Consider the following 144,179-nt stretch of genomic DNA (forward strand, 5'->3'; position numbering starts at 1 on the left):
AATCTGGAGCCCCAAGCAACTAATCTGTGAAAGAATCCCAAATGATGGCCTATGTGCTGATGGCAAGTCACTTATGTGTGCCCAGTATCATTTGGTGGCAGTCCTACTCTGTAGCTGTGTGCAGGAAGGGGCAGTGACATGGATATGACTTCACATCTCAACACTGCTAGTTCCCAGCAGTTCTTGATGTTTTAAGGGGATGCATTTCCATACTAACAATATTTTAAAAATCAGAAGTTTGTGGGTTTTTTCCCCACCAAACCCTGCATCAGCTTCAGAGGTATGTGATTAATATTATTTAAGTTTTCTTAGATCAAAAGAACTACAGAATTTCAAAATCTGACTACAAAAATTAGCTTTTATTTCACTAGACTTATTATAGTACATGAACTGTAATTTTTCTGATTGATTCCTTTTTTAGCATCTCAAAATCCTGTATGCTTTGATAGTTTTCTCCTGTCCTCTATTACTACTGAGATTTGTGTATAATTTTGAATAATCAAGGTCTTCAGGAGGGTTAAGTTTTTCTTATTTTTTTTTCCTATCATAGACCCTACTGATTCATTTTATACAATTTCTCCCCATTCAGACTCTACAGTGCATCATTATGTGTGAATTTTTGGCAGACAAATTTTAATAGTGTTCAAGGGACAGAACCAGAACTAGGCTTACTTGAGATGTATTTTCAGGATGAACACTGGCCACCTGTACAGCTCCAAGACAATTATTTCATCTCAGTCTATACCATTTTTTTCCATCCACTCTTCATCTTTCATGTTCTTTTGAAATATTTTGTGGCAAGGATAGTCTTTGTACTGCCTGTGGAGGTATTACAGTCTTGCATAGGTCAATGTTTTATTACTATATTTCAAAAATACAGTATTCAAAAAAATACTCAAAAAACCATAAAATCAGAATATATGCAGCATAATAAATAAATAAATAAAAATATTAATTAAAATATCAGCATATTTTTATATATGTACATACAAATCTAAGCTTTTTTAAGTGGGTTTTAATATAGGTTTAATCTTCAGGTTTGGGTGAATTTTCCTGCAAGCAGGAAGTATACCTCTACTCTTAGTGTTTAGCCAAATATAGAAGTACATGCAGGTTTCTAATGAATTTATGTAACCACTCTTCTGTCACTTTTTTAGGGACTGGAGCTATTTCTCTCAGCACTAAAGCTGAATGCTTCCCTTATGATCCCCTGCTGATTCTCATCATAGTCTGGTCTTCAGTGTTGCATGGTTTCCAAACCAGCTAGAAGAAAATGGCATCATTTCACACCTTCTGACCAGTTGTGTCTGAGCTGTAACATCTGTGAAGTTAAACTTCAAGGAGCATCCTATGAGGACCCTGAAAGTGGATTTATGACCTTTTCAATATCTCCATTTCCTCAGAGTCTCAAAACGTCTAATGGAGTGAGCTTAACAGTTTATGTAAATACAGCAAGAAATAAAAATACTTCACTGCATTTAGGGGCTACAAATATGGGCACAGGTGTCAGAAGATGTGGGACAACACCGTGCCAGATACTCTGCCTGCAGATTTGTGCATGTATTAGGAGTTTGTTTTTCTGCTGGTTCTAATTTTAAATAATATTCTTGCTATTGAAGGACACAAAAAATCCATTTCTGTTTATAAAAGGATCACCTATTAATAATCTGAAGCTTTTACTATGTATTACATTATAGTCAATAAGCTAGTTTGGGGAGTTAGAGAATTAGCACGTTACAGTATGTGTGGTTGAAGTCCCCTCCATCCAATTATTACATTTTTAGGAGGTGGCACAGCTCTGTTAAGTGTAGCAGGAGATTAGCTGTAAATTAGATTTAGTTTAATGAAGGTCAGACATATAGATAAGGACATTGTGCTTAATTTGTAGTCTCAGTATTGGAATACAGTACTTCTTGTTATAGCATATAATTTTGAATGTTGAAATAATTGTAATCAACTGTCAAATCAAAATATCAGATTACAGCAGGTGTGCCATGAAAATATTTATACGGTGAGACTGTTACCAAGGTTTTTATTGATGCATTAGTTTTAAGGGGCAAGCTCTGTGGTGAAGTAATTCATACATTTAGGAGGCCCTTTCATTCAGGATGCTCTGTCCCTCTCACTGTAGTACTGTGTCAATTCAAATTTTCCACACAAAATATAAAAAGTCGTTTGCATTATTACCATCCCTTATTATAAATTTTTTTCAGACATTTTCATCCCTAAAATATTATTTGCTTCCGTGGATAATCCCAGTAAACTCTACTGATTCATTACACTCAACAGGCTCACACTTAGAGAATTAGCATGTTACTATAGCAATTATTCCTTAAAGTACCCAATGTGCCTTGACTAAAGCAAAGCAGTCAGTGAAACAGATACAAATTAGAAATAAATATTACTCATCTTTCCAAAGATGGTTTGTGTGGCAATGGAAACGTTGAGACAGTATTCAGAGTCCATTATGGAAAAAGACTTTTGCTTTGGAGCACACAGAAGAAGGCTGGACCTGCACAAGAATAGCTAAAAGAGTACAGGCAGCCATGGCAGAGAGATGCTCCAGCTCTTCACCAGTGAGATTATTCATTTGTGCAAAAGCACAGTTTCCAAATTCAAGCCAAAGTGAACAAGTTACCCAAGTGATTTTTTTGCTGTTGTTTGGTTTGGTGTTTTAAGTAGTAGATATCACTTTTTGGCCACTGATGGAATAATAACCAGTTATACAGTACAATTACTCAGATAAATACTTTCAAATATGTATTTAAATATGAGTAGTTTTGAATAATTTCTTTGTATACTTTCATACATTTAAGGAGTTACAAAACATTCTTTTTCCCTACATGTGCATGAGGAGATGTGTGCTTCCTTATATATACTTTGTAAATAGAGAAAAAATTCCAATGTGCATTTCATTATATGGCAAAGTATTTTTCAGAACATATGGAGATTAAACTTTTCACTAATAGCAGTTCATCAAAAAGCAATGTTCAAAAATTTTGCCAGCATCTGCCCCACTGTGTTTTCCCATTGGAATTTAAACTTTGTAGAATTGTTTAATTGTTGTTATCCAGCAACCCTAGAGAAAGATACTCTTTTTTTTTTTTTTTTTTTTTTTTTTTAATGAGTGAAAGCTTGAGAGCAAATTGGGAGGAAAAAATTAGGAGAGTGCTTTTTAAATATATGTGTATATTTTGTATATACTTTTTTCTTAATTTAACCAAATTGGTCTTTTGTATATTGCCTGTGGCAAGCAATGTTGTACATGCCAATACAAAACACCCACTATCACTGCATTTAGACTGCCCACATGTCATGTCTAGGGACTTAACAGTGCTATTTTAAATATTCCTTTAACAAATATAAATTAAAATCTTGTATAAATTGTTTTGTAATACTTTTTCTACTTGTGAATAAAATATTACGTGAACCAGTCTTGGTTTGTTGGTCTCAAATTAATAATAGCTTTCTGTACAAATTTAATAATGAATTCTTCTAATTATTTTCAAATTCCATGATGGTGTAATTATATTAAGGTTATGGTAAAAATCACTGCATCTTGGTCTTGAGATGTTTGTGGTTTAGCAGTAACATCATTCTTCAAGCAGGAGGACCCTAAAGAAGCAGTACGTTAGCGTCAACTCTTAAAATCATAGGGCTTCAAAACTATTTAAAAATTCTGCTTCTCAAGAAAGGGCGGGGGAGAAGGCTGGGGGAAAGATACCGATTGCTGTCTTTACAATGTCTTAGAAAAGAGAACCTGGTGCTCCACATCACTAGGGTTGTTTCAGACAAGACTGATAAGCAAATAATGAGGGGAGCTGTATTTTTGAAGCCGGATTGGAGTCATGCCCCCAATTTAAATGATTAAGAAAGGAGTGGCACAGTCTGATTGACAAGAGTAGAAGACTGAGAAGGAAGAGTAATTTGATTATTGCATAAAATTGGTCTTTAGGATAAAGCCATAAGCAGTGAGTAGAAAGTGGATCCAGATAGGGATTGCAGATAACATAAAAACAGAATGCTTGTGCTGGAGTGTGATAGCACTCTTGATTTTTGGGTGGAAAGTTTGGGGAACGCTCAAAAAGTTGCTCTGTCCCTGCCTCTGATTTAGTTGAGCAAATTTCACATTGGTTCTTCTTGGTGTAATGCTGTTATTTCTACATTCTTTGAAGTACATAATTCAGAGCTTGCCTGGGGATCACCTTCCCAAAATAGCAAGGACTCCTTACACCCATGTCCATGTGCTGCACTCCTGAGCAGTCTTCTACTTGTTTTTCTGCTCAGGAGCGTCACAAATGGCAGCAGTTCACATGCCCAGCCCACCTGAGTGTCCTTGGAGTTCACTTGAAGGTCTGCAAGTCTGCGCAGCAGCGCCTGGAATGTTTGGGAGGCCACTTTGTGCCAACACAGGGCTCTTTGTGACTCTCAGCACTGCCAGGATTGCAATGGAATGTCCCTGACAAAAATATTTTAAAAACTATAATCAAGAAACAAACAGAAATTGTTCTATCTGGAAACAAAGTACAATTCAGAACACATGACATACATGACCACTAAAATTTGCATAGACAATTGCTCATATCAATTACTATATAAATGTCATTAACAAGGCTGCAGTTTTCCATCCAAGCTTTCCAGAAGGCCTACAAAAACACCCCCCCCCCCCCCCCCAATCCCAAAATCTTTTCCCTGCTAGCACTGCTGTTCAGTACAACAGTATTTCCTGCCTCTTTTACAAGGCAGACCAAGCCCTTAATCCAGCGTGTCTCATCCTACCGGGAGTTTGAGATCACATGGCTTTTCCCTTTGTTGTGGTCTCTTTGAGGGCCTTTGGTTTGCATTCCTATGAAGTCCCTCCAAGCAACAACCTCCATGCATTAAATTAATCCTCTCACTGTCTTTGGTGATGGAGGTTTAGATCGCTACCTGCAGCACATTCCAGCGCAGACACTGCTGCTTTGTTTTGCCCTTTTAAGAAAGAGGGATTGAAGGAGGGTGCAGTGTTTTATCAGGCATCGAGCAAGCTGAGGCTGGGCACTGCAGAGCAGAGCCACACAATGCACACTTTGTGCTGGCAGGGTGCAATTTAATCCATATTTAGTTTTGGCCTGAGTGATGGTAAAGCCCACTTGCTCTTCACACAGCAGCACGTGAGCCATTTCGATTATGTCCTATAAGGGATGAAAATAATCGTGGTTGGATTTGCTGAGCAGCCTGCTGGTTTCCACAAGAGCAGTGAATGATGGGATTAGAGGAAATGTTTTCCAATAGCAAATTGTCTGAGAGGGTGGCGGATTGGGGGCACACTGAGGATTCCACACAGCGCCACAGCATCAGCAGCAGGGTCAGCTGAGTAGGACTGAGGGGGTTTTCCCATAATTTGATTTTCTAAATCCTTATCACAGTTGGATTTTTTTTTTTTTTTTTGGTTGATCTTACAAAAGGAGATTTGGCTTGTTCAAAAGGCTAGAAATGACATTTTTCTAAAGCATTGGTGGAAAAGCAGACAAAAAGAGAAGACAGCTTTTAGAAAGTGCTTTCCCTCAGCCTCAATCTTTGTGGAGTTTTCAATTTCTTTTGCCCAGGTCTCAGTTTCAGTTTATGGATGGACAATTCATATGCTATTTAGTATGCACAAATTCCCCTAAATATAGCAGCTAATATATCAAATTCTGGTTGTAACCAACAGTTTAAGGGAGAGCACTGATTTACAGCTTAGAAGAAATATTAAACCTTTGGCATTCCAGAGATCATTTTCATTTACCCCAGACCTGTATCACACCCTTCATTGGAACATAACGATAAACATACATAAATACAGAATGTGTACAAAATAATAAATTGTCACCTTGCACATGACCTGAGGCAGGGCATTGTCCAGGTCAGTTAGCAATTTTATTGCTAAGTGCTTAAACTTGAGGAAATTACAGAACACTGTGGACCACTTCAGGAGAGACCTGTACACCACCCAAGCACTTAGTCTGCATGTGGCAGAGATTACAAAATGAACTGAGAACGTAAAAAAAACCCCAACCAACTAAAGGTTCTGTTTCATTTTTTTAAAATGCCTTTCAGCCCAAGCATCCAAGTGCCCTAGACATTTCATAGTCCAATATGGGAGCCTTGCAGGGGGGAGAAAAGTTCCACATAGTGGGTGTTCCACAGACCAATCTTGAACAAAATGGCAACAACAGCAGAGGTTATTTGTTATCAAAGAAAGAATGAGAAAAGGATATCTAGCTTTTAGAGCATAAAAAAATTAAAAAAAAAAGCAAAGGGGGTCATTACATTGCAAAACATACTTTAAAAGACAAAGCAAAGCACTAGTCTACAGCCACCTTGCTTCTCTAACTTCATGTTCACCTAAACACACAAACTCTGCACCAGCCCAAAGCAAAATGAGGCAGATCTGGAATTAGCAGAGTAATAGCATTTACCATGCCAGTTTTGTCCATACCTTGCAAATGTGCTTTCTTGCATATTGGTGTTGATTCCAGCAACATCAGGTAGCTGAGTTTAACCTGAAGTAATTCAGCAGCAAGTATCACCTTGGCCATTTGTTGCCTCTCTATTGCAAGAGAAAAAAGCAAGTTTTTGACCAGCCTGGTGCTGGTTTATGTTGTTAGATACAACAGTCGTTGTGTTCCTTATCAGAGTTTCAGTTTGATTAAACTTTATCCCTAAGGATGCTCAACAATTGAAGTTAAGGAGACACTGCACCAGTGCAAGAGTGAGAATATCTTTCTGTCTGTAATACCAAAACAGACCCATAATATTCCAGCAAATAACACTTGTATTTTGTCAAAATTCATCACACATTTTTTGGTATTTTAAGGCCACAAAGAGACAAAAATCCCTGATCAAAAAAATTTATGCACCTTGTCAAAATATCAAAATTCACATAAGGAAGTTTTCTCTGGGAAGGTTTGTGCAGATACTCTCCATGTTAAACCTTCAATCTAATGAAATCTTCAATTTAAATATACCTGTAAATATACTTCAAACTTTTGAGGATCTGTTGCTTACTCAATGAGGACTAATCAAATTTTTATGGGCAAGGACTACCTCAAAGTTATCTTCATACACTCTTTTAACTGGCAGAACAGATGGACTCAGGCAGAAGAGACTCTAAATCCTTTGTGTGATAAAATGCCTGTTGTATTGATGGCCCTGTGGGTTCAGCCTTCTCATCAACACAATGAGAGGAGCTGTGGGATCTGCAGGGAAGAGCTCAAGAATGCCATAAATTACATCTCCTGTGGCTTTCAACAGCAAGTAAATAGTGTTGGAGTTTACTCAAGGTGTTGGCAAGTGCTGTAGTAGGGATTCCTGAGAAGTGTCTGGGTGCCAGATGATGTTTCCTAAAACACAGAGTGTCACTGAGGAGGGCTTGTGGCATTTATGACCCAGATGCTTTCTCTTCCTAGAGAAGAAATCTTTTGGTTGCCTTTCTGCAGTGAGAGGACTCTGGGCAGTGCGGGCAGCAGCTGCAGGAGGCAGGGGAGAACAGGGAGCAGTGCTGGCACTTCCAGCACACACTGCTGCCTGCCTCTCGCAGCTGATTTCCCTCTGCAAGCCTAGGGGTGAAGACATAAGCTTTAAAACTGCTTGGAAGCCTAAAACCCCCAAAGATGCAATATTGTGCCTTCTGCAGATGTATCAGTGTTTTAACTGCAACAGCTGAGAGAGGTAAGTAAATAGAAATTATTACTAGCTCTTAGCTGAGCGGTTGACCCAAAAACAACTAAAAATTTTGGACTCAAGGCTTTCTTGGATCTGCCTTCTGATGTTTGCTTGTCATCCAGTCCAAAGTCTACAGCTGCAGCTCCTTTGTGGATACCCCTGCAGTTCCTACCTAATCTTAGGAAAGAGAAGGTGGCTTTTGGTTTAGCCTTGTCACAGTCCATGATGCAAGAGCTGGAGGGTTTAAATGCCTGACAATCTCTGTTCTTTTCCTGATTACCTCATGGTTTAGACACACCAAAAAAAAATGACTGTATGCAGATTTGGCATAACTTGCACTACGTTTTCTCATGGAAAATAAATCAAATAAAAAAGGCAGATATCCTAATGCCACCCAGAAGAAGGCTCTGGAATTAGCTACTGCTTCATGCTGTTACTGCTGCTCTGTCCCCTGACCCAGTAACCAAGCCAGGAAAAAAAAAAAAAAGAACACCAAAAACCACATCTTTGACCAGATTTACCCCAACCCACACCAACAACCCATTCTTTAAAAGCCTGCTATTGAACCACTGCCTATGGGTAGTTCAAACAGACAAAAAAAAAAAAAAAAGGGGGGGGGGGGAAAGAGACTGGAGAAAAAAAAAACTGCATCAAAGTTGCACTGGATAATCATTCAGCAAAATTCCCACTTGTGTATTAAAGGCTTAGCTAAATAACCCTGAACTGCATGGAAAAACAAAGAGGAAAGAAAACTCTTCTATTCTCTGGAATTACCCTGCCCCTCAAGCATACCAGGCATTTTATCTTCTTGGTCCTCATAAAAAATCCATTTTGTGAAGAAGACATGCTGCCTTTACTCCTTCTTCTTGGCACAGGAAGATTTGTCCTCCCCATCCCCTGCCCCTTGTCAGAAATAGTAACACACTGAAGATTCTTTCCACTCAGGAAAGGAATGTCTCTCTTATCCCCATTTCTCCTGTTTTATGGCTCTTTCTGCCCTATTTATCAGTGCTGCAATTATCAGGTAGTTATCACTGCTGCAATTGTCTGTGTTTCCCATCCTCCTCAAATGCCTGGTCTGATCCCCCACTGCCACTGGAAAACAGAATTGGGGATTTAATTTCAATAATTTGGAAGATGTAACACATGCACAAGGTAAAGCTTGCTTTTAAAAGGGCAGAGATATTCAAAGCCAATCTACCTAGGGATTAATTTGATTGGATTCCTACCTATGGACAGCTGCTTCAGAAATGGAAGATAATGGAAAAGTGTTTAAAATGGTGATTTTTAAGTGTATGTCCTGATCAGGATTTTTCTGTAAGGACCCTCCATGAAAACTAGGAACAAGAGTTGGTCACAGCAGCAAGACAGAGCTACCCATAACAATATGTAAAAATTGCTGATAACGGGACTTACCCTCAGGTGCTGTAAAAAATTATCTGTAGAAAAGATTAGACAGGTCAGTTGAGAAGAAGTGTGATGGTTTGAACTGTCTGGGAACACAAAGCTGTCCTCTTTTCTGGCCTGGAACAGTCACTTTCTCTTCCCTGAGATAATCTTACCATGAAATACTATAGCAAAACAAATAATCCTTCATATCAGAACTACTTTGCACACCTGGTATTCGACTCAGTTTCCTAAATGGGTGAGTCAAAGCAGGTTGGGCTGACCTGTTAGTTGAGATACAGCAGGGCATTTTCTCCTGTGCTTTTAGGTTGGTGGAAAACAGCACCAAAGAGCAAAGGAGTTACAGCAGAAAAGATGACATAGTTAAATTAGTCTCCTGCTTAGAACTGCTAATTATAAATCAGCTCAAATCACATCCAAATTATTTGGTTACACTCAGTTCAACAGAAATTATTTTAACACTAGTATCTTAAAACACTTCAAAAACTTAAGAACACAGTGAGATGGAAAAAGTGGAAGAAAGAATCCAATCTAATTTTGCCCAAAACAGGCAAGAGACCCCACGGGCACTGGGAGGGGATGCCTGGGCAGGGAACCCCCAGTGCCTGCAGGCTCACTGGCAGCACCCCACTCCCACCTCAGATCCTCATCTCTTCAACCTCACCAGCTATTGCTGGTGAACAGGTCCAGAGCATACTATAGAATTATGTAATTTTACATTATGCTGTTACAATCTTTACACTTCTACAGGAAAGAAAACGACAGGGCCCTAAAATGGGGGCTTTCAAGAGCCCCTTCGGCTGCTAATCAGGGCTGGGCTCTGGCTGATCCAGTCCCTCTGCAGCTCCTCACCTGCCCCCAGTGAAGGCAGAAGCGATGCTGTGGCCATGGCTCACAGCAGCTCCTGTCTGTCCCTGCAGCAGGAGTAATCCTCTGTCATCATGGCATCTGCCCCTCCCTTTACTTTTGCAAAGTGCTTTGCTGGTGTTTGCTCAAAGTCTTCAAGTGGGTGAATGCCTTTTACAGAAGAAGTATGTGCACCATTGCAATGTCCTGCAGTGCTGTGACATGTGGCCACAAAGGAGCGTTTGAACTTGGTCTGCTTGTCTCTGGCTCTTTATTAGGTGGTGGAGTGGGAAACTGCAAACTGGTGTTGATGAGTGACTCAGCACTACTCATGGACCTCCAGCAGCTGAAGAATGCGCTTCTGTCTGCAATTAATCCATCAGTTGGTGGTGTATGGAAGCCCAGATTCAGAACTGACTGAAAATGTCGCCACTACCATGTGCAAGCTCTTCCAGCGCTCTTCTGGATGGGGATTTTTTGCTTCTCTTATGCTTTAATTAAGCAAAAGTGAAGTCTCAGGCTGACCTGAGACTCCCTGACAAGGAGGGGGATTCGAAACAGGACAGAGAGCTGGCAGCCAACTCAGTGCAGTGCTGAGGAGTAGATGGCATGGGAAAGTGAAACATATTCATCAGCAGTGCCAAAGGGGAAGAAAAGACAAGATGGAAAGCAGGATGTACAGAACGGATCCTAAAAAAGAGTAAAATTTGTATCATGCGATCTGGGTCTGTATGAAGACAGTGACAGTGGGCTCTCTCTATATAAACACTTCTGAAAGTAGTTTTTAAGTCTGAGTAAGGTATTCAGGTGATTTACATGTTTCCAGTCAAAATAAAAGATCTCAACATTTTCTTGGCAGGCCTCAGCAAGGTTTAATTCCCTCTTCAGAGCTTTATGAATTCCTTTTTGAATGAGCACAGCTGTGCTGTACACATTTCAGTTCAAACCAACCTATAAGAACACACTTCCTGGGCCCTGAGCTCAGCAAGGCAGCTAAGGATGTGACTTGAGTGCCTGCCTGCAGCAGCTTCACCAGGACCACTAGGACCATTATGGCTCCCTTGGGACCAGCTTGCTGTAATGACCCTTTATTTACCTCCTCCTTTACTAGCTGATCCCATGTCACTATCTGAGTGTGGAGCTCAGACCTGGAACTGTAATTTAAATACTATAAACTTCCAGCTGAGCCAGCCAACAACTATTGCCATTTGAGCATCCCTTTTCTGGGAGAGAGGGAAGAGGCATGCTAGACTCAGACCAGCAGGGAAAGTCACTGAAGGCATAAACACTCCTGGAACATTGACACTGTGGCTGTGCTGCTGAGCAGCAAGAGCTGGCCCAGTCTCCACTGGTACAGCCCTCTCGTTGAAAATCCACAACTTCACAACCTCAGTGTCACCAGTGCCCAGATTTTTGTGGACATCTTCCAGTCCCTGCAGGAGAGATGGCAATTCAGCAGCCTCACTGATAATGATCCTGAAAGTGGAGTGAGATGTGGAGGCTGCTGGCAAACACCCCAGTGCTCCTGAAGAATAAGAAAATACCAGTTTGGCTGCCACGGGCCCTGCCAAGAGACGTTACAAGCCCCGAATGACCTCTGGGCATATTAACTCCTACTCTTTTCCAACCAGCAGTCCTGCTGGATCCAGTGCTTCCTTCCACTTCGAGCTAGCTTATTCACATTTAAATTGCTTAGAGTAGTAATAATGAAGAGAGAAGTTACAGACAGATCGCCCCTGCCAGAGGCACTTCCCTGCCTTTCTGTTAGTGTTCTGTTTGTATTTTTTTTTGCCACAAATAGCAGTGTCCAGGAGTATTTATGGTATAGTAATAGGAAAAAGGTGAATAAAAGGTGGGAGAAGGAATTAGCTGCAGAGACAGAATTTGCCTATCCCAACATCAGCTTTGCAGGGCTGGAGAGCAACACCCTGAGTCCAGATGGGACTTCTCTGTAGGGTAAGTCAGTATAAACAGGGTAAATTTTTCTGGAGGATTTACTCAGGTTTGATTTCAGGTCAGTGGAGGGTGGTAGGGAGCAGCAGTAATACAAATGGAAAGACCCAAAACTGACTGATGATCTGACATAACAAGATATTTTCTCTAATATGCAGAAACACAAAATTTTTTCATCTACCCCATCATTTTCCCCAATTTTCAGGGGGAAATAAAATAGAATTCTAAGATGTCAGCCGAACCATCAGCTCAAACTTCTTATTTCTCCTATTTCCATGTTCATACTGTGACTGTGGTTCCAGGTTTTGATAAATAAACTATCCAGGAGCTCACTTTTAACAAAACCTCTCCACAATCACAGAAGCTCCATGCTTCTTTGGCCCTAAAACACTGTTTCAGAAGTCCAGATCTAATGCAGCATTCACACGCATGTCCTTTGGTGGACTGAGAGCACTGATGGATCTCCTACCTACAGCTGGAGCACCAAAGGGGCCTTTGGGTGAGCACAGTGTGAGCTGAAGGTCACCCTCCCCAGTCCTGATGTTGGTAAGAGGTCCACAGACTCTCTGCTCAAGCCTAAAATCTCAAGTGAATAATGGAGAAGGAAGAGCAAAGCTCAAGGGTCCTGTTTACGTCACCAAATCCTGCACCTCTGAAGAGGTTATCCTGAAGTGACCTTTCCATAGGGTGTGGTGGCTGGGATCTGAAGTGTTCTCAGCTGGCCCAAAGGCTCTGGACAGACAGGGAATGAGTTCTAAGAAGGGGGATTTGTAGCTTTTACTGACCCACTTTAATTTGCAAAACTTTTTGGTTTTTTTGATTTCAAATAAAGCAGATGAAGCTGGAGATGCAAGATGGGATGACAAAAAAACATTAATCGGGGAAGAAAAAAAAAAAAATGCAGGCTATAGCCAGAGAGGCACAGGTGCCAGATCAGCTGACAGACACTTTTGACAAACCAAGGGAAAGGCATGGAAAATGGGATATGAATGTCAAATGAGCTATTTCCCTGTACTCAGCCAGCCTACATCAGGTTTTCATGTACATTTGACACTGTCAGAAACAACAATATAAACAAAAAAAAAAAAAAGAAGCTGATTTTCTTGGAAAACAGGGATTACAAACTGAACAGACTATTAAAACTACTTTGTCTTGGGAATTTGGCTTAAATACCAGATTAAATCAAAGATAGCTAATTTGATTAAGTAGAACAAGTTATCCAAATCCCTGCTTAAGGAAAACACCGCCAGCAATTCAGCACTGTTTTGCAAAAGACCTTCAATGTTAAACAGTTTAAGCGAGAGCAATACTTACAGACACATGGCACTTCTCCATGCATGAGGGACACGTTTGCTGGGCAGGCTTCAGGGCAAGACACCAAATTAAATTTATAGGAGATAAGAGGAAAATTTGCCACAATGGTGAGAAATCAGATGTGATCAGAACTTACCTTGTCACATCAGCTGAGGGCTACAGACCCCAGGGGCACTTCCTCTTTCTTACAATGGCACCTCCAGTTCTTGGGGGGATTCCTTCCCCAATCTCCCTGTGACAGCACAGGGGGAAAAGGCAACATATTTGTGCAAATGTTAAGAGACAATGAACTGTCGCTTCAACTCTCATTTGTAATGAGTAGGATCTACTCTGGCTAGCATGAATCATTTTGATAACATATATAATTAGTTTTATAGAAGTTTTAGTATGTTATAAAAGCTGCTCTCTATCACTTGTGTTCCCCCAGGGCTCTCTTATAAAATGATTTTGTTACAACTGCATTCTCCTTGGAAGTGAATTGCAGGCAAATGAACACATCTGTATGTCAGAAGCATTGTAAGCCAAGGCATTCAAGGCAAATTTAATGCCTTTTTCATTTCTAAACTCCATGTGAAGAAATGCAGGCACTCATGGGTTCCAGCCCTATCAGCTGCCCAAAACTGAAGACACCCTCTACTCCCAGGCTGTCGCTCAGCTGCCTCCACACAGCCCCTGGCTGCCCGCAAGCGGAGGCTGCAGTTCAGCAACCCAGGAGCTGGGATGCTGTCAAATGACCTTGGGGGAAAACAATCAACTGGTATAAATAACACAAGTCCTTAATAACTTCATCTGAGCTACAGAAAGGTATGCTGGATGAGGATTTGCCTCTGTGCAAGGAGCTGCAAGGTGAGTAAACTGGATTCCATCACTGCGAGGAAGGAAAGCGGGGCTGGTAGGAGAGTGCGCTAAGTGAAACTAGCAAGCCCTTCTAATCTTACACGTTTTTTTATTTCATGTATACTTTAAATACTGAAGGTAGGCTATGATTGAGCCTTGTGGCTACTTCTGAAGAGCACCATTAATAAATGACTAATAAAACACTATTTTTAACAACTGCCCTGTTAATCTACTGTAAGTATGCCAGAAGAGCTTGATGAGGTTAAGGGCTGCTGCAAACATCAGCCCAGCACTGGCTTCTGACCATGTTCAAGGGACAAGCACCTTCAAACACCGACCTGATAAATACCCATGGGGAGCAGCTGCCTGCAGAGTATTGAGAGCTGCTGTCCTGTGACCTGTAACCTAAAGGGGCTCATCCATCGTGACTTGGCCCAGCTTGGCAACGCTTCATCTTCTTAGTGGATCATATTCAGGGCATTTCCCCAAGGCCCAAGCGTTCCCACAGCGTGGGGAAGGCAGACGAGAAATGCTATTTCAATATGATACAACCTCCAGGCTGAATGGGCACCAGCAGCAGCAGCTGTGGACAGGGTGGGAAGAGCTTGCCATGCTGCCATTTTGCTTTTCCTCTGACACGATCACAATGCCCACAATGCCCGGGTCAGTCACAGCCCAAAGCATCCCTTGCCTCCTCCTACCCCGTAGGTCATGTCCCAGTGCAGCTGTAAGAGCAGGTGAAGATAGGGGCATTTAGAGGTGTCTAAGGACTGAAGTGAAAGGGTCGTAAGGAGACAGAGGGACAATGGCCAAAAGGTGCTCCAAAGAACCCAAGATGTCTTAGAGATTAATTAAGAGCACCTTCTGCAGCCATTTTAATATTGTACCACATGATGCTGTCAATGATGCATTATCTCAGTCATGTATGACAGGCAGCAAAAGTAAACAATAACGGCATTTGACAATTGAAAATTTGTAACATTAAAAAAAAAAGTCCAGTGTTTGGAGGTGTTCTGAACAGAAACCAGGGTTCCTGACACTTCTATTCCAGCCATCTGTGCTCTCTCCCTATTTACCAGAGCAACAAAAGGCACATAAAAGAGCTGGTTCATCCCCACCCTTAGACTGGTAGGATATATTCCATTTTGAAGATGTCTGTTTCTTCTCATCAAGAGTGAAGGCAGCCAGAATGGCAAGTTTTAGCCACTTACAAGATGTCTTAGAAGCTACCGGCTCTTTGGCGACTGCTGGCAAGAGGCGTCCCACTCCCTTCCCTCTCTGCTTTTAAATCTACACAGCAGCAGAGCACCAAACAGTGATTCTGTCAGATCTGCATTGCCACTTCGCTTCTGGTTTGTCTCCAAGAGATTTTTTGGATACTTCCTCCAAACAAGAAGTCATAATGATTTCCTACACCCGTGCAACTCTGCATGCCAGCTGTTGAGGAGGAGCCACAGTGGACTATGAAAATAAACAAATCTCAGCCCGGGGAAGATCAGAAGGGCCAACAGACAGCCCTACTGGTGCTGATTTATACTTCCTTATCTTTTATCTCCTTCCCTCTCCTCCCTGAGCACACTAGCTGTTCTCCCACGGTCCTTCTCCCAGGGAAATCTGTGTGCTTGCCTTCTGCTATCATGCATCTTCAATTCTCAAGTGCTTTAACTCTGGAATTCTTTCTAATTTTAATGTAATACTCCCCTTTTGGTACACTGCAAACCTGCCGGGGGTAAAGCACTGATTTGAACTTGTTCCCAAAAGCACACAAATAAATCTCTGGCTCTGGGAACACAAAATCTCCAATACTTTGCCCAGAAGCAATCTGAAAGAGCAGACACATAGTGGTTCCCACTTCACAGCAAGCAGAGGAGGTGCTTTGGCTGACACTGCTTTTTCAGCTCTCCACAGAAGACAAGGGGAAGCTGCCAGCAGGACAGTTATCCAGCAAGCACAGACTTGCTACCCTAGTGGAAAAACCTCCTTCCAAAGAAAGACACTGTCCTCATTCACAGCTTGTTGGACTACAAAAGGTGGCTTTGGCCTGGTTTAACTAAGGCTACAGGGTTTCTCTGAATTAATCTGAATTAGGGCAGGTTTTTCAGAATACAGTCCAGTTCTGATGTACATTTCTGGTTCTGATCAGTCAACCCCAGCTCTCCTCATATGTTGTCTGTTTCCCCTGCGTATAAACTAGAAATCAGGTGCAACTTTGTCTAATTTCAGCTACCAGCTCTTGTTAAATACATGTTTTCAGATCAATGTTCAATCTTTCAAATTTGTGCTTCTGTATCATCGTTACGTTAATCTTCTCACAGACTAAGATGCATATTTTCTGAGCCATCAATATTGCTGTTACAATCATCTCTTCATTTCCATCTTAGTGTCATCTACAATACTAAGCTCTTACTTTGATATAAATTCATTTTGTATTTTTGCACACTGATTTAGATTCTGACTTGCTGTACAAGCAGCTATTTAACATCTGCAGAAAAGCTTTTATCAGCATATGATATGAATTCTTCCATCTGGCATTCCACTGAACACAAAGCAGAAACATTTTTGAACACCTCTGCCTCTTCTGTTACTGCAAGTGCTGTAATTTCCATTTTAGACTTACTGCAGTGGAAAGTAAGACCTCTTTTAGTCTACGCAAGCTTTTAACTTGGTTTTTTTGCTTCTGTATCAACCCATTACCATGCCTGGTTTCTAATCTAAATTCAATTCTTCCCTGCCTGCTTTCCCTTGTCTTTCCTGCCTTCTTAACTGCTGCCTTTTCCTACTGTTATCTTCTTTGGTGTTTAGAGAACTTCAACCAGCACCAGCTGTATTCATGTCACCTGAAAATAATTATTACATAATATTCCAGTCTATCTTAAGTGAATCAGAAAAATAATCACATCAAACATTAAAAAAAAAAAAGCAGCAAAGTTCACACCTCAGACTTCCAAACATAATCCATCTGTGCTTTTCTGATGTGTTGTAATTATGTGTTATTATTTCAGGATTGCATAAGGGTATAATTTCTTCTGAAGAGGTTCACTACTTATTTTCCATAGTAGCTAAAATCCAAAACACTGTAAAATTTCTGATTAAAAGCATGATGCTGAGCTACACTATTATAATCCAAACTTCTGGATAGCTGGTTCAGCAGCCCCAGTGGGAAAGCATGGAATGCTAGAAAAGGATTACAGTGGTTTTTACATTTATGAAGAGTTACACTGCTGGACACAAGAGAGGTTCTCACATTACTGAGAGTACACATTATTTGCTGGAAAATAAAAGTCTCTTAAAAGGCAAAAAAAAAAAAAAAAGCATCAGACATTTCAGACATTTGAACAGCTGGAAGCATTTTTAGCAAGTATCAAAAAAGGGGAAAAAATTTAGAATAATATTTCCCCTTCTGTAGTAAGCCTCGTGGTGGTGATATAATATGTTCCCTAGAGGCTTAATCATGTCTACTGTTCAATCCTCAAAGGTTATTTCATTTAAAAAGAATCGGTGGAGTCAACAGAGTTTCTTCATAAAAGAACCTGAAGCCATCATTCTGAGATGCATTTATTTATCTACTAGCTCCCATCTTTGTCAGATATCCCACGAGTTATAAATCTTAGCAATAAGCTGCAAAACACCATGCTCTGGCGAAAGGCAAGTTTTTTTCCTTTCTTTGTTGATATCTGATTTCATATTAGGAAGATATTGTTTGATGTCACGCTGATAAAACCTTGAAAAGACTGTTGTTTGCGGAAGGATCAAATGAGATGGTGAATTAAGGAAGTAATAGCAGCCATAAGCATAAAGCAGTGTGACTACTACATACAGTTTGAAGAGGTATCTGTACATTAAATCCAGTATCACTTGAATTTCTTTCAAATTAAAATGTTGGGGCAATCTCTTAATTGTAAATGCTCTGCTTATTCCGCCAATTATGATGCTTTATTTTCTTTACCACAGTGCTTCCAGAGCTGTGTCAGCACGAGGATTTCCGTTTGCTAAGTTCTTTTTGTCACAATGAATCTTTCAACGTGTGCCAGCTCCAGATAAACATAATCGTTAGTTTGTTCCAGTACAAAGCCCAAGCAACAAACAATGCAGACTCTCTTAGCAACACCCTACAATTCCCTTTGAAATGTACTTGCATGAAATACCCCACTATGGGTTGTTAAATTTACATTCATCAGCTATTGTATACTTTACAGGCCTTCCCATCTTCACAATGGGGTCTTACTCACACCTAAATTGACGCTTACTTTGTGGGTTTTTAAATGACTTTACTTACAGCAAAATGCCCACGTAGTTTATTAAGCAAAACCATTCACTCTTCCCTCTCAGGAAACCAACTGCAGACACACAGTGGAGTCAGTCAGTGGTACAAACCAGAAACCTGGTTGTGGTACACGTCTGAAAATGCACCCATTATGGTTTAATCAAAGCATCTAAAAATGTCCAAACCCAGCTCTACCAGAATGACAGTGCTACTCACACAAGGCAACTTCCACCTGACAAAAACAGGCAGTGAAAAAACAGGGTAAAATATCAGACAACATGCTTTTGGACAGATTCTGCTAAAAAGAGGGCAAATCATCCAATCAGCTCTCACTCTTGTTTATCCTTTCCCAAGCATCCACTTTTTCTGGCTGGGTTCTTTTACCTTTACTTGCTTCTATCTCAGCTATTTGGCCTCATCTCTCAGCTTTGATTCTGTTCCTCTCTTGCTTCTATCACTGCACTTCTGCTGAGCAGAACACTCAGCACTTAAAATACTTTTTACAGCAACCTACAGAGGACCTCTAAGCAAGGCCATTTCTACAGAAAAAAAATCACCAGTTTTCTTCCTTTTTTCTCCCTTCCCCCCCCCCCCCCCCCAAAACACCCTGAAATACCATTTTATCATTTACTTAGAGAGAAAAACAAAAACCCACCGATAACATTCCATTTGTTCATCATCCACTATATAATGTGCAACCTTACCAAACTGCTCCAGTCTATCCTGGAAAAAATACTTGTTTTGAATTCTTTTGTTTCCCCTCCAAAAAGGTAGTGTTTACCCACCCTCCTGTTCTTTAAACAGTTCCCCAAACTTGTCCACTCATCATTAAAAGGAAACTCTGTGTGAACATGCAGGGACCAGACCATCTGTAGGGTACCTATTTTGCTCCTTTGTCTCCCTCACATGTTGCAACATATCTCTTTCCTCCTCACCTAAAGTTTTCCATTACAGACCAGTAGGACCACAGATTTACTTCTCCCATCTCTCTCTTCCCTATCTCAAATACAGCTCCTAGTTTTTCACTTCTTTATTTCCAATTTTCCCTTTGTTTCAAACACAATTTGCTCTTCCCCAATGCAGGACTCCTACAAGAAATATGATTAAATAAAGAAAATTCATGAACACATGAGAAAGACCTGTATGAACAGTTCTAAACCATGACATCAAGAGGTAAACCCATTAGTGAATCAATGCATGAACCAAAAGACCTTTCATACCCCTTCAGTCACCCTGAAGATGAGTTCAATTCCCATTTACTCTCTTCCAACAAGATCACATTTCCTAACAGTACATGATAGAGGATTTGTTATCTCAAATTCCATGCTTAAGCTCCTATGCAATGGAAACCAGTCATCCTCATAAATAAAACCACGTGATCCAATGAAAGTATTTATTACCGTTCCACCAACATGAACAGTCAAACTCTAAAAGCAAAACCAGTCACAAAAATATTTTATCCACAATTATGAAGACATATGCAATCTTCCATATAAGAAATTAATTCTGTTGTTATGAGTCCATGATAAATGTTTCAAAGTCATGGTCTAAGTCTGAAACAAGGGCATCCACAAAATCTTCAACTGAAGGGGATTTCTGAAGCATACCTATAAAAAGGCAAGACAAGAGAGTCTTCATCAGGATACTGTCAGTTTGACAGCTTCGTCAGTGATAACATTTACTGCTAACTCATTTTTAATGTCACTATACAACAGAAACAGCTATCAGATTTCTATGTGAAGAAAAAAGTGCAGCTATAGTGTAGAGGGATTGTTTAATTTCTTCAAGATAGTTGTTACACATTTTCACAGAATTGACAGTTTTCAAGACTGTTAACTGGTTTTTGTCATTACGATGTTGTTTAAGCAGGGAATTATATCTGTTTTAAAGCAATGCAACCACAGACTCAGTCATTCCTAAATGACTGAAATAAATTAGTGATTGAGCAGATAGCTAAATCCTTATCTGCTAAGTCTTAGTTCCAACCAAACCAGAAAAAATGTATTTTCTCAAAGCATTACATACCATAGAACCATTTAATTTAGCATTTAAAGTACAGCTGTATCTGAAATTTTTGACAAGGCAAAAAACATAAACAAAAGCATTTTCAATACATTGCAGTTTTAGTGTTGCTTTTTTTACAGTACTAGGGCTTACCTTTTCTTAAGAATTTAAATTACTGCACTTGTTAGCTGTAGCACTTGGCTACATGATAACAGACAAGAAAATCAGCATAATGAATTAGCATTAGAATCATGCCCAAGTACTTTGTCAGGTAATTCTATAAAGACAGAGGCTAAAAATTTTACCCCTTCTTCTCCAGAATCCCAATTTTTAGATGACATGAGAATATATCCTTTAAATTATTTTCAGATTTTTCTTTGCACCTAACATCGCATACAGCTCTTTTCACTGTTATTAACATTTTCAAGATTACACATGAAAATTTACTGCATAACTTATACCAGGAAAAAAAAGCACAAAGAAAAACAAACCAAAAAGCACACAACTGCCAAATAATGTAAAATTTAATATTTGTATTTCTTTGAAGCTATCGCTTCTTTCTGATATCTGTCAATGTAAATATAACCTTGTTCTAACCTTTCTGATCAGTGTACCTACTGAACATAAATTTATATAAATTTATATTCTTTCACATCCTCAACAATATTTGCTTTTGGTGGAAATTATAATTGCATGCTGCTTAAAGACTATAATCTTTTACTATAACACAATGTTTCAAAACCCATCAGGAAACAGACCAGCTCAAAGTAAACTGGTGCGAGCAACCAAAAAGAATTTTCTTGCTAAGACCTTACAGAATTCCATTTCAATCTGATTTAAAGACATGTTATAAGTGTCAACACAAACTGCCATGGCTCAGGAAATTAACAGCATGCACTAAAAGGAAAACAAATCTCTCACTATTTATAGATTGACTGAAATGATGTTAAATGAAGTTTGCATCAAGCTATTTTAAAATTAAAGAGAACAGAATTAATATTTCCAAGTACTTGGTAAACTTGTCATCTACTCTAATGTTAGAAAAATCATGGTGGAATTACTTGTAGTTCACAGTGAAAAATGGCTAGCTCTGTGCTGGGTTGAGAAACAGATGTGTGCAGATACCCTGCTACTGATCTCAACTCCCCAGAGAGCCATGGCCTCTTGCAGACTTCTTCTCTTGGGTTCCTGGCTGGGGAACATGCATATTTGCTCCCTAACAGCCTTGGAAAAATTCCAGTTAAACTCATATTTTCCCGTAGTATTCACGGAACAGGAGAGAGTGCCTTAAGAAGGTGACAGGGATGGCAACCCACTGGAACATGTACAGTCATTCCCTTTCTACCAGATACTAGTATGGAGACATGACTAAAATGCTGCATGGATGGTACATAAAGATGGCCATAATAGACAAAACCACCCCCCCAGAGCCCCATTATATAAAGCTCCCCTTCCAATACTGACTTGCAAAAAAACAGCCAGTCCGGATGATGCTCAGCCAATTCTTTGACACACTAACAATTATTCTGCCAATTATCAATACACTGCAACAAAAGAAGAGCCAATAGTATAATGATAGGCAGAAGAGAAGAAACTGAAGCTGGGATTATCTTCAAGCAGATTTAATTTCCCCTCTTACATAAAAATGGCAAATCATAACAAAAACATTCCAACCCTGGATATTACAAAATGAATAAGAGAAGTATAATTAACTACAGTATACTTGGATGTATTTTAGTGCAGCTGAATACAGTCTTACCAAATGCCACTCCAAACTTGTTGCAAATTGTATTTATTTATTAAAACCAGGTTTTAATAGGAGATTCCAAAATCATTCTGGCAACAATGATATCAAATGACCTCCTATCCAGTAGTTCCAGCTTTTGATAACAAAAACAGATTTCAGATTTCTTGCATTAGTGGTTGGTTGCATTCCCATTTTCCCAACACTGACATCAAAAGCAGACACCAACAGACTTCTCTTTTGCAAAGAAGGGACAAAGAGTAACTGAGGTCATTGGTAAAGAACTCTTAGTGTAGTGAAATAATGATGCCTTCATTAAATAAATAGCTACAGATTTTAGAGTAGACAGTTCCAAAAGAAACAGGCAATGATGGTGTTTTAACCTCTTACTCTACATTGATGTGCTAAAGAGTGGTCATGTCTCTCTTCAAGCCCCATTAAAATATATCAAAGCAAGATCAGCTTTGATATATTGTAAGTACTCAGCACTTCATTCTAGATGATTTAGTAAGATGTCCACAAGGTCTGATGGATGCAGTTTTCAGATTTAGGAGTGTATTTTAATGTGTTCAGCCAAACTCCTATTTCAGTTCAGTCTCTCCCAAGCCTAAGGCAACTGCATAGCTTATCTTCGCTGCTTTGAAGTTTCTTTCACATTACAGCACTGTGGTTAACCACACCCTTTTGAGAGATGGTTAGCTATAACCTACAATCACTGAAAACTGAGAGAAGAATAAAGCCTGTGGCAAAATTTGGCCTCTGCCCCCCTGGAATACTAATTATTTTGGGTCCATGGAGTTCGAGCTAACATATGTTGCCGGTTCACATCACCTTCTAGGATTTAGGGATATTTGTTACACTTTCAAAGAGATGTACAATCATTATCTGAAGATTTTTGAAGCCTCTTCAAATTATAATTACCCCATGAAGTACAGTCAGAGGCATGGAAAAGCAAATTTTCAAACAGCATTGGAGCAAATGGGTGTTTATTTACACAGCCAGTTGGTTTGGTTACCATGTAAGCACAGAGCTGAGTACGACTGTCTGCAATGGAATACGGCATCAACAAAGCACCAACACAACCTCACACGCATTTTGCACAAGGACTTCTTCAGAAGCCCCAAGGGCAATGTGACTGCACCAAGGCTGCAGGAGAAGGGCACTCCAGGATATGTTCCATGCTCTCAGTTCCCAAAACATCCAACCCAGTAGTTTTCACACAGCAATTCACTTTCTGCCTATGCATCTGGATTTCTTTCCAGCCAGCGAGTGCCAAGGGAGAGAGGGAGGAATGGTGCACACCTGAATCCTGTTCAGACCTGCAACCAGCACACAACTGGACCTGGAAGGGACACCTGGGTTATATAACTTTAAAGGAATTTGGAATCTCTAATATCACGTAGTCCTAGGACGGAGAAAATCTGCAAGAGCCAACTAGTCAACTCAAAATGACAGAGGAATCAAGTTCTTCTCAAAATGTATTTTTTCTCTAAGGCAAAATGAAAAGAAAATAAGCCTCTCAGACACGATATTGTCCACCCATTTTCAATTGGTCCTGATATCCATATTTGTGACTACTTCTGTATTTCATTGACTATCAAAGGGGTAAGATAAAGAGAGTCACTTCAGAAAATGTTTTAAAAATTTTAAAAAAACTCAATTATTTTGATTTTTTTAAAGGAAACATATACGAAGAGAATCAAATGCAAACAGCAACAACAACAACAAAAAGTATTCTGTGTTTCCTAATTAAAGACTAGCTCAAACAGGAACCTTGTCAGTAACTCCACAGGTCAGATCCTTTATCTTTCCTAATCAGTACATCTATGGAATCATGCTGGAGAAAGATGAAAAGCTAGGGTCATATCCAAACACAAAAGAAAAACAACAGATAGCTTCTGAGAAGAAAATCATAACAAAGAAAGTACATAAATGAAATGTGCTCATGAAATAACCTGCTATCAAACAGCCAATGAACATGGCTAACTTCCTAATGAGGTATGGAAGCACTTCAAGGGTGAGGCTGCAGATGTGCATCCGAAAACCAGACGTGTAAGCCCATATAAAAAAAACCACCTGAAATAACAACCCAAAGAACTTTTTGAAATAGGGTGCTAGTGAGTGCAGAATGTTTCTCTGAAGAGCAGTAAAATCAACAAGCTTTAAAGTTTGGTGGAATCTGTCCTTAATTTGGTATGTTTCATTATTTGCTATGGGAGCGCAGTTTTGCAACTGATGGAAACCAACAAGAGATGGAAATCAAGTAGTCTGGAATACAGATAATAAAAAAAAAAAGCAGCAAGAGGAATCAGAAGCACATTGAACCTAAACAGTCTGAACTGTTCCTACTTTTCTCCATAAAGTCTCTTTTTTTTGTAATTAATACAGACCGATTAGGTACAAATACAACTTTTTTCATCAGGTGTAATCTATGATTTAGCTTCCAATAATCCCAAATCAGCAATCAAGTTATTGTGTTCTCAAAACACCTGAGTCACCCTGATTTCATTCTTCAGGAAGTCATTCAAGCATGTTTGTTAAGTTTTTTACTTAACTACTTCTACTGTGTACAAATGAACATCATGATGTGCACAGACAAAGAATCTGCTGATGAATACTGGTTATTTTTATGATCTTGAATATCAGTTAGGATTTCTGTATAAAGAGTGTAAAAGTGAAATTCAGAATATAGAAGTGGCCAGGGAGACACTCTGATGCAAGGATGATGTACCTCTAATGGAAGAAAATCAGATCATGGTACACTTTAGAAAACTGGGCCAAAACAAGCCCATGGGCCCTGGTGGGATGCACTTCTGAGTGCTAACAGAGGTGGCAGATGGCATTGCAAGGTGACTCTCAGTAATCTGTTAAAATAGGAGATGTACCAAAAGACTAGCAAAAAGCAAAAGTCACATCTATCTTCAGAAGGAGCAAGAAGCAGAACCCAAGGAACTGAGGTGACCAGTCTCACCTCAGTCCGTAGGAAGGTGCTCGACAATCTAATCCTGGAAACCATTTTCAGACTCATGAACAGCAAAAAAAAAGAAATCAGGAACAGTCACTACAGATTCATCAAAGGCATGTCATGCTTAAATAACTTGATAACCTTATATGATGAAATAACTGGCCTGGCAGAAAAGGGGAGAACAGTGCACATCACCTCCTTAGACTTCAGTGAACCCTTTGACACTGTCTCCCATAAGATACTATCACATGCAATGGGGAAAGCCAGTTTTACTTCCATAGATATTTTGTAAGACCTTCCACAGATGAATTTTGTAACATCATTCAAACAGTACTTGATTCAAGGAAGCACACTGCCAACAACTTCAACATAGTCTCCAGGACACTGCAGGAAAATTCCATGTTCAGTAAAATAAAGAATATATCCCAGAAAGAGATCATAAGCATATCTGGTGTTTAAAAACGTTTTTTCTTTCTCCACTCTAGGACTTAGAATGTAAAAATTAGATATGCTTGTAAAGATGCAAATTCTTGTCCTGCAACTTCTTAATTCACAGTTCTGGGCTACAGTTTTTCAAGGTTACAGACACAAACTCTTCAAGAACAGTACAGAGAAGTAACTTTGGGAAGTCATACTGAATGAAAAGTAATCCTGTAGATCAGAAATGTAAATAAACAACCTAAAAAATACATAGTTGCTTAATGTATGATGAGTCTAAGGAGAGCAGAGGCCATGGCCTCAAATATAAACAGATGGGTCAAAGAACTGAAACGTTCCAGACATGAAACTGTGCCAATCTCATGACGAAACACAGACATGTTACCACTGTATTCCTTATCTGTAGAAAAAAAATCTCCCACTTGTTCCAGTCAGCTAAAATGAAGTGAACGGAGGCCAGTGAGTTCATATTCAATCTTAATGCTAAGAATTTCAGAGAAAATTGAAAGATGTGCCAGAACTTAGCAAATGCTCATCTTAGGAACAGAAAAAAAAAAATTTTGTTTGAATTCTACAACATTACACAGGAAAGTCTTTATTCTGATTTTATAGATTTGAGATAAAGTCAGCAGTTTCTCAAAGCTGTTTCATTTTCCTGGCATTATTTTTTAAGGTATGAACACACAGAGTAAGTTATGGGTATGAATGCTTTTTAGAAGTTATTTTCCAGATTCAAAAGGCAAATATAGTAGTGAAATGAATAATGAACTGTGGTTTTTTATTACAGTTGTCAGAGCTGCATTTCATGAAAATGTACACTCAAAGTACTGATATAGCCAAAGATACTTCGATGATGCTGAAATGATGTGGCCAAAACTAGTTCAATTTCTCCTATACAAAATAACCAGAAATGTTATGGATTCCAAGTATAGAAAAGTTACTGCTTTATTGTATCCAAGAAATGACGTAATCTATCTTCCTTCAAGTTTATTCTGAACTCTTTAGACAGCCTTGTAATACAAACCTTTCCAACACTTCAGCCCAGCTATCTGTGTGTACTCCGTATGCCACAAGGAGTTCTACTGACCATGAATCAAAGGTGATGACCAGTCCACTTAAATTTTTCTTTCACAAATCCAGTGAACATCATAATCAAACTAAAAATACCAACTCGGGAAATGCAGTTAAGTTGAAGTTCCTTCCTTTCACAGGGGTACAAAACAGTTACAATTCATTTCCTACCTTGCACCATCAGCATGGGCTCCTTTCCACCGCCGTGTGCCAGCATCTCTCTACGATAGCGCTCCCCCATTGCCCTGGAGAAACACAAGTGTTAGAGCCATCTGCAAACACAACCTGTCCAGCCTTCGCTCAGGTTTGCTTCTAGTATCTCTACAGAACTCAAAGACGGAAACCAAATGAAATTTTCCACCCCAAAACAATACCATGTTGACTCCTCAAATTCAAATTACATTTAAAATCCCACTATGAGGAACTGAACTAGACAAATTTTACACATGTGAGCATGTGCTGGCACTTATAGAAGTTAATTTGTGAACATTTCAGGCTTCATTGTGCCAAATGGAAAAGTTGCTCTGTTACAATGTCCTGAACATTCAGCAAATGTATAAGAATGCTTACAATTTGTGACCTCCCAATTTGCTTCTTAATTTTGCAAAGCAAAATGAGTAGGAGAGCTACACTAAGCTTTGAAGTTGGTGACATGAAACTAGTTTAATATCCACAGTTGCTTTGATTTCAAGAGAAAATTACAAGCAATTAGGCATCTATGAATTTCAAGCTCTCTAATTACATCTAAATAGGGATTTCAGTGCCTCCCAACTGACACACCTGTCTTTTAAAACACTGACACAATTTTTTTTTTTGCACCAATGAGCATGTCCCAAAGTGTGTATGTACATATATATATATATATATATATACACACACACTGTTATTTCCTGCTTTGCAGGCCTCTTAAAATAAAAAAAAAAAACACTGCAAACTAATTTGCATCAAAAAAGCCCAACCTAATTTGTTTCATGTTTTCCATAAGCAACTAGAATTTAATTCTATGTAACATTTTGGTGTTTTTACCTATCAAAGGGATTCTGAGCAAAACACTGTTTCCACACCATAGAGGCAACAGCCCTGGACATGAGGTAGGAGTAGTATTTGGCACCGTAGCCCACGAGGTGACTGAATCGCAGCTGCCAAGCCTGTAAGAAGGAAAAAAACCCAAACCCCATCTTATCTTTTAAATTCTTTATATTGTTCAACATTTTCTTATGATGATGGAAGAAATCTGATACTTTATTCATGATAAACAAAAAGGAAAAAAAAATAAAGAAAAAAACAGCCACCAGAAATAAATCCCAGAATGAACAATCCTTTATCAGAAGAAGCATTTTTCAACCTAAATTCTGTATATCCAACACACTGATCATCAGGATTGAAACTATATATAAAGAGAGTCAGAAGGGGAGAAAATCAAGCAGTAAAATAAATTACTCATATTTGATAATAGCTGTGTAGTTCTACTGGTCTTGAACAAAACCTACAATTACCTTGTTACAAGTAACACGATATTTTATAATTTTCCATGTGGATAAGTACAGTATCACCCTTGGAAAAGTTCAATTTATAACTTTTGTCAGAAACAAAATGGTAACAGTGACTGGTGCTTAATGCTATTAAAAATACAGCTATCCATGTGGCAACAATCTTAGAGGTACACAAGTTCCATCCACATGCAAAGCCATAATTCACAGATTTGTCTGCACATTTTTAAATGCATATATATGCAGCAGATTATCATCCACAATTATATTGCTATTCATTATGTATTACTTTGCCTAGTGACTCATTCAAGTGATGACAGACTTATTTTTTAATGCTGCTTAGTGTTGACTGTTTCCTTATGTTTTCTTAGAAAAGAAAATCAGAATTATCAGCCTTATCTTCACAGAAATCAAAATGCTTTTTTATTTTTATTTCACTGACTGCAACAGAGTAATTTAAATTGTGACAGACTTCCCAAAGTCATCTGGTCCAACCCTGACTCAAAGCAAAGCCAGCTTTGAAGAGATTTTTCAGGGCTCTGTCTAAATTCTCCTGGAATGAAGATTTCATCACCTCTCCAGTGTGATGTGTAAAGGCAAGAATTTCCAAACTGAAATGCTGTTCCCCAACAGATTCAGGCATAGTTTTTGAAATGAGAATGGATGACTGCATAAAGGAAAAAGTATGAAACTTCCTTTACCCGCCTGGCTCTGAGGAAACTCCAGAGAGAAACAAGTGCCCTATCTTATTTGTCCTCCTATGCAAATTCAAAACACTTAACATTCCTGTGATATGTCTCTTGTCATGGTTTTTGCAGATGCTATTAAAAAACAGAGTTTCAAAGATGAACTAAAAAATAAGCAACAATGTAGCATAACAGATGTTTTAAATTTAAATCCATGGGCTCTGAGATGCTTGTTCTTATCCTACAGTCAATGACTGAAATTCTGATAAAGCCAAACAAAAAAGTGAAAGGACGTATGTAACTTTCCAAAACTATTTTTCTTTGCAATTCTTTAGCACACTGTAATTAACAAACTCCTTGTTTTTTACAGCTGAAATAAACTGTGCTTCTTTATTCAAGAGAGTTCTGATTATTATCTTATTCCCCACTGCCCAAAAAGATGTGTGCATTCTACAAAACTGACCAACTGAAAGGGTGGAAAAAGTAAGTATTTGGCTTTTGCTTATTCTTTTTTCCTTAAAATAAAAGGGAGCAAATGGTCCCTCATAATCTAAATTACTTTGAACAGCTGATGAGAAACAATTTGCTAGCTAGCTACCTTTGCTAAGCAACACCTACAAATTAAAAAAGAAGCTCTCAAAGCTGTAGTTCAGCCATTCAAAAGCTGCTTTTTACAAGATGGCTACCTCCACCCTAAGACAGGTGCCCAAAACAAATGGAATTTGCCATGGGTGAGGAATTGAGCTACGCAACTAAAGCAGGAATAGCAATGCTAAATGAAATGAAAAAAACATCTCCAGTCTTAGATTTTCCTATGGGTCTTGATGCATGGTACAAATTCTTTAAAATTATTAGCTTTTTTTCTCTATTTTTAAGGTAAAGCACTGTACTGTATCTCATTGTAATGCAAATGTGTTTCAACATCCAGCTTGGACAACAGAGTCTCTGCTTTGCTTTGAAAGATATTTTGGTTGCCATGCTTATACTTTATAGCTATAGTTTTTCTAACTAGTCCCTTAATTATAACCATAATCATTAAACTAAAAGCACATTTTGAAACACAGCAGAGACACTACATTTTTAGAAGACTGAGCAGGAAAATATGTCAGTTTCTTTTATAATAAATTTTTAAAGTTATGATTGGAAGTTTCTACTCTCTCTGTAATGCGGAAAACTTTACTGATGAATTGGTTTCATATACTCAAAAATGGGTTTTAGGGTACAAACAAAAATAATTTCCAGGTGTTTGGCATAGTGAAGGCTATTTCTACCTCTCCCATCAGAAAGAAATTACTTTGATAATCATATAAGCTCTAACTAAGACAGTATGTCTTCTTTGAAACCTCAGATTACATTGTTCACTCAAATACTCTTGGCATTTAATGATCTGCACCTAAATCAGCTCATCTGCTCTTCCAGGTTGATCAACTATTCAATTTATCTGGTTTGTTGAAACTCTGTATCACAATCAAGCAAGGAGAGAAGAATAACTTCTCAGCAATCTGTCCAGGACAAAAAGCTTGATTTCAAAGTCTGAACCTAAAACAGGCCCCAGTACCCTCTGCTCAATTTTGTTTGACCTTGTCTTTGCTACTAAGCTTTACTAACAAACTTCACATTGCTTCCTTTCTAGAGAGAAAAGGATAAAGAAAGACCAAGAAATGACACTGCTCATCTCCCTCCCGCATCTGGGGAAGTTTGCAAATATGATGAAGTGGAAAATTAAAAAAATTATTCGGAACAAGACAATATCTAAAATAAGAAACAGAAATGGAGGACAAGTCAAACTGCAACTAAAACAGTTTTCCCACTGCAAACAGCAGTAAAGGAAAACCGAACTCAAACATTGCTATTCCCCACTGAAATTTGAAGCCTATATTTAATATTTTTTTTTTTTTAATTTGTACAGATTTTCCCCACTCTAGAGCATGAATAACTCCAGCATGTCATCATTTCCAGTCACTACTTTTGTCCCAGTCCTCATACAACGCTCCTGATCAGGAACTCCCAATCTTCAATATTACCCAGAATCCATTATACTATTCAAGAACATTTTCTGATTCTATGCTGTCCTAACAATTAACTTTTCAGGACTAGACTTAGCCACCTCCTATAAAAATATATTTAAACATTAAAACATATGTCCTCTACCCTAATTCACAAGGAGCTACCTGCCCACAGAAAAAAACCCTCTCCCTCTCCTCCTACTTTATACAGAGGAGATTATGATCTAGGCAATAAAATGTTCAAAAGCCACAAGAATATATAGGCTACTGCTCCATTAAAAAATTCTATGATGAACAAAAAGACGCTGCCCCATCACTGTAAATGTACTTAAAACAAAATGATTGACCTTGTACCATTAAACTCCATTTCTCCATTTTAAGAAATTTAGCTATAACTTGATTTTTTTGTGTTATTTCCAACAAGGAGTCATTTCTTCATTAAAAATTTAAAAAAGACATATCAAATTCCCTTTTGGACAGGGTAAAGGCTAGACACTTAGAACTAGAGCAGTCTCCTTATTAAATGTTATATTTTGGTAAGCAGCTAGAAAGTTAATGAAGACTCTGAGTAATCGCTTACTTCAAAAAGTTCCATGAACCCATTCCAGGAGTTTATAAAACAGTGCATTTTATAGCATAGCCCATGGGTTATGATAATATGCCATCCACAGGTCATGTTCATGCCTGCTTTTTATTCAGCACAACAGACTGCAATAAAGGTGTGTGACTGATCCACTACTGCTATTAAACAGGCTTTTTTTTCCACCAACATTATCAATCTTTTCTTATAACCATGTCTGAAGCATTTCCAAAATTCCATGTGCAATGACTTTCCACCCCATCATGTGAAAACAAAAATACCTTACTGATAATTTTGTATTCTCACACCTTATCAGGACTTTTAAAAAAGTCCTTGTAGAATACATTCTTAGGGTAAGATTCAGTTCACTTTACTTTAGCTACCTTAAACTATGTGTCTTGCCCAAACTAGTCACATAGGCTTCCTTTATAGTAGAGGACAGAAATATTTATCCTGTTATCTTTTGAGAGGATAGGATTACTGCTTTAGGAGAAATCTGAATAATTTACTACACCTTCCATCTTCTATTCAAAAGTTAAGTCCCTTCATTCATTTTAACAATGTGGTAGGATCAGTTAAATGAAACTATTTTGCAGGCTACATTCGTTTAGGATTCTATTATTTGAACTTTAAATTTAGAACTGTTAATACTGTCACAAAAATAATCTGATAAAAAAAATTATATATGATGGTAAAAAGAGAAAATCGAAAGAAAATCCTTAGGTAGCTTAATACAGACTAAGTTAGCTTTTGCTTGAGTGTGAGTAAACATTGTTCGGGGGGGCTCCACTAATTTCACCAGGAATTAGTGCTACAAAATCCTACTACATCTTTTGTAAAGAAATCCTACTGAAATTCTTGCCTATTGCTTGCCTTTTAAAAACCTTCTTCCAACAATTTCTGCTGTGACTTTAGGTACTTTAAAGTATATCTTATGCCCATTTTGTTTTGCATTTTAAGACAAAAAATGCAAGTGAGAACCTGAAAAGACTCAATACTAAATTAAGGGAAGTATTTTTGTCATTTAAGACTTCTAATTGCAAAATGGGTGCTAGAGTAATTATGTCAATGAGCAAGTTGTTGAATTGTTTCCATGAAGAACAATATTTGATGGAGACTATATCTGGTGCCCTCCCCCTTCTTAATTAAAATCTTATTCTGGCAGGAAACCCAACAAAGGAGCAGCCATCTTATCTCCTTCAGGGGCTACTGGGTGGAGAACCCCTTGTGCCTGGCACTAACTTGATACTATTGCTCCTAATGCCCTTGAATTTAGCTATCAGCAGGGGTGGAAAACTCCTGAGAGTCAAGGGGAAGCTGCAGGCTCTGGTTCCTTGGAGCCAGGAGAGAAGGGCGATTAGCAAGGGAATCAGCACAGGCTACTTCCCTCTGCTGAGGCCAAGGTTTATCAGCCCCAGTGGAAATCCAGGACAACCTGCTCTGCCAGTGTAGACAAGCACACTTTGGCCAGTGCTTTGAAGATGTCCTCGACTCATTCTCACTCAAAGAAATGGTTTGATGAGTATCAGAGTGCAGAGTTTGCAAACTGTTTGCACCAGCAGCTGCCTTTGAGGAAAAGCTGGAGCACTCTCTGACTGTAGAAACAACTCTCTCCATAGGTATGCAGCAGCTTGCTTGGTCAACTTATGTTCTGGATTTTTGACCTAAACCCCTCTAAATTTTAGAGAATTACATCATCATTCTTCTGGAATTTCACAATAATAATAAAATGCAATAAAGAACCACTTTCTTTCCTGCAGTTTCTAATCTTGTTTAGAATAACAGAAAATTAATTTCAAGGAAACTCATCTCATGCTGTGCCTCTAACTTACTTAATATCAATACTCTTCAGTTTTCCAGTGCTGTGCATTTCTGTGTTAGGAATAGAGAGAATACAAAGTAAACCAAACCAGAGACACCACTAACATTTCAGAAAGTGAGTCAAGCAAAAGATTAGGATTTCAATTTATAACACTTCCTTCTTTTAATTATAAAATGATAAATAAATCTATCAAGGCAGGAGATGTAAATATTTTTTCAGTTGTTTACACAAAGGAAGAGGAAAGGAATTCAACATGCAATTAACCACTTAGGTGATGCCAGATATGTACCATATGGTCTTTGAATTGCTTAAAGAAAAATATTTCATTTTTATTTATAAACTATTCATGAATTTCAGCTGCTTATAGCAAAAAAATTTAGAACTATTTATTCTATACCCTCTTCTCTCCAGAAAGGGACAGAGGGAAGGGGATGTGGGTGATTAAATAACAAACACTGACATCAAAAATCTGTATATAAGATTTGCATTGCTTCATGATCTTTAAAAAACACAGAGATATGAAAATGGATTCTTTATTGTGTCCTTTAAGTGATCATATTTGGGCAAGTTAAGAGACTGTGTTACTTGTAAACACTGTAACTAGTCTTTAAAGTAAAATATAAGAATTTTGCAAACATATAATTTTCAAACAAATCCTTCATGTCATACCATGCCATACTACACAGATCATTACACACACAATACCTCCTCTTCAATTACGATTAATAATTTCTATTATTGCCTAAGCTTTAAATTCATAAGCCTGAGATAAGTAGAACCAGGTCACTGTTTCCTTTGGGTACAGATTTACACCAAACCCAAATTTTTTATACTACTTTTCCAATTAAACCTGATTTTAAATATTGACCCATTATTTTAAAATAAACATCATGAACACTGCTTAAGATAAGCCCTTACAAAAACCAAGAAATACCTTAAGCAACATGGTAACTGCAAAATATATTTGCAAGCACAACTTAATCAAATTATCTGAACCAACACTGGAAGATGAAATCACTACATTTTTACAGTACTGTTTATTTACTATCTTCTACTAAAGTCATTCTAGAAACAGATTTAGGGGATCATGACTCTACTTAACCTGCCACAAGTGCAGTGTGAATTTAAAGAAATTACATTCACCCCACCTCAGTCACCATCTGTGAAGCAAGGGTGGTGCTAATACTTCTCTGTCTTTTCTTCTATGTTTTTACTTTTCACAGAAAGGACAGTCTCCCATTGCACCTGAACAGAATTTCATTTCAGACTCTCTAGTTTATGGCAATGATGTATTCAATTTTATCTATCACTGTCAAATACAGCTTCAGTACTGCAATCTGAGGGGGGAGAAAGGACACGTGAGACATGAAAACAGAACTATATCAAACTAGATGAAGCTGTGTTTTTATATATACGTACAATATATCTAAATACACTCAAAATGTTAACAGGAGATGTATGCGACTACTTGTGGTATTCCTTAAAACGGCCTACCACACAGTAAATATGGTAAATATTATCACTAAAAGTATGTTTGAGTTTCATTGGGCTAACACTTAGAAAAAGAATTCCTTAAAAGTGCTTCATATCTTATGATGTCTGTAAACACTCTACTGCTGTAGATAGTTTCCCAGGGAATAGTGTCATACAACTACTGGAAAACAAATCTTCACAGTATTTGCTATCAGCATTTTCTTTATCATAAAATGAACTCGACTCCACAAAGGTAGAAACCTAAACAAACCTTGAAAGTGGACTATAAGAGCTTTTGAAAGTCCCAGCACCTACTGTAATACTGACCTCAGCAGGGCACCAACCCTTTTGAAATGGCTTTTAGTTATTAATTATTTACGGAACAATCACTTCCCCAGAGTTCACTGTGCACTCCTTTATTAATCTTTTCCTCAGACGCAGACTCTTCAACTTGATTTTATAGTATACTTCTAAGAAAGCCCATATGAAAACTAATCCAGGGACTTACACTCTGTATAAACAACTTTAGTTTCCAACATGGCAAAGTAAAAAATTACCTTGAAGGGGTTACAAAAACTTCAAGAGGTTAAGTAATAACATATGACTTCATCTCTCTTCAAAACTCAAAAAAAATGCAATATGAGCACATTAGTACCTCTCAAGCAACTGTAGAGGGAGAAAAAGTGGAAACGTCATCCTCTATGAAGGTTCTCTGGCTTTACTATGAAACTTATGTCTATGAAACTGTGATCTACAACAGTGGTTTCTTTAAACCTGACTGTAAGAGTGATTCAAGACCTACTGGGTGTCTGCTTCCCTCTTCAACAAATGAGAGGGAAAAATTAACAACACTTAAAAGATTAGATACTACCCATAATCAACATTTACTATAAACTGTATCATTTTACCCCTCCTACTATTCGCCCATCAATAAGAAACAAATAATCACAGCCTCAATTCCAAATAATTTTTTCATAAAGGTTTTCAATACCATTCATGTGTGTGCATATAAATTTCTCTCAGCTAGCCAAATACTGTAGTTCCGTAACTTTCCTCTTTGTTCATGTTTCCAATCTGGGCAGATTTCTGGTGATGTCCACTTAAAATGGCCCTGTCTGAAACTAAGCTTTCACCTGCTTTGCCAACATGTTTTCTGTGTGTTGACTCAGACAAATCTACAGTTTGGTTGTACAATTATGATTTGCAAGTGTCAGAAAGCTTGATAAGTGTAGAGTTATGCTATCAATTTTTACAACCTGTTTACAAGATCAATAAATGTCTTAGGAAGAAAGGGGATTTTTTCCATCGTAGGCAATTCTTAACAAAAGTGGGGTTATTTTATTATTACTTGGTTGTTCTCAAGGCACTTATGAGCTGCTTAATAATTGCTTCTACTACCTGTTGAGTGACAAAGTCTGAACAATTAGTCTACAGTTCCCAAGTTCTTCTCCCTTCATAACACCTGTTATCATAACACTACTACCTCTTCATGAGTGAGAGATAGTTCCTCCAAGTCACTGACTGTTTTGACAAGCTTAAATATTCTGACAATCTGACTACATCTAATCTAGTTATTGTCTCTATTTTATTGTGTAATCACAGTACTGTTTCAATCTATCTCAAAAATTGCATGTATTACTTATCCAATCGAAATTCACTTATTGCTCAAAAAATGCTGAGGCAGAATAGAATATCACTGCTTTCTCTGATATTTATTGTTCTTCTTTCTCTCAATCTCCTCCTGCTTCTTGAGCAATTATGGAATTCTATTACCTTCTCTACTTGCAATTTGCAACTCAGCATTTCTAGCCTTTTTTGTTCTGAATTCTTGCATTCTTTTACTAATTATCTCTAGTCATATAATAATTTCTACTTTTTATTATCTTAATAGAGTTTTAAAGGGCTTGGTCCTTTACTGCCAAGTCATTTTTGCAGCATGAGGATGGTTTGTATCCTTGGTTCAGTCTCTTGGATAACTACATAATGTCTTTTGAAACATCATACTCAGCTATGTTCCAGTCCCAGCAAATATCTCTCAGCCTTTCTTTTTCTGATGCATTGTTTTTAATTGCTGTTGCTGGGTTTGTTTCCTAAGATGCTTGAAACTTCCACAGTTTTACTTGTGACTCATTAGAACTTACCCTGTATTCTGTTTTTCACACTTTGATATGGCTTTTACTTTTCTAATAACCTCAGTTTCTCAGATATACAGGCTTTTTCTCCCACTGAGTTCTTTTCAGCATCTTATTGATTAGCACCATAAATTTTATTCCCTCATCTGCTACCAAGATTTTTTTTTAAAAGCTCTTTGCCAATAGCACCTATTCTACCTTTTACTGGCTTTTTACATTTCCCTTAATCTGGCTTTCAGTTTTGCTTAGGTTCTAAGGTTACATCATAGCTTAGCTGAATAAACCTAAAATAGATTTTGGAAGGTTTTAGAATAAATATTAAGTGAAATTACAGTTTAAAGTTTAATAGGCAGCCACAATTTAGCCTTCCTTATCAATAATTTAAAGATTCATGTTCACCACTTAAGTTTTCAGAATTCAAAACTTCTACCATCAGAGGTTAAAGGTTATCACTTATTTACCTTTAGCCAGCTTCCTCATTGCTTGCTCAGTCTATTTATTCCTTTTATATGCATTACTGATATTCATATGAAATTTTATACAGAAACAGAGTTATATATAACGTCACAGTTGTCACTCCAAAAACCTAATAAGAAATCCTAAGACAACAGATGCCACAAGGACACAGATGGCAGATTCTATAACAAGATACTTCACCCAAACTGCCAGACAGTCCTCAGTAAGCTGAGGTATAAGCCTGTTAAAACTATACTATACTCTTGCACACAGATTTACTTCAGCAACAACAGAACAGGAGGCTTTGGCTCATGGCAACCATGTGTGATACAAAAACTATTTTCTCTCTGTAGAGAAGCCAGTTCTGCCTATTGACACCAACTCCTCATCAGCTGACCAAATACCCATGCCTCTGCATGTTCCCTGTTAATGAAAAGCTTGTGTTTTCAGCACCCATGGCATGCCACATCTTCTCATAGTGCCTGACAGCCTCCCTGAGCAAGCAGTCCAAATGTTAGGTTGCATCTCACCCATTGATTTCCTTTGTCAGGAATATGACAGACACAGCCATAGCAAGTTAAGACAAGGACCTAGGTGGAGCCTTCCCAGGTCAGGATCCCTGTCTGGGCAGAGTCCTCCCAGCTGCAGGAAGAAGAGACTAACAACCACATTGGTGATACACCATTTTCATACATGTCTTTGCTCTAGGGAATCTCTCACAATACCTGCTTTGTCTTCCACTGGCAAACTTGGCTGGCTAACATTTTTGGTCCCACAGGTGTTTTGGTCTTTCCAAACACTAGCAACCATAGGCCATGTTGCCAAAAAAACTTGCACTCTGGATAAAACTATATAATCATAATTAAACCTGTAACCTGATGCACACTGTAGGACACCAGTAAAGGTGGTCCTTCTGAAGTAATATGTATTTTTAGTATGTTAAAACAAAAAGGCATCTAGCAAGCAAATTATTCAGTGTTCCAAAAAATATCAAAGGCACCCTACATACCAACATGTTGCCTCCTATCAAATGTAATTATAATGATGTGTGTGGGTTAATTCCATCATTGCACTTTTTATTCAGGTACCACACAAGAAATTCATCTGTTTCTGGAAGTAAAGCCTAACAGAAGACCATTTAATTTTGAAAAATGCAAAAGGAACTATTTGGCAGTGATCTAAAAAAGAACCCACATTCCTTATGCCTCTTTCTTCAAAACCATTTTTCCTCACAGTCAAATAATCTCTGACCAAAATTCCAGATTAGAACAGGTTACTACAATGGACAATTAATATGTAAGTCCATAATTTTTTGAAAATAAGGATCAATAACTCAAAGTACTTCACAAAGAAAATGCAGGTATGATGATCTGAGCAGCTGGTGTTTATTGTACAACCACTTCATTATTGAGAGCTCTTTCCTGTAACTGCAGGAGGCTGCAAACTCCACAATCATTGCAGAGCCTGTTTACCCTGTGTGTCATTTTCTGTTACAAACTGAACCAAGCCCCCAGCAGGAGATAGGAATTATTATGCTAGGTGAAGGACTAACAATGGCATATCATTAAGGTTTGATGACTGTCTCAAAGGAAAGTCTGAACTTGGGGGACATGAGGGGACTAAGCAACATGGGGAGAAACTTTGATCATGTCTCAGTTTGATCAAAGGGTCACCCGATACACTTTCAAAAGCCTCTCTGGGCATCCTGGAGACAAACATAGAAGAGACCAGGGGAGACACTCTAAAAGCAGACAGTATCATCAACTAAAAGGCAGGCCATAATAAATGAAAACTGACTTCACAATAGATAAGAAAAACTATGACTTGAAGAAAAGTTTGCAGCAAAAGCAGAGTACTGAATTCCCCACAGTACACAGATTTTGACACAATGCACATACAGGAAGAAACAGCTAGAGAAAGTATGGTCATTACTATTTTGCTTATCTTGCTTTCCTAGAAGAATCAAAAGGAAGACTGGTTGCTTTTTAAAGGTATCACAAGGACTCAAGAAGACAGCCTGTGCAAAATTGTTATTAATTTTCCAAATTCAGTAACAGTAATCTCTTCTGGCAACAAAAACCACCTGACACTACATAAACAGGCGGATATATTTCCTTGCCCCCTGCCCGGCAATCATCAGCTTCTGGATTCAGTAACAGAGCAATCAAATCCCAGCGGAATTTCATCCTCCAGGAGCCAGCAGTAAACTCTGTATACTTTTGAACAGATAAGCAGTGGCCAGCCAGAAAGTGGGATTTGCATTATTCACACAAATGAAGTCTAGAGGGGTGCTGTTTCTCTAGTCTTCCATCTGACTTCCTTTTTGCCTTGCATGTGGCACCAGCTCCTGCGCCCGTCTGCATCAATGCAGCCAATGCAAACACTGTTGTGTGCAATGTTGTGTGCAATGCCTGCTGCCCCAGAGCCTGCAAAATCTGCTTGAATGGCAAATATAGACCTCAACAGGACCCAGATTGCACTACCCCTGAATAGGGCTTTTTTTGCCCTATTCCTCCTACTGTTGGCACGTAACAAGATGCCTAGGCTTACCTTAAACAGGTATACCCCATAGGTGCAGCAGCATTTACTTACTAGGTGTAGTCTATATGCCTCATTTTGAAAGCACTGCAACCGAAAAATGCATGCAAATTGTCCTATCATCTGACATGTGCCTGAGAATGACAGAGATTCATCTGCTGAAGACATATGCTGTGGCCCTACTTCAGAGAGTAAGCCTGCACAGCAAGACTGAAGCCCAACCAAGTACATTCACAGGATATTTATAAATTTACTTGACTCTCAAGAGCACAAAAGGGAACTAGGGTTCATCAGTAAGAGATAATAATGGATGTTTGCAGCCCTGACAGACAATGCTGTGACAGAAAAATCACATTAATGCAGTGAAGATCTTCATTAAGGAAGAAATACTCTTATCCAACACTACTAACTTAAGATATTAAGAAGCCTGACTTAACAGTACATAATGGAATCTAAATGTATAGAGAACAGATAAATTCGAAGAATCTAAACACGTGGTTTTCTCTGCCAGCTCTATAGGTACCTAGCCAAATAATAGACAAAAATAAAAACTGGTCTCTACTATTTTAATGTCTAGCTCTGAAATCAAAAGGAAGGAAGAAATATATTCTCTTTACGTAAAAACCCCAAGCTCTACTTTCAAGGCTTTTATTTTTTTAATCTGGACTACAAATTAAACATGTGAACATGTCTCAACTTTGGAAGAAAGAACAGCAAAGGACAGTAAGACAAACTGCAGACATTAAATACTCTACAAAGTACTGTTATTCTAATGCAGTTTTTCACAATGTTTTACTGAAATTTAAACTGTCTTACAGTTCTTGACACTAATTTTACATTCAATAAATATAAACATAGACTTTCTGACTATTCAAGTTCCAGGCCAATATTTGCTGTTCCACTTCAACATGATCATAGCTTCACTACAAGATGTTACACTCTTCTGAAGTGTGAGCAATGGCAGTACAGTTTTGACGAGGAAATTTATCTCCTAACACCGTTCTCAGAGAAGGAAAGACACATTTTGCTATGGAAAAAAGTATGTTTTCTGAGCAGCAGAAAAAGGATTTGGGTATTCTGACCATAGTGCCAAACAGTGACTGGGGGAGCCAGGCTCCAGGTGGGAATTCAGCTTTCACACAGACCAGGAAATCCTGTGACTGCTGTCTATGCCTTTGGCTGTCACATGAAGCACAGAACAAACATGTTATGATGAAGATCAAAATTAGATAGCTCAGTAGAACTCAAGGCTTTTACACTTTCAGAAACACATGAAAGGATAAATGCCATGATGAAGGTCACAGGAATACAGTGAGAAAAACACACTTCCATTTCCTGCTTCACACTTTCTCTCATGCTGACAGCATACAAACACCAGTGTGCAGCACAATGTTTTGCTGCCTTTTATAAGCAGCCTTTGAAAAGCTCAAATAAATCTTCTTTCCAATATATTGTTTCCAGTGCCTTCTTTACTATGAAAATAAAGGCAAGGTAATGAAGTTCATCATTAAAAGACTACCCTTACACAGAAAACCACCCCTGTTCTCTGGATAAAGTGAGTTAAAGAAAGAAAACTATTTCAATATAATAATACAGCAGTAAACATGTGAGTGTGCAGGGCAAGGGTCAGTGAGAGGGAAGGGTATTATTATGTATCAAAGAAAAGGTGCAGTTTATACAGTTATTCTGTTGCTACTCACTGTATTGGGTACATATGGCAGTCCATAAACTTTCTCCTGTGTTTCCTTTAAAATTTCTGTGGTTGACTTTTTTAGAGGGTGTTTACCATGGTAGATTTGGTCCAAGACAGCATAAAATACCTGAAGAGAGAAAATATATTTATCTTTGGCACATATTACTGGCATATGAAAACCAAAAAAGACACAAAGAAAATAACATGAGAGATTGAGTAGAGAGAGTGAATAGTTTAAATACATACAGCTTGGAGATCTTCTATCATCAGTATAACACACTAATGTTACACAAGGAGAGAAACAGGTTTTTGGAGTACACCAACCACCACCATCATGACCTTTCATAAATCTATGTTTACATCACTTAGCACACTGGGAGTACTACAGTGTCTGCATTTTTAAAATAAATTAAGATTTGTCCCTAAGGCCCTCCAGCAATTCCCCTTTTCAAGAAAAGTATTTTAAAATAGATTTAATAAACCCCACCTATTTTTAAGTTATTTATTTTAAAGTTATTTAAGCAGACACTGCAAAATAAGCTATTTTGAGATGTGTACAAGCAGCCATGAGAACACTTCACCCCTGCAGGGGCAAGTTATGACTTAGGCAGTGAACATAAGAATTATGTTAACAATATTACAGAATCAATGAGGCTGGAAAAGACCTCCAAGATTATCACGTCCAACCTTTGACCTAAAAGCACCATGCCCACTACACAGAGTTGCTGATGCTACTGAGTTTCTGCTAGAACTATGCAACAGTGCAGTACTAAGGCAGACTTTTCCTTTATTTTAGCTCTCATCATCAGAGCAATAAATTGCTGAAGTGTAAGCGTAGCCCAAAGTACAGTGCATCAGGAGGGTATTTTGCCAGAAGTAAAAGTGCCCCATAAGCATTTTTATGCATGAGAACTACAGCAGAACACAGGTGTATGACCAAATTACTGAGGTATTCAGAGAGTGGGAAAATGGCACCATTAAAATGACTTTCCAAACAAAGACAGCAAAGCAGAGTCTCTGGCACTGTAACAAAAAACATGAAACAGGCATGGACAAAAGAAATCATTGCAGCCTTATTTTTTTAGTATGAGGATTTCCTATTTTGTATGCAAGGAAGACAGAGAGCACCCACTGCTGAGCAACACAATATATTTTTGAGAAGTTTGATGGATCCAGATGTTTAAGGGAAGAAGTCAGGTCATCCTGTGGTAGGCACATTTCATAGGAAAGTTGACAATAAGGAGACTCAAAAGGCTCTTTTGCTTTTTGAGAATGAAAAGGAATGAAGCAAATAATTTGGCAAGAGATTCAGGCCCAGTCACACTTCCAGTATGCAATACCATCCCCAATGACATAAACACACTGTTCCAGGAGCTATAATGACAAAATTTTACAGACAGAAAGTTGTTTGGATGTTTTATGTTATTGAAATAACACAAACCCCTGAACCTCTGAAAAGATTCTTTATTATGAAATTTTAGTACAAGTCATTCTGAAGTCTTTAATAATTTATCAGAATTCAGAATCTTTTTATTTGTTCTAGATATGACATGTAGTTACACCAAAACTGAGACTGTTTCTAAACTAGTATATTCCTTCTGTTGGAATAAGCTGTCTTCCAACATACAGAATTCTGATAAACCCTTTGACAGTCTTTCTTGACAAATAACAGATGTGTGCATTGATTTTTTTCCAAGAAAAACTGAGGGTTATAAGCAGGGGGGTGAATAAACTGTGACTTGCAGGAGCTACTCCTAGATTTCCTGCTTGCTTCCTACATGGCTGATGAGGAGAAGAAAGGTCACTAAGATTCCAGTTGCACAATCACCCATTAATGATATTGCAAGTTCTGTGTCCCAGGTAGCAACACTGAACAAGATGTGTAAGCACTCAACATTGCTTATCTACAGATGCAGAGTAGGCAGCAAGCATCTGTTCCAACTAAAAATATAAAGAGAAATCTACACTACACTGCAAAAACTACAATACTTTCTTACTCTTATTTATCTAAGAAGAGAAAGAGGCTTTACAACGGCTTTGCATTCTTAGTCACTAGAATCCCATTCTTTTTTTTTTTTACACAGTTTAACAAAAGTTAAAGGTTTATGGTAGCAAGGGTAACTGAGAGTATGACCCACAGTTAAGTACCATGAATAGACCTGAAAATTACCTGATGTAATAGTCCTAAAAAGCTCACTTTCTCCTGTCACATTAGACGTTTTTAACTCTGCAGTAGTCATCTCACAATAACTTCCCCTCTCCTCTCTACAAAACCCAAATCAAACACTAGGAACTTCAGCATCTGACAATAGACTTCAGCATCAACCTTCAGCACAGCCTTGATCCTCATTTTTCTATCTCTCATCTTTGCTTGGACCAGGCTTCAGTGTTCTCACAACATGGGGAAACTGCATCTGCACTGCAGGGGACCTTTTCTAAAGTGAAATTTGGAGTGAAGTGGTTTGTGGTCAAGGAGCAAAAGCTCAGCTCACAGCTAGGAAGTGGGGAAATGTCAGCTGAAGGCCAGTTCTATGTTCTGCCTAAAGAACAATGTGGTGACAGGGAAGTGAGTCACTGAAGACAGCTATAATCTCTCCCTTGATCCTGGCACATGTACAGTGTGGGAAGAAAGCTATGAGCCAGGCCACCTGGACAGCACGGTTAAAAAAAACATCCCTGAAAATAAACTTGGATGAACTTTATACCCATATGCATTTCCATCTACAAACCACAGTTCTGTGTGTTTACACAAGCCTTTGAAATGGGAAAGGGAAACACATCCCAGGACCACAGGATTTTAGGTGATACTGCTGAGAAGCAAGCTCATATTTAGTATCAAGCAGTAGACAGAAGATGATTTCTAATTTCAGTAAAACACATTTCTCAAAAGAATTAAAAATACAAAAACACCATCAAATAGTTCTGTATCTTCATACTGTCTCTCTATTTTGCACTTACATTGGTATTTATCACTTTCACTTGATTCCAGTTCTTTGCAGCTCCTTGTCTGCTTAATAGCATTAATATGCACACACATAGGCATTTACCAGTAAGTTACTACTGACTGAAAAGAATCTGAGATTCAATCTGCCTGAAAAAAGCTTTAGAAAATGTATGGACTCTCCTATCTTTCCTTCTGAGTAACTGATTACAAGACCTAAGACAAAATTCAGAGGTATTATAGTTGTGAAAAAGAAGCAGTATTTCTTACTTTCACATGCCAATAGACTTATTTTCTGAACAGACCACAGAAGAACCTCCAGGTGTTTTCCTCACAGCTGGAATACTTGTCAGCATTTTTTCTTCTTTTAAAGGTCAAATATAGCTAACATAAAATCTAACCATCAATACAGAATATAGTCTTTGCAAAGTCCGAAGGAACAGTATTAGAATCATCATGCACAGTTTTTTAAGGCATATACCTAGCAGCACAACTGTACTTTGGCATCTGCAAATTAAAATATATTTTGCTTCAATTAATTATTATACTTTTTAATCTGCACATGTAACAATATGCACTTCTAAAATGGAATGTAATAGCTTTATATTTGCAAATTAGTCAACTTCTCTGGGACTTATTTTCTGAATTATTCAACAGAACAGCTCTGATAATCTGTCTCTTTGAAATGAGTGCACACTTCTGCAGGTTTTACACCTGGCATCTCCAAAAACATAGTGTTGAAAGTAGAAATGAATAATTATTCAGTATGGCATTGTGGTCATTTGGCAGAGGTTGAAACTATTTGAACTTAATTCACACAAGAAAAACTGGACGGCAAGCAGCCTGCTAAATCACTGCACCACTGCAGCACCAGTCAATCATTAGGCACCCATGGGAACTTGGGCCACCAGAAGTGGGTGCTCTTGAGCCATGGGGTGTGGAGTGACTCCAAGACAGACTCTAAAGAGGCCCTAGGAACAGCTGAGGCCCAACAGCAGCAGGGGCATTGCACAGTCCCAGCACAAGCAACTGATGCAATGACTTCTCCTTCTGGAATACTCTCTCCTGCACCACATAAAAAGGAGGCCATGTCACTTGTGAATAAATTTGTGACTTATATTGCTCCATGTCCAAGCCCATTTAGCCTCCACAGTGCCAATTTGGTCGCAAACCTCGACAAGATCATAGCAAATAAACACAAAAATTTGAAAGAAAGCTGTCAGATTGATACACAGCTGTTATGGATAGAGACACCAGAAAAGAATGGGTGCATGTGAAAGGACTTGATCAACACTTTGGTGGTTACTAATCTGTACAGGTATGCCCTTATGAATAAAGGTCCATGATTAAGCATTCACAGTATAAATTTTATTTCAATCCAGATTATTTTTCCAATAAAAATCTTCCTGTATTAATTACTTCTATTCTTGCCCACATTGTTTCTGGATTATCAGACATCTTTACGAGACTCTTGCAAAGCCAGCAGTGTGCATTTCAAAAATCAGAGCTGCAGAGATGGTGTAGTTATATTTTCATGTCACTGAGGTATAGGCACAGGTAGCACCTGTCCAGCCAGCACTGCACTGAAAGCACAGTTCCAAAGTCCATTAAGTTTAACCAGTGCAAAATACATATATACACTGAAAACAGTGTTTGGTCTGGCTTTGACTAGTGTAAATGACATGTATACAGTTTAGAGGTCCACACTACAGACTTCTGATTAGTTTCAAGTCTTCCATGCAACTGCACAGAAAAAAACGCAAATATTTAAGTTTCTCTTTCAGATCAATTTCAGTTAACCAGCCTAACTCATGTTTGTAGACAGGGTTGTGATCATATGGCCACTTGTCAAAGGAAGAAATACCAAAGATCTGTACATTTGTTTCCTTCCACAGCTCAGTAACTAACCTTCACTAAGGTACTAGCGGTACTCACCTAAACACCGGTTTAATTGTAGAAGGAAAAACTATATGCTTCAGGCTTAAGGCAAAACAAAGGAGAAAACAAAATCACAAGAATCACACAGCAAAACCTTGTAGCACACCAAATGCAGCCAATGCTGGATGCTAATGTTACTGTACACGTCTGAGAACTGCTGCTACAGGACTGAAAAAGGCCAAATACCATTTTAGAAAGAAGTCTAATTTCCTTTACTTCCTTTGAAGAACAGCATCACTGCCTGCTTACAGAAACGACTGATCAATCATACCTACCCACAGAAAAAGGTTTATGAATTTAGTTACTTCTCCTTACACTGTGAGAGAGAAGTCTTACATCCTTACAGCTCAGCCAGCAATTTTGATGAGACAAGTGGCTACTTTCCTCTGGAGCTGCAGGAGACAAGGAGCTCAAATCACATTCCAGCAAATAAATGTGCTGGTTTAATTTTACTATGGTAGCCTGCATCTCTCAGTCCTACTATATTTTAATGATCAAAGGTACACAACATTTCCTCTACTTCAAGTTCTCCTTAAATGATTCCATTAATTCAATAATTCAATCTTAAACGACATTTAGGAATTCTGATAATCCAACCATTTTCAAAAGCTGTAGTTTTCATTGTATTTTCCTATAGATATAAGCATTTAGGCTTAAGCAGACAACACAGAATATTTCAGAAAAACCAACAAAATTAATATAAAATTTAATTAATTTGCATATACTTAGATAACACATCTACATTAAAAATTTTAAGATCTTAAATATGTTTTTGAAGTGCTGAATTGAGAGTAGAAGCTAGAATGCAAAACACATACCTGCAGTTGCATATCAGCTGCAGCACACACCTTTTTGGACTCACATAGTCTTGACACCATATTTTTTGGTAGTGGCTTAAAAAAAAAGAATAAAAAATCACATCACATTTAGACTCACTGTTTATTTGCAAATTGTGTTTAAATAGCTAATCACTAGAAGAGGCTAAAGATACAAAACAAACCCCTGATGGTAATAAAACATATTTGAAGTGCTTTGCATTGAGGAAGGAAATATTTGCTGAGTAAAGCATTAAGATATCACCATTAATCCACATGGCAATAGAGAAATCACTGTGTGAAATCTGTTTGTCTTTCTATAAACTGATTTCATATTCCCTTATATGCCTGTTAAAAATGTTATTACTATTTTTAGACATAAAGAACAGACTGGGCAGTTAAAGTCCTCCCACATCATATAACTCATAATACTGAGCTTAATAATACTGGGTTTTCATAACTTTAACTGAGAAAGCATCAGGCCTTCTACCATAACCCACATAAAAATATTTAGTTGTACTGACAGTAAATATCTACCCTTTTAAATTATTAACAAAGTTAAATTTTATTCCACATCTATGGCAGTAAAATTATCCATGCCACCACAGACTGAAAAGTCAGAAACATTTTTCATGTCATTAAACAAACATTTTGACCTTCCATCCAGATGTCTGCAAATACATCCAAAGACTTTTTAATGCCAGATTTTTATGAACATCTGTCTGTGAATGCTTGACCTTACACTTCGTCCACCACTTGCTGAAGCTTTTCAATAGATGTTTTTCCTAACAAACATTCTTTTCTGTTTCTAGCAACTTCCTTAGCCAAACAAATTAAATACGGTTAAAATAACTGCATTCTTTCTAAAATATTAAGAAAGGCCATTGTACAAGCTGTACAATGTTATAGAGATGCTAGGTATTAAATTTGACTCTAAAATCATACCTATGCTTTTATAGTGTGCTGAAGCAATCAAGAAATAATCCAAGAAAGTCTACAGATATGGCAGAGCCATGTGTTTACATTCTCTGCAAGTTATAGGAATTCAAGGCAAACAATATTCACTGAATAAAAACCCAGCTCTAGAGAAGTTACACCTAAGTGAAGAAAATTTTATCAATTGACTCTAGAATCCCAAAGTTGAAGCAGGTAAGAAAAATTCTCTGGTTGCACAGCATCTTTATGCAGTACTTGCTAAGGCTTGCAATCTCTTCTTCTCCACTCCAAGGTATGTTTCTGTGAATGTCATGCAAACAGATAAGCTGAGGTCTTGAACTGGAGCATGTACCGTTTCAGGCAATGGAAACTATTGCTCCTTGCTCCATTACAATCTCACAAATCTGCTTAATAAGCAGCTGAATGAATTTAAAAAAGCATTAGCATTCTTACTTCACTTCTCCTGGAAGATGAACTCTCAGACAAAACCAGATTGCGACTGTCATCTTCCTTCTAAAAGAAAGACTTCACAGAGCTTTGGCTAAAACTGTGTCACTGAATAACCATTCAATTTTTAAAATTTAAATACTACAAGCTTTTCTTTTAGGCCCACTTTTCTATCCTTCTCCATTAAGTAACTTTAAGGTCTTGGAATGAATTTTTCAGCATCCTTTTTCATGGTGGCTTAAAGAACAGAATTCCCTGTGTCTCAAAGCATGCATAACTCCTTACCATTGTGTAGCAACTGCAACACATTACAACTGTTTACTATCTATGGGCTTATTCTTATAATCATGCTAATACAATACTGTCTTTGTAATTCCATCTCTGTGAAAAATGAACTCCGTTCAAATCTGAACAGCTGAAACACTGGCCTTTGTTCAAGAGAGCCTCCAAAGACGCACAAGCTTAAAATTATTTAGCTCAGACCTACCACATATCTCTGCATTTTACAAATGAAATTAAACAATCACAGTGATTCAGAATGGCACCCATGCACCAGATTGTCTGCTTAAGCACTGTAATGCCCTCATTTTGATATGGCTTGGCTTCATGAGTTTACCTGACTAATCCAATTTTAGTAACTAAATATTAGTCCTCTCTATTTATTCATTTTATCTCAAGGGTATTTTTGGTTTGAGTCATCTTTCTGAAATGAAAACTAGGCTTGCTATTTTCTTGAAACAAATAGATTTGTACTGGCCAGCTTTTTCAACTAAGTTCAAAAGATTTGCTCCTTTTGACAGAAGAGCTTGCAAGCTTTGTCACTCTTCAACATTCAACAACATAACCTTTCAAAAGGGACAGAAGGCAGAGACAAACTTTTAATGAACTTCAAGATATTTTGGACCAGAACCTCATGATTTACATCTAAATGAACTCTCATCTTTGAAGGTCTGCCCATCAATTTATTTTTTTGCAATGCTACTGAAATACAATTTTCAACAGTGTACGTTTTATTAATCAAAATACCTCTTTCCACTCCTCTTCTCACAAGCATAAGCACTGCTTGTAAGTGCAGATCCTCAGAGATGAGTCCTTCTACAACTGACTTTTATAGCAATGACTAATGTAAGATGAGATTACACTGACAAGTTTTTCTGATGCAATTATGTTCAGAAGGAATATTAAAAACCACACCACCTGAAGTCTACATGCAAAAAATAGATTGTAGATGCAGCAACACCAAAAGAAGGATGCTCTGGCAAATTATCTGCATTGCCTCTGACACAAACTGGGTCAGTAGCAAGCCCTCCTTCTGCCAACATCCAGCAGAGCTCTGTTGGTGTAGTTATTGCAGAAAAGATCCTTCCAGCATTGCAAATTTCAGTCTCTTAATTAATAAGAAGAAAACTAATGGAAGTTCTTGTACAGAGCAAAATATTGATTAAATGGTTTCATAATTCTCACATTTTAATTTTTCATCCACCTTCCTTACTTCCCCTTGAAAATGGGGACTGTTTTTTTCTCAAATAAATCAAAAACTGGAGAAACAAAAAAAAAATCATATCCTATTTGCACAACAAAAGAACTAATCAGAGAACAAGGAGAGAAAGCAAGCTCCAAAAAGATCTTTGTGAAGTAGAAAATGTAAGAGAGATAGGATTTTCAAGTCAAAGTACTTCGTAACATATACACCACAGAAACATTACTTCAATCTATTTGTATTTAAATGATGAACATAGAAATTTGATATCAGATTCTTAAAATCAGTTTAGATGAACAAACACAAGCAAAGGCAGATTTATATATGTTGGATAACAGCTAAAAAATGCATTCTAAAATTTTTAAAGAGGAATTAAAAGGAAGCCATCTAAAGCTCTCAAGAGCCATAGAGCAGTTTCAGGCTCTTCTTCTCATCTTTCAGTATAATCCACTCTTGCCCCCTTCAAGACTGGATTTCTACATCAAACCTCTCTCAATTGCTCTCTGAAAGGGGAAGATTTCACCACCAATAAAAAGAAGTAGTTTATGGAAATGCCAAATGGGACACAGTGTCTGGTTCTTAGCTTTTGCACTGAAACTAAACATGGTTTAGATTTGTCAACTCATTTTGAAAATACAAAGCCATAAATAATGTTCCACAAATCTCTTTCAGATGTTTTAGTGAAACTCATTCTCTGAACTCATATGCAATCAGATTAACTCCATGCTGTTTAAACATTACATGAATTTTATAGAGAACTTTAGAAAGCCCTATTTCTGCATGTGGATTCAAATAGATAAATGATCAACACTCTTGAACTGAGATTAACTCCCAGATTTCAAGAGACCATTCTTAGTGCAATCAATTCTGTAGAAACAATTGCTCTGTTGCAAAACTAAAAAACAAACAAAAAAACCCCCACAAAACCAAAAACAAGCAAACAAACAAACAAAAACAAAAAAAAAAACAACCAAACAAAAACCACCAAAACCAGAGTAAATTTCTCAGGCAATATCTATTAAAATAGAAGTTAAGCAACATATTTTCCTAACTGGTCAATAGAGGCAAAGATAATTCTACTTACTTCCATAATACTGAAATACATCGAATGGTCGGTGTTGGATAAAAAGCTCCAGTGAAGTATTGGAGCTACACAACTTAGGAGGAATTTTTGAAATGTCTGTATAAATAGAAATCATTTTCTATTGCCATGTCTTAAATTGACCAACAAAAGTCACCTTATTCCAAGGAGTACTGTTTTCCAAATACCCCACAGAAAGCAGATTCTTGCAATAGACTGATAGAGAATAACTTCATGTAAGAACAGCATCAGAGTTTTAATGCAGAAATTCATGACTGACAGAATTTAACTAATCTTAATATAATCCTAAGTAGAGCAGTATGTTTTTCATCACAAAAATATTTTAATCACTGCCCTATATTGTGCTAAAAATGGGAATTTTGAAACACTGCAGATCATTTCCATTTATGTCCATGATTGGCTACGTCAGCTTTATACTAAGACAGACTTTAGAGAGTTCAATGACAAATCCTATTTTTGTCATAACTTACCTGCAATTATATTAAACCATTCCAAACAACTTGATTCACACGGAAGTTGTTAATCTACTACACCTTGTAGTAAAAAATGGCTGAAAATTTTAAATATTTAATTGGAACCTTAGATGTAAGAACCTAGTACTCTTCCACAGATGACACTTATCTTTTTTGCAATGACAATATTAACATTTTTTCTGAAAAACTGAAATTGTAATACTAAAATAATATTCTCCATTGTTTATTTCTACTTTAAACATTATTAATCAATAACACATGTAAATATGATTCTTTTCCTACATACTTTTATTCATATTTTACATATTTTTCCCTACCTGTCCTGTTTTATAATGCCTTGCAAACTGGTTAACCACTCGATAGTCATTTGCAAAATACTCCATCAGAATTGAGGGAACTTCAGCAAAATCAGTAGCACATCTGGTTCCTAGAGGGAGAATAATTGTACATATTAGCATTTGCTATTTCCACTAACACAAATAGTTAACTCTTCCCAAAAGGTTTTGCAGCTTTCAGTTTGGACTTTTGGTGAACTTTAACGTTCTTTCATTTTTTAAGTCAATATTTTATTTCCATTATTGTACATACTGCCAGAAAAGCTTCATTATGATCCTACACATTTTACTATAAATCACAAAGTAAAACAAAATATTTGAACAGCTGGGTGAGGCACCTTATAAAGTTCTGGATCACACCCTTTTTAAACTAAACCAGACTGTAGCCAAACCGGCCCTAGGTGAAACACCAAATCTATTTAAGTGTCCTAAACCAAAATTAAACTACAATGTAAATAAAACTCTGCCTTAATCCCATTCACAGTTACAAGTCTTAGCTTCCATCTGTTTGCTGAGCTTACTTATACTTTGTATTAACCTTGCTTTATAATACCAACTCATTCATTCATTCAAGAAACACTCTTGCAGATTGAAGACATGTTCTATATAAGTGCAATGTGCTAATATCTTAGCTGTTACTATTTTCAAAAAGCATTTTCCCACAAGCCTTATTTATTCTAATCTTTATCAGTATCTTACCCAATGAAAGTTATTAAAAAGTGTAACACATTGCCAAATTAAAGCTGAATTTCTGATTTCTATATTAAAGCTAGCAATATAAAAGTTGTTGCTTTCATAGTGGAGCCACTGGGTCATCACCTCTATCCCTGTCTGCCAGAGACAATGTCAACAATCAGAATGTCTTAAATCTCAGTATGCTTTTACTATTTTTTGAATCACTCCATTGACCTCTACAAACTCTTCTCTAATTTTTAATCTTAATTTATAATCTGTTTACACTCAATGATTCAGACTGATACTTCTCTTTAATATAAATACCATTTATCACACTGGTTTTTGCCTACTAAATTGAAACTATATTCTCTCTGAGCCATCATTATCCAAAGGCAAGATGAAGTCTAAGAAACCATCCATTCTAGTTCTTCTCTGTACCTGCTGCAGTTTGAATTCACCTTCAGACTAGACAAACAAAATGAACATGCCCAAACATTGCAGGAGGTTTCACCAGTACCTTTACCGTTCTAACACTTACTGCTGTTAGATACAGCTCTGATGTAATTTCAAATCACATTGGACCTTTCCAGAGACACATTTGCTATATGCACTTCTGCACTGACACATAAAACCGATTCTGTTTGTCCACCACTGCTGAAAAATCTATTTGATAGCAAAAATACTCCTTGTGTTCTGAAAATGCATGATCTGCACTGTGTAGTTCTGAATTAAAGTAAAGCAAGAGAGAGCAGGAAAGATGTCAAATTATTCAGCTCATATCAAATGGAATGCCAATTTTTTTTGTAATCACAAAAGCCTGTAGTCATCTTGTTTCCACACCTTCCATACATATTTCCATACACACCTTCTGTTCCCTGAGAGCAGAGAGCCCCTAACAGACATCCCTAAGACAAGCCCTTTGATTGTTACACATTCCAAATCCATTAAAAAAGGATTCTCTGCAGAAACAACACTACTGACCTCCAACCTCCAAAGCTGCTTTTGCAATGCTAGATCTGGAGTGAAATCCTCTGGGATACAGGACTGCCTGGAGCTAAGGCAACACACAAACCATACACAGGGACTCTTGGAAAGTCTTAGCCTCAAAACAAGCCATTTCCTGCCCCTTCAAGAGTTTGACATGCAGACACTCATGATTCAGCACAAGAAGAGAACTCCTACCAAAACAGCTATCTGGGGTATTTAAGTATTCCTGTAGCTCAAGATGAGCAAGGCTACATGAGTGGAAGGAGTGGGGGAGAGTCCGTAGCTGTCTCAAAGACCATACACAGCTTATATGGAAGGAATTATGCAGTGTTCATCTGTTTTAACAATGTCCACTAGTGACCTACTGATAAAACAGTTCAGTCAATTTTAATTTTAAATGTATGACTTAAAAAAAAAAAAAGAGTATTTTGCCACTGGGTGCAAAGGTATTCATTGATAAAACATGAACAGGGACACCCCTGTGTATCACTAGCATAAAAATGGTAAAACATATTTTTAAAAAAATCTTCAGACAAGGGAGTTACAATCTCATCCATTTGGTTGTTTGCTTTGTTGTTCGGTTTTTTGTTTTTAATATGTAAATGTCTACTGCGCTTGAGATTTCCAGCACACTATTATGGAAAAGAATATACAAGCTGTCCACAGGTAAATAAAAAGTAGCATGCCAAGCAGCCTTAGCCAGCATGGGTCTTTGACCTGTTTGCCACAACTGCAGAAGGTTATAGAAGCCAGAGACCAACCAATACCCTCACTATGCTTTGCAAGACCTAATTCACTAATTTTCCTTCATTCATTTCCCAGCCCAGGATTCATTGTGGTTTTACACTAGGTACAACATATTTCCCAACCTCCAACTATTCAAATTATTATAAACTCCACATAAGACAAACATGCAAGAGTGCATGCCACCAATAGAATAAAGATCAATGGTACATAAAGAAGATACATAAACACCTAATTCTTATTAGAAAAAGAATATTCAAGTTTGGTTGAATAGTTTGGTTGAGTTTTAAATAATATCTAAGGATCTGATAATGTATTCTCAAATCATCAAGGGTACAGAACTATTAACATAACAACCATTTTTGCTTCATACTCTTTTTATTCTTTTGTTCTGTCTATTTTTATTTTTTTTTAAATCTACTCCTTTCTTCTGGAAATTAAACATTTGACTAAAACAATAAAAAAGAATCACTATTATAACTTTCTTACCAGTGACATGTTGGTACCGAGTTCTTCCCAGCATAGAATGCATAGCATGTCCCATTTCATGGAAGAGATTCTCCATCATGCCAGGACTTAGTAGCGTTGGTGCACCCCTTGCTGAATTGGGAAGGCTCAGCATAAGAACAACTACAGGTAGCTGGTACTCTCCATTTTCCTTTAGCCTGCCTCCTCGAACTGTGAAGTGACAGTCCTTTTCAAGGTAAAAGCAAACATAGACAGCCAATGTCATTATATGAACGATATTAAAACAATGATTAAATTAAACTTTTAAATCAAATCTGAACATATACTCAGTTACACAAGTAGAATTCAATGATCGTTAACAGTGTTGTTCAATAGCAGCACTGTTTCTCCATCTTTATTATATGTCTCAAATTCACAAGGAAAATTACTTTATTCCATAAAGGAAAGACTATGTTGCTGTTAGAAAATAAAATTATTTCTTTATGTTTTAAGATTATCAAAACCATTCAAATTTTCTAACAGGTATCACTAGCGCCAAGAAATTTAGTGATGTGTCAAATCCATAATGTACAGATCAAGTTCTCTCCTCAGCCTTCAGCAGTAATTTCTTTATAAAATATACCACACAGCACTACTAGTATATTGTCAAATACTAAAGCAACAGAGTTATATATTAAACTAATGTAGATTTAAAGTTTGCCCACTCATCATCTCACTGAAGGTGGTAATTTGCAGATCCATCTACTAAGTGAAGTGTCTACTGTACTGCATCCTATTGCAAATACACTGGCACTAGGTAGTGACTGAGCCATAACGTCTACAGTAGAACCATCTACAGTAGAACCATCTACAGTTTTAAGGAGAATTTAGAATAAAAATTAGTTGAATGTAAAGATCAGAACGTATGAATGTCAGATTGTTTCTACTTGCAAACAGTAGGTCAGAAAATAAGTGTTAAAATATCTACCATTTCTCTAAACAGAGTTCTATGATTCTATTCTATTTCATAGTGCCTGTTACTCTGTACCACAAAGAGTATCAGTTCAGCCTACTGGGTGGTTTTTTTTTTTAAATCAAAGCTTGCTCTAAAAAATATTTTACCTAAACCCACACATTCCCTGTTTAAATTTATTTTAAAACAAGTTTCACTAAATTTACATTGAATGCAAATGTCACTAATGCTACACTCATATAAAACCCAAGCTGAAGTCAGATCATAAATGTTACCTGATGTGGTTTATCAGGTCGCTGGAAGAAGTCACAATAGATGTATCCTAGCAAACCTTCAGTTTCATGAACAACAGCCTGAAGAAAAAAAAAAAGGAGTATAATTTCCATAGTGAAAGCACTGATAATGCATTAACTGAAGACATAATATTCAAATCCCAAGACTTATAATGAATAAATAATAAACAAACTGGGAATAATTAATATTAAAACTGTTCATATTTTTAATTGGAAAAAAATGTACTAAATTCACGTCTTGTATCTCAAACTACAGACATTTCTAAATTTCAGTCAAAACTAGCTAGTCATGGATTAGTATTAAAAATACTTTCTGTGTTAAAAAAGCACTGTCTGTAGCCCCCAAATGATAAACAGAAGCCGATTTACCATGGAAATAAAAACAGAAAGAGTAAGGAGTAACTATAAATTGACCTACAGTGTATAAAGAACAGAATCTCTTGCTGGAGGCTGAGGATAGAAGAGCAGCGGAGAAGATCTGGCAGTGAATAAATGTAGGAAGACAACAGAGGAACTTGGGAACCTGATGAATTAAGTTATTGCCCAAGTTTTTATTTCCACCCTCCCCTAAAAAGAGGGCAGAAAAATAAAAGAAAAGTAAAAATCAATCTCAAAGTAAAGATGACTTATGAAGGAAAAAAAATGAGACAAAGACATATGACTGCTAGGACACACACCTACAGCATTCTAGTCATCTGGTCGTCTACAAATTGAAACTAAATAAACTAACAGGACTCATTCAGAAAGGTGCAGCAATAATCTCCAAACAAGAAACTGTTTCTGATTCAGGCATCCTTGACACAGAGCTATTGTTAAAGCCATAAAATACTTAACATCCAAAAGATACTTAAAGATACAATAATACTCTTGAGATCTAACTTCAACTAAAACTAGACAACTAGTTTTGTGCTTTTGATAGGTATCAAAGTAATTTTTTTTAAAAAAGTTTGATTCATAGCTCACAGAAGCACACCAGCTTGTTTTATCTTCCCTTTGGTTTCAGATGCTGGGAACACTTACCAACTTTCGAACATCTTCAGACCAAATCTCTCCTCTCTTTGTCTGTTCAGCATAGAGAGAGATCCCTAGGAGCTGACTGAATAAAGAATTCAAACCTTCCATGCATGCCCCAAGAGAGAAAAATGGACAGTACAAGCCAGGATCAATGTTGTACCTAAGGGAATACAAGAATCCAAAACCAGTCAGTCAGCAAAGCTACATAAACTACAGTACTCACCTTCAAGCCACAGGATGTCAGAAATACACCAGTTCAGCCCAAAGGCCCTCAGCAAGCATGTTTGGCTTTATTTTTCAAATAGTGAAACCAAGTTAGAGGCACAGCGCTTTGCAGTACCTCAATTTTCCTTATATTCAAATATGGATACCAAATTCAACAGATGTTAACTATGGTTTTCAGAAATGTGGTGAACATGTAGCCCAAACAGACCATGGCAACATGATGGGTGGCCAAGCAGTGGCTTTTGATACCCAAGAGGCCACTGGCACTCAAGTGCCTTTCCCATGCCAAGGCTGCATCGTGTGACTGATCAGAAAAACAAGCTGGCTTTGGCTGTGGTGTTAAGCCAAATCCTCAGCTAGGGCAGGAAACCAACTGGTAAGCACTGCTGACTCCACAGTCTTGCCTTTCACTGCAGCAACAGAAACACCAAATAGACACAATCACCTCCCACACAAAAATCACACCTCGAGCTCTGGGGACTCTCTTGAACCATGTAGAAAAAAAAAATCTTACAGCTGTCAGCCACCTATATATTCTAGTTTGTGACATGGATTTCAAACATGGCCAACACAGCTTCCTGAGCCTAACCTCAACCAACTATGTTCAAGATGCTGTAGCATAGAAGACACTCCTAGGAAAGAAGACATCATACATCTGCATGCGCTCATAATAAACTGAGAATTAACAAAAAATTCAAAAAGTAGTTCAGAGAAATCTGTAAAAGGGTTTACACTCCCTGAGACTCTGACCCTAAAAAGTAAACACGCTAGAGGTGTTTCAAACAAATAAATACTTTGCAAAATTACACCTTTCACAAGCTGATCAGCATCACACAACACTTTTGAGACAACAGCAAAATCAGAACTGGAATCTACTTGTAGCTGTGTGTGTACCCCAAAGGGCAAAAAAGTACTCCTGCCTCATTTCACATAAAAAGCCCAAGTGTTATTTTATACCATTTTCTAGGGTCTCAGAGTAAAGACTGTTTAACTCTAGACAATCACAGTCACTGAAATTTAAACATGCATCAGCTAGACTAAATAGCTGGACATCAAAGATGAGAACCATGCTGTTTTAAGGCTTGTGATCAAAAAGCTTAGTTACAGACCAGCTGTGAAAGAACCAGTTAGTCCTTACCCACACACCAACTCTTCCTTCCTTCCCACTTCCACAGAGAAGACCTGAAAAAGAAGCCCACTGGGCATACTTCATTTGCCAAAGTGCTGTTCACAACTGCAGCTCTGATGCACTGATGGGCACCACTGAGCTGAGAGGCACAGCAGGGTGCGGTTATTCCTCTAAGCCACAATAACTGAGGTACAAGATTTTACTTATTTTCACACCACAAATACAAGAAGTTAAAGCCAGTGTATTCTATTCTTTTAAACTATACTAGAACATAGAAAATAAAGCCTATTTTGCCTCTACCATACTGACACACTTTTTCAAGAACTTCACACTTAAATTCACACACTGCACACTTCCACATGCATGTTTTCCTTCTTTCTCAAAAAGTCATTACTACCAAGGAAATAAGCATGATATAAATCACTTTAGATCAAGTTAGACAAAAAGACTGAAAGCAAGTCTCTAAAAGAAATCAGAAGAGATGAGTTAATTTTCCTGTGAGCCAATTTTCATATATGAAATTCGGAGTACAAAGGACACTGACTGACACGCAGAGCTCCCCCTTCCAACCCAAAGTGCAGAATTACAGGGTATGTGTTGAATATACTCAGAATTTTTAAGTCAGTAATTCCTAAGAATTGCAATGATTTCAACAGTGGTGCTTTTTGGAAAGCTTTAGCAGGTAAATCTCAGATGTCTCCACACTTCTATAGAATCGCTCAGTGACTGCCTTCTGCCCAGACTATTACTATGAAAATGAAACACATCACTAAGTGCTTCAGACCTCCTGATTCTACTCTGAAGCTCTGTCTGCATACAGACTACAAGATCTGTTAAAATGACCCTTCTTTTGGCAGCAAATCATAACAACCTCCGTAATAGTTTAGAACTGGTTTTTGTCATCTCACTTTAAAATCTTGTACTATCATCCTACATGCCACTATGAATAGTAAGCTGAGTTTTTCATTTGCAATTCAAATAATTGCTTCTTTAAGTAATATCTGGCTACAAAAGTCCTGTCTCAATATACACCACAGACAAGCTCAAGTGGTTTCACTGCACAGGGCTCTTTGCAGGGCTTTTTTGCTGAGTGCATTTCAATCAGTCTGCCAAAGCTACACTTATGTGCAAAGCCTGCACACTCTCCTCCCCCACAGACATCCAGTATCATCCCGTGCCATTTCCTCCCTGCCAAGTCAGAGAAGGGAGATGAGGTACGAGGTAATTCAAGAAAGAACCCATATGCTACAGTACTACAAACACACACTTCACTAAGTCAAAATTTAACACTACCAACAGCTCACATTCATAACAAAACATCCGATTTTCACAGCTGCAGGAAATTAAAACATGTAGCTCCCAAAACTGAGTTCAGCTGCAGGATAAGAGAACATGAAAATAATAAGAAATTAAAGAACAGCACCCTTGAAAACAGTAAGGAGGGTAAATTCTTGAAGGGAGGGTGGAAAGAGGACAGAGCCAGGCTCTTCTCAGTGCTGCCCAGTGACAGGACTGGAGGTCAGGGACACAGAATGGAACACAAGATGTTGCATCTTAACATCAGGAAGTATTTTTTTCCCAGTGAGGATTAGCAAGCAGTGGTACAGGTTACCCTTAGAGGCTACAAATCCCTGCAACTCGGAGATACTGAAAAGCTGCCTGGACATGATCCTGGACACTCAGCTCTAGGGGACCTTGCTTTAGCGGGGGATTGGACCAGATGACCTTCAGAGAAAATTCCCAACCTCAACTATTTTGTGAAGGTGTCATATGGAGCCTAGGACCAAGAGCATACAGCTGTAGCAGAAGATAGATTCCAGCTTTATCAGAGGAAGACAATGTTTCATACCAATTGCAAAGGATTACCACATTCAGTTGAAATACTGGATTAATGTGTGTGCTGGAGGGGCGGAAAAAAACAACCTCTGAAACTAAGTTTAATTTCATTTCAATCAAAAACACAGATAGGTACCAGTGGGAGAAAGCAATGGTATTTCTTCATGGATAGAATAGATGATATTAATATATTGCTGGAAGGAGACCAATGCCTACTTCTCATTCTCAGCACTCATTGAATATGCACAATGTCCCCATGACCCTGCTCTAGGATGAAAAGGATGGGAAAGAAGGCTTTCTGATAAATACTTTGTAGTATAATGTCACTGTCAAAAGTGGGGTGGTGGTAGGAAGTCAGTTTGTAATTGTTTTTTCCTTTGAAAAAAGCATGATACTTATCCACCCCACCCCCCCCCCCCCCGGAAAAATAGCAGGAACAGACTAATGCCTTAAGGCAGACTCCCCAGAGGAACTAGCCCCCTACTCTGGCTAATGTTTGAAGATGTCACAATCTTGACATTTTGAGTACAATGTGGTCCTGACTAAACAATCACTTTAATAGAAACAACACAAAGTTAAGGTCAGTCCCTTCTGGTAGACCACTGCCAAGATTAAACATCTCCCACATTTAATGAAAGATGTGTGTTAATGTTCTCCTTGCTAATGGAAAATTGAAAAAAGTTTTGAAAAATAACTTTTTTTTTATACAGAATACAAAAACAAAAATGTTTCTACTTCTGATCTCAATTGTCCATTTCTGCCTTGCCTATTATACCAGTGTGCAAAAAAAAAAATCAAAACTGAAGATACTAAAAAATCCTCAAATACCACCTAGTATCTTATGCCACAAACCCACTACTTAACTTACTTTTGGACACACCTGGCAGCAGTCAACAGAGATTATTATACCTTGAGTTATCTGGCATCCATTGTTTGCTAGCCAGTGCAATGTCCTAGGAGTTATGGAGAAAGGGGTTAAAACCCATAGTATAGTGCAATTATCACAATCAGATGATAATAACCAATAATACTCCAAAATTGGTATTGGGCACTGGAAAAAAAACCTACTCCTCCAAAAAGCATGTAATACATCTTCAAAAACCTTTGTCTAAATATATACTATACCCACTAAGCAGTAGTAATTCCAGACACCAAAACACAGATTCAATTACCAAGTTTTGAATTTGGTCCTACCTCATACACAAACTCTATTTTCACAAATTAAGTACAACCAACTATAAGTGAAGAAAACCTAACCCCAAACTTGCACTGATTCCAGGAAAACTTTCTCTTTCGGCTTACTTAGTAACAGCAATTAGCCAAAACCTCAGCTATCTGAAACTGATGCTCTATAACCAAAACTTCAGTTCCTGGAATTATTATTGATAGATGATCTTGCCTTTCAGTGGCAAGAGCAAGCATATGACTGACTCTTTTCTGAGCCCCCACCTTCAAAATTTAATGCTACTCACTGAAAAATAAAAGATGCAACACTAGGTAAGATTAGAGGATTATGGGAAAAAAAGAATAAATGAAAATATTTGAAGCTTCCCCAAAAATAAAAATGCTCAATGAACAGAACAAGAAATGCTGCAATCTCTACTAGATCTCTAATACTTAAATCTGGCATATGCATGTGGGTAGAAAAGTATTTGGGAGAATTTACAAAGTAGATGTTCCCTTGCTGAAGATTCTTGGTTGATTTCAGACACTCAAATGGTAGCAGTCATTAGCAACTTCATTGTTTCCAGATGACAAGAAAAAAGCATCTGTTAGCAAATGATTACCCAATCTCAGTTACTGGCAGCTTCATCATGGTAATGGAACTGCAAGAACACATTTCCCAGGCACAGTTTTTTGGCATTCAAATTCATATGAATCTAAAAACATGGTAGCTCAGCTTTTTGGCAGCAATGGGGACTGTGATTGTGACAGCAATCCAAATTTCTCTTCCCTCAGTTCTTTCAACAAAAATTCTCATGCTGTTAAATGGTCTCAGGTTATATCTTTGAAACACAGTCTGACCTGGACTGGATTTTCTAAAAGACCACATAAAACTTTAAGAAGACTTCTCTCAATACCCTCCTTTAGCATTTTAAATTGCCCACCAGTAAAGACAGAACTTGTCTGTGTTGGATGCAGAGCCTTTTCGAGGGCTGGTCCAAGACTGTAAAATTAATTTCTCCTGAAGCTAAAGGGAAAACTTGAAGTTCCCCATCTACTATCTCATGTGTACGGGGCTTCTTTGATTCCCTTGTTTCAAACATGAAACCAAGTGTACTTGCAAATCCAGACTAAAGCCTCCCAACAAAACCCTATGAAAACCAAGGCATACCTACCTTGGCAAGGGGTTGGATAAGATTATCTCCAGAGGTCTCTTTCAACCCTAACAATTTTGTGATTCTGGGATTCTACTGCACATTACTTTTCAATCAACAGAATGAAAGGACAACATTTCAGTCAATGAATTAGCTGATACTGACTGACTCTACATAAAAAGGAGCAGAATTTCCAAAGTGCTTTAGCTTAGCCTGTCCTTGAAATGCTCACTAGTCAGAGCAAAGCTATCTTCATAATCTACATGTTAATAAACGTTGATGACCCTAATGTGCATATAATTATTTTTATTATACTACGTGTTAAAGCAGCAACCATTCTAAGAATCACTTTATGCACAATTTTCAAGCTGTTATCAATTGCGAGCTTGAATAGTTGTATAGCTTTGTGCCTTCTATTTAAAACAAACAGTAAAACTTTGAAATAAAACTGCATGAAGCAGCTGCTTTATTATGAGCACACTCTTTGGCAAGCTGCCTCCACATTTATTCAGACAAATTACGATTTTATCTCCAACAGGAAGTGCACTCAAGTATTTTTGGGAAAAGAAATCAGAAGGGAAATTGTCATGACCCACACTGAACTATAGTAACAGGCACTCTGCTACCAGTAAAATTTCTGCAAAGAGTTACTGCTACTAGGAAGAAAGGTTAATGTTCTGGAGACAGACAGCATTTAGTGACAATAACTACTGCAAAGAAGAGCTGGAAGACAGGTTTTCTTGTATGCTGTAATTTGCAGCCCCAGAAGAGCAGACAGACTCTTCAGCAGGGACGATGATGCACATGGCAGAGTAACATCAGCAGCAAAACATTGTACTGCTGTCTCCAAAGCTGGCAAACACAAGGAAATGTAGTTATGGCATTTCCTAAGGAAGAAAAAGGATTCAGGGCAGCTAAGCAAGCCAGGGCAAGAATCAAACACCCTGTCTGGATACCCTTTTGCTTAAAATGTGAGTTCTGGGCCTTAGGATGCCTATGTTACCAGAGAAGAGTAGACACAAATATTACACTTTCAAGCTCAGTAAGATACCAATTAGAGGTAAATAGCACAAGTCTAGACCTCAGGTATGAGCTCTTGCTTCTTTCTGGAATTTAGGCTTCCCTAACTGGAATGTTGTATAGTTTAATCCCAAAAGGATGAAGAGCACAGTATTTTCTATGGGAATATGCCATTGAAACTGCAGGCAAAAGAGATGGATCTTAGAAGGTATTAACTTTGAGGAGAACTATATACTCCAGTCAAAAAGATTTCTTACCATGTAAAATTTCTTCTAGTGTATCTCAGGTAAAAAAATATGCAGGTATGGATTAATTTTTGCTATTTGCAATTTGTACTGCTACAAAAAGATTTTTCCCAACTACCCTTGAACTTGGGCACAAAAATTTTCTTAAGCCATTACATGAAACTTAAAGGATCTAAATGTAATTCTGGAAGAACAGGAAAAGGAAATATCAAAACTTCTATCCATTATAGACATACACACACCCATCAGAAAATACACAATGATTCATCTAAAAGAAGACTTCCTGAAATCAAGGATTTTGTACATATTATATTAATATATTTTACAAGGTTGCTTTTAGTTTTGATGTAGGAAATATAAGATTCATGTAAAAAAAACTGTGGACATCAACACACACTCACCCTGCACAAATCAGTAGCAGCATCAACAAATACATACATGAACTCGTCTGCAGTGGAAAAGAATATTTACCTCTGTGCCAAACTTTCAGTTAAGCTGCTTTGACTTAAGAAAGATAAAAATCAAGACTTAAAGAGGTCCCTTTTATTATAATAATGAATCTTATTTGTTTCTCCTGTAGAATTGCATAACTCTCATGCTTACATGTCGAAAACCATAAAAGACAGAGACACATCAACTTGAATGTAATAGGTTTGCTCTGTATTAATTTTGCACATTCCAGTAACTTAATTCACTCTGAACATCTGATTTCAAATGCCAAAGCACTTGTATTTATAATAAAGCCCAGGAAAGAACAAAAATTTTCTCATATACTCAATGTCAGAATTTGAGCTCCGTAACTTTATGAAATCTCAGTAGCCTCTTAACAAAAGTAGGCATATCAAAGAAAGATGCAGTTTACTTAATGTAAATTCCGCTTTTCATTAAAGGATAAACTACATTTAAGAAATCCAGACACTTTCACAGTTTGCAGCACAGCAGTATTTTTAAGAGAAGCAAAGTAGCCAAACCAATTAAAAAAACTATTATAAAAAAAGTTAACTGACACAATGAGGTATGGTTATTCTTCAAACAAAAAGGCTGTGCCCCTATGAGAAACAAAGATGTAGTATGTGATTATAAATAATTATTTCTAAGCTTGTATGACTTCACTGAGTCTAAATAAAACGCAGACTCAAAATCACTTTAATTTAAGCTGTATCTATGGAACAAGGCTAAAACTGTTTTGTGCAACATGACTTTAATCTATTCTATTAAGAATGTTTTTATAAAATTGAACATTAGGGATATTTGAATCAGGATCATTGTTCTTCAGAACACAAGCATTCAGACTTTTAACAATTGCAAATTAGCTGCTAGGCAAAAATTCTTATCGGTGGCTGTTAAATGTAGTCGCTGATATATCATGACTTCTTTGGGGGTTTTTGTGAGAAAAATTATTATCCTTCTGACATCCACAAAAATATAGTAGATGAAGTTAACTACCTCTAATAAAACAGATTCTGTAAAAATTTTCAAATAAACTTGAAAAGATCTTATTAGTGAAGATAAAAGTCAGATGAACCCCTCAGGTTAACTTGAAGAGATCAAGACGAGGAAAACCCCTTCCAATTTTCATTACATGCTAGACTATTAAACTTCATTCTTTACCTAAAGGGAGGCTCTTAACCATGATTTATAGAAGACTTTGGATTTCTTAAAAATAATAACAATATTAATAATAATAGAAAGCCTTTGTACTCTCATCAACCATAAAGTAGCACCTGTATTTCACATTCCTTTTTTCTTTCTGCTAATTATTCTTGAAAGTTGAATTCTGCTTCACACCAATGCTTTTCAATAACTTTCAGGTTTCCCTCCAAAAAGCTTAATGCACCAGCTTTAGTGACTGGTGAGTTAAAGAGGACTTTCTATACCTACATCAGTTGATTTAACAGAAGGCATGCCTTCCCTTTCTTACAAGTAGTTTGTTACAGGAAGTCCTCTTTCTCTACGAACAGTTTGGTTGAAAGATTTCCTAGTTACATTTTGCATTATTTTTCCACTTCAGCTTTCAAATTTAACAGTGACAGTTTTCTCACATGTTCTGCAAGGGGTCTGGGCTATTCTTCCACATGGCATTCCCTAGAGAGAACAGTCTTCCATAAAACTAAAAATAATTTTACAAAAAGCAGCCATGAACAAGTTTTTTTACTAGTAACTTGCAAACCTCAATACTAGTTGCAGCTTTTAGGATCTTGTGAAACAGCCAGTCACATTTTCATACCTTGGTACTGAACCTACCCCTCTGAAAAAACCCAGAAGTGGTGTCCACCCTCCCCTGAAGCCAGCAACTTGTGTACAGTCCCAACAAGAAAGGATGTGATTTATTCCTAATTTCTGCTAAGATGGCACCGCAAGATCCAAAATGCCTGCAGCTGTCATGGTGGCTTCATTTCCCTATTCATCAGGAAACTAACTTTTTTTTGCACTGATCTGTCATCCTCAAGGCTGATCTTACTTCCTTCTGCAGTCCCAAAGAAAGGGACTAACACTGAGTTAGTACTCTGCAAGCACATCACAGCTTCAAGTTGAATAAAATCTGGGAGATTTTGGCAAAAGTCCTAACAGTGAATTATAGCCACTGAAGTCAACGCAGCCTGGCAAGAACTACAGGTTAAGGAAACAAAAGTCAATACCAAATACACAAAGCTCACTGCTGATAGTTCTCAAGACAGTTCTGCACCTCTGTTAGAAGTCAGTAAGCACTGCCAATCCTACCTTCCAGGCAAATGGCTGACCTCAAAAAGTCTCTCACACCATTTTGGTGTGATTTTCTGTTGTGATTTTCTCTGACCTGGAAGAAGTCAGCAGGACCACCACATCTTTGCAAGACCAGGGCCTTGAGAATTACAGCTGCACTTACTGAGAAGCAATGAAATTTAATTAATACTTGGGTACTTGTCTGCACTAAAATGCAACATTATTACTTCTATAATATACATATTGGACATCTTCTTACTTGTTAGATGCTGAAGCATGTTCTAGCATTCGCTGGTTTATTACCCTTAGCCTGCCAAAATTCTTGAGGTTCTCCTAATTACTCTATCTTCTTTTAAGATACTGCTACAATGAATTTCAGACTTTTGTCTCCTGTTTCTCTTAAAAGTACATTTATACTGACATGTATTTTCTCTGCCTCTTAAACTATAGCTAAAAAAAAATTACACTTAAGTGTAGCTTTAAAGCCAGAGAGGCTACTTAACATAGTCTGGGAAAAAAAAAAAAAAAAAGAAGTAAAATATCCTGTTCCCATCAATGGGAGGCATACACTATTGAAGTAGGATCAAGTTTCCAGGGAAAGGACTTGGTGAGAGCTGACAGAAACAAAATTGTTGTGGCCGGGTTTAGACAGCACAACCGCAACTCTGGGGCTTGAGTCTGGAGCGCCTCCTGCTGTTCAAGTCACAGAACAGCAGCAAGGGTCCGTAACGCCGTGGAAAGAGCGACAAAAACCAACCCCGGGCGACAGCACACAGCATCAAAACTCTACTGTCCAAACCCATGAGGGCATCCTGCATCCTTCAGACAAAAACATCTGCCTCTTAAGACTAGTTATTAGAAATCTAGTGAGGGATTCGTTTCCTTAATCCTGTTACAGTAAAGGCTAAATGTATATTTAGAAGATAAAACACAGAAATACATTTAAAATGCACAACATGCTACAAATATAAAATAGACGCATTAAAAATATGTCATGAGTTTCAGTGTCATTTGAGATGTAGCTGGTCAAAATCTGGAGGACTAAAGAGGAATGGTTGAATAGGCCAAACTAAGAACAGTAAACATGCTATCTCATCTAGTATTTCTTGCACCCTCTAGTGCTGAGTTACTTAATCAAGAACTAAATCCCTGTAGTCTCTTTCTTTATTCCTACATTTGTAAAGATAATCTGCATCTTATGCACCTGACAATACCTAGGAAACTATGGGTGTGTACTTCAGCTGGAACCACGGTGACAGCAGTAGTCCAAAAGGAATACCCAAAAGCATACATTTGCTTCCCTTTTAACAAAAATGTTTTACTAAGCAGAAGAAAAGAGAAAAGCCTAATACAAAAATCCACCATGCAAACTACTACTGAGTCCCAAAACATGAGAGACAAATACATAAGCTATGCTCTGTGCACAGCACTACTACAAATACAACCATGGTATTTCTCTTAAAGCTGAAAGTAAATTTCTTCCAAAAGGAAGAAATCCTTGGAGAACAAAAAAATATAGCAGACTAAACAAAGAACAGGAGAAATGCATGACAGTTAAATGCATCCATTTTGAAAACATATTTTGTGATTCCAAGATGAAAAAATGCAGAATAAAACAGAAGTAAAAATAACGTATTGAGTTTGTAAATAAAAAAGGAAAAACAATATTTAAAATGATTCAGTCATTTTCCAATGGAAAAAAACCAACCAACCAAGTAAAACAACATCACTTTTCCTTAAATGAATAATTTAATACTACAAGATAATTGTCTCAGTTAGGAAGAGAATAACAACAAACAGCCAAAAGTCAAACTCCAGCCAAGCATGAAGGTTTGTGTGACAGATACAGCTCTGATCTTCCAGTTACAAAAGTGCTGACCTGAACATACCATAGCACTCACGGGGCATTCAAGGGACGTGGTCAAACAAGGTAAGTACAAATACAAGACAAAGGATAGGAGAATCTCATTTGAGTAACAGGGCATTTAGGGCACAGATATGACAAGGTATACTCCCATCCCGTGGTTGTATAAATACTCTGACTCCTGCAGAGTTTCACTCATAAAGCACAGTCCTTGACACTATGCAGGGGAGAAGTGAGTTTTAGTTTTCAGAGCTGATTACCCAGTATCCAGTACCCTGTTAAACACCCACAACATGAGCAGAATAAATGTAAAACCTTGTTCAGTCAGTCAGATCAAACACTTTTTCCAAAGACAGACAACTGTTCAGAAAACAGGACTGTGAAAGATCTACACTCTTGTGTTAAAGCAAAGCAGCTCTGCACACAATGGAAAGGAAAACTACTTTTTTTTCCCCAGTCTTGTAGATGCTTGTGTACCTGCCGGAAACAAACAGTCCTGCCCAAGCTGGAGGGAGAAAACATTGGGCCCTAATCCTGCATTGTAATCACAGAGGCCCTACATAGACTCAGGAGACTCTGATACAACTTCCAGACTTGGGGCCTGAATACAAAAAAATAGCAAAGATACATTGCCAATGTCTAGGTCTGTTTTACCTGCAGCTCTCCCTTCACAAAGCCACCCTGCAATTCTTAAAATAACTTAATTGCGTCTCCTATAAAGTCCCGTAAGGAAAGGAAATATTTTTCTTTCAAATGCCAAAAGAGCGGAATAATCTACTTGTGATCATCAGGAACTCAATTATGAGATAATTAGCTTCATGAGGAGATCTAAGGACAGTAAGATCTGTAAGACTTAAGGACAATCAGCATCAGAAGACACTCTTCCAGGAGAAGTAACAACCACAGTGCCTTCTACACCTAATGTTCTAACCCTTATGGTACACACCAATTCTAAAAAGAACCAGGCCAGCTGCTGGCAATCCTTCCATGCCATGTCTATACTACCACAGCTTTCTGATCCAGAGTAAACTACTACTTTAATCAGATACGTCCAGTCTGTTTGTTTAAAAACAGAAAAACTGCAAATCTGCAATGAAGGAAGATTTTTTTTTTAAACCCTCTCGTGAGAGCTGCACAACTTTCAATTATCTTTTTCAACAGAAACCTAAAAGGCCACTGCTGCTGATCTAATAAAGGCAACATGCAGGGCTTACATCTTTCAGAGCTGACATCTCATTAAGTGTAAAGGCCCTGTGCACTCTTTAAGTCTGTGTAAAGGATTTATTTCACAGGCTTTGCAAGAGATATAAGAATGAATTCTATCCATAAGCAGTAAAGATTTACTGAAGAAGTTGCTATTTCAAGTTGCAGAAGAGGATGAAGAAGCACATTGAAGTTAAAATATGAAGAGGAGCTGAAATGTATTCAGTGTTCAAAATTTATTTTTAAACAGTACTACAGCCCAGCTAAGAACTGAAAGCAAAACAAAAATAGGATCTTCTATCTGTTCTGAAACTGCTTCATCCTCTTTTATCTTCAAAGAGGGCCAATACTTCCCTGCAAAACAACATAGGAGCCAAAAATTTCTACTGCCATTCTAGCAGTAACTAAAAAATATTACAAATAATGCTCCCACCAGATAATATTTATTTTTTCCTATTGAGGTACATCTTCAAAGAAAGAAATTCTGTTTATATTGAGGAGTTTCTTTGTCTTTATTGCAAGGACATTCATTTACATTACAATCAGGAACATAAGGAGCATAAGGAGCTTACCTCTCAGCACGAAGGACTCCACTGTAGTAGGGGTGATCCCACGGCATCAGCATCTGAAAAAGAATTCCAGCTTATAATTATAATAATGGACAACAAGTGAACCCAAAGTAAAAGTTTCATTTCACTTGAGTATTTCTGCAGTTTCAGCAAGTCACAGAATTTTAAAAGACAATGAGTAGAAGTTAGGGCTCAAACCAAAAACAGCATCATACATCATAACCTGAAAACCTTTTTAACATTTCTTGAAGATTGGTCTTCTTATTCAACTGTATGATAGGACTTCATACCAGATTTCAAGACATACACTCAAATAAAAGTTCAAATACAGTTCAAATAAAAAGATAAACCTAAATATGTACAGCATTAAGATACATTTAATGTAATATACAAAATGGACTTGAATCTAACCTAAAGTACAGCCTTTATTTTTCAAATGAGTCAATTGATTCAAAGCAAAGTGATACTCCCTTTCACTCATTTATGTTTTGGTTATCTCAGTATCACTTTGTATAAACCAACAGCTCTCTCATACTCAATATTTGATTTTAATACAGCAGCTTAGTAGTCAGAAAGCATTTGAAGCTAGAAGAGAGAATGTTTCTAATTCTACTACATCTTGTACACTAAAGTAGAAGTTATTGTAGAACATGATTACCTTATAATGTATTTTCAAAAGAGACAAAACGGACAATCACACATGGAAATGTAACTTACTGAATTGTGGGGGTTCAGTTTTGTTTTCATCTTTGTCATCATTTCGAAGTCTTTTTGAGTTCTGAAAAATATTTTATGACAAAAATGTTAACAAAAGATTTTTGAGCAGTGAAATACAGTACATGTTAATATTCCATCCTAATGAAATGTCCATCATCAGAGATTTGTAGTACTAAATAAAATGACTATATAAAATAGCAGGCCCACATACAACAGTAGAAAAACCTTTTCACTCTGCTTCTGCCATTCAGGTACTTTGAAATTCAGTCCCTCTTCCTGTGGTTGTACAGCTCCAAAGCATTTTCATTCTTATGATACACCCCATTTATACCTAGGAATGAAACTGTTTTGTTTGTGCTGTGTGGAGCTCAGGGTGGCAAGAGGGACAAACAGGGAAATTTGTCTATAGATGCAAATTATATGCAGTTGTGCATAAGGCAAGAAGACTAGGAGAGGTGTTCTACAATTCAACTTGGTCTTCTAGTTTGCTGTTAACTGAATTTCCTGCATTCAGTCCTGGGTGTTCTCTGATCACAGACACAAAATTTATTCTAAGCAAATAGCCTTCTCAAAATTTTGGGGAAATCTTGGTTTTTGTTTCATCAGAGCATAATAAGCAGCACTGACCAACTTATTAGTGCACAAGTCCCTCTATTCTTGAAATAAAGAATATGGTTAAAAAAAAACTCAGTAAAAAAAGACATACCTTTTAGACAGCTGCTCAGAAAGCTTCTCGAGAAATTGTCTTACTGTTTCTAGAAGGAAGTAAAAAGTGTTAAAATTATTTTTCCCTAAAGGATGTTAAATTTACATGAGAATATTCCAAACAAAAACTCCTTTAGATCTTGTAACAAACTACTCCATTGACATTATTTCAAGAGAATTTAGTACTACATTTACTTTGTTACGTGCTGAGATAATGACACCTTCATAATGTAAGGCGTGAGCATCAATTCTGATCCAAAACACCAGATCCTCCTCAGTGAGTAGTTATTTACAACAAACACCACATATGGCATACAGCAAAATGTAACTGCAACAAAACACATCACTGGGAGAAGCATGTGTAAACTCAGCTAAAGGAACTAACAACCTCTGACCTCAACCAGTACACATTTGATTTCTTAGTGTGTCCTTCCATACATGCCTTATACCTGGATTTTTGGCCATAGTTCCCTGAAGAGCCCTGTGGGCAAAGGTGTCGTAGCCAACCAACTGTGCCAGGCTGTTTCGGCTCACGAGCAATTCCTCCAATCGAGCCAACTGCTGAGAGTTTGAATGGAGAAAAATCTTGTAAGCAGCTTCTCGCACCTAATACATGAAAAAAAAAAAAAAGTCACATTGCAACAGAGTAATTTTTAACAGAAACAAGTGATGCAACTGAAGATCTGGTATAACAGCCATACTTCATTGATATTGTTGGGATAAGGCCTGAAGCCTTCTAACAATAGTAATTACAACTGCCTGACAATTACAGCTCTCTTACCCATGACAAGTGGAATGAGGAAACGCAATGAGGCAACCTAACAGATCAAGACTGCCAAAAAGGGTCCTGTTCTCTACCCCTGTCAACAGTCTCTCATCACCACCTCCCTCTTTCTGCCAACATCTGTGCTTTTCAGACCCCTCTGTGGGCTGTCTTAACTTATTAAAACTTCTGAAAATAAACCCAAATTGTTCTCTGCATATCAGCTAAGTTTACTCACAGAAGGATCAGACAAGGAAAATGAAACAGGGTCGGGGAGAGAAAAGAGAGGAGGAGAAAAGCCTTACTTCTTTTGCAGTAGAATAATACTAGTCTGTGCATCTACTCACAAACTTTCTCCTTTTCTCATATTTTTTATTTAGTTTGGGTCTTATTGTAACTCTGAAAAAAAAATACCTGGAGACTCATAAATTTGATAAAATGTTTTTATGCTTCACAAACCAATCACAAATTTTATTTTTTTGTACATATATATATATATATATATATATGTACATATATATATATGGAATAAGCTCAGGAAATCCAGCAACAACTTATACTTGCCTTCATCTGAACTAAGCTTCTCTCTACATAGTTAAAGTGAAGAAAACCCTGGAGTGTTCTAATATGCTCCTGATCCTAGAATTGTATCTAAAAGTCTAGGGAGCCACTGCCACATTTCAGTGAGTTTAAATTAATTTTAGATTTATAACTCTAATTATTTTTCAGAAAAATAACATTAACTAAAGTAAGATTTTTTTTCAGGATAAGTCAAATTGGATGGGACTTCATGAGGCCTCTAATCTAATCTCTTGCACAAAGCAGAGACAGCTATAAGGTAAGGCCAAGTCACACAAAGCTTTTTCCAGTCTGGTCCTGAAACCCTGCACATATGGGAGAGACAGCATGAACTCACTATTTCACTGCACAGGGAAAACCCCAACTGCCATTTCTCACCTCAACTTCTGCCTTTTGACACTTGCTCTCCTGTCATGCACCATGCTGAAGAGCCTGGCTCTATTGTCTCCACGTCATCCTTGTAGGTACAGGCAGGGTGCTGTCAGGGTCCTCCCAGACCACCTCTGCGACAGGGTGAACAAGCCCAGATCCCTATGCCCTTCCTAACAGTGCCAGCACTCCAGTTACTGCCCATCTCGGTGGGCTCTGTTGAAGACACTCCTGAAGAGTGGGGTGATAATCCAGTCCAGTCCAGATGCTGTTGGCCCCTTTGTTGCCAGGGTCACTGCAAGCTCATGCTCAGCTTGCTGCCCATCAATACTGTGGGCCTTTGCCACAGACCAGACCCTGCCAGGCAGCCCCAGCCTGTCCCATAACCAGGAATTCTCCATTTCCAGGTGTATGACTTTGCTCTTGTCCTTTCTGAATTACATAAGACTACCACTGAACCATTGTACCAGCTTTGAGGCCACTCTGAGCATCAGCCTTGACCTTCATGTGTACTGATTGCTCCTCCCTATTTGCTCTCTCCTGCACATCTGGTAGGCAAACCCTCTGTCACTTCCTTTATGTAACCGATAAAGGTGTTAAACAGGGGATCCAGGACAGACCCATGCAAGAGTTCTTCCATTACCAGTCTTCCTGTAGGGTGCATTTCAACCAGTACTCTCTGAGTTTGATCATGAAATTAGCTTTTTTACCTATCTGGTTGTCCACCAATCCAGACTGTAATCTCCTACCTTGGACTAAAGTCAGTGATGAACACTGAGGCAAAAGAAATTGATGAGCAGCTCAGCCTTATGCGTCTGCTGTCAGTCACCCGCCTTACTCAGCACTGAGTCCATGTTTTCCTTGCTCAGGCTTTTCTCTTGCTGCTTTTGATGTCCCTTCCAAGTCACAATTGCAGTTGAGCTTTGACCTTCCCAACATCACCCCTACACACACACAGGCAATGTTTCTACATTCCTCCCCTGGATCTTGTACCTGCTTCTACTCCATGCATGTTATCTTTTGGAGATGAAGCTTTGATAAGAACTGTCTGCTTGGCAAGCCTAGTTCCTGATACATATGCTTGGCTTTCTAAGGATCAGGATGCCCTAATACTGAGTATCTCAATATTCTCACATGCTTGGAGAATGCTGCCTTTAGAGAACTACCTGCTTTCTTGAGCTCCTTTACCCTTCAGAATAGCATTTCATGGGATCCCACCTCTAAATAAACTGAAGTGTGCTTGCCTAAAATCCAGAGTCTGCCCCTCTTCTTCCTCCAACCATTCAGGATCTGCACAGCCATTATTTCATACCTACTACCAGCAAATATGCCACTGATTATTACATTCTACAAAGGCTTTTCCTTGTTAGTAATAACAGCATGCATTTGCCAGTAACAAACCACATGCATTTGCCTCACTGACAAACCAAATAACTGATAGGCAGGCACTTTTGGTATAAAGGATGCCAAAATAAAGTCAGGAAATACAAACCAGATCATCAGGACAATCAGCATGCAGACCAGCAACTTGTAAGTAATTGCCTTCAGCTGTAAAATTATACCGAATATGCTCTGGCAAAACATGTTTGTCAATCTTGTTGGGAATGTGAGTTCCTATCAAAAATTCGTTACATAAATCCAATATTCTGACGTTGAGGTCGACTGCCTTTTTACGCTGTAAGAAAAATAAAGCATAAAATAGTATCTTCAGTATCTTCAGACACAGTACAAGCAGAACTCAAAGCTTCTAAATCTTAGAGGACTCTTTCAAAAATAAAGCAGAAAGTACAACACTTAAGATTACACCTATGGAATCAACAAAGTCATAATGCAGGGCAAGTCAACAAGATTAGATGCTCATAAAGCATTGAAATTTCAAAGAAAATTGCCATGTTTCCACAGTAAGAAAATGTACAGTGGAGTTCAAATAGAATCTACATAAGCTTTACTAGCTTGTAACTGATTGCTATATAAAATATTGAATAAATAAAGAAACATCTTTGAGAGAGATATCCTAATACGTGTAATTAAATTTTTCTTTTTCCTGTATTGTGCTGTTTTCTGGAGACTCTAAACTATTTACAGTATTTCAATCCTCCTCTTAGGAGTTTGTGATTTAGAGTTTCATCATCATCATCACAGTAGATCACATACTTAATCATGTAAGATGTGCTTCAGTGAATTTGCTCACATTAGTAGAGTACGGTCTTAATTGTCTGTGGGTTTATAGCTCAAAAAACCAAAGGCTCAGAGTACAGACACAACATAACTTGTAAAGTCCAAAGAATGACATAACGCAAACTCTGTCCTCCCATTCCCACCCTTTCTCTTGAAAACATATCTTTCAGTTTTATTTTAAAAAGCAGAAATTCTTTGTAGCAGAAGTAAATTTCAATTTACAACATGGAAGGGTTTCTAAACTCTTAAATGAGAACTGAAAAGAAATACAGAGCAGCAAGCAAGAAAAGTGGGATAAGCAGGGAAGAAGATGAAAGCATGCAAAAATAAGTGAAATTGCAACTGAAAGGAGATGAAGCACCATAGAACCAATAGTTAAATCAGGCAAAAACCCCAGAGTTAAACTTTCAGGGATGTTCTTTGCACAAAGTAATTCTAAAAATTATATTCTAGAACCACTTTTTAGGTCACAAAACAGCACCAAACAGAGTAAATCTATAGCATCAATCTGGTAGAAGAGCTTCTGTACAGATCTTTTTGGAAGGGATAACTCAAACATGGAATTAACTGTATACATGACATGAACTATGAACAGACAGAGCATCCATGCCACAAAGCATGGTGTAAGATGCTGCGTTTGGAAAATCCATCATTAACTACTGCAAAAGTATGTAAAAGCTCCAAGACAGGTAATCAGACCATGACCAGATATTCAATTTTGAAAAAGATTTACAACTTCTGGTTATGTGAGCACCCCAGGAGTGCCTGGACACACAGCTGATCCCTTCACACACCCCACCTGATTAACCTGTCATCAAGGTGCACAGAGTGCTGCTCTTCCCTCTCTGCAAATATAATGCTCTGACAGCTGAGTAGCTATTTTAAATATCTGATGCAGACACCAAAGAAAGAAAACAGGATCACAGGACTTGCTTATAACTCCTCAGAACAGCAAGGAACAATGAGGACCAAACTGGGGAGAACAACTACCTAAAAACTGCCTTTAGAAGTGATTTAAAATAGACAAAATTCACCACTTCTAAGGCAACAAATTTCCACACAGGACAAACTGACCCAGAACCACGTGATTTCATGTCCCACATGTTTCATTATCTGGTCTTTTGTAGACAAATTTCTGTTCATACATTGTAGCCAGAAATTACCTTTTCTTCATCCAAATGAATGCCACTGATCTCAAAATCAAACATAAAAAGTTCTGCCACTCGCCTAAAAATACAGTAAATCCCTGTTAAAAGAGCTTCATTTGATAGTAAGCATAATTTCTTAACAGATTTTGCCTTTAATAGTTCTTTACATTTCATGTCTTTCACAGAGAATATTGCCACAGTTATATTAATGTTCTTATTAGGGACAAAGATTTCCTATGTTTTAAATCCTTAGCAATTTACTCCTGAGAAACAATCTGTCCTTTGTTTTTAGTTCAGTCATCTGCTTTGAAAATATCCTTCAAAATAATTCCAGTACCTTCATCTAGATGTTCATCCAATTTGTGCAAATTACCATTCTAATTTCCTTTCACACCTCACTTATCCTAACATCAGAAGAATACCTTTCCAAATCTAACACCCTTGATCATGGTGAAAGAAGGAAGAAGGAAATAAGCATATACATTAAGCTTGTCTAACCATGTCAGTGAATAAGTAATTCAGAACTATAACTGCATAAACAGATAATAAAACCTATTACAGAAATCATAGAATAAGCTTTTAATAAATATACTGCTAATCTGATTTTGAAAAATATAAATAAACTTCTATAAAGTGAAATCAAGTTATATCATCTGTTCCCTAATTTTATTCCTAAAAACACTGATATGTACACCACAGTACAGTATATAATTTCAATCAAAAGAATATTCTTGAAAAAAAATTTAAGTTTCCATTTTTTTGGTCTTGCAAGATCTCAGATATTCAGCATAAATATATCTTGAGCTCTACAGTCACAGACATTCTCCAAGATTACACAACTACAAACTTCCTAACTCCTGTGCAGGTAATTTGGTAGCGACTAATAAGTTAATAATGGAGATGTGGACTGTTTCTACAAAAGTTGCATTTATTAATATAAGAAAACACAAAATATAAGTACAATAAGGAACTATATATACCATCTGATAATCTAAATCTACAAGATTTTATTTATAATCTATAAAGAGCTATGAGAATTAATAAATACCTGGTTTCTGGATCTAAGGAACTCATTACAGTTTCATCAGATAGCAGACGTCGCAGACTCTGACACAGTTCAACATCTGTATTTAATCTGAAAAGATACAGAGTAAAACAATCCTGCATTAGCAACAGACTAATGTTTCAGTTTCTTGGTATTACTCCTTCAAAGGCAGTATTTAGTGAAACAATATTAAAAGCCAAGGACTGTATTTTCAAAATGCTTTCTGGTTCACAATCACAGTTAAAAAGTAGAAAAATTCTATACAGAGCATGTGTGGACAAACCAGTATGGAAACAGGTCTTGTGCATCTGACAGAAAAAAATTTTGGACAGTATTTTGTGGCAGTATGAGCAAGCCTAACACTGACTGCTTATTTTTTAATGAACAAAGATAATCATGGTGAGAGCATAAAGGTGGAAGAAGGGTTTTCTAATCCTTACTTTGAAAGGACTCCATTAAAGGAAAACCTTTAATGTCTAGTTTGGCATCAGATAAATGGGCTGCGACTGCCACTGGGATAGACTAAAGAGCTGACTATCCCCAGAACATTTCCACACACCAACACTGTCCCCATGCAGATAACATTGTGTGACTGGATTTGCTGGCATGTTACCTGCACTTCCAGGTGGGATACAGTGAAAACACATGCACACAATACTTCATGAGCCTCTCAAGATAATATGCGAGTAATTTCTTCTTTCTACAGATTTATTATCTGAAGTGGTATGCAGATACTAAAGTAATATTGTTATACATGGTGTGCCTAATCAAAGTGTGTTTAACCAAAGTCCTGAGAAACCCACTTTCAAGCATTTTGTACATAAACTTTACATCTACTAGAGAATTGTCACAAGTCCTAGAAAAATACCACTTCAGCCATTGATGGGCTTCAGTGACAGGGACTGCACCTAAAATAGAAAAACATTTCATGAAATACTGTAACAAACCTAAATATCTGAAACTGAAGACCGACACTTTCTTCCCATGCACAAATACTTTTTGTTGATTGCTGCTTTCATAGATGATCATACAGTACTTTTTTAAGCTGCATACGGAAATAGAAAAAAAAAAAAAAAGAAGAAAAGAAGAAAACATACTTCTCTACCACTGTACCGATGTTCCTGCAAGCTTCCTCAGCAGCCTCTCTGAATGCAAAGTCAGGGTGGGCAACTTTTACAAAATCAGCCTGATGCAGTAGAAGAACACAGTGAGGCAAAAGACAAAAAAAAATCCTGGCTTATAAATAAATTGCATTTAAGCAGTTCCATTTATATTAACATTTATTTCTGCAGTTCTACACAATCATTTTGTAGAATTTGCCTTTTTCTGTCTAAAACATAAAGCTGATTGGAAAAATTTGCTGACAATTATTAAACCACACAGTGCCTGTGCCTTTCCAATAAACATCATTAATTCACACACTTCTTAAAACATTTTAAGTAGTGTTTATCTTAAGAGTCCTTACAAAAACATAGAGCTACTCCAACACATAAAAGATTTTTAAAACTAAATTTTCTTGTTAAGAAGAAAGCACACCACCAAATGTGCATATTTCCTGTTAGGAAGAAATACTGATTTTTTAATAAATCTCCACATTCTTCAGGGGGTTCATAAGTCTAGAAGGATGCTAAAAGGGGCTGGAGAGCTAGGGGCTTCCAGGACTGCTGACACGAGTTCAGGCCGGCTTTAGCATTGAAATTATAGACTTAAAAGATTAGGAATATATTTACAGTCTTGGAATATATTGCAGACATGAAGCACAATTTTACAGAAAGTACATGCAACAAGCTGACAGTATAAAGCTGACAGTATATATCGCAGTTTGATAGAAAAGGCAGCCTTAGAAACGTTATACACTTCATTTTACTTCTTTAGAATTCCTTTTTAAAATCCTGTATAATACTGACAGAAAAGGTGCTGAATGACAGATATCAAAATTCCTAACAACAGACAACAATCACCACATAACTTCCAGACAGTTCTGTAAACTGTGCATCTGTGAACATAAAAAGCCTGAATACAGTACAAAGGACATTATTTTAACTTAGTAAACTGATACAAAACTATGGCCACTTAATTCTGACATTAACGTTTTACTTAGGTATTGATTGATTTATTAAGCAGAATTAGGCATAGTCGATACAAAACATAAGAACTAATGACTTGACAGAGCTTGTAAGTACTTTCAGAAGGAAAAAGTGCCTGGCACAAAATATGTCTTAAATCTACAAAAGAGTAAGAAACAAGATTGGAGAACTGAAAACACACAGAAACACTCAAATGTGAAAACCCAAGCGGCCTCAAAAAATCTCAGAGACCTATTCACTAAGAATTGATTTCAGTATGAAGGTTGGTTCTGCTTCCTTCAAACAAAGAATGATGCTTTGGTGAAAGATGTACTTTGGGCAAACTTCCAGAGAGCAATATGAAATGCTCTATTAAATGTAAAATTTTTTGATACAGAATATCAGACCAAGTACTCTAAATCTCTGGGCAAAAAAACACTACAATCTAAGAAATTGCTGCCTTTTTCTTGTGTTAATAAAAAAGTGATACTGTTGAGTTTCATCTGCTGCCTTTACTCTGAAAGTTTTTTGTAGACCTTCACCTAAAAATGACCATAACTGAAAACATGTTCATTGCCACCACAACTTTAACTCTGAAATCAAAACCCTCTTTTCTAAAATGTAAGTGATGCTGGGTAGCTTATGTATTAACATTGCAGCAGAAACACAAGTATGATTTCACTGCTGTTTTTCTTGTTGTGGCTTCTATACTGTTTTTGCATCTGTCTTAAAAATACCTAGACAGCTTGACAGGATTTGTAATTAGCTATCATTTGGTAAAAGCCTTTGTAATTCACTTTCAATCAATTTAATTTTCTGTCTTAACACAAAACTTTATGGAGCTTATCTGCTATTTATTGCAGTGCAGAAAATCACAAAGGGGAACATGGTGTAAGCTCAGCCACTTCAGAAGAATTTATATAAAATTTAAAAAAGCAACATACCAAGTCTGCTACTCTGCACAGGCTATCTGAAAGCTGATCAAAGATCATCACAGTCTCTGGCCCAGGTGGTGTTGAACATGCCTTCTGGACAAGCTGTTCCGATTCTTGCAATGCTTTGTTCTGTGCTTCTTGAAATCCTTCTGGACAGCTCAGTTCTGGAACACCAAACAGACCCTACAGTGCAGAGCACAATGAAAACCCATCATTATTGCCCTCTTTGATTTCTGCACCTTTGTTTCAAGATTGAATTATCACTACAGAATTTTACCAAAATGACTCTAGCTAGCATATTGTAACATTTCACTGGCCAGCAGCACCAGATATCAAGACATTACAGGCAACAGGACAGTTTTCTCAGGCTCACTAAATTAACTCCCAATACTGGAAGCAGACCTTCAACAACAACTGAAAATGCTTGTGGAATGAACAGTTTTATTCCTGAAGTTCCTATCAAGCCTGGCCCTGTCCCACAGAGCAAGGTAAACACACTTTGTGCAGGGTAAATGCAGATGGCACTTGTATTCTGCATTTGTGGAAGAGACTTAGAGAGGTTCTACCACTGATCAAACAAAATTACTAATGCTAGCAGATAGAGAAGTTCCACAGTGCAGACCTACAACAGGAAAAAGATCTCAAAGAATCACAGAATCCCCTGAGTTGGAAGTGATGCCTAAAGATTTTTTAGTTTTATGTATTCTTCATGTATGTAGATTTTGTAGACTCTTATTACAAAGTCATAACTTCTAGTACTTTTCCAGCTCACTTTTGCACAGTTAACAAATTCCTATTGATGCATTTTTAAAATTCTGTTTAGTCTTGCCTGTTAGTTTAGCAGGGACACTTTATCTTGCACCATGTATCATAGACATAATAAAATGCAGAGTTACAAGATGGGGGGGGGGGGAAGGGTCTTCAATGGGGCTGAACCCAGGGGGGAAATTATCTAACCCATCTGCTTTCTAATTGGACAATATTGATAGTTATACTAATCAACAAACCTTGTAAAAATTGTAGAACTACTGTATCACATATATGCATCACCATGTCATGCACCTTGAAGGCTTTCAATTAAAGATCTGCTTTTATACGACCATTTTAACACTGTTTGGAAAAGTTTTGTGTTTTATTCCACGTGACAGAAGGGACTCACAAGGATCAGTGAGGTCCAGTTCCTGGCCCTGCACTGGACATCCCCAAGAGTCACACGATGTGCCTGAGTGCATTGTCCAAACACTTCTTGAACTCTGTCAGGCTTGATGCTGTGACCACTTCCCTGGGGAGCCTGTTCCAGTGCCCAACCACCCCCTGGGTGAAAAACCTTACCCCAGTAATTCCTTAATTTCACTTAAAGCAACATCTCTTCAAGCAATACACTCCCTTTGCAACTGCCCAACTACAACATGAACATCTCCTCACCCCCGACTACAGCATCGAACAGTGAAAGTTACATGACTACACGTCACATCTATCCCTTCCCAAAGTCAACCTCAGTATCTAAAAATCACAATCTGGATTTTCAAATCTGCAGTCCAGTCAGTTTATGACCCACTTTCTGCAAACTCTTTGTATTATACCAGTCAGCTGCGGGTTTGCATATAGCTTGCCAGTATTTATCCAAATAAAATAAAAAGCTACAAATTGACAGCTCATCTGTACAAGTACATATTCTGAAGCAAATGCAACCCTTCAAATATGCACCTGGAACATTCTGCACTGCTTTTTCCTACTTTCTTTCTGTCTGCTAAAAGCACCTTCTTTTTCTGCTAAAGAAAGAAAACCTTTCCTCACACCATGTTTTAATTTATTATTTGGGAACAGGAACTGAAGTGAACACTGAAAAAGGTGTTTTTATACCTACACATGTGTGCACACAAACATAAATACACTTGTATGACAGCACTCTTGAATAACATTTGCTATGGAAGACTTGAGACTGCCCCTTCACTCAGATCCTCAGCCAGAGGATGCAATGTTCTGCAATATCCCTGAGAGCTCCAGGTCTTCCTGCTACCTTATCACCCACCCTCCCAAGTGAGCTTGTCCTGCACATGCAGTGCTCTGTGACCAGGATGTATCCCCTCTTAAAGATAAATAAGCCATGGAATTCCTCTTATATATGACATCAAGTTTAACATAAAAATTCAAAAATTATAGTAAAAATGAAGCTTGGTGCAGCTCTCTCTGTCCTTTAATGGTATGGGCTGCATGGCTGAAACATTTTTTCTTTGTTTGGTCTCAACATTTACATGCTACCTGGCACAGCCTCTTTGTAAGCCTGAAATACACACCTCCATTCCAAAAGAACTGTGGGCCAAATCATCTGTAATACATTCCCTAGACCAGCCAAATGGACATTATTTAACTGGATTATTTCCTGAAGCAAGACTTACACCAGCACGCTTGCAGAAGCATGAGAACCTGAAGAAAGGTTTCCCAACCAAGCGCCAGATTATAAACAGAGGTCAGATTTGTCTTCTCTAAAACCCAAAGTTCAACAGCTGCACCAGGCTGGGCACCATGACAGGAATAGCTGAGTCAGCAGGCAAACACCCAGATTTTACAGCTGCACCTATTCTGTGCGCACCATGCCATCTTACCCTCACCGGGAGCCTCTTGACTCCTGGACACACAGTAACAAACGTCCCTGACTCACTCTAAAAAGATACGCCCCAGAAAACCCAACTGTCACAAAATCAGCCAAGAAATCAATTTTTTTTTTTTTTTTTTTCCTGTCACAGGCAGAACATCAAGAACAACACCCGGGGAAGAGGATGCGAGCAGCGTGTTTACAGTGCTCCTGAAGAGCACTGCACGGCACCGACACGTGAACGACGGCACAGCCATGGCAGGGCTGGCAGGGAAAGGGCAGTGGTCAGGGAAGTCTCACTTTATGGACATGTGGTCACCACCGAAGCTCAAAGCGTTCCCACGCACAAGGCCATCACTGTCAAACGCTTCTGTGTCCAAAAGGCACAACGTTTGGGTTTGCTAGAAGCAATATAAACTCTCACTTAAAGAAAAAAAAAAAAAAAAAGTTTTCACACAAGAGAAAAATTACCCCCAAAAAAAGAATTCCCTTAAAACGGTTCAGGCAAGCAGAGCAAAGCACGAGGATGCCAGCAGCCAGGGCCTCCTCCTGCCGCAGCAGGGCCCGGCCCTCCCCTCCCGCCGCTCACCGTGTCCCTGCCCGCCGCGCGGCCGCGCAGCGGCTGCTGCTGCTGCTGCTTCGCATCGAAGGCGGTGCCCACGGGGCACCAGCTGGTGCTGACGGCCCGGCCGCCCTGCCCCGCCGCCCGGCCCCGCAGCGCCCGGCCCAGCGCCGCGGGCAGCGCCCGCCGGCAGCCGCCCAGCATGGCACGGCTCGGCTCGGCTCGGCACGGCAAGGCGGAGCGGGCCCGGCACAGCCGAGGCCTCTGCTCGGCCGCGACCTCCGCGCGTCCGCACCGAGGGGAGGGGCGGCAGCAGGAGGCGGAGCTAGAGGCGGAGTTCCGGGCTCCCGCAGCCCCGTCGCCGCCGGGCAGCTCTGCCCTGACCCCTCAGCGCTCTCCCGGGCTCTCAGCTCTGCCCCGAGCCCTCAGCGCTCTCCCGGGCCCTCAGCTCTGCCCCGAGCTCTCAGCGCTCTCCCGGGCTCTCAGCTCTGCCCCGAGCCCTCAGCGCTGCCCCGAGCCCTCAGCGCTCTCCCGGCCTGCCTCGCTTCCCGGCTCACCAGCGCCCGACCCGGCCGCAGCGTGGCCTCTGCCGGCTGATACCCGAGCTACACGTTCTCCAACCAAAACTAAGGCCCCTTTAAAACGTTTATTCGGTCTAGATGTTTCTGTGATACAAACTTGAAGCTCGTGGCTTACGGGAAAGAACTTCGTCTTGCTGAAAGATGGTCATACATAGCACTTTCCTCAGCCCGATTGCCCTTTTATGTCGCCCGCTGTCATTTGAGAAGTGCAGCTGTTCCTCCTGAATTAACCGTGCCCTTTCCATTTGGGCTCTGTGATCCACACTCGCGGTTCAGCAGCTACTGTGGAAACATGTCCACATTCCTCTGGTACCCTGAGGTGCTGATGGGAAGCCAGGCCTTACGCTCCCAGCACTGCATTTCCACTGAATTTCGTGATGCTGACCCATCCACACTAGCATCTGTACTTTATTCACTTCCAAGAGATGTGAATGAGATTTCCCAATATTTTTTTTACATGTTTTTGAGTTTTAGAAGGGGAGGGGGGAAGAAAAAGAATATTCAGGGGGGAAATGACGGAACTAATGTTTTATGGCACAGGAATATTTCTTGATCAGTTTTCTGGCACTGTTAATTAAATATTATCTTTCATCTGGGAGAATTTGTTTCACACCAGCTAATTCTGAAGTACAGCAGCTTTATGCTGTATTTTTGCACTGGCCTTGAATACCTGCCCGCATCAGAGAATGCACATGGCACTTCCTCCTATCACTCCATTTTGTTTAATTTCAGACCTGTGATTACACAGAGAGCAAAGAACCATACTTAAAAGCTGTAAATGAAACTTGCTTGCACCACACACCAAGCAGTTTCTGCAGTGGTATCAAATGACACTAATTTCAAGTTTGAAAATTATTTTGAAGTGGTTGGATGCAAACTAACCAAGTTTCAAGTCCATCTACACATGCCACACTGGAAGATATAAACTGGCTTGGAAGTAACTATTGCTTCTTTTTACACAAGATGTCCCACACAACATAATTCCACAACATAATTCCATAATTCCAGAACTTTTGTCTTTTATTTCATCCCACTTTGCTTTAAAATTTGTTCTTCAGACCTGGGGTACACAACCCTGTGAATGCCTACAGTAAGTCGCCAAACCACTAATGCATTAAGCCAAGCACTGTAGATTCTGAAGATTTGTCCTCTCTGGTGCAGAAGCTGATCTGACACCAACCATTTTCTATAGAATCCAGTAGAAATAGTCCAGCAGATGACAGGTTTCTTAGGGAGGTTGGAAGGGCACAGGCACGCAGCATTCAGGGATAACGCAGCGTTACGGGGCGGGCAGTAGCGGTGGCTCCAGTGGGTCAGCAGTGCCGAACAGGAGGAACCCAGAGAAGGTGGTATCGTCATCGCCGTCTGCAAACAGCCCATTGAAAGCCTCTCCTTGGTGGGCCTGCAGCCACACCTCGTCTCCTCCCTGCAGCTCGAGGATGGCGGCTCCTGAAGCCTGGTCCTCTCCACTCTGGTACCTGTCCACTGTGTGCAGCATCTTGATGTCGTTCTTAACAAGAGCTACTCGCACATTCCTCGAGTAGACAGTGATGTGGTAGGTGAAATAGTAAACACCGGGGTGTTTGCAGGTGAACTTGCCAGTGGCTGAGTTGAAGTCATTCAGACTGTTATACAGCACCTTATCAAACTTGATCGGGCGATTCGGAGGGGGAAACTTGGTGCTGGCTGTAAGGCCAACACTGAAAGCACTCCTTGGCAGGACTCCCGGGGCACCTACATTGCCCTTGTCTCCTCTGTCTCCTTTCAAGCCTCTTTCCCCCTGAACTCCTGGATTACCCTGTGGCCCTATACCTCCAGTATTACCTTTAGGACCTGGATTACCAATTGGGCCAATCGGCCCTGGGAAACCAATTCTTCCAGGATGGCCAATTTCACCCTTTGTCCCTTTTGGACCTATGGGGCCAATATCTCCTTTTAACCCCTTTGGGCCTTGCAGTCCCAGCTCTCCCTTCTGACCTTTGTAACCCACTGACCCTGTAAATCCTTTTGGTCCCAGTTTCCCAGGTGGTCCTCTTTCTCCTTTATCTCCTTTGTTCCCTTTCTCTTCAACAGTCCCATTGGTCCCTAAAGGGAAAAAAAAACCAAAATAAAATAATAATAAAAACTAAACAAAAGAACTGCACAACTTTCTTGTGATCCTCCATTGGAAGGTACAAATTGAGTTTCATCATGAGGAGATATGTGTGCAGGTGTTTGTCTCCACTGTGCATGCTCTGCTCAGTGTACCCAGAGTTTCTCATTCATTTAAGTGCAGGATAAGCATAATGTCTGAAGAGCCTGTTATTTTGTTAGAAAACAGGTGCTCTGACTGGCAGCAGCAAGAATAAAATAAAGGAAGGTTCTCTATGGGCTAATTGTAACACTGACAGCTCACATCATCTCATACAAAAGCAGCATCTGTCCACACTTTTCACTTTTTTACAGTCTTTAGTGTACAAAATAGGTGAGAGGGTTCACAATTTAATCAGAGGAAGAGGGCTTTTTAACAACACCCTGAATTTGCTTGCCACATGTTTCTATAATTTCTACATATATTTTTCTTGGGTTACATAGATTGCTACTGCGGCACAACGAAAGGCTTTTTGTCCTGGTTACTTGCCACCCTATGCTTTATTTATCCTCTGAAGATCAAAACCTTCAAAACTGCTCTGATGGCTGCACAAAGTTTTGAAGGTGAAGATCTCATGATGTGAAAGGCACTTTAGCAGTTGATAAACAAAGGACTCCATAAAGAACATATGCTTAATGCATCAGGAAAATAAGCTGATCAGTTCTGCTCAGCGGCCTTTGGCTTCTCATGTTAGGAATAATACTTTTTGTACCGTTTGTTGTTTTTAATTTAGAAATGAAGAACTTAAAATAGATAAGATTGAGTTCATGAACACAAGGGCTGTAGTTCACAGACAAATTTTAAATTGAAACACTTCTCTAACCTCGTTCACCTTTCTCTCCATCGACTCCATCTTTTCCCGGACTGCCAGGAACTCCTGGTTTGCCTAGTACAGAAATAAAACCACAGATTTTCATTAAACAAATTACCAGAAAATTTGTGAAGAGTCCTTCTTTAATCCCTCCTCTTCAAGCCTGGCCAAACACTAATGTAAAGCATACCCTTATTTCTGACTTCTAGTGTCTGCCACTGCTGGTACTTTTATCTTATAGAGAGATTGACAAAGAGCAGAGAAACTCTGTTTGAGGATGGCGCTTTTTGGTGCAGAAGGTACCCTTGGCATAAAGAGGTGAGTTATTGAGGCATGTATAGTTGTTATAACCTGGTGAGGATCACCAGTGTGAAAACTTCTCTTGTTGCCTCCATCCGTGGAAATTCAGCAAGAAGCATTGTTGGGGCAGGAAGCCCAGCAGTGAAACAAGGATGTGGTTTAGTGGTGGGCCTGGTGGTGCTGGGTTAATGGTTGGTCTAGATCATCTTAGATGCTTTTTCCAGCTGTAATAATTCTGTGAGTCTATGAAAGGTGAACTCCCACCTCAAGAAGAGATGTGCAGGAGTTTGATGGATGGTGATGGATCATTACAGTGGAATAACACTCCCTATAAAGCTGGGGAAGGCATTCACACTCTGGATCTCTTACCTAGCATGACATGGACTTTCCACTGCTCTACAGAGAGCAATTATAGAAGTTATTTTTTTAGTACAGAGGTAGTACAGAAGACCAAGAGGTCCATGATCAAACAACTGAATACATCCTGAGTGCAGCAACAGAAGAAAAATTGAGTAGGCAGTTTGGTTGTAATCATACTCCTGAGTATGAGAGTAGCTCTTCAGCCATATGGATCAGAGAACAGTTCTTTAGCAGTTTCCTGCACAAGGGGCACATCTCAGCACGTGCTGAAATTTCTTTGACTTGGTAAGAAACAAGATTAATTCTCAAGTATTAAACCACAAAGATGTATCTACATAGTGTATAAAGAATAGTGCGTTCATCCCACTTTGTTCAAACAAAGAATAGCCAATATAGTCATCATAACAGATGAATTTAGGAAAAAAGTTGGGGAATTTATCAGAATCCAATGGTGTCATGATAACTCACTGGAGTGCAGGAAAGGCCTTTAGAAAATAAATGAAAATAAGAAAGCTTTAGGTTTTCTGTTTTTCAGACCTTTTTGGAACCCGGCATACAGAAAAAGAGGGAAATTAAATGTATGTGCCTATTAAGATGCTAATGGAAATGTTTGTTTCTTTCTATATTTTAAAAGGTAATGAAGTGTTATATGTCCACATGCCTGCACATTTATCACTTTGTGCAACCCTGGCCTTGATATTCCAGCATGGATACAAGGGCCATCAATAGCCTAAGGCTTAATTTTATATTTTTTTAATATTTTAAGGCTTAAAATATTCCCATGATAGAAGGTAAAGCCTTTTTTCTTTTGTTTTTATCCCATGGACCTGACATCTCCATAGCATCTGCTTTCATTATCAAGCCTTTCTTCATATTTCCTTCTTCAAAGAAGTAAATGACAAATGTCTGAAATATTTTCTGAAGGCCAGGCAGAATAATCCCATTCATGCAGAGTAACTACAGAAAAATTTGGGAGTGAATGGCCTTGCATTTGATATATTAAATCATTCCTTCTGAACTTAGTACCTGCATCTCCCTTGTCTCCTTTTGACCCATCACGTCCATCACGACCAGGTATGCCATTGTGCCCAGGATTGCCAGGGATGCCAGGATACCCTTGGGTGCAGATGTCCTGGTTTTGTGTTTCTGCTGTGCTGACTACAATTGCCAGCAGTACAATCCAGCTTTTCATTCTTCAGGTAGGTTATATGGCTTTGGCTGAAATATTTAAGAAAAAAATGTACATCTGCCTATGTCTACTGTAGAAAGGAATGCAGGGTGTTGGAGGGAAGAAGATAAGGAAATGGGTTTTCACCATGTCTATCCTTTTGTTTTATTTATAAATCTCTATATAGCATTAATTACAGTCCTGGAGATTACCAAGTGCTATTTTAAATAATTATTTAAAGGAGATATCAGTTATAGCATCATTCTACATTTAAAATATCAGCTTTACACAATTCTCCATCCACATTTCTCCCTGCACCTACTTGTGACTGCACAGCTGTACCCTTCATCTCTCAGGAGAGGGTGCCATGGGAGGTGAGTTAAGGCCATTCAACCCCCTCATTCAGCACAAAGCATCACTTTTAAATTTAATTTTATTTTTTTAATATTATTCACTTGAATTAGTCCCCTACTGAGTTAATAAGTTGAATGACCTCAGAAGTGTTAGAGCTGGAGCAATGTGAGATGAGGGCAAAGGTGATCCCTCCATCAAGTAAGAGAGTTTTTTTGGCAAAAACAAGTCTTTCGCTGGGTGTTCCAAATGCATGTAACTTTGCTTCTAAAAGTCCAGCTTACATTTATCTTTTCACTAGAGTGTCCCTCCTATATAATGTCTCTTAATATAGGGCCATTGAAATACATTAAGACTTAATCCTGGACACAGATGATTTAATTAAGTGTAAGATCAATTGTTGAGAAGAGATTAGACTGAGGAATAAAAAGCAAATAGCAAGAAAATTAGTACCTGTTTTATTTGGAATTAATATCCATCAATGTCTAATGTACGGAAGCTTCAGCTGTATAGGTTAAGTACTTAAACAGGTAAAAGTGATTATTAGGATGAGTAAATTTTACACAATTGGCTTTGGAATTGGTTCTTTTATTAATGAGGAGTAAGATCAGTATTTCTTTTGCAGTATTAACTAGCATTAACTAAAAACTGTTGTCTTCTCTTAAATTTCTTCACCACAATTTCTCTCTCTCATGAAACAACGCACACAAGTACCATATGGAAAGACAGCCGTATGTACTCAATAAGAATAATTACACCCTTAACCTAATTTATAGAGTAAGACTTTAGCTTTGGGACATGTTCCTTAATCTTTCTATTCTGTGTTCAGAAAAGTTCCCCATTTTGGAACGATTTTTAGAAATGATTTACTGTGTCTTTGCCAATGTATTTACTCAGAGATGTTTGATCACCAACCAGAAAAATCCTACTTTGTCTGCTGCTGTTGGTTGTCACTAAAGAAAGGTGAAAATAGATAAAACATTTGCTCCTCCTGAGGTATATAAATATTTGCTGCCTTAATCAAAGGACTCCAGAAGAGTGCAAAAGTAAGAAGTGCTCTGTATGACACTGCTAGGATATGATACATCCCACTGAGAAGCCTGACAGTCCTTGTCCACTTACAGAGAACCCCATTCCCAGTTGTCTTGGGAAGAGTTTCTTGCCTAAAGAATACACAGTATGGTCTCCATAACTCCTAACCTCAGCCTGACATCAATATCATCATCACATATATAGGACCTTTGTTCTTACCTTTTTCACTTGGTTCTTGCAGTGTTCTTGGGCATCTTTAAACAGAGTGTAAAAGCTTCTGCAAAGGAATGCACACTGATATGTGCCTTCAGGACAAGCACTTGTTTGGTCACTAAATTCTCAAAGGTCAGTGATTTAATTTTGAGAGCTGTTCAATAATTAAAACAGAGGTTTAAAGTGGAATCTTTCTATTTATTCCAATATTAAGCTGAAGTGCTCTGTACTTTGCCTTTTGTCACTGTTAGAGGAAAGAAAAATGTTAAAATGGATCAATAAGGCTTTGATTCTCCTGTTCCTTTGTACAAACACATCACACAAATGTTAGCCTCTGACAGCTTGGTTGATTTGTGCGATAGAAGGAGTGTCATGCTATTATTATGCTGCTAAAATATGTAATGAAGTTCACTTCTGAATCAGGTAATTTACAATGGATTTAGGGACAAAGACTATGGAAATTAAAACAAAAAATGTTGTGAATGTGGCATTGCAATTACTAGGAGATTATGGAAAAGATGTAACAAGGCTGAATTAAAGTAAATAGATAGAATTACAAGGTTTTTCATGTGTAATAATAGGCTCCCTATCTAGCTGTTCAAGCAACAGTCAAAGCTATTGGGCTACTAAATTATATATTATTGGTAAATAATTTGAAAAAGTCGTAATTCAATTCTTAACCCTGTCTTCTTGAAACTACTGAAACTGCTGCTAAGGACTAGTGGAAGTCAACTAAGCTTATCATCAACTCCCTAAATGCTGATCATCAACAGCAAAGGATAAAACAAAAAGTAAGGTGAGTTAATGTGTCTGAGGAAGTAGCCTTAATTCACCCTTGTTGGTTCAAGTGACTGCAAACAGTGTCTGAGGGTGTCACCACACTGCAAAGATGTGACACAAGTGTTCTGCACATATCAAAAGTTTTCTGTAAGATCTTCACCACCGCCCTGTGGCGACACCAAAATATTGCAAGAGTTGAGTTGCCCTGGCTTGAACCTGGGACATCGTGAAAAGGAAGGACCATGTGCAGCAGCTCACTGCTCTACTTGAATTAACTTCTGTAGCCAAATTAACCTCACTGCTATGCTAAGAAACGAGAGCTACAATGAACAATTATTTTCTCTTTACCCATTAAGCACCATCTGAAATTTTCTAAGCCTGCTGAGCCTCAGCCTCCTTTCTCAATTAAAAGTTTGAGTCATTAAAAAACAGCCCATCCTGCCAGTTGGAATTAACGTCATTCATTAGTTACCTGTACTTTGATGGACTCTGCAGTTAGTCTGGTTTGATGCATTTTTAACAGACAACCAAGAAAACTGCTGTAGAAATAGCCTTAAAGACAAATATTTCCTTCAGCTGCTTTTTAGTGTCTTGTCTCATCACAGAATAATGATTTGAAAATAATTACATGGGAGCAAGAGTTCATAATTTGCTCTTAAAAAACATTGCATCTGAAAGGCAGGAGATACAGGGGGTTTCAGATTGATTGCTGTGCTATTACCTTTGTTAGGAAATAAATATGACAGCAGTGACCACGATGGTTAATTAGATATACCTGACATTATTAGCAGAGCAGTTTCTAGACATTTTTTCATTAAGTCAGTATCTCTAAAGTCTGGGTGTGCTTATAGGAAGGGGCCATGCTGCACCTGGGCCTCCTCCTTTCCCCTTAAGTAGTTTCAGTTTTCCTGAAAAAAACTCCCTGGGAGAAACAGTTGATAAATCCTACATGACCTTGTGTTTGGAGAGAAACTCAGCCCTCAAAAAGCAGTGGTACTCCTTCCTCTGCTGACCTCTGCCCTCTCAGATCTGCCCTTCTGAACTTCTCTGACATGACTCCAGTGATGTGGATGGTCATCTTCCAACTTCTGCTTGTCCACAGAGTGGTTTGGCTGCCATTGCAGGTGTCCCACACTGAATGCTTAGAACATTAAAATTACTCGGATAAATGTTGTCCAGGTATCAATCACACACACATACACACACACGCACACCAACCCACCCAAGATGCACAACAGAAATGTAGGATGTAATGATGTAAACAGAGGGAAGGTGTGATGGATGTGGATCACTTGTCTGGTGCAACCTGCTGTAGGTGTCTGCAGAGACATTTGGGTATGCCATGTGGAGTCTACACAGGTGTAGGTGTAAACACATGTACATACACACACACACACATCTGTTTTTTAAAACCAGAGCTTAAATACCTAATAGTGGCAGTAGGTGAGTTCTCAGCCCCAGGCACTGGACAAGTTCTGATTGCAGTGAATTAAACAGAGACTTAAGGTTAACAAAAAAAATGTTGTGCTGACAGTTTATACTGTTTTGTCATATTCTCACAATTACATATCCTCTAGATAGTTAGAGTAACTAGATTTTGTAAAGCATTTAGAAACACATTTATTTGTGTAAGAAGTATTTGTGCGCTTTCCTTACAAGCTACATGGTGTGCTGGTTTTCACTGTTGAGTTTTTCATTTTTCCTTTGATTCTGGAAGATGAAAAGGCCCAAGTTCTTGTCTGTTACCAAGAACAGATCATTATACGGCCTTTGGAAAAAACCTAAACAAACAACAACAGCAGCAAAATCTAAGACAAGCAGTGCTATTTCTGTGCAAACTAAAAGCTCCATCTGATAGATCAGCTCTCAAGGAACTTAAAAGCTGATGGTATAGAACAGTCTACAGGATTTAGCCTGACTGCTAAATATGAAATAAAATGCACAAATGAGCTCACCCTGGCAAGAGGAACCACAGGGTCCTTGGAAAACCTATTGATTGCTACATCTAACTCCAGTGTTTGCTTAGGGTATGTTTTCATGTCATCCAATCTGTCTCACTAAGTGCTCAAACTGTGCCTTTCTCTTTAAAGCTGGAGCACTCAGCACACATCCCACTGCAGCAACAGTTGCCTTGGGAGGCTGAAACTCTCATCTTTGAGATGAACCAAGAAATATAAGAGCCTGGATGTTGAAAGAAGGGTAAAGAATTAGCAAACCAACTATTATGCCATCATTTGAACTCATCAAAACATTTCTGATGAAAAGATTTCAGCAAAGTATGTTATTTTGTTAAAGTTGGTGTGTCTCAGCAAAACACCATTTGTGGCACAGCCTGGAGCAGGAAGGACACAAGCACACCTTTCAGATGTGGCCCTCTGCCCTGTCAGAATTATAAGATACGAAAAACTTCCCAAATCAGAGAAGTCGAATCCCCAGCTGTGTTGCCCATTGCTCTATCAAGCAGACAGGTAAGCCTGGTCACACATATGTGCACAACATGCCTTTTGGGTGAGCCCCTTTAAATGGTTCTGCCTTCATTCAAAAGAAATCAAAATTTAATCCTCCTTACCTGCACTGCAGTACTTAAGTCACCATCCTGTGTTAGCAGGAGCTTTATTAGCACAGAAGCTGCACCTGCATGCAAGGGGTACTGTCCTCTGCCAGGACAAGGTAAAGCATAGTAATCACAGGCTGAGATTGCAACAAGTATGGGCTTTGCCCGAACAATGAAGACTTCAATACCAGAACCAGGCTTAGGCATTGTTAAAATGATCTTGTGCTGGGAAGTATTGAAGGTCTTACTGGGAAACCAAGAGAGGACAGTGTGACTTTTTTCTTTAAAATACTAGAAGAAATACAACAGTTGATACGTTTTTGCACCACGAAGGAAATTCTGTAGACAGTTTAAAAAACCACAGTAATTTTAAAACTACACAATAAAGTTTGATAAGACACAGATAAGGAACTTCAGTTTCGTATATTATTTAATTCAAACATGTACAATAAGAGAAAAAATAATAGGAATGCAAGTTTGTACTTATTTCCAGAAAATAGATTCGTTTGACAAACAATGTTCGAAGAGCAAATAAACCTTTCAATGCAGTTACTCCAGAACAAATGCACATCAAGCTACTGCAGTCCTACACATTGTACTTCAGCCGTCAACAGCCAATTCCTCTGCTCTGCAGCCAGGACACTTAATTTACAACATGTGTAACAGCACACACACGGGATGAGATGCACGAAGCAATGTACAGAAGGTACAATGTTACAAAACACTTACCAAAATAAAATATATATGCAAGTTATCCCTAGTATTTACAACAAAGACTTTTAAATTAGAGATCGTTCAGAAGGCATCTCCTACGTACAAATGCCACACATATAGAAAAAAAAAGCAGAAAGGCAGTCAGTGAAAGGTACTATGTTAGTTATGGCTAAAGACCTTTGGCTCCAAAACTGTAATATAATTATTTCCAAAAGACAACTAAAACATGGACCATTTGAGAAGTCTGTCTTTGAACTCAGTTCTTACACTGACCACTAAAATTTAATGTGAAATTTAGCATGGCAAGAGCCACTTGTAGAACAATCTTATTATTTTATACATCAAATGCTCTGAGTTGGATGCAATTATGGTTTGGCATCTTCCTAACTCAGTGGGAACACATTTGAGGACAATTATATTTTACTGCATCTCATGCAAAAAGTCTGAGGTTATCTGCTCAGCAGGCCATCAGGCAGGCTCTGGCTGGGCTTTATCTAAATGAGGCACAAATGTTCTTAGTAGTTGCCCTAGAATTTTTTATAGTAACTTAAAGCATGCAAGTGGAAAAGAACAGATGTTGCTGTTGCCATCACAGCTTCCTGATTTCATATATATATATATATATATATAAGTTTTGTCACCAGAAGAAGAATCAGGGCAATAGTTGCTAGAATTCAAACTTCCACATTCTAGTTGTGACTCCTTCCCACAGACTCTGAAGTGACGCTAAGTCCCAAGTAAATATTTGTCTTAATTGTTGAGTAACATAATGGTGTGTTTTCATTTCACTATAATTTGTTTAAAAGACTATGGCATAGTATAAATTTGGCCTGTCTTACTATATTCGATCTTAAATCTGTTGCAAGGTCATGTTGCAAGGAAATACAGAGAGAGCGTCATAAAACAACCATATCTATATGAAGGGTACTGTATGTCAAACTGTCCTGAGTAATCTGCACCATGAAATATTTTCTTTTTAGCTCTTTGAAATTAATTCTTGAGAAAAAACCTGCTGCATTCAAAACCACATGCAAACATTTCTGTTCATTTTTAGGGTTAAGGCACCAGCACTAATACACCAGCACTAATACATACTAATACAGTGCCTTCATGGGCACTGACATGTCAGAAGAAAGATCCCCAAACCTTTTTTTCCAGCACCCCACAGAACTGAGTGCTGGAAGGAAGCAGGTTTCAGCAAAGAAACATATGTAAGTATGCATCTCATAATATCTTCAGGTCCAGCTCGCGAAATTTCTGGGTGAGCACTGCAATCCAACTTCAGCGTTTTTTTGCATTAGAACAAGTATTTCAAAATGTGATTATGAAAAACATCATCTTCACTCACACCGTACGTGCATTTTGTTGGTTTATGAGCCTGAATGTGGCAAGCACCCACAAAAGTGGGTATGTAAGAAACAAAAAAGGCTTACTCATTTGAGGGGAAGGGCGTGCATCCATTCCTGCATTTGGAAGTCTGCTCCTTGTTTAAATTGAGCATTTAGAATTATCTATTTTTAAAAATTTGAACAGCCATGGCTGGCTTAAACATCAAGAGAAATACACAAGCAGCTTTTTTCACTGACTTACCCATGCATTTTCTTTCAGCTGGATCATTACAAATGTCAGTGTGCACTTCCAGCTCTTAACTAGTTCAGGTCATCTCCCATTGCTATGGGAAAGCACAAGCAATGAAGTTCACTATACAGGGCACAATTTGGCTGAGCATACCAGACTTTGCTTTACTGCTGAGCTATATACACAAGGCATTTGAAATGCACAGTTGTCAAAAGATTAATTTAAAATCAAAACCACAAACCTGGGCTTTGCAGAAGTGACCTCAAAGTTATGAAATCACAAAACCTAGTTACTAGTGGGTTCCACAACACTGATGATAAATAAAAACAGGGAGGTAACAATAGTAATAGGAACAAATGCATCCTTAAAATAAGGCTTTTTTACATTGTTGTTAAAATGCCTGGCGTTTAGCTCCTTGGGTTTTTTTCATATATTACAGATCCATGACAAAGCTGATTGTGCCTATTGTCAAAGAATACCCTTGGATCTACCCTAATCATCAGGTAATGCCCCTAATCAGCAGCACAGTATAAAGTATTGTAAAGACATTCATAGCAAATCAGTTCTGAAACATACTGAGTCTTTATTTCCTTCCATATTACCAGCAGTCTTGTCATCCTTGATGAGAGCAGACAAGCAGAAATTATCAGTGCTACAAACACCTGGATCCTCTTTTTTCCGGGTGGCTTTTTTTTTTTATTCTCCCAGATCAGCTTCATGCTATAGACTAACTGAAGCAATGCAAATCATGGATTGCATATGCTGGCCAGAGCTGACCTTAATCAAGTCAGGTTCTTCCCCTTCCAGTGGGGTCTGGTGACACCAAGACAAAAATCCATCTCTGGTCCACACAATTTCTTTGTCCCTTCCAGTGAGGATTTCTCTTTCTTTTTTAAGAAGTTATTGGTCAAAACCCATTGTCAGCTGACTGTGCACAAGAAGCATGGATCCAGACCACTTCATTATATTTACATTACTATTTATTCATTTTCTAAGTCCAGCTATATGAATAAAAAGCATGAGACATATGTAACACAGCCAGAAGTCACCATGTACTGTCTCAACTCTGATTTTGTACATTCACATTATCTCTGTGAGAAAATAAAAATGTAATTTTTACACAGAGAAATAAGCATATTGGAAATACAAAGAGGAGTCTCCCCGGTGAAGAAATGCAGGAAAAAGCGATACAAAAGCTCTACACTGAAGAGCATACATCCATGCAATATATCGCTCTAAATGAAATGAATCGATCAGAGATGCCCTGGGCTCCTCTTGTTTCTCCTTGTGTGCAATAAATGCACATATCTTTACAGTCCATTTCATACTCAGTTCATGTTTCTATAGGACAGAATAAAATTTCCCTGTTCCAATCTGGAATATGGTAAGGCCTTGCGGGACGTTCTCCTGCCATTTGGCAATGTAATAGAAAAAAGACAGGAAGGACTAGGGTCCACTAAATTCTGCAATAGCTAGTTAATCACATGGGATACCTGCATCTGATTTTAATGGGTGGTCTGTGCTCAGTGCTCCAGAAGGAAGGAGAAAATTCTCCTAAGACTCCTTGCTGATACATCCCTAAGGAAAAATTCCTTCCTATACAAAATTTGGCCGTCAATATAAGGTTAAAAAAAAATGAAATGTTACAATGACCTGCATGATTCCATCACTACTTCAATATAATTAAGAAACAGAGGTCAAATACTGCTGTTCCTGACTAACAGCAAGTTGTCTTTGTCAGAAGAGAGACTGCTCTTCATCAGCAATGCTGACACTTGGCAACATGGACTTCAGAGCAGCCCTGACAAACTTCTTTCTTATCCAAGACAAAGGCTGCATTCCTGGCTCACAGGAACCCAAGGTTCTGCCTCCGAAACGGGAGATTCGCTGAGCTCAAGTAAGCTTGACTGTGTCTCCAAGTCCTCCCCTGGAGTGAGTCTCCCTCTGTGGTGATGTCCTTTCAGGTCCTTGGCCCTCACTTTTTAAAGGGAGTGAGTTTGTTGAAGGTATGCCAGAAGAGGGATGGCTTCCGCTTGGGCTCTGCCAGGGCAAAGACCTGCTGCTGCGGGACACTGGTAGGCACGGTGATGTGTCGCTGGTGAAGGGGATGCAGGGTTTGGTGTGGAGGAGGCATGGGACACCCATTATAGCTCACACCTGCAGAAGATCAGTTGGAGAAAGCACCTGGGTCAGACAGGGATATTTAAGAGCCAGGAGACATGATGAATTTTGCTATGATCTTGAGTGGCAGAACTACTAAGGGTCACTTTTTCTGATGTTTGACTTTTTAATTGCTGCACTGATTTGGCTTAAGAAGACAGCAGTACCAGTAAAAACAATATCACTGAATTACCCAAAACAAGCAGCAGTTTAACACAGCTGGACTATATTGTGTGCACAAGTAAATACTAGTATTTCAAAGGACTGACTCCAAACAGCAGATACTAATAATTCAGTCCACTCTCAGAGTAAGACTGGGTAAAATACTGCTACCAACAAAAATGTTGCTTCTTCCATTTGAAATATATTTTTCTGGGTTAATGTTCTTAAGACTTGGAGCTTTGTACATTCAGAACAGAATCTCCTAATCACAAATTTAACCCACTCCTCTGAAAACCCAGACAGGTTCTAGGGGTATCTGTTGATTGATAAAGAGAAAATGCTTTAAGAATATTAATCCCAGGGAACAGAAGACAACCTAACATCAACTCCTTCACTCCTAAACTCAGACTTAAATCTTGTTCCTCTTTTCTCTCAGCACACTAAAGATTTACCTGAATTTGACTTTAAGATGGAAAAGGACAAAATCTGTTGTGATTTGTTTCTGTTGTGATTATTTTCTGAGAGAGGAAATGAATGAAAAAGCCATTTCCTGATAAACAAGTTTCTGGTCCATCCTTCCTTCTAGAGGGATGCCAGAAGAAGCCATTTTGACTGTTATTGTAAAAACAATAACAATGTAATAACAATGTGGCTAGCAAAAAGAATTTCAGGACATTTTAAAGAAGGCACAGAATTGGTAAAGAAGAAGAAGCTCTTTGAGTAAAAGCAAAGGAAGGAATTGTAACACTAATTTATAATTTAACCCGTGCATCCAATTGCTCACAACATTAAAAATAAACAACTCGCCTTACCTTTTGAGTTTCTTCCCTAATATACAGAATACTGACTTGTCTGTTTCAAGAAGCTCAAAGAGCTAATTTAGTAAACAGTTTACAGAGATATTGGAATTCAATATTAAAATACAGGTTAATGGCAATTATTCGGCCCCATGTCAACCACAAAAAATGTTTTTAAAAGACTGAAGAACTCAGCTACAGCCAGACTGTGCTATTTCCTAACAAAAAGATCAACAGAACACCGTACGAAGGTAACACAACTCTGAACACCCACCTTTAATTCTTCCTTGCCTTGACTTACGGGCATTCTGCATGGCTTGTTTCTTCTGGTTTTCTGAGATTTCCATACCTACGTCAAAGTATAAATTAGGGCACTAGTACAAAATTACTGTATATAATACTTGATTACATTAAATGAAAACAAATAAGTAAACTGTATCTTAAACAATTTTTAGTAAATCTTAGTAGCAATACACCTGAAGATTTTAGAAGTATGTTTTATATTGTCATATGAACTTAAAGAGGGTTTTCCACTGGGAGAATGATAGATAAGTCCCGATAACAAGATGAAAAAAAAAAAATTAAAAAAAATAAAGTGTAAATTAACATTTCTGAAATCTATATGTCACCAAGTAATAGATCACAAATGCAGAATCCTCTTGTTTTTCACTCAATTTGAGCTAACCTGGGTAACAAACGGGAGTCACTGCTATTGCAGTAGTACAAATTTTGGTATCTTTCCCTTCACTCAGAGTAGACTATCACAAAGTCTGGCAGGTGCTGAAGAAGGCTCTGATGGGGTTTTGGCTGTGTCATTCTAGGGCTGGATCCCTCACTTGGGTTTCTCATACACCTGTTGACATACTTGTATAACTTACATGAAGCACACGGGTAACCCTATGCTATTTACTATCATGTGACAGGTGTATGGCTGAGCTGTGGAGAGTACAGACATGACAGACATCTGCTAGAAGGTGGCACCACAGACTGGTGTTGTCTGGAGACCAGGTAGAAGCACTGCAGTTTCCTCTCCCTGTGCACAACACAGCTGAGATACACGGAAATGTCACATTTGCACAAGGTGACAACAGGGCACACATGCTGTTTCATTTCACACTACACATAAGGCTGCACTCATTTCACAGATATGCACAGAAAGAGCACAGAAGTTGTGGTTCAAAGCCAGAATGAAGTGTCTGCTTCGGTTCCATTTTGCATCTTCACTATCTCACTTCTCTATACTTTTAAAACTCCCTTTGTTTTTTATCCTGAACTTATGAAGAAGTTATTACAAATCAGCCTATTAACTTAAAACAATAACTTTTGGGTAGCAGAAGTTTATTTTATTCTGCAGGGTTGTGGGTTGTTTTTTTTTCCTTTATAGAAACAAGGAAACAGATTTTAAAAAATGAAAGCAATTTCATCAAGAAATTGCTTAGGGTTACTTTCTTAGGGTTACTATTAGTGGTTTGGAGAAGGATTTTCTGGCTGTGGCCTTTTCTCTCATATATTCATAAAAGCTAAGAAAAGCTAGATATGGTTTGGGAGACAATGACTCACACCAAAGTGTCTTTGAAAATAGAAGTAAAATGCAATTTGCAGTTCTGAATTGAAAGAGTATTATTTGTTCTCTGAGTGGTCAGATTAGAGGCTTTGTGCATAGTTCAGCTAGATATCTTACAAAATCAACAAGATAAATTTAAACCTGAGGTTGAGAATAGTGGTGTTTTTCCATTGGTTCATTGGTTTTGGCTAAAGGAAATGTTCAATTATGCAAAAAAAAAAAATTGTAGAAAAGAAAGAGTCTTCTGGTTAATGGAGAAAACATCCATGCCATTGTGACTCACAAGACCAGATGTACATTAGTTATTGCAACTCAACTATTGCAACTCAACTATCTTTCCTCTGGTTCATAATACCTGTCTTAAAACAGGAACATCAGAATAGTGAGTTGCAACACTTGAAAAGCAACTTTACAGAAGGTTGTATGTTACATGGGCAGACAAGATTGCATGTGCCTATGTGCCATTATCAAGCATACAGTTTCTCTTTTAACTGGGTTGTTGTTTTTTTTCACTATATTGCACTGTACCTGAAGAGCACCAAGCATAATGGACCCTCCTTGTGAAATTCTTGCACTCAGCAACCATGGGAATTTGTGACCTAGCCCCAAAATAAGTGTCAGTGCTACTATGACAGATCTCACTGCCAGTGCCACCACTGTTGAATGGTTAGTCTTTTGAATATCATATGTTGATTTTCATAAGTTCCAAGCAGAATAAATAGTTTAGCAGCTGTAGCTGCTACACTTTTGCAGTTTCCTCATGCTTGGGGATTTCCGCAGCAGTGTCACTTAGGAGGAATGGTAACACGGAGACAGACCTGTGGCTGCCTAGGACAGAGCCTCAGGAGCTTCCTGACAGACAGCATTTAATTTGCTCAACATACTCTCACAGTGCTCCATAAGGTAACCACCCAGGAGATGGTGCAGAGCTCAGTAATGCTTCTTCTTAGAAAGGATGGGAATGGAAGTGTTCACTTGTTCACTTTTTATCTTCTTTTATCTCAGTCCTGCTCACGAAAGTGCAGGAGCTAGTGTTTTACTCAGTAGCATCCTTCTTCCTGTCACTGTATTTTGGTTCTCATTGCATACTGGAGTGGAGTCGTTCTGTAACTCTGTCGTAAGAGGGACTGTGTGGACAATAATGATCCAATCCTCAGCATTGTTCTATTACCCTCTGATCACCTTTACCCTTTTGCAATATCCACTATTTTAGAATTCTGTTTAGGTGAATTAGAGAAGGCAGCTACCTCCCATCCCTATGAGCACAAGGTTACAGCGCAAGCTCCACACAGAGCAAGGCATGACAGCTGCCAGCATTGTGCCCATCAATACTGACTGTAATGCCACACTGTGACATTCAGCACTGGAGAAGAGTCAGGTATGCAAAGTCTGAGGGAGGTTTAGCTGTGGCTCCTTCCTTGTTTACTCTAGACTCGAGATGACTGGGATTAATTGCAACAGTTGGTGCAATGCAGAAGGCTTAAAACTGATTTTAAACTGAGAATGAGTTGGCAAACTTTTAAGTATTTTCTTCTGCTTATGGACTATCTAAAATACATATGGAAGAGGCCTTGTTTTCATCATGCTTACAACAGTATCAAACGAGAAAAAGCCATAAGATCAAAAGGGTTACATTTGTAATGTTAAGGGTTATTCCTGTCTTCCTGTTATTCTGATCAAATGTTTTACACGAACATGGAATATATTATTTGGCATCTTGTTTAAGTTTTAGTAATTTCTGAATTGTATCATCCACTTCACTGCACTTCCTGTGTTAACCTGATGTCAATCCAAAGCCTTAGCCTCAAGAGTGTTATTGAAAAGAAGTTCTCATGCAGCCAACATACACAGATGCGCTAACATAACTTTTTAGAAATACTAAAAAGAGTTTTCTTTTTTTTAAATTATTGTCGCTGCTTTCTTTGTATATGTTTTGCCAATGGAATTTTGCTGGAGCTTTTGTCACTGATCTTAAAGGAAGCATGAAACAATGCAAAACCAAAAATGCAATCCTAACTATATGTTTACACATAAGACATACTGACCTTAGAGTGTCCCACAGGCTGCAGGTCTAAAACGGGTCCTAGGATTTACTACCTTTTTTCCTGCTCATTCAAGGTTTGGCTTCATTTCTCTGTGCCAGTGCCAGAGCACTCACTGCCTCAGTGGTGCTATTGCTGGGTCTGTAGTTAATGACACCATACAACAGCGTGGGCCTCCTGGACACAGGAGGTACCACTATATGAGACAGACAGTATAAATCTAGAATTACTGCTGCTCGGCTTTGTAAAAAAAGTGTCTTTATGAACAGATATTTTTGACCAAGCCTTCATACAGAAGTGCTAGGATTTTAGATGGATTTTTACTATTGAATGGTCTTTGTGAATTTTATCTTGTCATATCTCATCTCTCATTCTGCTCCATAATGCACCAGAATCATATGGGTGACACTACCTGCTGTGGACCTTTGGCCCACAGTGACAGGGCAAACAGACATGAACCTGAATAGGCTTCACTTAAAACAGTTATATGTCATGTCAGGTAAGAAAGGGACCCCAGCTCAAGAACAAAGAACTGCAAAACCAAGTTTGTTTTAACCACTGTTCAGAAATTGTTCCACTCACCCATTTCCTTGTCTTCTCGAACTCTTCTCCTTTCACTTTCACATGCCTCCATCCATCTCTTTTTATCCTCCTGTTTTTTTGCACAGAACAAATGAATCTCTTCTGTTGTTCTGTTTATTATCTTAAAAGCATTCTTGACATTGATATTAAAATCTTTGTCTCTACCATCTTCGGTGTCCACAATTTCCATCTCATCCATGTCAATACGATCCTTGTAATACAAGATGTCCCTTCTCAGCAAGTCTTTCTTACAGAAGACAAGCTGATGGTCAAAAAGGAAGAAAGTCCTCTGCTGGCTTTTGCCTTGTTTTGATATTTTGGTCAGTTCTCCTGAGTGGATCAGTTCCGAGCTTCTGGCTAGCACGTCTGGTCCCTAGGAAGATAGATACAGACATAGATATATGTAGTAAGTAAATAATATTTTAGGATCTCACTGTGTGTCTAACCAGTCTCACTATGCAATCAAGTCATAAGTTCACTCATTTTTCTTTTATTTTTATTAGATTTGAAATGTCACACAACATAAATAATATCATAGATGTAAATTCAGTCAATGTGGTTCTGCCCTAATTTATTTCTGCATAAACAGAGGGAAACATTTAAGTCAGTGAAACAGATTCCCATTCCAACAGAACTACCAAAATTCCAAACGAGATTCAATAGGCCTAGCATTTTTAAAAGCTCCATTTTGTCATCTCATCTCAAAGGCAAGTGTCCATGTTAATACATACTGCTCTTCCTAAACTATAAACAAAGTTAATCAGTAACAGAAACATTCCAAATGAAGCAACTGGACTTTTAACTGAGCAATGACCACTTGAAAAGTAGACACCATAAACCACCACCTACGCAGAAAGACATTCCCTGCAGGGGACATCAAGTATTGTACACAGTACCTTTGCCCAGGAAAGGCACAGGCTGACACTCACCTCCCAGTCTACGATAGAGACTTGCCAGCGTGCAATCTTGTCTATGCTTTCTAGTCTCCGTTTTCGCTCGTTGATCAGGCATGCCACGTTCTTCATGGCCTCATATGCAGCTTTTATGTTGCTATAATCACTGGGAAATGCAAGCACATTTCAAGGATCACTTATACAATGGACATGATGCAATCACAAACCATGGAAATGATGCAACCAAAGTGCTTACAGTATTAGCCCACATTACCCACTTAACCCTCTACTAAGGTACTTAAGAAAAACCAGATTCCCACTATTCCAAACCCCATACAGTAGCCTGCACAATTCAGAGCTGCTGTACTACTGGGCTTGCCCAGGAGCAAATTGTTAGACTGGTGGAAGGAGGCTGAAGAGATAGATAATGAACTGCAATACTGTCTCTACTGGAAACAATCGTAGAACACCCACTGACCTCAGTGATAGTTGTATTTCACCAAAGGACTGTGTTTTTAAGCAAGATTTTAGTGGGATATTTTTGGGAAGGGCATTCTTTTAATCATGTTTAACAACTGTGTTTTCTCCTTCTTGTTACCAATGACTGAGTCAATGAACACAACTGAGGAATGCTAGGTGGACAGGAAAAAAACCCAAAAGCGACCCCACACAGGGTGAGAGAGGAACACAAGAACAGGAGCACCAGAGAGAGGAATTAAAGGAGACATTATGAAGAAAGCATCCCATTTCCATGGGACAAATGTGTTAGAGCCATGATGGCCACCTTCCTCTTCCTGCTTCGGGACTAATGCAATCAACTCAGGCCAACCCTCCTGTCCTTCTTCCAATGCTCTGCTCCCCTCCTTCTTTCCTGAGCTCCCAACATGCTAAGCTTGCAGGCAGGCTTTGTTTTTTCTCTGAATAGCATCCATCACTCCTTCACCTTCATCAAATGGAGTCTCTCAGAAGAGAGAAGGGAAGAGACATATTTCTTGCCTAAGGAGTCCCAGCAGGGCAGCTGTTTTATCTCTTATATCAGAAAGCCTCTTGCAGAAAAGGGAGCCAGAGGCAGAAAACAGCATGAACCAGAAATAAATCCTGCTAAGGGGTTAGGACACTGCTGTCCTTTTTATCTGCTTCTGTCTCAGTTCCAATTTTCATTGGTGGCTGCTGATGGATGTGCTTTCTTTCCTAATGTGCATTTTCTCCTCTCTTTATTTAAATCTGTGGTAACTCTTTTCTGCCACACTGAATACAGAAAGTGAGACTAACAATAACAGGATCCTACTATGGTCAGAGAGATGTCCCACAGGGTGACCACATGATATCCATACTGCTACACTTGCCCTTCCTTATCTCAGTTCCTTTTTTCTCTGTTGGAATTTATTCCACACTTGCTACACAACTTGTAGCCTTCAGGCTGTGCATATGCAGGCTGTGCAAATTAGAACTTCATTTTTTTTTACAAAACCAAAATGCTACCAAAACCCCCAGCTGGCTGAAGCTTTCCCAAGGCTCCATGTGGGTATAGGTCTGCCTGTTTGTGAGCATCTCTGCACAGTGGGAGCCTCTCTGTGCTTGAAGGCATTTCTGGATCCTGTGTCACACAAGAGGAAAACAGGCACTATGGGTGGAAGTTGGAAAGACCTCGATGTCACTTTATCTGCAGGTTTAATAGCTCACAGAATAATCTTTCTAAAATTAGTAGCAGTGAAAGAGAAACTCTTGTTAGCAATTGTTATTGCAGCAATTCCCAGGTAGTCACAGAACTGAATAGAGGCATTTCACATCTAAAAGTCAGTACTTCACACACCTCGTATTTTGCCCCTGGCAAAAATCCAGTGGTGTCCAAGGGGAGTTTTCTCAAGGTTAAAGTACTGATTTTCGCCAAGGAAGCATTGCCTCAGGCTTCATTTGGACTTTGAGCAGAGGGGTCACAATGGAATATTTTCTTACAATTATGCAAGATATAAAGACAGACACTTATAGATAAAAATCTTAATTTAGTCAAAGATTTAATCAGCGCAGGGGTATACCAGAAATGTTAATAATCTGCAACTTCAATTTTTATTTATGCCAACTGGAAATCTAGTATCTGGACTTTACTGCAAACTAAGGTAATATTAATTACTAAGTTTTTAAAACAAATTACCTCAGGTTGTGGGTTTTTTCTAAGGCACTCTTTACTTTTTCTTACATCCACAACTTTTATGAGCCTTCCCTTCTCCTTTGGATTTCCCTCTCCTTAATTTCTTTGACACATTGGCCCTTTTTTCACTCTGAATTGCACATCCCTCCCTGTATCCTATTTAAATACCATCTTCTTTTCCTTCTCCTTCTTTCACTTATTCGTCATTGTGTCTTGCATCCTCTCAGTCCCCTGTGCTGCATTTTCAGATACTGTTTTTGTGACTGACTGTGATGGTTCCAAGATGCCCTGTTTATTGTGGTCCATGGCAGTTTTGTTCCTGATCTCAAAAGCTTTAGTGTTCTGTCACCCAGAAAACTTCATTAATTAGGTGTTACTGCTGTGAAATAATTTGTTATTTTAGTTCTCTCACCTGTGCTCCTGAGTGGTGTATTTGAGCAATTCTGCAAGCTGCAGAGGATATTTGCAGATTTTCTGAACAGGTGTGAGAAGAAAACCATCAATAGCAATGTCAATCATCTGCTGCAGCAAGCGACAGGCCTCAAAGAAGTGGCGGTATTTGCCCTGCTTCATCAGTTTGGAGAGTTCAATGCAGGCACTGGGATGATTGTTACAATACTCCGAATAAATAGCAAAGCCTTCTTGCTAATAATAATAATAAAAAAAAAGTTACAGCTTTACTAAAGTATTTGTCTATAAAGGAGAAAAGCTATTTTTGTGACATCTATTATATGTAATTAGATTTAATAATCCATTTTCTATATTGCTTCCAGGCTGATCAGCCTTGAAACTATGCAGAAATCTACTTTGTAGCTGTCATCAAAACTATGGACCCTTCTTTGTCAGAACACAGAAATAAAGGTCTCTTCTTGAGTTAGGATAATCAAACCCACTTTAAGAAGTATTTTTCTTTGGGGAAGACAGCTATAGGCTTAGCTTGTCTCTATCAAGAACTCACAGCCTATTTCCCCACTACCTACCTTCCTTAATGTCTTTAAGAAGTTTTTGCATGCTGAATATGAGACCACTGCAAGTAATCCAGCTCATCTGTGATCATTACAGTTTTGACAAGGAAACTTAAAACTGTTTACAAAATTACATGGTTGCTAAAGATGAGGAGAAATCTAAAACAAATATTTAATTAATTGCAAGTTACTTTACATCCTAAAATGCTGCCAGTTTTGTATGTAAGAAGCACTTGTTAGTAAAATCCCCTCCTAATACTGTAACTTGGCTTTTTATTATCATATTTTGTTAATTTCATAAATAAAACCAACTTTTTCAACCTACATGTTGAAGAAAACATGACCCTATTTCACTTAGATGAGGTTCCTCTTTGTTGTACTGTTTCTCAAGATCCTTCAGAAACTTCCTTTGGAACTTGTAAATATCTTCAATATTTCCAAAAATGGTGCTTAACTGAGCGGTGGTGAACATTCCCGTATGTTTGCGACACTGCCGAATGTAACCCTGAAATGAAATAAAAAATACTCCTTAGGCTGAGGATGTGAGGCAGGCCTACCCTGAAAAAAATCATTTGAGCTGGCAAAACCCCTGAGGTCTCCAGGCAAGGGAGTGGTTTCCCAGCCCCCCACACACACACAGAAGCACAAGTTCAGATTTGCATCTGAGATGTTCACGTGTGGATTCTTGGGGTCCAGCCCCTGTCTCGGGGTACCCCAAACGAAGCAGGGAACCTCCCAAGCGCAAAGTCCACTCGCATCTCCCTGTCAGGAATACACTGCATGGACTGAACCTCCAGGAACAGCTGCTGTGCCCACAGTGTCACAGCAGTTGTGGCACCAAGGCTCAGGGAGTGCAGAGGTTAACTGATGTGATAGGGGCTATCTGCCAGGCTCCTCCATTTGGCTGCTGTCAGGCAGGCCTCCTGCAGACAGCTTTGGGAGCAGACAGCTGAAACAGCCTCGCAGTTACTCTGATGAGGTTTACCAGGAAGCAACACTGACTGTTGCTGGCACTGTTAGGAATATTCCTGTCTCCTCCACAGCCATCTGCTCTGAGAGCTGTGCAGTGGCTATGCTGCAAGCCAGCATTTCCTACTGCACCAACAAAGAAAGCTAATTCCTGTGCAGCTCCTGTCATGTGGACTGCAGACACTTCTTGAATGTAAAACATGTTTTATGACTATACTCTAGCTTCATGATCCTGGCTACAACCAGCCTGAGTGATTCATTCTAGGGCTGAGTTTGCAAATTTGGGTTACTATCTGTGTAGCTTTTCTGGATTAGTCTTACTTGAGTGTATTTTCAGCCTTTTGTCCTACTTGCACCACCCTACAGATTCACTCTGAGGACAGCAGACTATTTCTACCCCACATGTTGAGTATGGCTCATTGCTTCTCTTCTTGGAAAATGTCTGCTTGCTTTCTTGTACTAAACTCAGAGGCCTGCCAGATATTAAAAAACAGGTATAGGATATATGTATTAGAGAAAATGAATTAATTAATATAAGCCTAATTCTTAACAGATCAGTAAAATATGAGAGTCATGTCCTAGAAGTCAGCTAACTGTGGCAGCAGCATAGCAGAGTGTACAAATTCTTCCCTGATCTTTCATGCACACAAACAATCTTACTAGCTTAAGTAAACAATTAATATAAATGACAAAATTTACACTTAATGTTTTAAAATTAGCCAGTTAGCAACCAATTTTTGTCCTTCCTCTCCCTTTTTTCTCTCTTCAAGACACAGAAAAAAGGCCTGATCTAAAAATAAAGAAATCAAAAATATCAAAACCTAGTGCTGCCTTGTCTACTTTGCTGTGAATGAAATAATTTAATGGTAAGTGGTGGACTAAAGGATGACAACATGACAAATACAAGGACAGACATAGCAAACTAATGCTAACAAAGCATATTTTTGTAGGTTGCTTAGCACCATTCCAGATGTAAACCACAAAGACGAGTCAAATACAGGTCAAATGCATCACAACTCACATCACAAGAGGCAAACTTCAGTGAAAAGTATTAAGAAGCTCCTTGCCCAAGTGTGAGCCTTCAACAAATATTGAGAAAAAAAAGGAGAAAAGCATCCCCATTTTATGGTTCAAAAAAGCAAGGTAGATCTAAAACACACTTAGATTTCTTCAGAACTCCTAAGCATCTAGTAAAAATCTCCTCACTTGAGAAAAGAGGGAAAGAAACCAATTAGCAAATATTCTTTCTAAGTTACTTCCAAGAAGTTTTGTCACTGAACCGTAAATTATTTTACTACAGTTAATCAAAGTTTTCTATACAGTGGTAAAAAGTTCTATGTAAACTGGACTTCCTTCTCTGATTTATTATGGAAATATCAGTCAGAGAGGCACTTTTTTTGCTGTCAAAATTGGAAGTATTTTTAAAAGAAAGGAAGCAATGGCTCATGGCAGTCATCAGAGAGGAAAGCCATAAGAGGAAATGAAGAATCTGACTGACAGCATCAGAAGAGCAATTAGGAGTATTTTGATACAAGAAACCACAGTGGTTCTCAACTTATATGGAATGATTTGTCCTCATTAGGTCAGCAGAACGTCCTCAGGTTAAAGCATGTACCTCACAGATGTCCTTGAGATGCTTGATATAGACTCGTTCTGTTTTCATAATTTCCTGTATAACGTTGGTTCTCATCTGATCCCTGTTTTCAGCTATTTTCTGGCGATGCTTGCTGATATCTGAATCTTGTTCTTCGTCCTGGATATTACTACAATTTTCTGGCACTTCTTCCTGATTAACTCGCAGCTGCAGCCGGAACAAACAAAGCAATTAGAGTGAAGCAGAAAGTTTTACAAAATGTGGTAAAACTGTTAAAATGTCTTATACCTAAGAGAAGAGTGGATACAGAGTTGTTTTCATTCTTATCTTAGAGAGGGGGCTTCACACAGGATTTATCTCACTGTATTCATTATATATTCAAATGTTGAGATTTCTGTCTGGTTAAATACATGACTTTCTACTCACAGTGTTTGAGACCATGTTGAACTGTCCATGTACTTTTCAGGGTTAAGCTTATTTCTAACTCTTACTAATAGCTAATGTGTTTGGCCAAGTTAGCATAGGGGTAAAAATTACTAAAGTAGACACTCAAGCACTTTTAAATAGTTTCCCTGTGCCATCAGTATGATGTAGATAGAAGCACCTCCCTTTTTGACTTCTGTTGGATTGCCTATGTTGTCTAGAGATCTAGGAAGGGGAAAGGGAGGAAGTACCTGCTGCACTTCGTGTATGTAGTACTTCATGCAGTGTGGCCCCAGTTTCACTACAGGTTCTCAAAAGGTAGTTCAAATTATTTTCTAAAATAATACTTCCCAATTTTTACCATCTGAGAGTTATACTGTCATTAATCTGGGTGAGTTCTGACTGTGGAGCTCAGACTGTGAACCAGATTTCTACGCAATGTAATTGATAATAAATTAAGCCCTATTTTACCAAGAAATCTCTGCATAGCTGAGATTTCTCTCTGGGAGAGAATAGCTCTCCCCAGCCCTTACAAGAACGGTTGTGGCCTCTCTGTATACACTCATGACTTTCTGGTTGACCTTTCTGCTCTTGTCATCTCTGTTTGAGAAACTCCTTTGGTTACAAAGGGACCAAACGAAGAAGACAGAGTAAAAGTTGTCAGAGGAGGTAAGGGATCTTAGGGTGTGAATCTCTACTGCTTTTTCCCTTGTGAACTCCTCAGGGGTTACATCACTGATGTTCATCTATAAACGTGCTGAGGATCAGGTATGAAATGTAATGCCATGACAACTGTTGCACTCTGCTAGGAATCTTGCAATGGTGCAAAAGCAAGAAGCAAAACAGTTACTCACCCTGACAAAGCTGGCTGGAAACCAGGCTTCCTTATCCTCATTTCTTCCCCACCACCAGTCTTTGTTAGAAGCTTCTAGAACTCTAATGACATCTCCAGCTTTGAAGCCCAGCTCTTGATCATCCATAGTGACATGGTCCCACAGAGCCTCTGCATAGACGATGGTGCCATCGCTTATCAGCTATGATAGGAAGAAAATGAGATTGTAAAGGATGGAAGATAAACTATGAAGTGTTTATAAACTACAAAGAGATCAACATAGTTCACTAGAATGCCCACTATTACTTCTGTTACAGGATAAAACTAAAATTTCAGATTTTCAGAAACCTATGCATATTCTCATTAGTGAAAACAATTAGAACACTGCTCCAGAGCGGTTACATAGGGTAGCAGTTACAGTCTGTGATGATTCAAAACCCAGAGGGAAAATTAAACCCACTCAAACTGTCCCCTTCCCCCCACTCCCTTCCTATAGTAGAGGAAACACTAAGAGAGGTTATAGAAAGAATCACAATTTACTGAAAAACTGAAATAACCACAACAATGCTAGTGAAAGAGTGCACAAAAGAAAGTTTTACTCACAAAAAGGTATTTAGCACTGAGCAAACAAGCATGCCTCCCTAAAAAACTAGCTACTGCCGTTGACTTTTTTATAACTATGAAATATCCTGTGGAAAACGTCCTTCTGCATCCCCCATCCCTATTCTGCCTTCCCTGTCCCATCATTCCAGCAAGGCAAAGCCCCGGACATTACCTCATTAATTGCTAGCTGTTCCCCTCCAGGCTGCAGGTACCTGGGAGCAGCTTGGCAGAGCTCCTCGTAGCTGTAATCTTCCTCACTACCATTGTCATCCACTAAGGCTGAAGATTCAGTCGCACCATCTGCAGCTACTAAAACAAAAGTGCAACAGCTGTTTGCTTCATCATTTTTATGATTCAAAGAAAGACAACAATGCAAGAGGAATTGCTGAGAAACTGCCTTTGTTGTCATGAATAAAACAATAACAGCAGAAGTGGAGGACAGCAGAGATCTCAGGAAAACCACTTTTCCGTCATTAAATACATTTTACTCTTATTTAGAATTTTCTCATTTAGCAGCTGATGAAACCAAGAAACTTTCGTATGCAAAAAAACCCAGAACTACAACAATTCCTTACTTATTTTTTACCAGAGGGAACAGTAAATGAGCTGTATCAGAAGGAAGGCCCCGTTGCCATATTCCAGACAGCAGACGAGAGAGCCCCAGCAGTCAGTGGAGACACTGTCACTGCCAGGCCAGGTGGCCTCCCACCATCACATCCCCTGCAGGGACATAAGGACCCGAAGGTTCCGTGAGAGTGGTGGGCAGCCTGCGTGCAGTCCCAGTTCTGTGCTGGCTGCTGCACCTCTCCCATGTACTGGGGAGGCTCTGGCAGCAGCAAGGCTCAAGGGGACAGGGAGTCCAGACTGGGCATAGTGGAATGGCCTTACAAAAAACCTGTTCTACTTACCCCAAATGACAGCAATTTCTTGGTTTGACAATTGTTTATTTTCTGACCAAAGAGGCAGCTTAGTAGGGAAAGAGAGGTCAGGACTAAAATGGGCTTTGTCTTATTACACAGCCACATAAGCCAGGAGAAACACTGTTTCTGTATAAAACTGTAAAACCCACTTGGGATGCACCACTAGATGACAGGTCCTTTTGGTGATCACCTCCGCACTGGCAGAGGAAGAGGACTGGGGGCTGACCTCAGGAACAAGTCTGACTGACTGACTGCCACCCACACTGATCAGTGCTGGACCCTGTCCAAGTGGGTTTGCCTTTGAAAGCTGCCTGCAATGTTCAAACCACCCGGGATCAAGAAGCATTCATGACCAGTGGCCCCATGCTTGAGTGCACTCTCTGGTTGCTAATTTATTCCTGAAGATTTATTCTTATGGCAAGTCCAAGCTGTGAACTAGAGTCTGAAGATCATACAATGCTCAAAAACACATTAAAAAGTCAAATTCAGAACAGGGTGCTAGCACTGAACTTCTTTGCTAAATCTTAGTGTGTCCCAGATAAGTTGCCAGTCAACAGAGCAGCTCTTACTCCTGAGTGCCTGGGAAGGGACATTTAAGCAGAATTATTGAACCTGCCAATTCCAACAAGCAGCAAGGCTGAACAGCAGGATCCTGACACTGCCTCTTCTCTACTCTGCTTCAGATCTGGTACTGCCTGTCTGCTGAGCTTTGGGCTCTGGATGGGTGAGAGTCACAAAGAGACAACTCCTGGCTTTACTCCATGCACCTACTATCACCAGGCACTCTGCTGCCATCTGCTATTTACCTTATAGAGAGAAATACTGCAACCCCTCGTCAGGGCACACATACCATCACCAGCATCTTTGCTCATCTGAGCATTAATCTGCCAGAGAGATCGAAGCAGATCACCACAAAGATTCACTAAAAACTTGCAAGATTTTTCTTTCCATTAAAAATGGAAAAAGATGGCATAGTCTTGACACAACAGAACACAGCTATTTAACCATTCTGTTCTACTCCCTAGCATTTTAAATATATATTCTCTTTAACAGTATGATCTGCCTAAGCAGTTAGGATGAAGAATCCCTATTTTAAAAAAAAAATCAAGATTTTTTTTTTCTACAAACTCATTAATCTTAGCACTGATAAACTTTTAAAATATATATTGTGAAACTTACTGAAAATGCTTTATTTAAAAAATCTGCAAATAAATATTTAATTAAATCAATTTTAATCTTATAAAGCAACATCCAAAAAATTAATCCCAGTGATCCTTTGCACAGTTCCACTGTACTACCCGTACTGCATGTGGGGTTGTTCCAGTAATAATGGCACATCAAAATAACCTAATTCATTTGACTCCAGGCAAAAAATAACTAGTTTTGGGACAGAAAGCTGTTTGTTACTCTGTACCAGCACAACAAGCTTACATTGATTTGGTAGGGTAGAATCAAGTGAAATCTTGCATTCTGCATCTTTTCCTCTATTGCATACAGACAAAAATACCAGAGAGAGGGGTGTGCTTTCCCGGTTGCACCAACGGGATGCAAAAAACTTAAAAGACAGACGGAGATCTCCTAGCAGCTTTTCACCAGTAGTGCAGGTTCCCGTGGATGACACAGAGTGTCATCAGAGTCAGGCCCCCTGGCTGCCACTGTTTACCAGTTCAATCCAAAAACACTGCCAAAAAAAAAAAAAAAAAAACAACCAAGAGCGAGCACGTTCTACTCACACGTACCCATCTGAAGGCTCTCCAGACTCCAAAAATGTGCCATTGCCCCCCTGGCTACCATGCTGCCGTCAGACCTCTAACAGGTGACGATGCTCGGTCCTGCAGGGCTGGTGCAGGATCCCAAGGGGCTCGGAAGGTGCCCACAGCTCGGAGGAAGAGGCTGTCAGCTGCCTTCAGCTCCAAGCCCGGCTGGGAAGTGCCAGCAGCGCTCTCAGCCGCTCAGCAGAGCTCCCGGCTCTCTGACATCATGGGGTGCCCTTAGGGAGGAAGTTCCAGAAAAGAAACAAAAACCTGGCTGCCCGACCCTGGCCGCCCAGACCGCTCCCCGCAGAGCCTCAACGTCGAGAACACAGCGAGCCGCGGAGCGCATTTGTTTTTCATTAGAGCAGCTAAATGCAATTTCAATCGACATTCAAATGACTGCAATCCACAGGGAGAGACGATTTAGATGGGAGTTGGGAGTTCCTTGTATTACAACACTGTTCCGAGTATCGGTCTGTCTTTGTCATACTATACCAGTTAAAATTCCCATAGAAGTAAACCACTGAGGTATTTTTTGCACAATTTCTCTTGCTTCACAGGCAAACGCTGTATCATGTTTTAGGACACAAGCAGCACAAGTGTTAAGGCTGCAGCAGACTGCTCCCAGGAAAACAGGGGAGGAGGAGGGAGACATTTTCTCACTGAAACAACAAACTTACTTCAGCTGCTCTATGAAATGGGAAATGAAGCAGGGAAGCACTCAAACCATTCGTCTTTCTCTGGGTCTGACCCAAGCAGAGCACGACCTCATTCATTCCCCATGGGCTAGCATTGACCATTGCATCTTTATCCTTCGGCAGTGAAGCTGGATCAGTCCATGCGCTGGAGGCAAAGGCAGCAGCTGCTCCCATCAGGAGAGTGCACAGCCTGCTGTAGCCTATGTCTGTACACCGTGCTACACCTACAGTTCAGAAAGCCCCAAAAACTTACTGGCTTCTTCTTTACCTGAAAACTGTTGCTCAGCTGAGCCTGTCCCGTAACTGGGGACTGCCTCCTCCAGGGATGTGTTCACAAAACCCTGGAGGCATTTCTGCACACAGCAACTTCTCAACACCCACTAAAATCACATGGTTTGCCCCAGCACTGCCTCAGACAGAGAAGGAAAGGCCAAACAAACATCGCCCTGCAATATTAATGCCATCTTCCTGCAAAAATCCAATTTGTGCTGCGCTGCAAGGTAGACTGACAGATATTATCTTCTGAATCTCTCAAACTTCCCTATTACTTCTTGCTGCAATGACTCTAGTTGGATAGCACAATAAAAACAAGCTACTACATAAGATCTTTATACACAGCATTTTTCTTGGCATAAACCATTTAAAAAAAAAAGCAAGCTGGCAAACAAGTGACACTGATGACACTGAAGTGCTGATGATCCTGGGAATTGTAAGTGAAAGTTTCATGCTTTTGATCAGACAGAGCAGAAGATCTTTGCCATATCAAACCCCTGCCCATCAGGGAAAACAGTTCAACTGCCAAAAGAAAACCAGATCAAATCCCATACAGCTCTTTTACAAGACCCTTTAAAAACAACCTCTGAAAAACAACCCAAAACTCTTTCAGTCTGATTTTTGCAGAAAAGAACAGGCTGTGTGTTTTTGCCCAATGACTAATCTAATGCCACCATGGGATACTGCTCAGATGGAGGGGGTCTGCTCTCCCTCTCCAGATGGGCACATCTGGCAAACTGAACCACCACAAAAGTACTCATTTGGGGTGAGGTGGTGGCAGCTTCATTTCCTTGTAGATCAGCCAAGGACAGAGGAGGCGCAGGCTGTTCTTTTTAGTGGCAGTCCACAGCGACCTGGTCCAAATGCATGCTGAGCTGGCTTAGCCACTGCTCAGGGCACTCTGAAAAGGCTGTGGGTAGCACTTACGAAAATACTAAAAGCTAGTTTATCCACCTCAAGAAAATTCAGTTCTAGAAGCACTCTGGTATCATAGAGCCCTCCAGACCACAGGTCATCCCCAACCACTTCTCTGACAGCAGCCAGTAGCAGATGCCCAAGGAGAAGTATAAAAATAGATGAGGCATGTGATGGCATTTTTCTGATATACTTTTCTAAATTCCAGTTATCTCTAGATCAGTCAGATCCCCCTGGGGCAGAAATTATGTCTTTGTGTTTAATGAACTGGATTTTTCAAACCACTTTCTGAATTTTTTAAACTGTTGGGATGTGAAATATAACATGTAGTAATTAGTTTTATAGTTTGATTTTACAGACTGTGAAAACTCTATTTTATTTTGAGCTTGCTCTCTGGTGATTTCATTTGGTGCCCTTTAGTTCTTAAATTATTGAAAACAATAACGATTAACTGTTCATTTTTCCTATGCCAAACAAACTTTTATTCTCCTATTGTCCTTTTTGCCATGTTGCAGAGCCCAAGCCACATTAATCACTCCTGCCAGAGACACACACTGAGTGAATTTTCTTGTCCTTCTGCTTTTCTCTGTATCGTCCCCTATAAAAAATGCCTTTTGGGATGGAAAGGAACAGGGAGATGGCCCCCACACACACCAGTGGCACAATTGGGCCTTCTGTTCTGTTCTCTATTCAATTCCTACAAACTCCTGCCCTGTTATTTACTGTTTTGACTGTTGCTATGCACCACACTGACTCTGTAAATGTCTGTTAAGATTGCAATATCTCTTCCTGAATGGCAATATCCAGTTCAAAGTCCATCCTTCTGTAATCACATCAGGCTCTTTTCCTCCTCCACATGCATTACCTTGGCTTTATCAACACCTGATGCCACTGCAGTGCCTCATGTCTCACTTCTACTACCGTGAATAATTCAGCACACCAGTAAGAATTACCATTTCATTTTATACCTCCCTTCCCACACCATTTGTGAAGACACTGAAAATCTGATTCCACTCATGAGCTCTCTCTTTAAGAAAACCAATCACTCTCCTGAGTCATTCCCAAGCTGTGCTCCACACAGGCCAAATTCTAGTCCCACATTAAAATATGCAAAAAAAAAAAAAAAAAAAAGGTTGATTTTTAAGATGCTTATAAAAACTGGTCTGCAGGGACAAACAGGCAACCTGTTTAATATAGTTTAAAACTTGTAGCCCTTCAAGCACAAGAGTAGCAATGTAAGTCTCAAGGGCCATTTCCCTTGTGTTGTCTCATTCTTACTTTGTTTCCTACAGATGATTCGCTGCCTTGTAACATGTTTTTCTAAAAATTTACATCTTCACTTTTATCTGCCACTGTTATAAGAAGAAAGCATGTAATGTATTAGGTTTTAGCAAGTAACTAAAATAAAATACCATTGGTTTCCAATGCTTGGGTTCAGAATTACTTTCTATAATAAAGGGCTTTTGTGCTATCAAATTTCACTGTGCATGAGCAAACAAAAAACTCTCACATGTTCAAAGACAAGGAAGTGCCTTGTGATTTAAAAGAAAAAAGGAAAGAGATCAGAATGTGTGACACTAGTCACTTTAATATTTTCTTCTGGAGCTACTTAACAGATCTTTGCAACTGCTTTCAAACTGTAAAGTCCATGATAATTCCCACTTGCCTTCAGAGTTTTGATTTCAGAAACTTTTCCTGCTCCACTTCTGTGTTTATTGTAAGGTCTCATAAACGCCACATCTAACATAATCAAGGTTGCTTTGGCTTCATTGTCCCGAAAAGTGGCAGAAATCTTGGCTTGTGTACTTGTCATCCTGATGCTTACGTTTAGGAGACCAGTTATACGAAACCTAAATACATGGAGAGATATTGCTCTCAGGCAGTTGTCTAGATAATTAATACTATTTCATGTGGTTTCCCAATGTAAATTGGAAAGTATAACTAAAAATAGAAAAAATAATTCCCACTCTGTGATAATAAAAGAGCCTTTTTTTCCTCCCACAAATCACATTATGGCAGACTTGTTATTCTGTGAGTGGTCCTTCTGGAATCAGGGACTGAGGCACCACATAATCTCAGCAAGAGTCACAGCATTAGACGTCTATTTTACCTCAGTGCCTGATCTGGATCATGAAATATACTAAGAAGCATATAGCAGAAGACAATCCAGACATAGGTTTTAAGGTAGCTCCCGATATTTTACTACAATATAAATTAAAAGCAAAATACAAGTGGGGTATTTATAATTGCCCTGGTTAGAGAGAAGAGGGGGTGGAGCTTTTAGTGCTTTTTATTCCACACCACCCACACCATTGCTGGGGGTGTGGTTTTGGCAGGAGCAGCCAGGCAACGGAAACTGAAGTTTGTCATCTTTCTGGATCTCTCCAGGGAGAAGATATTGGGATCAGACAAATGGACCCATCCCCTCTCCACCACTGTCAGCCCCTTTCCCACCCCTTCAGGTTGCAGTTTTAAGACACGGTGCTGAAGGACAGCGACGACGAGTCTGAGATGCCACTCCAAGGGAACAAAAAGCAAAAGAGGCAGCAGCACAGAGACAAGCCCAGCTGAGCTACACAGAACCCAAGCTCCAGAAGACCCCAGCTGGAGCAGCACCAGTGCTGGAGGCAGCTGTGTGGGACTGAGCCACGCTGGGTGAAGCAGCAGCATCAGTGGCACAGGCAGCTGTGCAGAATCAAACCAGCAAAGCGGAGCGGTCTGAGGCAGCGGTGTGGCACAACATGATGATCAAGGTTCCAAGGGGTTTGCTTGCCCTACTGCTTCATTGTTTTCCAGCTGGGGTGGGGGAGAACATTAAAGCAGCAGAAGCTCTCCTTGACATATTGCCTTTGTGTCCCAAATGCCACGTGGCCCAGACGCAGAACAGTAATTATATTGCCTTTGTGTGGAGACCACAGCAGGCACTGTCTTCAGGAAGTGCTGTGTTTTTTTTCCACACTGGTAAATGCCCTTTTTTAGTGGGCAGGACACCTTCTTTTTGCACACTTTTTGATATTAACACTGCTGTTGTCATTGTGATTTTAGTAAATTGTTATCTTATAATTTCTCCTTATTGTCCCTCCTTTACTGGAAAGGGGCAGGGAGAAAGGGAGTGGCTTATTTCGGGCTTAGTTCCCAAAACCAACTGTCTAAACCAGCACAATAATGTATCTCAGAATCACTTCCTTCTGAGTTGGAAGGGACCCACTAAGATCATCAAGTCCAACCATTAAGTGAATGGCCCACACAGGGGTCAAATCCACAGCCTAGGCATTATCACCACCATGCTCCAACCAACTGAGCTCATCTCAGTGGTCAAGTCCCTCTTATTGCCATAGTTAGAAATTCTCAAGTCTGCTTCTTGAAGAGCACCTCCTGAAAAATATCGTCATGTTCTACTCAAAACAGGACAATTCAGTTTTAACATGTTCTTACGTAAACTAAGCTGTAGTTAAAGCATTTTTGGCAGACTTTGGACATCATTGCAGCTAAAACTGCGCTAAGAACCACAGAAGCCAAGTACCAACTTGTAAACATAACATGTAATTTTAATAAACATTGAAAATGCTATTTGTTAAGTTTTCTACTTCAGTCATGGGAAGCCTTGATCCAGAAGGTTTGGAGTGAAGGTTCCCGACAGTGCTTTGTTCACTATTAACAGTGAAAGATACAAAGTGAGAATTTTGCTTTTATTTCCATCTCTTGCCAGTGTGTGAAGGAACACATAGTGTTAACACAGGTTCTTCTGGTCCCACCTGTGAAGAAATGTTCCACTACTACTAGACTAGTTAATAGATTACTTCTATTAACTCCAAACAGCACTGCATGCTAAGAGAAAAAAAATTACAGTAAAACTACAAAGGACACATCAGCAAGCCTGTTAAAGCACAGTGCTTCCAAAAAGGCAGATTTACCAAGAACCTGTCCCTCATGTACCAGAGTTCTGGTTGGGCTACATTCACCAGCAAGGCACCTAATTATCTAAGGCTTGCCTATCTAAATAAAGCTGAATTCATGGCAAACAGAAAATTAAAAATACATGTGTGGCATGGCTAGGGCTCAGGTATGAACACAAGCATATTAGAACTTACTTCCTTCATAATCTATTGACTTCAGGCACATATATAAATAAGAAAGTGGAGAATACAGGCATGTAAGTAGTACAGAACAATAAACCATAGCAATGTCAAAGAGAAGGTGTGAAAAAAAAAGTTTTGCATGAGAACAGCAGCTACTGGCAAGAATCTCACAAAACAAAGCAACTAAGCTGGGTATGACTTTGTCACTGAGTTGGTCTGCACCCTTTGTCCTCCATACTATATTCTAATTCTTGCTTAGCCTGGGGAGTTGCTTTCTGATCTACAAAGGTAAAAATACTCATCTTACCATTAGATGCTCTCATCTGCCGCCTCCGTCCCACCCGGTCCAAGCCGATGGGGGTACTTTGTGAGAAGGTGAGTGGCCGGAACCTTGCTGAAACAGCCTTGTACGGGGGCACCTTGTGTGCTGGAACGGGTGGCCGTGTCACAGGCTACCAAGGAAACAGGAAAATCCAGTATTAGTAAAGCCACTGGCAAGTCCAACTGAGCAAAGCTCAGCTATGAAGTAAGGTTTCTCCAGACAGTCCAGGTAATTACACGGGCAGTAAAATCCCCTATGTTGAAGTGACATTGCTTAAATACTGCATACCATGTCCACCAGCATCACAGAACAAGCTTTATTACATTACAGTTCTTTGTTACATTAAAAACTCCTTAGCCTTCTGTTGTGGTCAGACATGCTCTGTAATTTTCTGTAATCTTGTAATACTCTTTTCTGAAGACAATCAGAAGGCTGGGGCACCTCTCATATGAAGACTGGGCTGAGAGAGGTGGGGTTGTTCAGCCTGGAGAAGAGAAAGCTCCAGGGAGATCTCACTGTGACCTTTCAGTACCCAAGGGGGCCTACAAGGAAGCTGGAGAGGGATGTTTTACAACAGCATGTAGTGATAGGACAAGGGGGAATAGCTTTCAACTGAAGGAAGGTAAATTTAGATTAATGAAAAGGCTTTCTAGGATGAGGATGGTAAAACACTGGAACAGGTTTTCCACAGAGGTAGTGGATTTGTGCTTTCGTCAGTTAAATGTATTTCTTGACAGTAAAATAAACAAGGCAATAATAATTGTCTAGATGATGCTCTGTTTTGAGTTGCCAGGAGTCTCCTAAGAAAGAGGCAATACTAAGTTTATTGCAACTTTATCTCAAAGCTATTTTCTTTGGATAAATCATTCATTTGTTAAATTATGATTGGAAAACCTACCCTTGTTTTATTTGCAAATTGAGTCTGATTTTATGTCGTCCCTGAACAACTCCACATTAGCCAGGCTGAATGATCTTGCATAAGCATTCAACGTTAAACAGCCAGGCTTCAGCACATGAACTTCAGAGAAACTTATCTTTAGATCTTCTCTTATTGTTCAGTTGTTACTGCTCTTCTATCAAGTAATCTGAAGCACCAGGGATGTATTTTTAATGAACCATCTCCTGACACTCTGTTACAAAATCCATGACAGTATTGTTTGAAAATGTTTTCTCACACCTAAGCTGTCATACCAAAACTAAATACAGCGAAGAAGGAATTAGCTTTGTACTTTTCAAATATTCCCATGGGGTTTCAAAGCTTTAAAGAAAATAAATCACCAGTGTGAAGAGCAGTCTTTGATAGCACCACATAAAATACTTCCAGCTTGATGAGCCTTTTTTCACATTCCAGCTAAAAGTTTGCTTTTTATTATGACTGTCAAAAACCACAATGTATAGGAATATAATTCATCCACAACCTCATCTTTAAACCTAATTTCCTAAGTGCCTTATCAGTATACCAGGATCCTTCATCAAAAAAAGTCTGATTTGTTGGATCAAATAGACAATAGAAGTGATGGCAACTACTATATGCAAATAACTGGCTGAGTAAGCAAAAAATGCTATTTATTTCTGGGCATAAAATTTTCTTATAAGGCTTCAGTCCAAATCCTTTCCCTGGACAGACATGGATGTGTTTTTACTCATGGGCAGACCTGAGAAGGCCATAATTTGGTTTAATAATGTGCCCTTTTTAGGAATGCTCCATAGTTTTAGTCTTGACCACAGTGATCAAGTAATGTGCTAATTCAACCTCAGCCAAGCTCTCATGGCAGCACTGGGGCATGGAAAGAGTCAACTCCAATAGCTGCCTTGATGCATGTTCCTTCACTATCAAACTGATGCGAACAAGATTTGAAAAGAGAACAATTTGCCAGTATTTACTATCCCTTGAAATCCATCTGTTATTTTTGAATAAGATGGCCTAGAATTTGTAACAATAATTTTCCTCCTTTTTTTCCTTCCAAGTTAAGAGATAGAAATTATTTTAAAATATCTTAATTATATAGGATTTGAAACAAAGGCCTTTGCCCGGGTAAAAGGTTCACTGGCTTCAGCTGGGGTTTTGCATCAAGATGCATTTTTTCACCAGGGACTTATAAAGAAAAAGTAGGTAACACACAATAATAGTGTTCATGTTACAAAATATTTTTCACAGGAACCTGAAAATCCTGCCATTGCTTCAGCACTTTACTCTCACTAAATTTCCCATCAGGAGATGAACTGGCTTGAGAAAGACTAAGAGGACTCAAATTTCATTAATAACCACCAGAATAAATTTTTTTGAGGAAGCAAATACTAATTATTTTTTCTGTTGTTTCATCAGCTTGACAATTGCTTTAGGCAGAAGTCCTCCAGCTTTCCTGGAAAGTAGAAAATACGTGATGAGTGCAGTCTTAAAAAGCTCTGCAAGCAAGTGCATGGGGCCATGACCACCAACACAACAGGAAGTTCCTCTACAATGTGCAGAGGACTCAGCACTACCTCCAGGGAAAAGGGAGCAATTTCTACCTTTCAGAATATTTAAACTTCTCACTCTTAAGCCAACAGAGATGGCAAATATAGGTACTACTCAAGTACACACTGCTTGCTTATAAGTTTCCTACCTTCTTTATATCGGATCAATTTAGTAGTACATGGACAGACACTGTATTCATATTGCCAGTTTTCTTAAATTCTTAATTTCATTAATTTCTCAATTTATTACCAATTTTCTCAAGTAATGGCTTCAGTAGTTTTAAGTATCTGCCATGCCAACACCAAGATTTTGAACACTACTTTTAATGCCACAGTTTTTGAACAGACCTGCTTTTGGATAATTCAAAATGATCAATAAATAATGTGTTGTCATTGTGTTTGATTGTACTACTCTGTTCCTCAGGCCCAACACCCTATAAGGAGACTAAACACACATCTGTCTTACACACAAATAAACCCTTTTAGACCAACATGGGACATAATGACCGTGCCAAGAAAGAAGTCAGATTAATTTACAGTACAGAAAAGATGATCCCAAAGTCAGTATCAGGTTTGTTCCATGCTGCATTTTTAGCAAGAAGACAAAGCAATTAGTGACCAGGAAAGCAGTATTCTAAGTACACGATGTCAGCTTGACAAAAGGGAAGGAAGAGAAGGAAGGATCCATTCTATTTTCTAGGCTGAAGACAGAGATAAGGAAGTGAAAAGGTCTTTTGCAGTTTGCAGAGCACATCTGTTTATCTTACTTGTGTCAGCAGATTTTCTCTCTCTTCTACTTGAGCATCTCCATAGAAATTGACTCCACCTATTACAGAGATGGGTCTCCTTTTCCGCCCTCTGTGGTAGCCTACAGTATTGCTTTGGATCACAGATCCAATGGATGCCATTCCTGGCTGATTTTCTCCATCCGTGCAGTCTATCCTCTGAGATTCCACTGCAACTGAATCTTCTGGTATAGAGAAACTTCGGACTGACATTTGGCCGTAGTCTGAGAGAGGTCTGGGCCGGGATCTTCTTCCAGAGCCCCATTTCCTGGGTGTGACCTTTTGTGAGTCTGCCTTTTCTTCATCCTGGGACGCGGACTTCTTCCAGTGATCATCAGAAACAACCTTTTTAAATGTGAACAAGTCAAATAAGCCACAGAATTTTCTGACAGTTAATCATTTGTGAGTTTGTCATATGGCAGATCAACCTAACACATCTAAAACAGAAGGAGTTACTATAAATACAAGAAATGCAATTGACAATTCAGGAAGAGATAACTTTGCGAAGCAGAGACATCATGATGCTTGTGTTGACTAAGGTAAACAGCGAACAATCAGCACCTCTTTGGCAAACAAGACTAATAACACTAAAAACTCACCTATTACCCCCGCAGTTCCTATCACAAACACCAAATTCATGGAATAGTATCTTGGAAAGATTGCTCTGTGCTCACAGGACTTGTTTCTATGCACAAGCTGGATATGACAGGTGACACCAGTAAAAATAACTCAGCTGTGGTTTTGGACCTTTTACCAAAGCTTGCAGCAACAGCACAAGGGCAACAATTTTAACCTGAAAGAAGGTAGGTTTAGATTACGTATTATGAAGACATCCTTGACCATGAGGGTGATGAGGCACCAGAACAGGTTGCCCAGGGAAGCTGTGGATGCTTCAACCCTGGTACTGTTCAAGGCCAGGCTGGGGGTCTGGGCCACCTGGTCTAGTGAGAGGTGTCCCTGTCCATGGCTGGTGGGCTGGAACTGGATGACCTTTAAGGTCCCTTCCAAGCCAACCCATTCTGTGATGTTTCTCTGTTTCACCTCTGTTCAGTGAGGAAAATGAACAGCAAGGCTGCAGTTTGACCACTTGCAGATCCACGTAACTGTAAGCTGACACCAGACTGGGCAGTCATACTCCCTCCTAGCACTTGTTCCCACAATCCCACTTGGTCAGATCTAGAGATTCTGCAACCAGGAGTGAATTAGGTGAGCGAGCTCATCCAGTTTGGAAGGGAGAAGTTCACTTCCCATATGCTCTGGGAGGTTAAAGTAATACAGATTGTACCGGAGATATATTATAGCACAAACACAGGAAAAAGTGATGGGTTTAGTTAGGAAGCTTGGAAAATGAGCATGTTGTTCCTATTTAACAGCACATCTGGCTCACAGAGGTTAATACCTTCAAGTATCACAACTGCAGTGGTATCACAAGTTTGGAAATAAAATAACCTCAGCTGAAATACTTGGTAGAGGGAACATTTTTAAACATTTCAATGCATTCAAAGTAATACTGTTGTAATTTTTTCTAGCAAAACCCTTGCAATTTTTCAGAAATAAAATCTGCACACAAAAATTTATGTTCACTTCCCCTCAAATTTCTCATTTCTTGGTGTTTTGTGGCTTTTCCCAGCTGTCTTAGGGTTACTTTATAACACTTTCATTCCAAGTCTATCCCCAGTCGTCTGTTCTGTTGGCATTGAATATTGAGTTCTGCAGCTTTAAGGCTGGTTCCAGCAGTGAAGGGGAGAGAAGAGGTGCAGAGTTTGTTATCAGAGACTGCACTTGCTCCTCCACATCCTTCACACAGACTGTGCTGTCTGCAGTGGAAAGCAGGAGAGAGGCTCTCCTTTGCCCTTGGTTAGTTTTTTGGCTAGCTGAGGCAAAGTTCCCCAGACTGTGAATTTTCTTTTCTTTTCCTTGGAATTGTTTGAACCTGCTCTGGACTGAGAACCCAGAAGAGCACTGGGAGCTCACACCTGTGTCCCACCAGGCCTGGCCTGGGCTGTGACATTTCCCAGCTCTGGAGGGACTGAGAACAGCCTGAAAGAGCCAGGCTGCAACCCACAGAAGGGACTCTGCTGAATTTGTCATTTCTTAGGAGGGGTGAGAGGTTTTTCTGTTTAGTGTTGTTCATTTTTGTACTGAAAAGTACTTTGCCTATTAAATAGACAGGGTTTTTTTTCCACTTCTCTCAAAAAAAATATTTCCCCAAACCAGTTAAGAAAAGGACTGCTTAAATCTGTTTCCTAAAAAAAAAACCCATTCAGAGGTTTCCTCCCAGATTTCCCCAACACCAAAACACCAGCTCCTTTATAAAAACAGAAGAGTGAAAGCTCGTAAGTATTCCAAAAAAAGAAAAGCATAATTTTGTTTCTCCCTAACTATATTTTGTTCATCCGTTCCAGACCAGATGAAGGCATTCCAGATATTGCATAACCAAAGCAAACATGCAGCCCAGAAGCAGCCTTTTACCATGATGTCTGTGACAGAGGATTTATCTTCTGTCACCGTTTGTCTACCTTTGATTTTCAGCCAGGCCACTACAAATCCAATGAGTCTCTTGTAAGTCACATGATACAGTGGGCAGACGTTGCCTTTTGTTTGAAAGACAGTTCAAGATTAATTCCATGGTATGAAAGCACTTCATTCAGTAAGGAGTGTTACTAAACAGTCAATATTTTAACATTATTACAGCAATTAAGAAAAAACCCCAACATCATATATTTCTCTGCATTCAATTATTTCACTTACAGCACAAAATTTATTCTAAATAGAGTACTTTTAAAGAAAATGGTTTCTATGGCATGACTCCTGTCACTCGGGCAAGAACTTCAGGTTCTCTACAGATTTGTGTTCAAGATCTTTATCAGTGCATTCAATTAAAGCAGAGAGCCACTGCCTGGCTGGTGCATTAACACAGCTTCAGCAATGCTGTCCCTTAAACACAGCCCCTCCAAGTCTGAGCAGCAAAGTCACAGGTTAAATAAGGTTCTTACCTCAGAATCAGACACAGGCAAAGTGTCTCCACATATGCAGTGACTGAGAAAGGAGCTCATGAGAGTCATTTTATGCTGTCTTTATTTCACAAAGTCTTGTCCATAAGAGCTACAAATGTGAGCACACTCTCTGCATAACCAGTCAGGCAAAGTTCATACCATGATCCTGTACTTTTAGACTGAGGGAAGGACATGTCACACGTCATCTCATAATCTGCTGCTTACACCCTTATCTTGAGCAATAACATTTGCAGAGGACTGCTTTCGTTCTGCAGGACTCCACCTACAGCAGTGATCCAAATGACAGCCAGATTAATCTCTGCTGTACCACAAACAATGCTAAAGGATGTGGGGCTTTAGTCTTAGATCTATGAACTGCACTGAATAATACTAAAAGAGAAAACATAATCCTGTCACTGCAAGAACCAGGGGAAACCAGATTGATAATCTCACATTCCTCTAAGGACCCTGCTCAAGCAGGACCTGATCAAGTGACCACTTACTAGCAGGAATAAAAATATCTAGTACACAACTCATAGGCTCCAGTACTGCAGTCACTTAAGCACAAGTGTGATTCTTGACATCAAGGAAAAAATTCTGAGGACAGCATTGTATTTCACCTGTGACTGGCTTTATATTGGCACACCACTGTTGACCTCAAATTACCTTCCCCTAATGAACCTTTTGTAAGTGAAAGCACGTTGATGTTGTACAATTATTACTGGGAACATCTACAGATGTGTAGAGATACATATGGCACTTCATAGAGGATGAAAATCAAAATCTCATGCCCTGGGTCATGCATTTTAAGTGCTGGTCAAAAGCATTTCAAAGCATTTTGAGATTTCTGAGAAGTTAAGGCCTAAAATTAATCCGCATTGGATTTTCTGAAATTCACACCTGCTAGTCTAGCAACAAGCACAGGATCACCAATACTAGCAACCAAGATTATTAATCTTGCCTTTCAGGCTGTATCCTCATTTAGGTTTCTTCTGAGACTGCAAACACAAACAGTTCTGCTTGTTGGTGCTGAAGCAAATGAATTAATTTAATCTGGATAACTAAATTCCTACAACAGCAAATTAGTTAAACCATTGTATTTCAACTGCTTTCCTTATTCCTGACAGCAGTGTATCTACAAATGCAACCATTTAAAATGAACATTTACTTCAATCCAGGTTACACTTATATTAGCTATTGTTCCCTTCCAATATGTCACTCTTAGCTGCAGACTTCCTCATTTAAATTCCAATTCTGCATTGGTGCTGTCTGTACATTAACTAGATAATAAAGCTGTCATCATAGAAAGGAGAAATCTAGGATGAAATTTCATTGCCTGAAGATAAGCACCCAGAGCCATTTCAACTGTCCAAAGGAATCTATCTCCACGTGCCATGCATTATACAAGTATGACACAGGACCTATGGGAGGCCTGGGCCATCCAGAAGCAGCCCCTGGGGACAAAGGGAAGCCTGTCAGGACATTTCCAGCAATGCTGGGTCTTTTATGTTCCAGGAATCAAGTTAAGCCCCTAAACAAGAGCATCAGTCAAGTCTACTGAGTGACCAGCCAGGCAGCACTACAGGCAGGAACCAGGTGTCAAGCTGGATTGCATGTAGGTTTAGATGGAGCTACAACCACGCTCACCAGTGCTGTGGACAATCCTGCTTGCTCCCCACCTCCTGCCCCAGAAATGTGCAGCTTCACCATGAGGTATTTTCCAGATGTGTGCTGCCCTTCACTTCACCTGACAGCTATTTTTAGTTGGGCTCAACTCCAGGTGCCATGTTCAGGTGTTAATGCTGTGCTCCCCAGGACCCCCTGACCACACCCAAGAGGCTGCAGTGGGAGCCTTCCCAGGTAAACAACTGCACCATAGAGTCTGTGCCCAGCCAGACCAAACCCCTCCCTTGCCTGGGCCCAGACTGATTACCCAATCCACAGCAACTTCAAGGACTTGATCATGATCTCACTCAGCTCGGCTCTGGTCCAGCCCTGTTCCTTTCAATGGCACATGACTGCTATTGGCATTCTCTGTACTCATTAATAACCAAGGTAAGCAACATCAGCATCGGGTGTTTAATCACCGAAATCTTAGCTTAGTCTTTAGAGCCCAATTCTCCAGCTATTACTCAGACCACCATGTACCTTCGATAAATTCAGCACTCAGAACTGATTTCTGAGGAAGTGCTGCCCAAGGAGCACAAGATCTGATTTGTACAGTACTGATAAAGTGTTGCTTATGTGGATGCAACTTTTATCAGTGATATGGCAAAGAAAGTGCATGACAGGACTTTTGCTGGTGCAGTTACACCAACCATGAATAACCTTTCATCCTCTATACCTGACCCCATTCTCTGCTGCAGAGAAAGCCCAAACCAGAAGTCTAACCCAAGAGAACATGCTGGTTCAGCTTTATGCTGCTAGGACACTTTTGAGGGCTGACCATGATAGTAAAGGAAAAACAAGCCCTTTTTTTTTTTTCTTTTTTGTCAACGTGTTTAGCCAGTAAACTCCCTAATTAAAACCCCCACTTTATAAAGGTCTTGATGACTGTGCACGTTGCTGAGGCTCCCTGACCACTAATCTGCATTTCAACCCCTACTATTACCTACTTGGATATTTAAAATGTTATATTTATGTTCCAAAGGCAATAATGTTTCATAACATGCACGTACAGACAAGTACGAAGGTATAAGGGGACACTTCTCTCCTGAAAGGTTTTCACTGCCTGGTAATCTGCTATGAAGTCACAAGTAGGTGCCTCTTGGACAAAGAACCCCCAGCCTTCCCCTTCTCCAGGGAAAAGAGCATCCTGACTCCACTTCTGCGTTTTTGACTTTTTTTTGGTTTTGTTTTTTGTTTTTTTTTTTAGGGGGGAGGTGGGGGTTTGTTTGTTTTCCTTAGCTACAAGAAGTTGCAACACTTCTCATTCTGTTATCTCTGTATGCTGGAGCTGCCTGGGTGAAATTTTGCTAACTATTGCTGCCTTTTTCTAACACAGAGAAAACAGATAGTCAAAATCCAATAATGTCTTTACAAAAATGCATACTAATTTCCAAATGCAATTTATTAAAAGTTGTGACAAATTAAACAGATGATGATTCTCACTGAGAATCAGTTATGAGGAAAATCTGAGTAGACTGAGGAGTTTCAGAACACAATTACAACATATTCTCAGTGAAAAGTTTTGATGGACAATTAGTCATGCTCTTCTGCAAAAAACAAGGCTTGGAACTCTCACAATACTTGTGCTTGGTCATGTAGGTATCTTTATATTTTTATCAAGAATACACATTTCTGCATATGTTTAGGGGTCTATATAAAAATGTATGAACTTCTTACACTAATAATGACAGCTATATAACATACTATTATTGGTGACTATTAAATAGTTATTATTTCTGTATAAGACAGTAACTGCCAAATCTTAGGAACTCAGCAGTACTATTAGAATTGGCTTTTCAGTTTATACAAGCCACCAAACATAAAAAGGGCTAAGGGTTTGTAACCTAGTAGCTATAGATTACTTTACCACCTTGACCTAACAGAGTAAAAGTGTGGACATGTCACTACCCAGGTACATGATAAAAGGTAACCACTGCACTTTTTCTTGTTGATAAATAGCAGTTGGGAGAGCATTAGTTGAAGTTCATTTATCATCAATATCAAATGAGGTCAAAAGCTTGTTGTATGTCTCAGGGACATGATCAATTTTTTTTTTTTTTTTTTGCAAACTGTTGTGACAGACACAAAGATTATGGAAGTCTGGATAAATAAAGCTTCCCAGAGAAGTTTTATTTATTGCTTTCTTTCTAGATTTTATAAAAAGATTCTGAAGTGTTAAGAGAGCCCAGTGATCCCCTATTGATCCAACAGTGACAATTTCAGTGATACCACAGCAATAGCTACCATGGAAATGACTGCTTTTACAGTAGAAGAAAGCACACTTTCAGTAACTGCAATCACAAACGCACCATAATTATTAAACCAGTCCAATTCAAGAAAATTTCCATCTATTCCTTTCTAATTAAATGCAAATTGCACTATATTATTTTTCTTTACATTCCTCTGCCACTAACATATTTTCTTTTTAATTAGCCTTTGAGAAGACCCCACATAAATTCATTGATTATCTATCCCTAGAATACCAAGGGCAATTCGACCAGTGGTCTGCAAGACAGCAAAATACAATCCATTAAACAACTGCAAAAAAACCCTGCTTAAATTACACCTATATAGACAAGCTAAGCAGAATCAATCCAAGTAATACAACCATGACCAACATTTAACCTAAGTTTTAGCTGCTTGGAGGATAACCTGCCTTTTCTTTTCCCCTCCCCCCCCCCACCAAAAAAAAAACCCCACAAAATTGTGTGGAGCAACAGTTTAAAAATTTGCCAAGTACTGCTTCTGAGGGGGATTCCCTTAGGGAATACCATTGCACTACACCAGTATAAGCTCACAGAACAGATGCAGGAAATACGACGCATTTTAGTAAAGAAAAATTATATTACCGTGCAAAAGCAACCCCCATTAGCAACACAAACTGCTGTGGTAAAACACTCACTTTAGAAGTCTTAAAAATTGGGAGAAAACATTTCTATAATTCTCCTCTTGGGATCTGTGGACACCAAAGCAATTGTGGCGTTCTAACTAACAAATACACCTATGAAACCACACTAAGAGATCAGGCTATATAGATACAAAGAAAATTCAGCCACCTATTTTCTAAGGCCTTTTAATGCAGGTTTGCTTCATTTAACCTGATCCTTTAAAGCCTGCTTATCACAATCAATTATAAAGCATAAAGCTTTCCCTCTCAGCAATATGCCTCACCGAGATTAGAGAGTTCACCTTGGCAATATCCATGTTTCACTGATAAGGAACAGATAGAAAGCAGTTAAGTCATGCAGAAGCATAGGGCAGGACTGGAAATGACAAGCAGATCTCGTGATTCTCAAATCTGTTCCTCAGCCTCGAGGATTTCCTTCATCCTCTCCTCTAATTCATTTCCAAAACCAAATCAGCTAACATATTTCCGAATGGCAGATGGGAGGAGTTTGCAGGGAAATGTATTTCCTTTGCAGAAATAATCTTATCACTCATATAAAAATGCAAATGTGCTAAAACCAGAAACCTGTTTCCTCTTGTTTTCTGGCGACTTCATACTTGGGGATGGCAGGATGATGCTTCTATACAGACCCTTCTTTCTTTCAGTAGCTGAACTGGAACAGCAAGCATGTAATATATAGTAAAAGGGTATTCACATTCTCTGCTTCTTTTAGATGTATAGATATTAATAAATCCTAAATAAATCCCCAAGTATTTTTGGAATTGACTCAGAACACCCCAGAACAAGTAACAGGTCTAAAAAAACGTTCCCCTTATTTGGCAAAATGAGAAACTTTATTTCTTCTTTCAGGCAATCTTCGTAATACCCACTGGCAAATCTCAAAAGCCAGATGATAACCACAGGTCGGAAGTGGAACTTTATGCTAACAAAGCAAAACATAAAAAGCTATAAGCCTCTGCCTCTCTTCAGAGTCTCTCCAAAACGAGGTCCCTGGTTCCTCACTCTCTCTCCACCCTTCCAGAGCAAAGCCCCATCGTCCTGCCCGAGCTCAAGCCATGCCCTCGGGAAGTCCCAGCAGCAGTCACAAACCCCAGCCTAGGAGGGGTGGAGCTGCCTTGGGCAACTCTACCTGTGCCAACTATCACTCCCGAGGGCGTGGGGTGGGGGGAAGGCGGCTGTGCTCGCTTCCCCCCAGCACTTGGCTGGTCTCCCAGCCTGCCACAGCATCCTGGCACCACAAGCAACACAGCAGCCTCCAGATGCCAGAAATGGAAAATGCAGGTGTCTCAGGAGGAACTCTGCAGCTGCCTCTGCTCACTTCGGATATCTCAACCACCTAGCATGGAGATGGACTTTCAGTGCCAACAACTCAACCCTGCACTTGATATAAGAAACCAAATCATATGGCCAGAGGTGCTGTTCCATTTTCTGGGGTACTATTACTCCTGATCCCAGGGTGAGCAACACCTGTGTATTACTGAGGTGCCACTGGACAGCTACACCTGAGTCAAATATGAAATGCTCTAGAAAGGTAGAGGTGCACAAATGCAATAAGGAAAGGGTGCACCTTAACCCAGGGTAACTGCAGTGAAGTCCATCTGAGCTCTCCCTGTCACCATCCAATACATTTCTGCTGGGATGACAAAAACTCCTATATTATCCTACAGTTTCCTGGAATGGCCAATTTAATTAAGAACTGCAGAGTTACTTGGTCTAAAATTCAACTTGATCCAGAATTCAGATTACTGTCATGACTGCTTTGTTTTTCTTCTTTCTAGTAACAGATACAGCAACAAATTATTATGGGCTGCACCAAATGGACGACAGCTCTGTTGCTGAGAGGTGAAAGAGGTTTTGCTTGGATAGAAAGATATTCCTGTCATTTGAGGGCTCCCTGCTGCATTACTGCAGTAATGGATTCTGCAATTTAGATTTGTAGCAATGCACAAGTGGTTTCTAGTCTAGCTCTAGGCAAATGCATCTGAAATTCACTGAGTGACTGTGGGGAGATTGTGTGAATGCATCCCAACTTGTGCAGAGCAGCTCAGAGTTGTGTGTAAATCCAGGGTTGTCTGGTCTAACTGAAACCTCAGTTTTCTGTAAGGCGCTGTCGAGAGCCTGTGACAGGGTTCTGCTGCTCTGTAGTCAGCAAGACCAGAGAGCCTTTAGAATGGTGAGCCCTCACTCCAAATTACAAGCCCCTTAGGAGTAAAACCAGTTTAAGAAATTCCCCCCACTAATCTAATTATCCTTCACAGTTTATCACATTTACAGTTATACACGTTAGGTTGATTAAGCTACACTCTAAACTGCACATGGATGAACCAGAGGTGAATAAATCCAAAGGGAAGAGTTCAGAGAGCTGAAAGCAGCTAGCTCCCAGCAGGTGTGCTCATGCCCAGCCCCACAGAACTCAGGAACTTGAGGCAGGTACTACAGATGATCACCCTCAGATCCTGGCTGCAAGCTTGCTTCTTGTGGGCACTGAACATGACCACATCCAGCTACAACACTTTGGTCCTTCACTGTGGAAGCTAGGAATAGTGAGGACAAACAGTGATGACATATCTGAGTCCTCGGTATCCCACCCGTAAAGCTCTTCTTCCTCTTCATTTTTATAAGCTGTCCTCTCAGTTAAGCCCTGTGTGCTCGGTATTCAGAGCCCAAAGACCTGTCCAGGACAAACCAGCTAAACTCTGCCAACAGCTGAGCACTAGGGACTTTATGTTTTGGACTAGCTGGGACCAGCGACTTTTGTATGGCATGAACATAAATGAGTCGACATACAGGTCTTAGAACATTTAAAATACTGTCTGCAAATAAACTGTGACTCAACCATAATTACAGCAGAGTTACCTCTTCACTGTAATTTATCATTCACTTATGGTCATGCAGATAAGGTACTCAAGTAATAAAAAGTCTGGTGTACTGTGAAGCCAAATGCCAGCAAAGCAACCTAAATACCAGATGGCCTAAGAGTTTGATTTTTACTTTTTTGTAACAAATTCAGAACAGTGTTTTGTTCAGGCAGCCTTAGTGGCTGACACAAGCCAGTCTGAAACTGACTAAGTTTGTTTTATTTCAGTGACATGGGCCTCTTTCTTCATGAAAACAAAGACTATGTGAAACACTCCAAACAAGTACAAGTTTGCACTTAATAATCTCTTTATGCTATTTAAAAGTAACGTATTGAATATAAATGACAGTAGCAATAAGCAGACAGTGGGAAAGCATGGGATGTCACAGGTGAGCTTTGGTGACTCACACCTCTGTAGCTTCAGAAGTGCTGAGGCACGGATCCAGGCTGCACTTAATTAACTTTTCCTGGGAAGCAACCTCTGTCAGGACCAAAAACCAAAAAATCTTCCCTGCTCCAGTCCAAATCTTGCCTTTTGCTGACACAAACAAAGTAACAAAACTGACAGGATCTCAAGACTCAATCACACAAGATAAAAAAAAAAAAAGCCCCAAAACATAAATTCTTATGAATGAATAGATGTCCTTGCATGAATACTGCAAAATCAGCTCTACAGTGGTGGGGAAACACAAGGCAGAAATATTAAATTTGCATATTTGGGAAAATATTGAGATGGTCCAAATTCCACAGATTTCATTTGCTGACTAATCTACTAGATGAGTGAGTAAGGGAATAAACTACACTTGCTTCTAGCTATGACAGCCAGTCCTGAAAAGAGAACCTATTGGAGCCTGACTGGTTAGGACCTTCTAAGTTTTGTACTGAAATATGTCTTCAAGCTTTAGCGGCTGTACTGGAATACATACTGGCTTATACATGACATCTGTACAGAAAGGCAGATCCATGAAACATGGATCAGTGCAGAGTTGTCCATCTACACAGCGTATTTGAGGTTCAGGCAAAACTTTGAAAATACGTTATGTCCATGGCTCCACACTACATCTCAAGTGATTGTTGAGAGTGAACTAAGAACTCAGCCATCACAGAATAACTTGCTGGGCAGGTACAGTTCTGTAACGCAGAGGTGTAAGGTAAAAATGAATTGTAGTTAAAAGTTCAAACCCCAGTGACCTCATTGTGTGACTGTGGCATTCATAGAAGTGCCTACAGGCTGAATAAACTCCAATTAAAAAATAACCTGGCATAAGTATATTTGGTGCCAAGCTAGCTCCATGCTGAGCGAAGCATGCTGTAAAGCAGGAAATTAAATCCTCCAAAGAACTGGTAGGAAGAAACCACACCACTCTACCTGTTTTGCAGTCACTCTGAGTGCCACAGCTTTAGGATTGTGTATGAGATGAGAAGCAGGCATGGAAAAGAGAAACAACTGACTTTATATTCCTTGCATAGTAAGATAAAAGCAGATCCCGTCCTGCACACCTCATGCTCCCAACCCACTGCTACCAACTCCAAAAACTTTGTTTTTTTCCATTAGAAGAGAGGTCTGTCTAGATGCAGCTATGCCATGTGAGTGGCCACAGCTGTTTTTACAAAGCACAGGGGCTCCAGGCAGTGGCACAGCAGAGTGAGGGCTTACAGCCAAGGGGCCTGTTTTCTGGCCACCACTTCCTCCATCTTTTGCCAGGATCCATCCTGTATTGTCTGCCTGCCCACTACACAAATCCAGATCTGCCACCAGTGCAGACTCTCTACTTAGACAACTGAAGTAAGCACTAAAAGACACTCTCAATTACCCTGAAATATGTTATAGTATAAAGAGAAAGCTTAAATTGCATGTTAGATAATAACAGAATGTGGTGTTAAAACAAAAAACTGCAGTAACTTTTATCCACCCAATGTACACACATTCATGCAAAAACTGTACTGGTCTGTTGAGAGCCAAGGGGAAGGACCCGAATAATTTCTTCAGGGTCATGATGGCAGCTCACCACTAGATGGTAGATGAGTAGCATTAATTCCACCTCCCATTCTATTCCTGAGAAATACAACTGGCATCCATCCACACTACAGCTTTTGCCTCTTCTGGCAGTGTGAAAGCTTCTCCTTGCTTGTAAGTGAGAGTTTTGGAAAATATGGATGCTTGGAGCAGTTCTAGGGCTCCAGAAGAGGAATAACCTCTGAGCGCAGACATTTATACACACAAAATTCATTTTTTCAATCTTACCATTGCTGCAAACACAACAGTAAACAAAATCGCTTTTCTCCAGCACAAGGACAATACTGATAAGCTCTGTAAACATTTACAGTTAGTTTGCAAAAACTGTGCCAAGCTCTTAAAAGTAGGACAGCTTCACAGACATTTTAAAATTTCACAGCATGAAAGGCTGAAGCTTAGGCAAGACGATGCTTCAGCTGCACATCTCATACCTAAGGTCTAAGTCACTTTAGTCAAACTGAGGTGGCTTAAAAGATATATCAGCTTTATTTTGTGAATGACCTGCTTATTTACAGAGATCCAGATGGATTTTTGCCCCAGTGAGTTGAGGCTGAGCTAAGCCTCACTGCTTCAGACAGGTACAGGGTATGTCTGACAGCTCTTCACCAAGGCTGCCAAATCATTGCAACTTCTCTGGTGCCAACTCACACCATATGTGAATTTACCTCAGAGGTGCTGCAATATATCTATCTACCCATTCACTGAGAGTATGAAATCACTCATTAAGTGCAGTGGAAAGAACAGAGTCTTCACCAAGACAACAGTAGCAACACACTCAACTCAGCATCTAAAATACTGCTATCTGCAGTTGGCAAGCAAAAGCAACCCTCAGTATGGTCATCATTGCAGAGGGAAACCATTGGATTCAACTGAATGCTTAAACTTCTGTACTGTGTCTTTCACGCCACACTGCTCTACAAATATTACCATGTTCTGCAAGGTTTCCACAGGCAAAGGGTTTTTCAGTAAGTCAACACTACTTCAGAATACACTGACTCTTTAAAAAAGACCTTTCAGCTGTGCAGGAAACACAGCCAGACCCTGCTCAGGCTGGTAAAATCTGACAAGGCCACGTGACAAAGTGGTGTATCTTCAGGGTGAAATGAGCTGCCCTTGGAAACATACATGAATAGCTTTGCTACCAAAACTTCCTTTGATATTAATGTGCAAAGAAAAAATAATTGTACATTAGCATCCAAAGAGAATAATTAAAGGAAATAATTGCTGTCAGCATATTTTAGCAATAACAAGCTGCAGCAGCCATTACTTTGCATTGTTTTGCATCAATAAAGACAAAACCCAATAGGAAATATACATCGCTTCTGAAGGATTTTGCTTTCTTTCTTACCTCTTCTTTTTTCTCTTCAGTACCAGATGCTAAATTGAGGCTCAGCTGAGAGTGGCTGCTTATGCCACTGTCTTCATTTCCATCATCATAGTACACAGTTTGCACTGAGTCCTGGAAGCAAACAGGATTCCTGCCCAGCTTCAGTCCCGATACCTCAACTCTGTCCTCGCTCTCCGATGAACTCAGAGACAATGTGCTGTGATGGTTTGGACACTGGAAATTGACACTGCACTTGACCTTTCCCCCTGCAGTTGGACTTTGAGGCTTTGGAGTAGTTGGCCTGACTGGAACGTGAAGGTTTTCAGCTTCATCCATATACTGATGGGTAGCTTTCGGCTCATCTGAGTCTGAATAGAAGACTTCATTGGGAAATGGACTAATGTCATTCAGAGTAGGTGAAAAGCTATCAGAGTCTGGGATACCTGATGACATCCTGAGGCTTCTATCTTCAGTGACAACTAAATTAATTTCAGCCTCTTTATCCTGAGCAATCACAGGGCTTTGCAGGCAAGGTGTTCCCGGCAAGGAAGAGTCTGGACTGGATATCGAGGAGGCACATCTCTTCCTGTCATGATCTGTGCTGCTGGAAACCCTGCGGGAGTAGTCATCGTGCAGCCTGCTGTTTGACCTTGTTCTCTGGGACAGCTCACTGGGAGAAGGAGCCATGTTCTTGGGGCCATCCTTCTTCCTTGCAACATCTGTAACATTACTGACAAGTTTCAAAACTCGGTCAAAATCCTTCGCTCTGATAGGGCTCTTCCATCGCTTGGATCTCCTCTCAGGGTTTCCACCACTTTTGTCAGAGTCAGCAGAAGCAACACTCACAGTCCTTGCAGGCACCTGTTTTTCATTTGCAACCTTCAGATCAGCAAGGTTTGAGGTGGACTTCCGTTTGAACGAGTTTTTCTTCAGAAAGTTCAAATTATCTGAACTTCTGCTTCTCCAATATATGATCCTGTTGTTTTCAGAGTCTTTCACCAAAATCTCACAAATCTTTGGCTCTGGGATGACAGGTGATGTTGGCCTAACACAGTTGTGGCGACTCTGAACTTTATCTGTATCTAGCAAGTTTATGCGGCCAGCACCGTAAGCCCGCCTGATGCTGCGTGAGCGATGAGTGTTCCTCAGGAAGGACTCGTCACTCTCCTCCACATCAGAGCAGTCAGAAGCCAAACCATCCACTGTATTCTGGAAATCATGCAGAGATCCCGAATAGGAATACCTGTTAGTCTGAACTCGCACCACTGCTCCATTTGAACCATGTTTGCCTATGCTGTTCTCATTTAAGATGTCTGAGCAGTCCCTTGTTTGAATTCCTTGTTGAATTGAAGATTTTAACTTCTTGAAAGATCCCATCTTTCTGATAGAAGAAAAGGCATTCCACGTGGATGAGTTGCCCATCAAAACCAGAGAACGAGGCCTGTCAGAGCTGGAATTAGCCCGTTTCCGAGGGGTAGTGAAAAAGCGCATGATTTTGGAAGGGCTGAGCTTATCCTCTTGAACTTCCTCCTCAAGACTGTTGCTGGTGCTGTGTCCCCCATTATGACTAGCACAGGTCATCTGGTTTTGGGGCTCTTTATTATCCATAACTATACAAGTAACGGTGGTGCCATTTCCACAGCTATTCGGAAATGTTGTCATGCTCTCGATGCTGTAGGCATGGAGGTGGAGGTTGGGGTAGCTCAAAGCAACGCTGCTGTCTCCACCAGCTGACCTCGCTGCCTCCCCTTCATCTGCTGTACCTTGGTTTGCCTTGCCTTCACATCGACTGGGTGAGCTGAGCTCCTCAGGCGGCACTGCCTGCATCAGGAAAACAAAAGCCGCCATTAAGAAATTTTCTTACAAACTCTCCAACAAAAAAAAGTTTCAGCTACATTGTAGGAAACAAAGACACACACAAAATGAAGGAGTTCTGTGGTGAACAAAGGTGTTTTGCAGAGGTGCAGAGAAGGCATTTGTAACTCCCTCAAAGTATAGTTGCATTCATTAGCAATTTAAAAAAACAGAATAATTTTAATATGCACTTGTTTCTCTAATGCTAATCAGCTAATAAATTCAGTATGACTAGCACAGCTACCTTACAATGGTAAACACAACCCTCATACGCAACAGAAAGAAATTCCCAATAACAGCAATCCAGTCTTCCTCCTCAGGTGCTCAGCACTGAGCCCCAAGACACATGGGTTTTCATCTAAAACATATTCACCAAGTGACACCCAATTCTCAAACAGGAGACAAGGAAGAAGAAAACAAGCATAATTTTTCCTGTGTGACATTTGACTGACTTGTCTGTCCCCTGGCACATAAAATCCTAAAAAATTACATGAAGTGCACAGCAAAGTGTTTTTCCTGCACAGGAAGAAAACTAGAATTAAAAGCAATACACCCAGAAGCCACCCTTTGCTGTGGTGACAGCAAGATGAAAACTTAAATCTGAAAGTGACTGGAGATGCTTGGGACATGCTGTAAGGGATCTCCTCCCCAGCTGAGTCTAAGAGATCCAGCAGACTGTTTGGAGACCCACATGCTCCAGCGCCTGGGAAAGCTGTGCGGGGACCACCGATCATGTGTCGCCTGCCTCAGCCAGGGGTCTTTGCCAGGTAGGTAGGCAGGCATTTTGTCCCCCATGGTAAACAGTGTCCCGAAAACCACTGGGATGCCCAGTCTGAAGCTGGCTCCACCTTAAAGCTCAACGCACGATTCTTTCAGCGAGGGGCACTTGCCACTGTCGGCGGGGTCATCGGGCCGGAGGGGAGGATTTCCCCCTCGCCGCGAAACAAGGAGAGAACTCGTACAGCTGTGCTTTGGGGAAGGCGGCAGCCCCGGACCTTTCTTTGTCTCTTCGCCATCGCAAGGGCCGAGGGGGGTCGGAGGGCAGAGGGGACGGGGGGTTTGGGCAAGGAGGAAGCGCAGCGGCAGGAGGTGCAGGAGCCCTCCGGGGGTTCCATCGCGGGGACACCGCTCACCCACCTCCACGTGAAACGCGGCAGCTGCGGAGCCCGTCCGTGCCCGCCGGCTTTCAGGCTGCTCCCTCCTGAGCGCACTTTGAAAGTTTTGCGATCCTCTGCTCCGCCGCGGATAAAGGGATTTGCTTGCGCTTCAACGAGACGCCTGGAACATCCCCCGCCGCAGTTGTTAATCCCTGCCATTGACGGGGTCGCGGCAGAGCCCGCCGGGCACAGGGCAGGGCAGGGCAAGGCAGGGCAGAGCCGGGCCGAGCCGAGCCCCACCGCCGCACCCGGGCCGGACAAAACCCCGCTGGGCACCCACCCTCGGCCGGCCCTTGCGCCCTCGTACCGCTCGCAACTCTCCACGCGGAAAGAAAACACCGAACGATAAAGGAGCACGAGACAACGCTCTCGGAGGGAAGTTCCCATAGAAAGCGGGTCTGGGAGAAACTGCACCTGAGCGGACAGAAGGGGCGCGGAGGATGGGAGAGAAGCGGGAGAACAAACACAACAAGATGGGATTAAAAACCCAACTCGTAGCCTACAACAGCTTCCCCGGGAGGTGGCCCCGGAGCAGCGCCCTTACCTGGGGAGAGCCAAGGCTCGCCACCTCCTCGCGTCCCCGCCGCTGCCCGCTCCCGCATCGCTATGGCAGCGGCGCCCGGCGGGGCGGGGCGGGGCGGGGCGCGCACCCCCGGCTGCTCCGGCCGCCCCCAGCCCCGCAGGGTCCGCTCCGCTCCGCCCGCCGCCCCCCGAGCGGCTCCCGCCGGGGTCCGGCACTGACCTTCGCTGGAAGGGGTCTGTCTGTCTGTCTGCCTGTCTGCCTGCCTGCCTGCCTGCCTGCCTGCCTGCCTGCCTGCCTGCCTGCCTTCCCTCTGCCGGAGGAACAAGCGGCCGCGCAGGGATGGTCACGTTTAGGACCTTAAAAATCTCCTCGATGGTGCCCCGCCCCACCCCGCCGTCCCTAGGTCTGCATGCCCTGCTCACGAGTGCAGTTTGCACGGCCCATTGACCAAACTCACGCTTGCTTCCCAGGCTCCCTTTCTGGCCAAAATCTGGGCAACTTTTTGGCTTGCTGCTATTCCTCAGACTAAACAGCAGTAATAACATTTTATGCACAATCTGAGCGGAGTTCATATACTGCACGGAAAATTTAGTGACACAGTGTCTTAAAGCCCTGTGTCATGACTCCTGGCAAAGACCTGTATGAACTGGTAGCCGTTGCTCAGAAAGTTTATTGTCCAAAAACATATTTCTACACTTGGACTGGAACTGTAGATATAATTTCAACAGTTTTATTGTAGCTCAGATAAGATACAAAAATAAAGTGGGGCAAGACAGACTGCATGGCAGAGCAGATGCCCTAAAGAACTAGTGAAGGCCATCAGCTCCACTGCCTCTCCTCCGAGACTGGTGCGACTGCACATGCAGTGTAATTACTTCTCTGGAGAGCAGTACAGACACACTCTCAAAGGCAAGGTGTAGTTAGGAGATGAGGCAAACAAATGGGCTTAAGGGATGCAGGTCAAATGAGGTAGCAAATAAGTGGGAGTGACCACAGAACTCTCCAGCCGTCAGCAGCAGCAGGCACAGCCTGACACCAGCCCTGCTCTTGCAGGAAGAGCACCGTATGGAAGCAGGGAGTTTGGACTAATGACTCAAACGAGGGGGCAATGTGGTTGCTTTACAGTGCTGGGCATGGGAAGCAAAGGAGGAATAAATGCAGATTGAGACTGGAAGTGCTGACATTGTATGGAGAGGGTCCATATGGACCACGGCTGGTGATCTGTGTTGTCTTGGGACTGCCTGGGGAAGTTCTCATGTCTATGCAGACAGTAAGTATCTGCTTCAGACCTTTGGAAAAGGACGTTTCTGAAGGGGAACTTTGTGAAGTTGATTACACAGGCAAGAGAAGAACCTTAGTGGCAACATTATGAGGAAAATTTCATTTATATGAGACCAGAAGTGTGTCAGAAGTTAAAAGCCACTTTCAACAGGTCTTACAGACTTGTCTCACAGCCTCCTTGGTATCTATAAGGGTTTGTGCTGGTCAGTTAAAGACTTCTAACAGCATTATTCAACCCTGAGTTTCAACGAATTTGTGTTCCTATGTTCCTTTAAGTTCCTTTCCAGAGATATCCCGGGTACATGCATCACACTCCTTTTGAGTATACTTTTTAATCCACAACCTCTGCCCACTCAGAGAAGGGAACCTTCAGTTCTTCACATGTCCTCTATCAGCCAGCTGGACAAAAAGACAAAGCAGAGAAAGCTGTTGAGCTGAATTGAGGCACTAATTTGGGTCTTTCCTTTGTCCAGCCAGCAGTGTTTCTGAAACTTAAGAAGTCCTGATAACTGAAATCTGAAACCATCTTTTAAATGTATTTGAAAATCATCAACAGATTAAACAGGCTTGAAGAGCTAGAAATTTTCAAAGAAGATATTGACAGATTAACAAAGTGCTCATAAAAACTTAATTTCCTAGAAAACCACACTAAAACTCACTTTAGATAATAAGGTAAGAATTTACATTGCATTTTGTATTTTTAAATGTCACTGCATTCAAAGAAGAAAATACCTAGAAAATTGCAGTTGCAGATATAACAGTATCTGGTCAATGAAACATTTGTCAAGTTTCTAAGTGGATAGTTTTAATCTTCCAGACTTGCTCATCATAGCTTTTCTGCTGGTAGTGCAGTAAAACCCTCTTCTAAATCTTGCAGGTTCACTGATTCAGTCAGCCCTTCCACATGTTCATACTATTCAGAGAAGCTTGGATGCAGTGCACTAAAAAGTGCATCTGAGAACAGGGTTAACTTTCTGTACTGGAGACCAATCATTAACAAAATCTTTTCTTAATCTGAATTCTTTTTTATTTTAAAAGCTGATAAATGTATATAGTATTCAGGTGCCATCACACCAAGGTCTAATAAAATGATGCAAAACAAGAATTTATCAACAGAACTGTCATGAGAAAAAAGGCAAACCCCTTTTGTAAACTTTTTGCAAACTTAAACACCTTTTACTTTCATACAAGATGTAGTGTTTCCTCAAAGTTGCAAACCAAAGTTTCAGGAGATCAGTCCTTCCTATATTAAGGTTTTTCTACTATCCCAAAAAAGCAAAATGAGAGTGCTATTACCATT

At 39.4% G+C, this 144,179-nt stretch overlaps 3 protein-coding genes across 6 annotated transcripts; all 3 read right to left on the bottom strand.

Annotated features, from left to right (window-relative positions):
* Positions 1-19,791: 19,791 nt before the first annotated feature.
* Positions 19,792-84,204, bottom strand: MIPEP (mitochondrial intermediate peptidase). Its single transcript, XM_062514668.1, has 19 exons — positions 83,808-84,204; positions 80,632-80,805; positions 78,719-78,807; positions 77,625-77,711; positions 76,592-76,655; positions 74,743-74,925; positions 71,989-72,145; positions 71,541-71,589; positions 70,835-70,895; positions 70,121-70,173; positions 57,012-57,165; positions 55,974-56,051; positions 54,768-54,972; positions 51,855-51,964; positions 47,103-47,177; positions 41,413-41,532; positions 27,556-27,677; positions 26,701-26,774; positions 19,792-19,914 (listed from the first exon to the last, which is right to left on the bottom strand). Exons 1-19 carry the CDS (start codon positions 83,982-83,984, stop codon positions 19,820-19,822), a joined length of 2,127 nt encoding a protein of 708 aa, XP_062370652.1. The 5' UTR covers positions 83,985-84,204; the 3' UTR covers positions 19,792-19,819.
* Positions 84,205-85,640: 1,436 nt separating this feature from the next.
* Positions 85,641-89,170, bottom strand: LOC134057689 (complement C1q and tumor necrosis factor-related protein 9A-like). The gene is made up of 3 exons (XM_062514669.1): positions 88,990-89,170; positions 87,316-87,378; positions 85,641-86,446 (listed from the first exon to the last, which is right to left on the bottom strand). Exons 1-3 carry the CDS (start codon positions 89,153-89,155, stop codon positions 85,641-85,643), a joined length of 1,035 nt encoding a protein of 344 aa, XP_062370653.1. The 5' UTR covers positions 89,156-89,170.
* Positions 89,171-98,328: 9,158 nt separating this feature from the next.
* Positions 98,329-139,579, bottom strand: SPATA13 (spermatogenesis associated 13). 4 transcript variants are annotated; one of them, XM_062514670.1, is made up of 12 exons: positions 138,086-139,579; positions 124,274-124,636; positions 121,035-121,179; positions 112,261-112,397; positions 111,508-111,687; positions 110,252-110,437; positions 107,993-108,172; positions 107,115-107,347; positions 104,590-104,719; positions 103,661-104,033; positions 99,743-99,821; positions 98,329-98,503 (listed from the first exon to the last, which is right to left on the bottom strand). In XM_062514670.1, exons 1-12 carry the CDS (start codon positions 139,553-139,555, stop codon positions 98,329-98,331), a joined length of 3,651 nt encoding a protein of 1,216 aa, XP_062370654.1. In that variant the 5' UTR covers positions 139,556-139,579. The 4 variants fall into 4 exon arrangements, with proteins under 4 accessions (XP_062370654.1, XP_062370657.1, XP_062370655.1 ...); XM_062514673.1 differs by lacking the exons at positions 124,274-124,636; positions 138,086-139,579 and having other exon boundaries at positions 99,764-99,821; positions 112,261-112,394; positions 121,035-121,095; XM_062514671.1 differs by lacking the exons at positions 121,035-121,179; positions 124,274-124,636; positions 138,086-139,579 and adding an exon at positions 114,748-115,150.
* Between the last annotated feature and the right edge of the window lie 4,600 nt (positions 139,580-144,179).

This window comes from Cinclus cinclus, chromosome 2 (assembly GCF_963662255.1).
Source record: "Cinclus cinclus chromosome 2, bCinCin1.1, whole genome shotgun sequence".
In the NCBI taxonomy this organism is placed as follows: domain Eukaryota; kingdom Metazoa; phylum Chordata; class Aves; order Passeriformes; family Cinclidae; genus Cinclus; species Cinclus cinclus.

Coding starts and splice junctions, on each gene's coding strand:
- MIPEP (XM_062514668.1), bottom strand. CDS start 83,984: ATGCTGGGCGGCTGCCGGCGGGCGCTGCCCGCGGCGCTGGGCCGGGCG. Junction 54,973..55,973: donor GACCTGATAAACCACATCAG/GTAACATTTATG, acceptor TACCTTGAAAAG/GACTGTCACTTCACAGTTCG. Junction 26,775..27,555: donor GCTCAGAATCCCTTTGATAG/GTAAAAACACCA, acceptor GTGTTTCTCCAG/GGCAATGGGGGAGCGCTATC.
- LOC134057689 (XM_062514669.1), bottom strand. CDS start 89,155: ATGAAAAGCTGGATTGTACTGCTGGCAATTGTAGTCAGCACAGCAGAA. Junction 87,379..88,989: donor AGGAGACAAGGGAGATGCAG/GTACTAAGTTCA, acceptor TTTCTGTACTAG/GCAAACCAGGAGTTCCTGGC. Junction 86,447..87,315: donor TGGAGAGAAAGGTGAACGAG/GTTAGAGAAGTG, acceptor TTTTCCCTTTAG/GGACCAATGGGACTGTTGAA.
- SPATA13 (XM_062514670.1), bottom strand. CDS start 139,555: ATGCGCTTTTTCACTACCCCTCGGAAACGGGCTAATTCCAGCTCTGAC. Junction 124,637..138,085: donor CTGAAGAGAAAAAAGAAGAG/GTAAGAAAGAAA, acceptor ACATTTAAAAAG/GTTGTTTCTGATGATCACTG. Junction 99,822..103,660: donor TCGAGAAGACAAGGAAATGG/GTGAGTGGAACA, acceptor ACTTTGACGTAG/GTATGGAAATCTCAGAAAAC.